Consider the following 117,803-nt stretch of genomic DNA (forward strand, 5'->3'; position numbering starts at 1 on the left):
TCTTACTGTTAAAAAAAGTTCCTAATTTCCAGCTGGTATCTTTCTGTCCATCATTTAAACTCATTACAGCAAGTCCTATCCTCCACTGCCAACAGAAACAACTACTTCTCCTCTAATTGGCTGCCTGTCAAATACTTAATACTTTCAAATACTTAATTTTGTTTCTAGAAATCAAAAGAAGGAGACTTTCCTTAAACAAGGAACTTTACCATATTTCTTAAACATGTTTTTAAAACAGCCCAACAGGGAGAATTATCCCGTTTTCTACCTTCGCTAACCAGCCACATAGGAATCAACCGGACTTTATGATTTTGGGACCTAATGGGATTTCTAACGGAAAAGCAGACCCAATTAGTCACCCCCTCTCGGCACACACAAATAATTAGTAGCCCACTCTCGGGAACTGGGGAGAACCTGCTGGATCCCACCTCTGCTGAGTTCTGATCCCGGTGCTTTTTGAATTTGTTTATTTAAGAGCTGCAGCGGTTACCAGTGTCAGACTAGGGTCATGCTGGCGGGGCTGATGGGAATTGTAGTCCATGAACATCTGGAGAGCCGCAAGTTGCAGACCCCTGGACTAGGCTATGGGAGACCCAGTTTTGAATCCTTGCCTCTGCCACGAAAGCTTCCTGGCTGACCTTGGGCCAGTCACACACTCTCATCCTAGCCTACCACATAGGGCTGTTGTGCAGACAAAAGGGAGGGGAGAATAAGTATGTAAGCCATTTTTGTCCCCACTGAGAAGCAAGGTGGGGTAAAAACAGGGCCGTAGTAGCTAGGTTCTAAAGTCAGGGGGAGCGAGCACATAAAAGAGGGCACCGTGGCACATACCAAACAATTCCTGAAGCCAACGGGGGTGAGGAAATGGGCCCAGTGCCACAGACAGCTGTGTGAGCCACAGACTGGGGAGGAAGAAAAACCTGCCCCCCCCCCCCCCAGGGATGGGGCTTGGGCTGTGTATCTATGCAAACTGGAGCCTAGGGACAAAACCTGAATTTGGTGCACCCCCCCGGTATGGCGCCCCCCCCCTCCCCACCATGACCAAACAATGATTTTTTGCACCACCTCACAAAACACCCCCCACCCCCAGCAAAACATACATGGCTCTCTCCCCATCAACTCTCTTTCCTAATTTTGTCCTTACACCAACCCTGTGAGGTAGGCTGGCCTGAGAAACAGCTCCAAGCCAGTGCAAGTGGAAATTAACTTTTAAGCATATAAATCTCTCACAAATCACTCCCCCTCCCAGCAAAACATACATGGCTCTCTCCCCACCTTACACCAACCCTGTGAGGTAGGCTGGCCTGAATAACAGCTCCAAGCCAGTGCAAGTGGAAATTAACTGTTAAGCATGTAAATCTCTCACAAATGACCCCCATCGGAATATTTACCAAACAAATGCCAGCATCATCACCAGTTCTGCTGCTGCTGCTGCTGCTGGGCTCCCTGCTCAGCTTCCTTCTCCTGTGCCTGTGGGCGCCAGTCTGCTGGGAGAAGGCTTGTGAGTAATGGCACCTGACTTAAGGGAGACTAAGGCACAGCTGGGTCAGAGGGAGGGGAGGCAGAGCTCCCCAGTCCTGCTCCTGGGACACAGTGGGATTTTTCCCCCCGCCCCTGGACACTCCAGGCCACCGTACTGAGTGTGCGGGGCTACAACAGGCACTGGCAACAGTCGGCCTGCCTGCTGAATCAGCCTGTGTGGAGGGACGTTTTGGCGCCCCCCCCCCCCGTGGCCACAATGGATGCGCCCGGGGACAAGGGGTACCCCCACGTGGCCACAATGGATGCGCCCGGGGGACAAGGGGTACCCCCACGTGACCAGAATGGATGCGCCCGGGGACAAGGGGCACCCCCACGTGGCCACAATGGATGCGCCCGGGGACAAGGGGTACCCCCACGTGGCCACAATGGATGCGCCCGGGGGACAAGGGGTACCCCCACGTGACCAGAATGGATGCGCCCGGGGACAAGGGGCACCCCCACGTGGCCACAATGGATGCGCCCGGGGACAAGGGGCACCCCCACGTGGCCACAATGGATGCGCCCGGGGACAAGGGGCACCCCCACGTGGCCACAATGGATGCGCCCGGGGACAAGGGGCACCCCCACGTGGCCACAATGGATGCGCCCGGGGACAAGGGGCACCCCCACGTGACCAGAATGGATGCGCCCGGGGACAAGGGGCACCCCCACGTGGCCACAATGGATGCGCCCGGGGACAAGGGGCACCCCCACGTGGCCACAATGGATGCGCCCGGGGACAAGGGGCACCCCCACGTGACCAGAATGGATGCGCCCGGGGACAAGGGGCACCCCCACGTGACCAGAATGGATGCGCCCGGGGACAAGGGGCACCCCCACGTGGCCACAATGGATGCGCCCGGGGACAAGGGGCACCCCCACGTGGCCACAATGGATGCGCCCGGGGACAAGGGGCACCCCCACGTGGCCACAATGGATGCGCCCGGGGACAAGGGGGCACCCCCACGTGGCCACAATGGATGCGCCCGGGGACAAGGGGCACCCCCACGTGACCAGAATGGATGCGCCCGGGGACAAGGGGCACCCCCACGTGACCAGAATGGATGCGCCCGGGGACAAGGGGCACCCCCACGTGGCCACAATGGATGCGCCCGGGGACAAGGGGCACCCCCACGTGGCCACAATGGATGCGCCCGGGGACAAGGGGCACCCCACGTGGCCACAATGGATGCGCCCGGGGACAAGGGGCACCCCCACGTGACCAGAATGGATGCGCCCGGGGACAAGGGGCACCCCCACGTGACCAGAATGGATGCGCCCGGGGACAAGGGGCACCCCCACGTGACCAGAATCGATGCGCCCGGGGACAAGGGGCACCCCCACGTGACCAGAATGGATGCGCCCGGGGACAAGGGGCACCCCCACGTGGCCACAATGGATGCGCCCGGGGACAAGGGGCACCCCCACGTGGCCACAATGGATGCGCCCGGGGACAAGGGGCACCCCCACGTGGCCACAATGGATGCGCCCGGGGACAAGGGGCACCCCCACGTGACCAGAATGGATGCGCCCACAAGGGGTACCCCATGTCCCTAGGCAAATGCGCCAGTGGCTGGGAGTGGGGGGGGGAAGGATTTTTCATGGTTAAAAAATGGTTCAAAAGGCGTCACTTTTCCGCAGTGCACTCAAGGGGAGTACTTGCTCCCGTCGCGCCCCTATTAGTTAGCCACTGGGCATAGATTAATACAATTAAATAAAATATTTACTTCATTTGTATCCCACTTTCTCCCCAGTAGGGACATTTCCTCCCGTTTCTCCTCACAGCAGCCCTGACAACAGGCAGAGTGTATGTGACTAGCCCAGGGTGGCCAACCTATGGTGCTCCAGATGTTCATGGACTATAATTCCCATCAGCCCCTGCCAGCATGCTGATGAGAATTGTAGTCCATGAACATCTGGAGCACCATAGGTTGGCCACCCCTAGACTAGCCCAAGGACACTCAGCAGGCTTCCATGGCAGAGGGAGGGGTCTGAACCCCTCTTCGGACACTCCGCCAACTCCGCCAAGCGGCTGCCATGGGCTCTCCTTGATTGAACGCATATAAGGTGAAGAAGAAGAAGACTTTATTTACAGTCAATGACCAAATATATTACAAATCTCCAAAATATCGACAACAAAACAAGAATGCAGATCTCTCTCCCGTATTCCAGGACTATCCATCTATATATCATTATACTTTGTAGACACACCAAACAGCATAAAATTACTAGACAAAACAAAAACATCTAAGGGGGGATGCCATATTCAGATCATTTTTTTTCTTTTTCATAATGAATAGACAGAATTTTGCTACCCATTTAGTAATATTCTCCTTATCTTGTAATAGTTTTTCACAACAAACTTTATCAGAACAATATGTCATCTTGTGTAGCAGATGTGACAGGCATTTTTTCCTTGCCTCCTCATAAAGGGGGCACTTTAATAACATATGCTCCATAGTTTCTACAGAATTCAGAGAGCAAGAACATAACCTTGCAGCATAAGGTATCTTTTGATATTTCCCTTCTAAGACAGCAGAAGGTAAATGTGCAACAAGGATGATTAAGGGACTAGAGCGCCTTCCTTATGAGGAGAGGCTGCAGCGTTTGGGACTCTTTAGTTTGGAGAGGAGACGTCTGAGGGGGGATATGATTGAAGTCTATAAAATTATGCATGGGGTAGAAAATGTTGACAGAGGGAAATTTTTCTCTCTTTCTCACAATACTAGAACCAGGGGGCATCCACTGAAAATGCTGGGGGGAAGAATTAGGACTAATAAAAGGAAACACTTCTTCACGCAACGGGTGATTGGTGTTTGGAAGATGCTGCCACAGGAGGCGGTGATGGCCACTAACCTGGATAGCTTTAAAAGGGGCTTGGACATATTTATGGAGAAGTCGATTTATGGCTACCAATCTTGATCCTCTTTGATCTGAGATTGCAAATGCCTTAACAGTCCAGGTGCTCGGGAGCAGCAGCAGCAGCAGAAGGCCCTTGCTTTCTCATCCTGCAGGTGAGCTCCTAAAGGCACCTGGTGGGCCACTGCGAGTAGCAGAGAGCTAGACTAGATGGACTCTGGTCTGATCCAGCTGGCTTGTTCTTATGTTCTTACTTCTTGCAAGAGTAAAAACTCTCCTTAGATCTTTATTATCCAGATAAGTTAAACAAGGAGCAGGGGCACGCATATAAGGTGGGTGGGGCTGAGGCAATCCATCCCCACCCTAACCTCAGTTGCACTCATTCCCTGTAAAAAATCCCAGCTGCAGATCTTGTTAACTGGGCACTGCTTGCTTGGGTGGCACGCCCGGGCACACCCCTGCCTCCAGCAGCCTCCGGTTCAGCTTATGAAACGTGGGCCCGGCCCAGCTGCGCCACGAGCACTAAACATGTTGCAGCCTGGTCACCGAGTCACTTGGCCAAGAAGATCCTCCCCCTCCCAAATAATCAGTTATGCAAGACAGCAAAACAGACTTCCTAGGAATCTGCGTGGCCAAGCGGCATCGCCTGCCGGCGTTGCGTCGGGTTTGAAAAGGGTTCCCTGTTTTACTTGTCCGAAGAGGTCCATCTAAGTGGCCCCCTGCCCTCCAACAATATGGGGCGCAATCCCCCCAGCAAGTTCTCCTGCCCCACTGAAATTGTCAGGAGTTGCACAAAGAGCCAACACCGTAAGGTTCAAACCAGGCCTTCTATCCCAACTTGTGCCCCGTGGCAAGGGCATGAACTGACAGTAGGGTAGGGGATTGTTCTGAAAAGGGCCCAGGAATTATGTGCAGAGATTGGGACAGAGAGGCATCAGTTTAAAAAGGTCAATATGCATCAGAGAAAGTGGCAAGCAATTGCCACAAAAAGACCAAAGGCAGCGTGGGCTGGGGCTGGGGGCTCTTGCTGGCCCTGGGCTGAGAAGATAACTTTGTGGACAAGTGGCCCGTCCCGTCCTGATAGGGCTGCTTGGCCTTCCCAATGCTCCAGGAGGAGCAGCAGTGGCGTAGGAGTTAAGAGCTCGTGTATCTAATCTGGAGGAACCGGGTTTGATTCCCAGCTCTGCCGCCTGAGCTGTGGAGGCTGATCTGGGGAATTCAGATTAGCCTGGGCACTCCCACACACGCCAGCTGGGTGACCTTGGGCTAGTCACAGCTTCTCGGAGCTCTCTCAGCCCCACCCACCTCACAGGGTGCTTGTTGGGAGGGGGGAAGGGCAAGGAGATTGTCAGCCCCTTTGAGTCTCCTGCAGGAGAGAAAGGGGGGATATAAATCCAAACTCCTCCTCCTCCTCTTCTTCTTCTTCTTCTTCTTCTTCTTCTTCTTCTTCTTCTTCTTCTTCTTCTCTTCCTCCTCCTCCTCCTCCTCCAGTGGGGCGCTTCTCTCACCAGGTTTCTCTCTCCGCACCATTGCAGACCCTGGGGTGTGGGAGCGTGGCCCAGTCGGTGCTGAGCGGAGGAGCGTTGGGAGGCGCACACACGGCCGCCGTGGGCTTCGCCATGGCCGTCACCATTGCTATCTACGTCTCTGGAGGCGTTTCCGGTAAGCTCACCTTTTTTTTTGGGGGGGGGGGGGTTAACCGATCCCATTTCCAGCCGGGTTTGATGCAGGAGTTTCCCCAGTAGTCCACATGCTGACTTGTTTTTTGCTCACTGTAGATTCGTGTTTGGGGATATCAGGGTGGATTGGCAGGTTGGTTATTATGGGATGTGTGTGTCTCTCCCCCCCCCCCCCCAGCAATCAATTGACTGAGTAAATGCCCCAAATAAACAAACAGCAGTCTGCATTTAGCAAGGACGAAACAATTAAAAGTATTGCTTAAAAACCCTCTGATGGACTACAAATGTGCCTTATATTGATTGGGCAGTGATGCTTTTTTCGATTGTCCATTACTTTTATCTTAAGCACATACACAGTGCTGGGTCTCCGAAGAGGCAACCCGCCAGGAATGCCTCTGTCTCCAGAACAAACTGAGATGTTCTAATCCAGTGGTGGCGAACCTATGGCATGGGTGCCAGAGGTGGCACTCAGAGCCCTTTCTGTGGGCACATGCAGAGTTCGTCATGTGGGGGGGAATCGCCCCCCCCCCACATCTAGGCTGGCCTGGACCGCTGGGCTCGATTATTAGCATTAAATCTAGTTTTGGGGAAGCAGTGTAGGTAACCCTGTTAAGCGCTGTTAAACCCCACTGATTTTCATGCGAAGAACGAAAGCCTTTACCTGGGAGTAAGCTCGGTTGCTGGCAATGGGGCTTGCTTCTGAGTAAACCCTCCTAGGGTCGTGATTCATCTGTCCGAAGAGTTGCATGGTTGCTTCAAAGCAAAACCACCGACTACCACCAAGCTTACTCCAGAGTAACGCACGCCTCAGAGCCAACCATTTTTTCTAAACTAAAACATCAGTATTCAGGTTAAATGGCCGTGTTGGCCCTTTGCGATAAATAAGTGGGTTTTGAGTTGCAACTTGGGCACTCGGTCTCGAAAAGGTTCGCCATCATTGTGCTAGTCAGTGATGTTCTGAACTATTATTATGTTACCTTGAACCACGAGGAAAGGTGGGACGTTAGTATTTTAATAAATAAACAAATGATCGGGTGTGGAATAGCACTTAATTGTTATGAACTAAGGTCTGGGAAACTGGGGTTTGGATTTCCATTCATGCCGTGGGAACTCACACTCTCAGTGTGGCGCAGTGGTTATGAGCAGGTGGATTCTCATCTGGAGAACTGGATTCGATTCCCCACTCCTCCACCTGAGTGGCAGAGGCTTATCTGGTGCACCCGATGTGTTTTTGCAGTCCTACATTCCTGCTGGGTGACCTGGGGCTAGTCACAGTTCTCTCAGGACTCTCTCGGCTGCACCCACCTCACAAGGCGTCTGTTGTGGGGAGAGGAAGGGAAAGGTACTTGTAAGTCGCCTTGAGTCTCCTGACAGGAGAGAAAGGTGGGGTATAAATCCAAGCTCTTCTTTTTCTTCCTTTAGCCCGACCTACCTCACAGGGTCGTTGTGAGGATAAAATGGAGAATGATGCGAGGACATCATGAGGGTCCCTATGGGGGAGAAAGGCAGGGGATAAATGAATTAAACAAACAAAATAAATAAAAAGATCCTTTCATGTGTAAGCAACTTTATGCACACCCAAATCAACCGCTCCATTGACTAACATCCTTACCATTTGCTGCAGCAGCCCTACCGTTTTGAACTCTCTTTCTGGATCGTTAGCAGGACATTTGAAGCCACGACTCCCTCAGAAAGGCTTCTGTACTTGTTGAAGAAGCAAGCCTTTATTGGCATAGACAGCAGTACAACAATAATAAAAACAGATTAAAAAGCATATACAATACAGGATATACATGTTAGGACGAAGGAAATCTACTGGTGTTTTGTAATTTCCAGGAGAAAGTCTGCCACTATCATACAGAGAGAAGGATCAGGATTGTCCAACAAGTAGTGTAATCTAATTAAATCGGGGAGATCGGGTAAATGTAAAGGAGTGAGATTCACATGCTTGGATCTGATTTCCTTGAATCTGAGATAGTGTCGTAATTGGTGGGCCAGAGATTCAACTGAGCCATCGTTACACGGGCACAATCTTTTAGCCTTTTCTTGCTTATTAAATCTGCCATGTAACAAGGCAGAAGGCATAACATTAAACCTGGCGAGCATTATGGCTCTCCTTTGAGCAGGGTTTATTAAGCAATACAGGTAGTGTGCCAAGTGGCCCCGTTCAAATGCGGGAGAAAAATACAGGGGGGAGCACGTTTTCTTGGCTGCTGTGATTAGGGTAGAGAACTCTCTATCCAATAGTTGACCTTTTAATTTCCTATAAGCTTCTGTTCTGTACTTGTTCTTGGTAGCCAGTGGCTAAGAAGAGTCTGGCAGCAGAGCTCATGCCCTTTAAGTTAGCAGGCAATTCCAAAGCCGCGTAAAGCAGCAAGTAGTTTGGGGGATAGGACCTGGGTTCAAAACAGTTCTGGTAATTGGGAGAACCAACCTCCCAGCTGAAAAAAGGAACCTGGAAAAACACAGTCTGGTGAAGTGATTCTCAACCAGGGTTCCGCGGTACCCTGGGGTACCATGAGCACGTCCCAGGGGTACCATGACAATGCTACCGCCTGTCCCCCCCCCCCCAGAATCAAATGGATTTTGAAAGGGGGGTTTTGGAAGCTTCATGAGCTCCCTTTAAACAACACTGAAAAACAGCATTGTTTTATTTGCCTAAATTTGGTGTGGATTTGGGGGGGGGGTAGATTTAAACAGAGCTCTCCCTTTAAATCCCCCCAATCCATGTCGAATTTAGGCAAACAAACAACGCGGCTGTCAACGCTGCTTTCCCTCCCCCCCCCCCGCTTGCCACTCCCCCCCCTCCAGGCCTAAAACGGGGGAAAAAAACCTAAAAAATGCAAAAAAAAATCAAATGAACCTCAGGGGTACCCTGAGATATGAAGAGCGAGGTCAAGGGTACCACGATGTCGAAAAGGTTGGGAAACACTGCTCTGGTGAAACAAAAGCTCAAGAACAAAACTGGATCACAGTTGGGCGAGCAGCAACAATGAAGGCAAGGAGATGCTGGAATCAGACCAGGTGACTCACTGGAAAGAAATCTGCCTGAAATCTGAGGCTGGAGAAAATCTTGGGAACTTGATTCCTGGAGACTTTCAGAGAAAAAAAAAGAACCCAACCCGAGGAAGTGAAAACGGCTGAGGTCAAACCAGCATTAGTTCAAGTTATTAAACTAGAGGGAAGTGAAAGTCCTCGGGAAGCAGCACCAAAGAGAAACAAGAAAACCTACTGATTGAAATTCAGTCAACACCCTTGGAGTGAAAAAGTGAAGCGGTGAAGAAGAAGAAGAAGAAGAAGAAGAAGAAGAAGAAGAAGAAGAAGAAGAAGAAGAAGAAGAAGAAGAAGAAGAAGAAGAAGAAGAAGAAGAAGAAGAAGAAGAAGAAGAAGAAGAAGAAGAAGAAGAAGAAGAGGAGGAGGAGGAGGAGGAGGAGGAGGAGGAGGAGGAGGAGGAGGAGGAGGAGGAGGAGGAGGAGGAGGAGGAGTTGTTTGGATTTATATCCCCCCTTTCTCTCCTGCAGGAGACTCAAAGGGGCTTACAAGCTCCTTTCCCTTCCCCCCTTCCCCACAACAAACACCCTGTGAGGTAGGTGGAGCTGAGAGAGCTCCAAAGAACTGTGACTAGCCCAAGGTCACCCAGCTGGCGTGTGTGGGAGTGCACAGGCTAATTTAGTTCCCCAGAGAAGCCTCCACAGCTCAGGCGGCAGAGCGGGGAATCAAACCCGGTTTCTCCAGATTAGAGTGCACCTGCTTTTAACCACTACGCCACTGCTGCTCCTGAGATAAGATGAAAGGCAGTCACATTCTCGCGCCCCTCACTCTGCTTATGCCCTGAAACACCGTCTCAGGATTACCCCCCCCCCCACCCCATAATGTAGCTGTCTGATCCTGTCTGAAAAAGGCACCAGTGGTCTGACTGGAAGTCCATCATGGAATTTTTCATGGAGCCCACAGATGTGACATTCTCAAGGAAGGTCTCTCTCTCACTCTCTCTCTCTCTCTCACACACACACACACACACACACACACACACACTCACACACAGTCACACACACCCCATTTGATGCTCTCTCCAGCTGCTTTTGGCTGTCCGAGACCCAGCCCTGCCCATGCTTTCCTGGGCTCTGGAGAGGCCTGTGGATACTCTATGCCAGTGATAGCGAACCTTTTCGAGACCGAGTGCCCAAACTGCAACCCAAAACCCACTTATTTATCGCAAAGTGCCAATCCAGCAATTTAACTTGAATACTGAGGTTTCAGTTTAGAAAAAAAGGTTGGCTCCAAGGCGCGCGTTACTCAGGAGTAAGCTCAGTGAAGCAACCGTGCAACGCTTCGAATGGGTGAATCACGATCCTAGGAGGGTTTACTCAGAAGCAAGCCCCATTGCCAGCAACCGAGCTTGCTCCCAGGTAAAGGATCATGCCCAGACCAGCCTAGATGTGTGTGTGTGGAGGTGATTTTCCACCCCCCTCCCACATGATGAACTCTGTGCGCAAGTGCCCACAGAGAGGGCTCTGAGTGCCACCTCTGGCACCCGTGCCATAGGTTCGCCATCACTGCTCTATGCTGCACACGGATATTCTCCAAGGGCTCTCCACCAGTACGAAGCGCTCTTTAGGGACTGAGAAGGCATCACCCCGACACAAATCTATCCCCCCCCCCCCTCCGCACAACCCATCTCAGTGCCTTCTGGCCCCGTGCAGTCCATATTTCCAATTGCTGACAGAGGAGAAAATTGTTCATTTGATTCAAAGCCAGTCCAAAGGCAGGGCGGTTGCGGAGACAGCCCTGGGAGCCGTGGGCCGGTCTTCGCTCGCTGCTGGGCATCGGAGGTCACACCACGCTGGACGTGGCACAATGCCGGTCTTTATCCCGCTTGGCTTATCTGTGTTTGCTCCCTCGCAAGAGATCAGAGATGCTCCCGGTTCCCAGATAACACCCTGACCCCCAGCGTGAGTCAACAGAGAAAGCGCACAGAGGAGGCCCCTCTCTTCCCAGACAAAGGTCTGCGCTTGTCAGGAGACAGTTGTTCAAGGTAGCCTCAGTCGGCCCTGCAAAAATTCCACCATCCCAATAAATGCACTTGAAGGAACCAGAATTACGACTTGTCTGGTATCATGGGCAAAATGTATTTGCTTGTTAAATATATGTCCCATGACCCTCCCTGAATGAGATCAGGCTCAGGCAGCGTATAGACACATTTTAAAACATTTTGCTAATCCATAAAACTCACTTCAGACATCATTAAAATTCAAGATGGCACGATCCCATTAGAGCCTATGGGAAACCATCCATTGAGTGAGCGAGTGGGAATGTGTGTGTGTACAGGAAGGGAGGGGAATATCAGAGAGATCTGTGCCTTCAAGGCTGTTGATGGGCAGAGTTCAGAGAAGCAGCAAAAGGAGAGGCCAGTTGAGTCTTCAGGAAGCAGCAGCGTGGCAGGCACTGCACTGCCTCCTCTCTTGTAAACAGAGAAAGGCAAGGAGAGCCCTCTGCAAGCCCACTGCACAGAGAAGAGTCCTGAGGTAGGCCTTTCCTGCATAATTGGCCGTTCACTTTTAAAGCATTGCTGGAATTTTGTCACAACAGACTAACGTGGTTCCCTCTTTGCGTCCCGCCTCCTGGGCACTGCTTTTCAGGTGGCCACATCAACCCAGCCGTCTCCTTTGCCATGTGCATCGCCGGGAAGATGCCGTGGGCCAAGTTTCCCGTTTACGTGTTCATGCAGTTTCTGGGTGCGTTCTTTGGAGCAGCCACTGTCTATGGGATCAACTACGGTGAGTGGGAGGACCATGTTTCTGCCTTGGGAACTCTACGAGAAATCCAGCCTCCAGGGCCGACACGGGGAAATCCTGCTCGAACTCAGGCTGAAAGACCCTTTGGGGGCTCCCGTTTCATTCCAGTGGGACTTCTGAACAAGAGGTTCCTACTGGATCATGGCCCTTCTAAAGTGGTCAATGTGGAGCGACAACAAAATTGGACAGGGACCACCCTGTCCTTCCAAAATCCATTGCTCTTTTTAAAAGGGTTCCTTTCATGCTTTGGAGGAGAAGAAGAAGAGTTTGGATTTATATCCCCCCTTTCTCTCCTGCAGGAGACTCAAAGGGGCTGACAATCTCCTTGCCCTTCCCCCCTCACAACAAACACCCTGTGAGGTAGGTGGGGCTGAGAGAGCTCCGAGAAGCTGTGACTAGCCCAAGGTCACCCAGCTGGCTGGCGTGTGTGGTGGAGTGTACAGGCTAATCTGAATTCCCCACAGCTCAGGCGGTCAGAGCTGGGAATCAAACCCGGTTCCTCCAGATTAGATACACAAGCTCTTAACCTCCTACGCCACTGCTGCTCCCGCCCTCACTCCCTCACTTTGGGAAATTAAAAAGGTACCTAAGAGTGAGTGAGTGGGGTGCAGGGGTTGGGGGGGGGGGGGAAAGCAACACAACCCCCTGAGCTGGCATTCTGCCTGCTGATGCACCCACTCAGTGTTTCTTTTGCAAAGCTCGGAGGAACCCCACACAAGGGGCACCCTAGAAAGCTCTCATTTTTGGCTCCGTCTTCTCCTCGGAGTCCTTCACTCAGGGGTGGATGAGAGACACAGTTCACAGGGGGTTTGTGGCCAGTTTTTGGGGGTCCACCCCATACCTCTTGAGTTGTTGGGATTCTGGCCAGGTATGCCAGAGATGCACACCTTTGTTCCTGCAAGGTACTTCTCCTGTTCCTATGTAGGATCATTGCGTGCCAATCAATCACTGATGTGGAACCTTGGGTTTTTGCAAAGTGGGGACGTTTTGGGAGGTCATGGGGATTCCAGCCAAAAAAGCCTACAGGCACTCACCTGGCCTTAGGTGAGTCAGCCTCAACTCCCCCCACCAGCCCCAAATTGGCAAGATGGGCACCATCTCACAAGAGTTCTGCTTCTTGCATAAGGTGACCAGATGGTCATCTTTCTGACCCGGGATGGGGAAGCGGTTACGTCTTGTGACGCTTGAGGCCGCCCAGAGCGCCACCAGGCTTCTGCGGAAACTACCGTTTGCAGCCCTGTGACAGAAGACAAAGGGCAAAGCCCCAGAAGGCCATCGCGGCTCCCTAGCGGCCAGGCCTACGGGGGGAGGCTGCCGCACTGCCTTGTGCCCCCAAGGCAGTGCAGCAGCCTCCCAAAAATCGGGACAATTTGTAGAACCCACGGGGCGCGGGACAAATTGTCCAAAGGCGTGACGGTCCCGCCAAAAGCGGGACAGCTGGTCAGCCTATTCTTGCATGAAATGCTTTGAAATGTGCTATGTTCTAATTAATTCTGAGGGCAATGACCACCACCACTCCCTAGATGCACTGATGACCTACACCGGCGGGAACTTCACCGTCACAGGGCCAACTCGCACTGCCCATATCTTTGCAACGTACCCGGAGGAATACCTGTCTATTACCAATGGATTTGCGGATCAGGTAAGCAGCAGCGAAGGAGGCCGGCCGCTTGGATGTCCAGGGAAGTCACAGGGCCCTTGGACTTCTTTGGAGGTTGTTAAAGAGAGGCTGGGTGGCCCTCTGTCAGGAGTGTTTGCAGATGATTCCAAATTATGTAGGGTGGTGAGAACCACAAAGGATTGCGAAGAGCTCCAAGCGGACCTTGATAAATTAGGTGAGTGGGCTCAGAAATGGCAAATGCAGTTCAATGTAGCAAAATGCAAAGTGATGCACATAGGGGCAAAAAATCCAAACTTCACATACACGCTACAGGGGTCAGTGCTATCAGTCACAGAGCAGGCAAGGGATTTGGGCGTCTGAGTTGATAGTTCCATGGGAATGTCAACTCAATGCATGGCAGCTGTGAAAAAGGCAAACTCTATGCTGGGGATCATTAGAAAAGGAATTGAGAATAAAACTGCAAAGATTGTCATGCCCTTATATAAAGCCGTGGTGCGACCGCACTTGGAGTCCTGTGTCCAGTTCTGGTCGCCACATCTCAAAAAGGATATTGAAGAGATAGAAAAAGTGCAGAGAAGGGCAACGAGGATGATTGATTGGATTGGAGCACCTTCCTTATGAGGAGAGGCTGCAGTGTTTGGGACTCTTTGGAGAGGAGACGTCTGAGGGGGGACAGGATTGAAGTCTACAAAATTATGCATGGGGTAGAAAATGTTGACAGAGAGAAATTTTTCCCTCTTTCTCACAATATTAGAACCAGGGGGCATTCATTGAAAATGCTGGGGGGAAGAATTAGGACTAATAAAAGGAAACACTTCTTCAAGCAACGTGCGATTGGTGTTTGGAATCTGCTGCCATAGGAGGTGGTGATGGCCACTAACCTGGATAGCTTTAAAAGGGGCTTGGACAGATTGATGGAGGAGAAGTCGATCTATGGCTACCAATCTTGATCCTCCTTGATCTGAGATTGCAAATGCCTTAACAGACCAGGTGATCGGGAGCAACAGCCGCAGAAGGCCATTGCGTTCACATCCTGCATGTGAGCTCCCAAAGGCACCTGGTGGGCCACTGCGAGTAGCAGAGAGCTGGACTAGATGGACTTTGGTCTGATCCAGCTGGCTTGTTCTTATGTTCTTATGAGTGCTTTGATTGGGGGTTCCTGCGTGGCAGGGGGTTGGACTGTATGGCCTTTGAGGTCTCTCCCAACTCTATGGAGCACAGCAGCACCTGAGCCTGGTACCTTTCCATTCAACAGGTGATCTCGACTGCGTTTCTTCTCCTGGGTGTCTTTGCAATCTTTGACTCAGATAACCTGGGTGTCCCAAAGGGGCTGGAACCCATCGCCGTGGGGCTGCTCATCATCTTGCTGACCTCTGCCATGTCCATGAACTGCGGCTGCGCCATGAACCCCGCCAGAGACCTCAGTCCGCGCCTCTTCACGTTCCTGGCTGGATGGGGGCCAGAGGTCTTCACGTAAGTAGCGTCCAGTTTGGGTCCAGGCATTTCCGGAGCCCTCTGGCGGCGGCCTCAAAAGCACCCTTGACACACCTGGTCAAACTGGCCAGGTGCAAACCTGTCATGAGAGATCCTTTTGCCACGCAGCTAGATGTTGAGTCTAGCAGCTTCCAAGAGTCAGAGCTCCCTTCGTTAAAAGCGCATTTTGCCGCACAAACACACCCCCGCAGCTTGTGTTATGGCTGAGTCCACCCAGGGATTTCTCACAGTCCTGCTTGTGTCTCCGAACGGGCAGCCAACTTTCCAGAGGTCTTTTGCATCGCTGGGCCTTTCCCCACTTACCTTTTGCTGCGCGCTACTCGGGCCAAGTAGCGCGGGGTCCCGGGGCACTCCCCACTACAGGGGCGGTGACAACACAGCCGCCCTGACGCTGACGCTGTCGCGCCCCCTCAGCGCGCGTCATTCCTGGCGCTGGAGGAAACGGCGCCTTTTGGGGAAGCCGGGGCGCGCGCCAGAAATGACGCGCGCAGTGAGTAGCGCGCAGCGACGGTGGTAGAGGGAAAAGTGGGGAAAGGCCCACTGACTACTTGATCCCTTTTTACGGGTGACTGAACCCCACCCGGTCTGCAGGCAAACCAGATGCTGCGCCAGGGAACCACGGCTTCCGTCCCACGCTGCCCCTTGGCCTTGTGGGATACGGGGGGCTTCTGCATCCACCGTACTGCTTGTCGGAGAGTTTTGCAGAGGGAAAAGGGGACACCACTTCGGGTGGTTGCTCATTAACTTTCCCTTTCTGGCAGCCTGTTTATTTGCTCAGAGCCTTTCTGTGCCTCCTTTTCACACGAGGCAGCTGACAGTTGGAGAACACACAGTACTCCAAAACCACAACGCAACGTTTCACTTTGAATGAGAAGAGATTCCCCACCCCCCACCCCCACCCTCCTTGGATCTTCTCCCTTGTCCCATCCAGTGGTCTCCCGCCATGGTTTGGAGACACATCTGGAGGTAACGCATGCAGGGAAGAGAGAACACTCCCAGGAGATAACGAGAGTATGAAGCAATAACTTGGAAACGTTGCTCCATGCTTTCAGTGTTTAAAGTGCACGTGCGTAACATGGCTACAATTTTTTACAACGGCCCTGCAAGACAGGCCACTGCTACCCGCCCCGTATGGCAGATGAGAGGCAGGAGTGAGATTTGAATCAGGGGCCTCGTTCTTGTGGCCCCTAAACTGATGAAGCTCCTTTGGGTTACAGCCAAATAGAACCTGGCCTCCCCACAGAGTCTTCCATAGAGTTGGCAAATCCTAGAGATTTCGGGACCTGGGGAAGGTGGAGGTGGAGGGGAGGAGGGAGCGCAGCAGGGATGTGATGTCATCAAGACCACCCGACAGGCTGCCATTCTCTGAGTTTCTGTTGAAATCTCCGGGCCACACCTTGAGGTTGGGAACCCTACCCTCTCTAAGGCACACGTGTCAAACTCGTGGCCCTCCAGATGGTATGGACTGCAGTTCCCATGATGCTGGCAGGGGATGATGGGAACTGTAGTCCATACCATCTGGAGGGCCGCAAGTTTGACCCCTGTGCTCTAAGGGATAACCCTTCCTTCTGGCTGCCAGTTGCAAAGGGAGTCAAAGGGAGAGAAGGGGGATTTCAGTGGCTCTTTGGTGTTGCAAGGGTGACATCTGGTGGACGTTACTGGAAGTGTTTTCTAGAAATAAAATAGCCCCCCACCCCATCTCCACCTCCGGAGACCTCTATAAGATTGACAGATGAGTTTGCTTACCTTTTAAAAAATCGCTCCTGTCTTGTGTCATGTAAGTCCCGGTAAATGGCCCTATTAGGGCAGATAAGCACCGGCATTTTCTTTAAAAAACCCAAATGTATGTGAAATGCACCATTCAAAGCATATTCCCCTATTGCACAAAAATAACACAAACCGGTGAAAGGCAAAGGAAACTAGTTCCAGCAATCAAATGAGCAGAAGTGGAGCTACGTGGGACTAGCTCCAACCCAGGAGGCAGCCGTGTGAGACACAAGAACCAGGCAACGTCTGGGTGGGGTGGCCGGCAGCAGCACCAAGAGGCCGCGAGGAAACACAGGCAGCTAGCTGCACCATGCTGGTTTCTCATTCTTTGTCTCTTTTTCTCAGGGCCGGCAACCACTGGTGGTGGGTCCCCATCGTGGCCCCCATGGTCGGGGGTGGCTTTGGGACAGCCGTCTACTTGCTGTTTATCGAACTGCACCACTCCCGGCCAAAACCACCACAGAGCATTGCCAACCACGACAAATACGAACTCACCAGCATGTAGGGGCGAGCGGCTGACTTCAAGTCCAGAACTGCGACCGGGGCCGAGGTCTGTTCCTTCTCGGTCCCCATGTCACCGAGACGGTCGCTCAGATTAACTCTGGCACTGAAGAGCCACGTGACGTTTGCAGCGTTCGTTCGTGCCCATTTCTCAGGTTATGTCACTGACATGCTCACGCCGATAAGGCACCACGCGCACCTCATTTATACGACTGTATCGGGGCCTCCTGTTGTGCCGTGTTTTGCCAATCCATGCTAGTCCATCATCCGCAAAACTCCACACACAAGGATGCATCTAGACTGGTTGTGTGTGTGCGTGCGTGTGTGTTTCTTTAATGTACACCTTGCAAATGGGGAGGGGAAACGGACAGCCAACCGCTGACTCACAGAGCTCTGAACAATAAACAGAATGTCGGGTTCCTCATTGGGTCTTCTCTGCAAACACAGCCAGGTAATGCACAGTTTCAATGTCCAGAAGGAATTTGCTGAAAGGATGTTCCACAAGCAGCTCTGCCTGCAAGAAGGAGGGTTTGGGTCTCCCCTGTGAAAATGAACTCCATCCCGTGAGCCCCACCAAAGCCAGGCCATCTAATTAACACACACACCCCAATGCAGGGGGGGGGGACACCCATCCCACACTTGCAAGTAGCCTCCAACATGCCATTCTTTGACCCTCCCTTTAAAAAAATAAACAGCAGCTCTAGAATATTTGTGCCCCCTTCAGCCCCCTTTCTTGCCACTGGGTCCCACATACAGGGATCGCTGGGCAAGCCAGAGACTGGCAAAACTCAAAGCAGGCGAAACACAGGAAAGCCCCCTCCCTCCCTCCCTCCCTCCCTTCCTCCGGCCACAGCACTGCTGGGAGATAGCTGGGCAATCGGACACTCAGACCACCCCTTGCCCACCGGCTCCCACCCACTCTCCTCTCCGCATCTGAAGTGTAAGGAAACCCAAAGCCCTCCTCTGGCTCCCCACCTGGCTGTTTGTTGGCCGTTTCCCGGGAGAGGAAGGGCAGGGTTGCCAAGGTGCCTGCCACACACACACACCCGGGCAGAGCCGGGCAAGGAAGGACAGTCCAGGCGTCTCTGGCGGTATCCTGTCCTGGTGAGTGACCGCCTGCCTGCTCTTTGCAGCCTCACTCCACAGGTCTGGCCGACGAGGTCACAGGGCTCCTCTCCCCAGTTGGACTGGACCGCCCTCCCAAACAGACCTGGTGCCAGTCTGGGGCTTCGGCTCTGCTGTGGAGTGGGCAGGGCGGGAGAGCTAGGGAGGGGGAGGGGAGCACAGCCTGAGCCTCCAGGCCAGATGATCCTGGTTCGAATCTTGCTCTGCCCTGGGCCACAGAGTTCTGCAACTCCACCTGCCTCTTGGCACCTCACACGTCTTCCCCAGGGGGGAGCTCCTTGCCTTGACTGGCGATCCTCCACCGTCAACAGATCTGGGGGCCCTGAGGGCAAGGGCCGCTCTCTCTCTCTCTCTCTCTCTCTCTCACACACACGCACGCACGCACGCACGCACGCACGCACGCACACACACACACACACACACGGGGCATAACCGGCTCTTGATCAGGTGGGATGACATGGACACTGCTGCCCTATCCTCCCCAAATAAAACTTTTCTGTACACACCACATTTTGCAGCAGTAGGGGGTGCAAGTAAGGGGACCTCACCCTAGTCGTGTGATGGGCAGAAATTAGAGGCCTCCCTCCAGGTAGACGGACGGGGCTTGGCTGTTCCAGAGAAAGTTTGGCAAGGTATTAGATCACTGGGACTGGCTTCAGACAAGCTGTGCCAGAGATCAGCTGCATTTTGGAAAAATGGCTTCTTCTTGTTTTTCTAAATGATCTGCAAAGCACTTGCGGAGCCGCCTTGCCTCAAAAGGAAAGAAAGAGTTTGTGCTGTTAACAGTAAAGGAATCAAATTTAATTCAATTTTGAATTTTAATTTCTGTCAACAAAACCCCCCTCCAACAGAATATATCCCTTGTTGCTGAGGATTGCCAAATAGTGGCAGTTTCCTCCAAGGTGGCTGATGCCAAACACCGTTTCAAAGCACAAACGACACTACAGCAATGGCTTAGGAGGTTAAGAGCTCGTGTATCTAATCTGGAGGAACCAGGTTTGATTCCCCGCTCTGCTGCCTGAGCTGTGGAGGCTTATCTGGGGAATTCAGATTAGCCTGGGCACTCCCACACACGCCAGCTGGGTGACCTTGGGCTAGTCACAGTTCTTCTGAGCTCTCTCAGCCCCACCTACCTCACAGGGTGTTTGTTGTGAGGGGGGACGGGGCAAGGAGATTGTCAGCCCCTTTGAGTCTCCTGCAGGAGAGAAAGGGGGGATATAAATCCAAACTCTTCTTCTTCTTCTACCCCGGTCTTCCTTTCACAGCTACTACTCAGCAGACTTTTTGGGAAAGATGGCATCTTCTCCTCCGGTGCCCAGCTCGGTCCAAGACCAGCCTGGGACCCAACGGGGGTCCCCTCAAACTGAAATCCAAAGCCTGCTAAAAGCCGGAATAACCCTCTTCCATGATAACCAAGACCCCCGAGCTCTGGCAGCATTCAAGAAAGCGTTCCTGCTCTCAAGTCGCCTTCCAGAGCCCCACGTGCAGGCCAAATGCCTCTTCAACCTGGGGGCCGCATACATCGCCTCCGGCAAACCCAAGAAAGGCCTCAAATGCACCTGGAAGGCCAGGAAGATGGGAGCCATGGAGGAAGACGGAGACTTCTCCTTCAACATTGCGGCAGCGTACGATAACTTGCGAGAATACGCCAAAGCCGCCAAGTTTTACGAGAAGGCTGTTTGTGAATACGAGACCCGGAAGACCCCAAACGTTGCCGATGCCCTGGTCAAGCTCGCTTACTGCTTGGCCAGCACCGGTGACTCTGCCTCAGCCGCTGAGTCCTTCCGCCTTGCCGGCTGGGCTTACCAAGAGGTGCAGCAGCCAGAAGACGCAGCCATGGCCATGCGGGAGGCAGCAAATTACTTCCTGCGGAGCCCGAAGTACCACCCAGAAGACGTGCTCCAGGCCTTGCACGCGTGCAGCCAGCTGTGCGCAGGCATCGCCGACCTGGAATTGCTTGGTAGGGTCCAATTCGATCTCTTACACCTCCTGATGTGCAGGAACACACCTGTGCACCAGGAAAGCACTGCCTGGAATGAATGGGGAGGCCATTATACAGATGATCACAGCAAAGTTGTGGGGTTTTTTTGTAGTGTTTCTGTCCACATCCAGTAATATTGGGAGGTGGGAGAATGAGATGCACAAGAGCTGAAAGCGGGGGCAAATGGCCCCTCCAGTTCCTCACACCTCTAAGAGGTTTGGCAGAGAAAGGTGAAGGCACAGGTGAGGTCTCGGGGTGCCCAAAATGCCCAGGGAATGAATGGAAAAAGGTTTGCTAAAAACCAGCCTTTTATTATTGTGCTCTTGGACTATAAATCAAGAGGGCATAGAAAGGAGTGTTAAACCACATGATGGCACACTTGCCCTAGAATAGGCAGGGGGGCATCCAACCTCCCCAGGTGGGCAGCGCAACCTTCAAGCTTCCTTTTTGCCATGAGGCCTGATTCTCCTGAGCTTGAAGCCCTCTCTGTCCCCCCTCAACATCAGTGGCGTATCTGCCTAGGGACAAGGGGTACCCCTTGTCCCCGGGCGCCACTCTTCTGGTCACGTGGGGGGCGCAAAACCGGCCCCCCGTGTGACCAGGAAGTCCTGCTGTCTCATTTTCACGTGCCTCAACCCCATTCGAGGCACGCAAAAAACAATGAGGCAGCAGGACTTCCTGCTGCCTCCAAGCGCCCTCAACCCCACCCTGGACTCCCCCTCTCTTCAGAAGAGACTGCCGGCTGCCGGCTGGGAACCCAGGCAGCAGGGGGAGTATGGGGGGGAGGTGGGCACCCTAGACCTTGCCCATGTCCATGGTGACATGGGCAGGGTTGAGGGCAGTGGGGATGGAGCCTGGGGGCATCAGGGGCGGAGCTAGGGTGGTGGTGGGCAGAGCCTGGGGGGCATCCTGGAAACAATTTGTCTCCGGGCGCCATTTGTCTCTGGTATGCTTCTGCTCAACATGTCCCCAGAAGTCCCGTGTGTGCAGAGGCATAGCTAGGGAAAATGGAACCCGGTGCAAAATCCGAGTTTTGCTGCCCCCCCCCCAAATGTTCGTTTGTGTTTTTTACCTTTTTAGTGTTTTTTCAGTTTTTGGCTTGCAGGGGGCGCATTTTTAGGTTAGCAGCATTAAAATTTCACTGTAACTTTAGGAGATTCTCCTGATGATACCAGCCAGGTTTGGTGAGGTTTGGTTCAGGGGGTCCAAAGTTATGGACCCTCAAAGGTGTAGCCCCATCTCCTATTAGCACCCATTTGAAACAATGGGGATGGGGGCACCCCCTTTGGGAATCCATAACTTTGGACCCCCTGAACCAAACCTCACCTAACTTGGGTGGTATCATCAAGAGAGTCCCCTGAAAACTCCCTGAAATTTTGTTGCTGCTATCCTAAAAACTGCACCCCCTGCAGGCCAAAAACTGAAAAACACTAAAAAAATACAAAAAAACAAACCTGAATTTTTGCTGCCTCCCAGGCGGGACCCCGGTGCAACGCGCACCCCCTGGCCCCCTTGTAGCTATGCCTCTGCGTGTGTGCAATGATTCTACCTCCCCCCCTCTCTCCTCTGATCTGCCTTTCTTAGGCAAACTGCACAACCACCTGGGGCTGCACTATGCCGAACTGAAGCACTTTGGCCAAGCGAAGGTGCATTTCGCCAAAGCCTTGAGACTCTGCCGTGGGGAGAACTTTGCGATCCGCAAGAGGGCAGTCCTGCTGCAAAACCTGGGAGCCGTCCACAACGCCACGGAGGAGTTCCAGTGGGCACTCAAGTACCACCGCGAGGCAGCCGACGCCTACCGTAAGATGGCAAGCAGGACGGTCCCATAAGCTCCGCTTTCCAAGGGGCAACGTCTGCTACAAGACTCCTTTTTGGAACTGCCTCTCCAGGAAACCCCCGGGGGTGGGGGTGGGGTCTCCCACAACACAAAAATCTCACCCTTTTCAAACACCACCCCAGCAACACAAAGCAGCAAAACTGCCTTGTAGGGTCACCTGTCCACGTTCTTTGTCTACCTGGCCAGTCTATTCCCACTACACCTTCTCCGAAGCTCTACCTGCCTGCCTGCCTATGGAACAGCTAAATTCAAGTCCAACAGCACCTTACAGACCCACAAGATTTTCTGGGCAGAAGCTTTCTAGAGTCAACGTGCCCTTCAACAGACATTTGTCAAGAGCACTGAGTCTTGGAAGCCCAGACCCTGAAAGTCTTGTTAGTCTCCAAGGTTCTGCTGCAGTCACATCACAACTCTCTGCCTGGCTGCGGGGAAAAGGACAAGGCAGGCGCAAGAAGGACTCCACTCCGCTCCCAAAACCACCTCGGTGCTTCCACCTGTCCAGGGCGGTCCACCTGTTACATTTGGAGCTGGGGAGGCCACGAAGGGCCCCATCCACCCTCCTGACCTCTTCCTCCCTGGCCTCTGCCTCAGGTGCGCTGGGAGAGACGGCAAGCCAGGCCCAGTGCCTCTACAACCTGGCCAATGCTTACAGCCAGTTGGGGGACTACCACGACGCCCGGCTTCACTATCAGCAGGCACTGAAGGCCTTTGGGGAGGCAGGTAAGAGAAGGGGCCTCTCCACGCCACGTTTGCCTACATGCGAGGAGGAGGAGGAGGAGGGGGAGGAGGAGGAGGCAAGACCACTGTTCCTGGGCCCAGAGGCGTATCTCCCAGGGGGACATATGGGGTCAAATGTCCTTGGGCTTGGCCATTTAGTCCTGTGGGGGTGGAAAATCCCCCCCACACACCCTCCTCCTTCCCCTGGGTCCATACACTGACTTAAAAAAAAACATTGTTTGGTTGTGGTAGGGGAGGGTGGCTGCCCATACAGGGGTGGGGTGGGACTCAGATTTTGCACCGGGCTACATTTCCCCTAGATAAGCCTCTGCCTGGGCCACTGGTGCCAACAACTGGCACTATGTGCCCCCTCCAGGACTGGCAGAATTGCAGCGTCCACGTGGCTCGGTTCAGACCCAGGGGCCAGGATAAAAGTGAGCGCACTCCCTGCCCTCCGCTCTTGGCTGTGAGCTGCACCTGCCCTCCGCCACGCAGACACGCACTCAAAACCAGCTCCTGGCTTAGAAGAAGAAGAAGAAGAGTTTGGATGTATATCCCCCCTTTCTCTCCTGCAGGAGACTCAAAGGGGCTGACAATCTCCTTGCCCTCCCCCCCTCACAACAAACACCCTGCGAGGTAGGTGGGGCTGAGAGAGCTCCGAGAAGCTGTGACTAGCCCAAGGTCACCCAGCCGGCGTGTGTGGGAGTGCCCAGGCTAATCTGAATTCCCCAGATAAGCCTCCACAGCTCAGGCGGCAGAGCTGGGAATCAATCCCGATTCCTCCAGATTAGATACACGAGCTCTTAACCTCCTACGCCACTGTTGCTCCCCTCATCTGCAAGGGGTGAGGGGAGGGCGGCCTCCCTCACAGGGTTGTCATGAGCACGGAATAAGGAGGGGAGAGTTGTGGAGCACCTCAGAGGAAGGGGCGGAGATAAAACAGGCCAGGCCAGGAGACCTACGAGTCCTCTTTGACTGATCGCAAAACACAAACTTGACCGTGAGGACAGCCAACCACAGCACGAGCGCTGGGAGCAAATTTAGTTTCTCAAAAATCAGGCCACCAGAGACATTTGCAAGCTGTGCCAGGTCAGAAATAAAACCTGCCTTCTCTAGGCAACGCAAATTGAACATAGATCTTCCTTCTTGGGGGTTTTCAAATCTCCTGGCCGGTTTCAGATGCTCTGGCGCGCCACAGTGGAGATGCATCCCGCTCGGGTGCAGAGGTGGGATCCAGCAGGTTCTCGCAGGTTCCCGAGAGTAGGTTACTAATTATTTGTGTGTGCCGAGAGGGGGTTACTAATGGGTGATTTTGCCACGTGATTTTTGCCTTAGTTACGCCCCTCCTCTCAGCAGGAGCGCGCAGAACTTGAAGCCGTCTAGCAGGAGGTGCACCGGCGTGCGTGGCAGCCTGCGCCTGCGTGCATTCGTTTCCCGCCCAAGGACCGGCGCAGCGGCTGCGTCCTTGCCACAGCCCCGTCCAGGAATGCCCCGCCCCTGGAATGCCCGGCCACGCCCCCGTCGTGCCCCGCCACGCCCCATTGGCGCTACGCCACAGTTTGAATCCCACCACCATGGGAACCTGTTACTAAAATTTTTGGATCCCACCACTGCTCGGGTGCTGCTGTTCACATGGACCATATTGGGGTGTTCCTAGAGAAAGGCTCTGCCGCAAACTCAGACAACCAGCCCACTGCAGTGTTGGCCGTGCCTCAAGGGCTGTTGGGTTCAAACTCAGGCCATGGGGGCAAGACACTCCTTGGCACCACTTAGATTGGAGTCCCATGCCCCTAGGGCTCTTGAAACATATCCCCCCCACACACACACACTCACAAGCCTCAAGCAAGCACTGACTCCCCGTGCCTTCACTCCAGGTGACCTGTATGGTGAGGCACAGGGCTGCGAAGGATTGGGGACCGTCCATCTCTGCCTGGGCGACTCAGATCAGGCCACCGGGTATTACAAACAAGCCCTGACTCTGTTTGGAAAGTCAAAGGTACTTTGCTGTTTTGCTTGCTCTGTTTGCTTGCCACACAGGAGAGAAAGGGCAGGGGGGAGGAAGAAGAGAGGGAGGCCTCCTCTTGTGCAAACGGACTTGACACCCTCCCCACTTTCACATACAGAAGAGTCCATTCACCCCACTAGCGCTTTGCAGAACCAGTTACTCATCTCTGAAGAAGAAGAAGAAGAAGAAGAAGAAGAAGAAGAAGAAGAAGAGGAGGAGGAGGAAGAGGAAGAGGAAGAGGAAGAAGAATGAGAAGAAGAAGACGGAGAAGAAGGAAGAAGAGGAGGAGGAGGAGGAGTTTGGATGTATATCCCCCCTTTCTCTCCTGCAGGAGACTCAAAGGGGCTGACAATCTCCTTGCCCTTCCCCCCTCACAACAAGCACCCTGTGAGGTGGGTGGGGCTGAGAGAGCTCCGAGAAGCTGTGACTAGCCCAAGGTCACCCAGCTGGCGTGTGGGGGAGTGCATAGGCTAATCTAGTTCCCCAGATAAGCCTCCACAGCTCAGGCGGCAGAGCGGGGAATCAAACCCGGTTCCTCCAGATTAGATACACGAGCTCTTAACCTCCTACGTCACTGCAGCAGGTGCGCCATTTAGTTAACGGGGTAGGACCAAAGGCATCGCAGAAGAGGCTCTTCCAAGTCTGGCAATGCCTTGGTAACTCCCGACCGACCGACCGACCGTCCTCTCTAAGAAAGGAGAACCACAGAACGGCCCGGTGGAGAAATACGCACACGCTTTGCACACTTCCAGCCTTCCCCGCAGGGACAAAATTTGCTCAAAGGGCAGCGGCGCAGGAGAGGTCGATGTGGCCCGTCTCTCTGTCAGATGTCCCTTCTGAGGCAGGCGCTGTGATCTAGAGATCACAGCCGGCAGTACAGACACACACACACACACGGCCACAAAGACTTTGTTTCTGCTTTCATACGCGTTCAGACTCTGGCTGACTTCACAGGCAGCAAACTTCACACGAGTTGTGTGGGGGGACGCAGACAGGTTTGTTCCCCTTCTTTGCAAAGCATCGCACAAAAGAACCCAGAAATAACAGCAGCCAGACGAGTGGCCTTTCGGGCCCAGATTCCGCACAGAGAAGCCGCAGGGCAGGGGCCTCCTCCCAGAGGGGCAAATGCAGCCTTTAGAGCACCCCAAAAAAACCGCTGCTGCACCCAGATGCGACATTCTTGTCGCCAGCACGAGGGAAAGAGGTCAGGACTCACCTTCAACCAACAACAGCCAAACTGAGAGCCAGCAGGGTGCAGTGGTTAAGCGCGGGCGGATTCCAATCTGGAGAAACGGGTTTGATTTCCCCATTTCTCCGCCTGAGTGGCAGAGGCTTATCTGGTGAACCAGATGTGTCTCCGCACTCCTACATTCCTGCTGGGTGACCTTGGGCTAGTCACAGTTCTCTCGGTACTCTCTCAGCCCCACCTACCTCACAAGGTGTCTGTTGTGGGGAGGGGAGGGGAAAGGAGTTTCTAAGCCACCTTGATTCTCCTTACAGGAGAGAAAGGTGTGGTATAAATCCAAACTCCTCCTCCTCCTCCTCCTCCTCCTCTTCTTCTTCCTCTTCCTCTTCCTGTTGTTCTTGTTGTTCTTCTTGTTGTTGTTGTTGTTGTTGTTCTTGTTCTTCTTGTTCCTCTTCTTGTTCTTGTTCTTGTTCTTGTTCTTGTTCTTGTTCTTCTTCTTCTTCTTCTTCTTCTTCTTGTTCTTCTTGTTCTTCTTCTTCTTGTTGTTCTTGTTGTTCTTGTTCTTCTTGTTCTTGTTCTTGTTCTTGTTCTTGTTCTTCTTGTTCTTCTTGTTCTTCTTCTTGTTCTTCTTCTTGTTCTTCTTCTTCTTCTTCTTCTTCTTCTTCTTCTTGTTCTTGTTGTTCTTGTTCTTCTTGTTCTTGTTCTTGTTCTTGTTCTTCTTGTTCTTCTTCTTGTTCTTGTTCTTGTTCTTCTTCTTCTTGTTCTTCTTCTTGTTCTTGTTCTTGTTCTTGTTCTTCTTCTTCTTCTTCTTCTTCTTCTTCTTCTTCTTCTTCTTCTTCTTCTTGGCATAGACTGATTTCCAGCATTGTTAAAGGAAAGATTTCAGAGAGATCAATAACATCCCTTCCATTCCTCCCCATAAAAGAATATTGCTATGACAACTGACAAAGCAGAAAGGGGGGGGTGCCTAGGCATTTAACTCTACAGTCTGAAGACTGGGGCGGGGGGGGCTACATGCTGGGGTCCAGCAGAGGAATCTTGTCATGGAAAAGGAAACACGTAGCTGCAGGTAGAGAAAGCAGGAAAGGTCCCATAGTGCCCGTTGGGCAAGGTGGGCAGCTGCCCAGGGCACCACCTTGTGGGGGGCATCAAAATGCAGGGTTCGTTTTTGGATATTTTTAGTGGTTTTCCATTTTTGGCCTGCAGGGGGCGCAGTTTTTAAGCTAGCGGCACCAAAATTTCAGCGTATCTTCAGGAGACTGGCCTTATGCTACCCCCCAAGTTTGGTGAAGTTTGGTTCAGGGGGTCCAAAGTTATGGACTCCCAAAGGGGGTGCCCCTATCCCCCATTGTTTCCAATGGGAGCTAATAGGAGATGGGGGCTACAGTTTTGAGGGTCCATTACTTTGGCCCCCCCTGCACCAAACTGCACCAAACCTGGGGGGTATCACTAGGGCAGTCTCCTGATAATATGCTGAAATTGTGGTGGCAATATGTCGAAAAATGCACCCCCTGCAGGCACCAATGTCCTGGTGCAAAAAAAAATTGGTCGTGGTGGAGTGGCCGCCCATGTGGGGGGCACCCAACTCAGGTTTTGCCCAGGGCTACAGTTTGCCTCGTTACGCCCCTGCCTGCTGGCCCTATGGGCGGGAGGTCTGCTGCCTCTTACAAGCCCCAGTTGCCAAGGGGGCGAGAAAGGGCTTGGGGGCGCAGGAAAGATAGAGGTGGGGGCAGATCAAGGGCAGGCCAAGCAAAGGACACCTGTTGCCTCCTGAGGAAAGACCAGAGCAGAGCAGGTGGGCACCTCAGCGCAGCATAAGCCTCAGCCACAGGTGGCCTCAAAAGCTCCCCCTGTGACCCTTAACGCTGAGCCAGGCTACTGGGCCCCTCAGCCCAGGGCAACCTGCCCCTTATGGGGAGCGTGACCTGAGAGCCTCCTAACTGGAGACTCTACAGGGACGCCCCACGTTCTTTGCCCAAGCAGCCCTCGTCCTGGAAATGGTTCTCTCCTGCTTCTATTTCCTCCGTTCTCCCATAAACAGGAAGCATCTGACATCCCCCGAGAGCGAATCCTGCAGAAATTGGCTGACGCGGCTAACTATGGAGAGGCTGCGCAGGGCCGCCGTTCCCCCACTGGTCGTATTGTTGACTCCGGAGCAGCAGATGTGAGAGGGGGTCTGGTCTGGGGAGGAGGGGGGAGACACACACAAGAATGTCCAAGGGGGCTGCGTGCCAATATTCAGCTGCCTGCAAAGGGGTGTGTGTGGCTGGGCCAGGAACCTCCCTCTTTTGTCAGGCAGGGGCAGGGGCGGGGGGGGGGGGGCAGGGGGTTGGGAGGTGGAGCAGATCAGGTTAGGACTGTTTGTTGGGCGGAACAGGGAAAGGAGCTTGTCAGCCCCTTTGAGTCTCCTTACAGGAGAGGAAGGGGGGATATAAATCCAAACTCCTCCTCCTACTCCTCCTCCTCTTCTTCCTCTTCTTCTTCTTCTTCTTCTTCTTTTTCTCCTCCTCCTCCCCTCCTCTTCCTCTTCCTCCCCCTCCCCCTCCTCCTCCTCTTCTTCTCCTCTCTTGTTCTTCTTCTTCTTTCTTCTTTCTTCTTTTTCTCCTCCTCCTCCCCTCCTCTTCCTCCCCCTCCTCCTCCTCTTCTTTTCCTCTCTTGTTCTTCTTCTTCTTTCTTCTCCTCTCTTCTTTTTCTCCTCCTCCTCTTCTTCCTACTTCTTCTTCTTCTTCTTTTTCTCCTCCTCCTCCTCCTCCTCCTCCTCCTCCTCCTCTTCTTCTTCTTCTTCTCCTCCTCCCCTCCTCCTCCTCCTTCTCTTCTCCTCCTCCTCCTCCTCCTCTCTTCTCCTTCTTCTTTTTCTTTCTCCTCCTCCCCTCCTCCTCCTCCTTCTCTTCTCCTCCTCCTCCTCCTCCTCCTCTCTTCTCCTTCTTCTTCTTCTTCTCCTCCTCCCCTCCTCCTCCTCCTTCTCTTCTCCTCCTCCTCCTCCTCCTCTCTTCTCCTTCTTCTTCTTCTTCTCCTCCTCCCCTCCTCCTCCTCCTTCTCTTCTCCTCCTCCTCCTCCTCCTCTCTTCTCCTTCTTCTTTTTCTTTCTCCTCCTCCTCCTCCTCCTCCTCCTCCTCTTCTTCTTCTTCTTCTCCTCCTCCTCCTCTCTTCTCCTTCTTCTTTTTCTTTCTCCTCCTCCTCCTCCTCCTCCTCCTCCTCCTCCTCCTCCTCCTCCTCCTCCTCCTCCTCCTCCTCCTCCTCCTCCTCCTCTTCTTCTTCTTCTTGCTTTGTATTTCAGATTCTAAACTGCCATCATTTGCAGGAAGCCGGGTCGCTACAACAGCGGTTTGTGTGCTGCAAGAGACCCAACCAGATGCCTCCAGAGACAACCTGCAGGGATCTCTTTGCAGCCAAAAGAAGAAATCCGGAGGGAGAGCAGCAGTCCTGAGCTCGGAGGCTGGATCCTGAGGCCTGCCCAGGCTGGGCCCAGAAGAACCACAGCAAAGCCAGAGGCGGCTGCCCCTCTTGGCACCATCCTCCCTCGCCCTGCACGCTTTGCATGCGCTACACATCAGCCCTGTGAGGCGGGCAGGTCAAAGGCGCCACAGGCCCTTCTGCCATGGCTCAGGCCAAGCTCCGGTTTGGCAGAGGCCACCACATCTGCCGCTGGGCTTGTCTTCCAAGGCTCCGGATGACGGCCCGGCTGCACAGGCGTCGGCTTTTTAATTCAAAGGCTGGCCTGAGAAAGCAGCAGCTGGACTCCCCTGGCCGGGGGCGGGGGGGGGGGGCAGGGGGGCGGGGCCGTCCCGGTCCTGCTCTTGTGAGAGAAGATCCGTCATCCAAGTGAGCCGTGAGTCATGGCGGGTCTTTGGAAACAGAGAGCCGTTCCTCTTCCATGTGCTGCGCCGCTCTGGACTTCGACTTTATTCAGCGGAAATATGTTTATATGAGAAGCCACCCTGAGTTCTGCATGAAAGGCAGTTACTAGATGCTTCAAATAAATAAAATAAAGATTAAATAACCCTGCTGTTTGCCTTGGGTGCCACAGAGTAGGGATATTGGCGCCTTTCTGCCCACCTAGATTTTCTCTTGTCCTGGAGCAAGGCTTCCGGCAAGAGACGAGTGCATACCTCTCGTGTGTTCCTGCACTGTTTGTGCAGGAGACTGAATTGGGGGGTTCAGGGGTTACTGCCTTGGCAAACTCAGACAGAAAATGTCTTGGCCCGGCCCTCTTTGCCAAATCTAGCCCCACAGGCAGAGGTGGGATCCAGCAGGTTCTCACAGGTTCCCGAGAGTAGGTGACTAATTATTTGTGAGTGCCGAGAGGGGGTTACTAATGGGTGATTTTGCCACGTGATTTTTGCCTTAGTTACGCCCCTCCTCTCAGCAGTAGCGCGCAGAACTTGAAGCAGTCTAGCAGGAGGTGCACCGGCGTGCGTGGCAGCCTGCGCCTGCGAGCATTCATTTCCCGCCCAAGGACTGGCACAGCGGCTGTGTCCTTGCCACAGCCCCGCCCAGGAATGCCCCGCCCCTGGAATGCCCGGCCACGCCCCCGTTGTGCCCCGCCCAGCCTTATTGGCGCTACGCCACAATTTGAATCCCACCACCATGGGAACCTGTTACTAAAATTTTTGGATCCCACCACTGCCCACAGGTCTGTTGTTGTTGTTGTTTTACAGAAAGTTCCCCAAAGGAGGGGAAAGGCACTTTCTCAGACTGTTATTTCCTTGAAGCTGAATCCTCCCTTCCAAAATGAAAAAAAGTTAATTGTTTGCTTGCTTCAGTTCAGCGGACTATTTGGGTTCCAAGTGATCAAGACCGCACTGGAGATCGTTTGGGGCCTTATTCAATTAATGTTTACATGGATATCAGAAACTATTTCAAAACTTGGCTGCTGGATAGTTGAGAAATTTCTAACGCTGTGGAGAGAGGGAACGCACATCCCGTCCCATCCCAGTCAAACAGGTTTTGCAGGGATTGGACAGAACAGAGAACCCTGCTGAACCTATTCATCCAGCATCAAATGCACATCCTTTCTTCAAGCCACCTCTGAAAAGTCACCCTCCAGCCTCCTGAACACACCAGGGAGCGACCAATGGCCACAGCCCTCCCTTTGGCTGACCCTTATCTAAACATTTCCACCCTCCTCTTCCCTCCTTTGGTCCAGGCTGCCCCCCCCCCCCCCGCGCCCAATCCCCACCTCTTCTGCCATTCGCTTTCCTTTCCAGCTGGATCAGCAGAGAATGGAGGATAATTATATGCTGGAAGCAGAAAGGCCTGATTTGTTCTGAACCAATAAACGTGTCTTCTAATTGTCAGGGAACAAAAGGAGGCGGTTGGGGAAGAGAAGTCTTTGGTTTGCAGCTGGTGTTCCAGTGAGCATTCCCTCCTCCCCCAGCCTGACGATCCTTCCCCCCCCCATTTCCATTTTGCCCCCTTCCTGGGAAAACAAACAGACCCCCGACCCCCATGGCAGGAAAGGAGCTCCCCCCAGGCTCCCTGAAAGCAACCCACCCACTTCTCTCCCTCTCTGAGAAGCATCGTGCAACCCGAGAGGCATGTCCCAGGGCCCTCGCAGAGTACTACCGTGTTTCCCCGAAAATAAGACAGTGTCTTATATTAATTTTTGCTCCCAAAGATGCGCTACGTCTTATTTTTCTGTGTTCTGTTCGTCGGGCATGCTTCCAAACAAAAACTTTGCTACGTCTTACTTTCGGGGGATGCCAGAGGTGGGATCCAGCAGGTTCTCACAGGTTCCCGAGAGTAGGTGACTAATTATTCATGTGTGCCGAGGGGGGGTTACTAATGGGTGATTTTGCCACGTGATTTTTGCCTTAGTTACGCCCCTCGTCTCAGCAGTAGCGCGCAGAGCTTGGAGCAGTCTAGCAGGAGGTGCACTGGTGTGCGTGGCAGCCTGCGCCTGCGTGCATTCGTTTCCCGCCCAAGGACCGGTGCAGCGGCTACATCCTTGCCACAGCCCCGCCCAGGAATGCCACGCCCCCCGGAATGCCCGGCCACACCCCCGTCGTGCCCCGCCCAGCCCCATTGGCGCTACGCCACAGTTTGAATCCCACCACCATAGGAACCTGTTACTAAAATTTTTGGATCCCACCACTGGGGATGCCTTATATTTCGAACTTCAGCAAAACCTCTACTACGTCTTATTTTCAGGGGATGTCTTATATTCGGGGAAACATGGTAAAAAGTATACTAACCAAAATACAAACTGTATACAAAGCTGGAAGTGATATGAACTGAGCAACGGTCTGGTAGCTGGATTATGAACACGTGCAATGCAACATGTGGAGAAAGAGAAGCGAAGGCTGTCTCCCGGCCACTTCTGGTGCCAAGAAGTTATTGAGTTGAGGATTCAGGCCAGGCAGGCAGGCGGGGGTGCTTTGGCATATATGGGACTCACTGATACACCCTGGGGCCATGGTGGCAAACCCATGGCACTCCAGATGTTCATGGACCTCAATTCCCATCAGCCCCGCCAGGATGGCCAATTGGGGCTGATGGGAATTGTAGTTCATGAACATCTGGAGTGCCATAGGTTCGCCACCACTGTGGGCCTGGTGTGTGTGTGGACAGGAGTGGGGAGGGGGGTTTGAAAAGAGACGAGACATCGAGTGATAGGAGGAGGAGAGGAGGAAGTCCCAGTGGCTACTAGCCAGGAGGTCTCTGTGCTCAGGGCTAGATAATGCCAAACACCAGAGGACTGCCCGTGTGGAACTGGGTATCTGGGAGACCTGTGTTCAAATCCACACTCTGCCACGAAGCCAGACCCAGGCAAGAGGTAGCAGTTTCCTTTCCCAGCCTGTGGCTCCAAAGTCCCTCTGCTTCTTTTGAGAGTGGTGCACATTTCTTTCCAGCCGGCATTAGTAGCCCATCGGCAATATTATTACCTAGGAATGGAAACACCGCTCCGATTTTCATCAAGTAAATAGCAGCTCCTGTGGTGGACGCCGGGACTCAGGAGAGCCTTTGAAGACTTTCCAGCAATTATAGTTTTTCTCCTTTCAAATCGATGTTAAGGGTTCTCCCCTCCCCCATTTTTAAAACAAGATTGTTATTCGTGAACCAGATTGCCTGGCCAAGCCACGTTCCTCATTAAAATGACTGCAGTATCAGTTTCAAGAGAAAACAGTTGAGGCAGGAATAAAAGATGTAGAACGAGAGAGAGAGAGAGAGAGAGAGAGAGAGAGAGAGAGAGAGAGAGAGAGAGAGAGAGAGATGCCTCCTGGACGATTAAAGCCAAGGAGAGAAAAACTGGGAGCACCTAAAAGGTCATCTTGCCCAACCCACAACAAACTAAAAGAAAATTTCAAACTGCCAGATGCTTTAAAGGGGGCTTGGACAGATTAGTATACTACTACTACTACTACTACTACTACTACTACTACTACTACTACTACTACTACTACTAATAATAATAATAATAATAATAATAATAATAATAATAATAATAATACTGTGAAATCTACAATAATAATAATTCGATTTAGTAGACAGCCCTACCCCCGAAGGGCTCAGGGCGGTTTACAAGCTAACCAAACACAATACAACCAGAAAACAATCGAATAGTCCCAATAAAAACAATAAAAACAATAAAAACAATAAAAACAATAAAAACAATAAAAACAATAAAAACAATAAAAACAATAAAAACAGAAGCAGCAGTAACCTTTTCATAATTAATTAAACTGATGACGTCCGGTACTAAGCCCCGGGAGGGGACTGGCAGATGTTCAGGTAAACAGATGACACACAGGGCAACAATTTATAGAGAAGTCGATCTATGGCTACCAATTTTGATCCTCCTTGATCTGAGGTTGCAAATGCCTTAGCAGACCGGGTGCTCAGGAGCAGCAGCAGAAGGCCATTGCTTTCACCTCCTGCAGGTGAGCTCCCAAAGGCACCTGGTGGGCCACTGGGAGGAGCAGAGAGCTGGACTAGATGGACTCTGGCCTGATCCAGCAGGCTAGTTCTTATGTTCTTAAAATACTTAAGTGCCCTTCCCAATGCAAAGGACCACTATCCTTTGATTTACTAATCCCACCATAATAAAGACTCCAGCCAGCAACTATGCTAAAAACAAAGGTACGCAAAACAAGGTGGAATGGCCGGGGCACCACCACGCACCGCCAGTCCAAGGACACCACCATTCACTGCAAACAAACGCTCGGATTGTTTGCCGAGTTAACCAGCCCCGCTGGGAGAGACACACTTTCCTGCTTGCCTGTATGAACAACCTCTGGAGTCAATCAGGCTGTGGAAAAGGCGGCACCCATGTGACTCCCCCCCCACCCCCCTTCCTCGGCCAGCTCTTTGGGGAGCAGCCTAGAACCCCTGCAAGTAAAGTCAGCCAGAAACGGAGGCTACCCCTGCCTCAACTTTGGGGCAATTGGCAGCAAAATAGGACGCTGCCCCGAACGGGCCATGCACCTCTTCTACAAGTCCGCTGTGAGTTCCTCCCTCTTCACGTGGAGGCGTGGGGGTTTGATTCCTCACTCCCCCACATGAAGCCTGCAGGGTGACCTTGGACTGGTCACAGTTCTCTCAGAACTCTCTCGGCCCCACCTAACTCACCAGGGTGTGTGTTGTGGAGAGGAGAAGGGAAGGAGTTTGTAAGCTGCTTTCAGACTCTTTACAGCATAGGTGTCAAACTCGTGGCCCTCCAGATGTTATGGACTACAGCTCCCATCATCCCCTGCCAGCATCATGCTGGCAGGGGATGATGGGAACTGTAGTCCATAACATCTGGAGGGCCACGAGTTTGACACCTGTGCTTTACAGGAGAGAAAGGCAGGGGATGATGCTGGCAGGGGATGATGGGAACTGTAGTCCATAACATCTGGAGGGCCGTGAGTTTGACACCTATGCTTTGCAGGAGAGAAAGGCAGTGGATAAATCCAGTCTCTTCTGTTCTTCTTCACCACACCCTGCGAGGTAGGTGGGGCTGAGAGAGCTCTGAGAAGCTGTGACTAGCCCAAGGTCACCCAGCTGGCGTGTGTGGGAGTGTACAGGCTAATCCGAATTCCCCAGAGAAGCCTCCACAGCTCAGGCAGCAGAGCTGGGAATCAAACCCGGTTCCTCCAGATTAGATACACGAGCTCTTAACCTCCTACGCCACTGCTAATAAAAGAGGAGCGCGTGCCCCCAGTGAGCCGGCAGCCAGGGAGACGACTGGACGAGGAGGACCCAGGAAACAACTCAAGACTGCGCAAACAAACCACAAACTCGCTTATCTATTTCCCTGCACCAGTCCTAGCCTGGTCTGCTCTGACTGGCCCCGATTCTCCCAGGGAAGGCAGGGCCCTTTCGTTTGCCCCGCTAGGCCCTGGACTTGGGACCAGAGTCCTGCAGACAAAACAGGATTCTCCTGGCCAGTTTGCACCCCCCCCTCGCCCTCCCCTCTCCACAGGCCCCTGGCTGTCTGCCCTGCCTCCTTCGGACCTGGTTATCCATTTCCCTCCTGCCAGGATGTGCAAACATCTTAGCGGGCCTCGTCCTTGGTGCTGACCTGTGGCTTCAGTCCCAAGGATCACTTTTCCCTGCTCGAAACTACAACGTCAGCCGTGGGGGGGGGGAGGGGGGCTTGTCAGGCCCCTTCAGGGTCGCCCCATTTTGACCTTCGGCAAAGGTTTGCTGACCAAGGCTCTCGGCCCCTGAGCAGTCCCCTCTGGGCCTTGACCTGCTGCTAACAACTCTTGTGTCCGTCTGAGGTTTCCCCCTCTATTTTGCACCCATATTTATACATCTTTGTCTCTTCTGATGGGGCAAAGGGTGTGACCTGTGGGTGGGGCTCCCAAACAGGCTTCTAAACCAGGATTCTGCAACCTGCGGCTCTCCAGATGTTCGTGGACTACAATCCCCATCAGCCCCTGCCAGCATGGCCAACGTCTCACTAGCTCTCCCAGAATTCCAACTGATCTCCACATGGCAGAGGTCAACTTTCTGGGGGAAAACGGCCGCCCTGAAGGACGAACTCTGCCGTTCTACACTTCGCTACGGCCCTTTCCCCTCCTCGCTCTCTGCCTTCCCCAAGCTCAGCCTCCAGAACCCCCAGGAATTCCCCAGAGTTGGCAACCTCACTTTTAAGCACGCTTAAAACACTGCGCCCTTCTGTTGCTGCAAATGGACAGCCTTTCCCACCACGCCCTTTAGACCAAAGGGGCTTCCCCCCCCACTCGTCCCTGAACACTTCCAGCTGTCCTTGCAAGCAGAAAAGGAAGCATGACAGGCAGAGGCCTGGGCTACTTTCTGCCTCGCTAGTTACTTTTCTGCTTGAAGGGATTTTAAAAATTGGGGGGGGGGGGGGAATGTTCAAAATTGTCATCTCCACCCCAGCTCCAGCCTGCTGTGAGGCAGCTTATTTAGCCACCCTGTTGGGAAGCTCCCGGGGTCCCTGATGTGGCCTGTCATAAGAAAAGAAGAAGAAGAAGAAGAAGAAGAAGAAGAAGAAGAAGAAGAAGAAGAAGAAGAAGAAGAAGAAGAAGAAGAAGAAGAAGAAGAAGAAGAGGAGGAGGAGGAGGAGGAGGAGGAGGAGGAAGAGGAAGAGGAAGAGGAAGAAGAAGAAGAAGAAGAAGAAGAAGAAGAAGAAGAAGAAGAAGAAGAAGAAGAAGAAGAAGAAGAAGAGGAGGAGGAGGAGGAGGAGGAGGAGGAGGAAGAAGAGGAAGAAGAGGAAGAGGAAGAAGAAGAGGAAGAGGAAGAGGAAGAAGAAGAAGAAGAAGAAGAAGAAGAAGAAGAAGAAGAAGAAGAAGAAGAAGAAGAAGAAGAAGAAGAAGAAGAAGAAGAGGAGGAGGAGGAGGAGGAGGAGGAGGAGGAGGAGTTTGGATTTATATCCCCCTTTTCTCTCCTGCAGGAGACTCAAAGGGGCTGACAATCTCCTTGCTCTTCCCCCCTCACAACAAACACCCTGCGAGGTGGGTGGGGCCGAGAGAGCTCCGAGAAGCTGTGACTAGCCCCAGGTCACCCAGCTGGCGTGTGTGGGAGTGCACAGGCTAATCTGAATTCCCCAGAGAAGCCTCCACAGCTCAAGCGGCAGAGCGGGGAATCAAACCCGGTTCCTCCAGATTAGATACACGAGCTCTTCACCTCCTACGCCACTGCTGCTCTCATAAGAACTAGCCTGCTGGATCAGACCAGAGTCCATCTAGTCCAGCTCTCTGCTACTTGCAGTGGCCCACCAGGTACCTTTGGGAGCTCAAAGGCAGGATGTGAAAGCAATGGCCTTCTGCTGCTGCTGCTGCTCCCGAGCACCTGGTCTGCTAAGGCCTTTGCCACCTCAGATCAAGGAGGGGGACTTACGTGGGGGGCAGGGGAAGGCAGGCTGGGCTTGCCCCACTGGCCCCCCTCTGACACTGATGTGGCCAATGGACCCAGTTCAGCACAGCCCTCCCAAAGCCCAGGGGATTTCCTGGGGGCCCAGAGGCACAGAAAACGGGACGGAGCAGACTGCCTTGGGGAGGTTAATCATTAATGGGTCTCTCTGGGTGGTGGTGACTGAAAGGCCGGGTCTTCTCCTCTCTGGGACTCACGGAGAAGCCACCGGACCTGCATGGAGAAGGCCCAACATGAGAAAAACCCCGGTTCTTGCCCTGCTGCTGCTGTTGCTTGCCTGGGCTGCTGCTACAGCTGCTCAGGAAGACCCCACAAGCAGGCGGAGGAAAGGTGAGGAAATCCTACGTTTTCGGGAGCTCAGCAATCAGCTTTGGCTTTAGAAGAGAAGAAGAGTTTGGATTTATACCCCCCCCCCCTTTCTCTCCCGCAGGAGACTCAAAGGGGCTGACAATCTCCTTGCCCTTCCCCCCTCACCACAAACACCCTGTGAGGCGGATGGGGCTGAGAGAGCTCTGAGAAGCTGTGACTAGCCCAAGGTCACCCAGCTGGCGTGTGTGGGAGTGCACAGGCTAATCTGAATTCCCCAGATAAGCCTCCACAGCTCAGGTGGCAGAGCGGGGAGTCAAACCCGGTTCCTCCAGATTAGATACACGAGCTCTTCACCTCCTACGCCACTGCTTACAAGTGTGGCTGCTGTGCCCTTCTCGGCCCTCCAAGGGTCAGCTAACCCCGGCATGCAGAGGGTCCCGAGTGGGAATCTAGCTCAGAAAGGGCTGGACTCCCACCTGCTGGAAAGCAGACCTAGCTTCTTTCTTTCCTTGTTCCCTTTGCCTGGGTGAGACTGCTGTGTGTCGTCTCAGAAGGGAAAGGCCCCCTATTGAACCAAGGACACGCTCACAAAATATTGGATGGAAAAGACTCATGAAACAGCACGAGGGAGGGCGGCAGGTACCCTGGGTTTGACGGGAAGGTTTATCTTTGATTGTTTTGTTTTTGCCAAAAGTGCATTTGGGAAGGCATTAAAAGATAGCTTTAAAGGGGGCTTGGACAGATTTATTTATTTATATCTTCGATTTTTATACCACCCAATCCCCAGAGGGCTTATGGAGGAGAAGTCGATCTCTGGCTCCCAATCTTGATCCTCCTTGATCTGAGATTGCAAATGCCTTAGCAGACCAGGTGCTCGGGAGCAGCAGCAGCAGAAGGCCCTTGCTTTCACCTCCTGCCTGTGAGCTCCCAAAGGCACCTGGTGAGCCACTGCGAGTAGCAGAGAGCTGGACTAGATGGACTCTGGTCTGATCCAGCTGGCTTGTTCTTATGTTCTTAAGGCTTTCACGGCCGGACTCAACGGGTTCTGGTGGGCTTTCTGGGCTGTGTGGCCGGGGTCTGGTAAGATCTTGTTCCTAATGTTTCGTCTGCATCCGTGGCTGGCCTCTTCGGAGGTGTATCACAGAGAGAAGCGTGTACTTCCCTCTGGGATACACCTCTGAAGATGTCAGCGACAGATGCGAGCAAAATGTTAGGAAGAGGATCTCCCACTCCACGGCCACACAGCCTGGAAAGCCCACCACAACCACGCGCTTTGGAGTTTGTAAGGGAAACGGCAGGTGGGGGCGGGGATTTGGGAGCAGAAAATGGCCAGAGGGAAACAGAGCTCAGTCCCCTCCCGGCCCCTCTCCAAGCTGCTCTTCGACCCCACCCTTGCAAGCACTGAGTATCCAGACAGATCAAAATAAACACTTCTCCTCATAGTGCAGAAATAACTGAAGCATTTCACTGCTACAGAATATGGTGACTGGCCACCATTTTAGACACCAGAGCAGCCAGGAACGCCGGAGCTGTGGTCGCTGCTGCTGGAGCAGGCGAGGAACAACCGGTGTCTTACAAAGGGCGGCACGTTGGTCACCCTCCTTAGCATCAGCCTGGGAAGAGGTGCGGCTCCTTTCACCACCACCACCCCACTGAAAAGCCAGCGAGGAACGCTCTGAGCCCACCCACTCTTCCCCTTCTTTGCTCAAGGGGTGGCCTGCGTGCGTCACCCGTGGCTTTATTTCAATGCTCAGGCATCTGTTTGCTTCAAAGAATAGTGTTAGCCCAAGAAAAGCACATCTGATGGATAAAAACAGACATGCCGAGCAAAGAAGACACAGAAGGGAAGCACTTGTAGTTTTGGGCAGTTCCCAGCTGGTTGGTCCGAGGCCTGTTTTGCTTAAAGGAACAGGATCTTTGGCACAGACGGATGCGATCTCAGCCCCCGCAGGAGGGACGGGGTTCAAGCCGGGTCTCGGAAAAGGAGCTTGGCAGCAGGTAGCTGTGCTTGCAGCATCATTAAGCTTTACTGGCAGTGAGAGAGAGGGCAGCAGTGACAGAAGGGCCGGCCGCCCACACATGCCAAAGGCTCATGGCCGACGGCCACCCCTTTGGCAAGGGCTCCAGGGGGGATGAAGTGCTGGCGGCTCAGAAGAAGAAGAAGAAGAAGTGTGTATGTATGTCTGTGTGTATATGTCTTACACAATTTTGTTGTTTTAATCTATTTATTGTTATAAACTGCTGTTGTGTTTAAATGGATTCAGTTTTTATGTTGTATTAAATTGCTGTTGGATACAGCCATGTTGTGAGCCGCCTCGAGCCCTTTGGGGATGAGGCGGCCTATAAATTTGTTTTAAAAAGAAGGAGAAGGAGAAGGAGAAGGAGAAGGAGAAGGAGAAGGAGAAGGAGAAGGAGGAGAAGGAGAAGGAGAAGAAGAAGAAGAAGAAGAAGAAGAAGAAGAAGAAGAAGAAGAAGAAGAAGAAGAAGAAGAAGAAGAAGAAGGAGGAGGAGGAGGAGGAGGAGGAGGAGGAGGAGGAGAAGGAGAAGGAGAAGGAGAAGGAGAAGGAGAAGGAGAAGAAGGGAGGAGAAGAAGAAGAAGAAGAAGAAGAAGAAGAAGAAGAAGAAGAAGAAGGGAGGAGGAGGAGGAGGAGAAGGGAGGAGGAGGAGGAGGAGAAGAAGAAGAAGAAGGGAGGAGGAGGAGAAGAAGAAGGGAGGTGGAGGAGAAGAAGGGAGGAGGAGGAGGAGAAGAAGAAGAAGGGAGGAGGAGGAGGAGGAGAAGAAGAAGAAGAAGAAGAAGGGAGGAGGAGGAGAAGAAGAAGAAGAAGAAGAAGAAGAAGAAGAAGAAGAAGAAGAAGAAGAAGAAGGGAGGAGGAGGAGAAGAAGAAGAAGGGAGGAGGAGGAGAAGAAGGGAGGAGGAGGAGGAGGAGAAGAAGAAGGGAGGAGGAGGAGAAGAAGAAGAAGAAGAAGGGAGGAGGAGGAGGAGGAGGAGAAGAACTCGAATGAATCTGTCAAGAACATGTGTTTAACTCCGAAAAGTGAGTGGCGGCACCACAGCAAAGTCTGATACTCCTCGCATACTCCCCCACCCCACCCCGGCATGTCACTCCATGCTCAATTTCCAAGACGGGAATGGTGGGGGCCCACACTCCCTCCCCCGAGGCTAGTATGGAAAAGAAGTCTTTTCCCTGGACCTGCCCGGACTCTGTGCTGCAACAGGCACAGAGGCGTTACACTTTATCAGAACTTAGAATCCCTTTCCTAGAATGCGTTTCTGCATTTTCAAGCAAGTCACTGTAGCTTACGAAACGCACATCCCTGAAGTTCATGTTCTGTCTTTCAAAACAAAATCCTCGACAGGCAGAAGCTTTTTGTTGGCTTCACACACCTGAAAAGAACATCCTGGTTCCAAGAACCAGAAAAATATTCTGCCGGAGTATTAGGGAAGATTGCACACCTGCACAGGTACCTGACCCAATGTAAAGCGAACACAGCTCTTGAGTCTGGTGCTCAGCCCCCTGCAATTAAGATCTACAGAACTGGAACCAGACTCTCTTCTTGCCAGACAGCTTGGGGAGTTCAGGTGGCCGGCAGGTGACAAAGGGGCTCGTGTGTGGAAGACGTTTGCAGCAGACGATCCCGGTCAGACGCTGACAGGTCACCCATCAGCCAACCATCCTTTCCTCCTCCTCCCATTCCAGAAGGAAGAGGGGCCGTGGAGTTGATTAAACCTGTCTGCATTTGCCATTCAGTCCTTTTCTGGCCTCCAGACGGCACATTCAATTATTCCAAACTCTGCAAATAAAAAATATTAGCTAGAATGTATGAAATATTCACCCTTGTTAATTATGAATGACACGATTTAATTCCTCCCCTGGTCTTGAGGCTCTCAATTCAATTATTCCAGAAGCTGCAAATAAGAAATACTAACTAGAAGCTGTGAAGTATTCGCCCTCGTTAATTATGAATGGAGGGATTTAGCAGCAGACGGATGGCTAATAAGAAATGCTCCCTTCCGGAAGGAACATGCCGTTGCAATACCTCTGTTGCAACACACCACCATTATTTGTATTCTTGGCAGCGGGGCGGGGGGCGGGCTGCATATGGCACCGGACTTTGGTGGCCATTAAGACTGGTGGCAAGAGGCAAGCATATCAAACACACAGGGCCCGATCCTCTGGACCAGGGGTCTGCAACCTGTGGCTCTCCAGATGTTCATGGACTACAAATCCCATCAGCCCCTGCCAGCATGGCCAATGCAGCTTACATGTGCCAATTGGCCATGCTGGCAGGGGCTGATGGGATTTGTAGTCCATGAACACCTGGAGAGCCGCAGGTTGCAGACCCCTGCTCTGGACAGATCTGACTTTTGGAAGGACCCCTCTGAGAACTCCCACACTGACAAGATGTTCCTTTCTGAGCTCCGCCTACTTTTGGCCCTCATTTCAACCTCCAAACTAGCCCCTTTCAAGCGGCCGCATTCTTTACAGACAAAACTAGTTCTGCCCAATGTTTGCCTTTTCTGAGAACATCCCCTCCAGGTCGGAAAGCCAAATTCAATAGAAGAGTGACAAAACGGTTGGGTCAAAGGTATCCAACCTGCAAACGCGCTGGCTTCTTCAACGTCAGGAAGAGATTTGACATTTATTTGTTTGATTCATTTATATCCCGCTTTTCTCTCCAAAGGGAGCACAAGGCGGCTTATATCTTTCTCCTCTCCTCCATTTTATCCTCACAACAACCCTGTCAGGTAGGCTAGCCTGAGAGTGTGTAACGGCCCGACATCACCCAGCAAGCCTCCCGTTAACAGAAGCTGAGCTGCTGCCGTTTGCGATGACAAGTTCAAGGGAAAACGAGTCTTTAAAAAGTCTCCCCTTTAATCCGTAAAAAATTAAGATGGTTTTTAAACTGAAGCCTCTATTTCAGGGTTGTATCCCTGTTGCCAGTGTGGCCTCCCACCAGTGGTGGGATCCAAAAATTTTAGTAACAGGTTCCCATGGTGGTGGGATTCAAACTGTGGCGTAGCGCCAATGGGGCTGGGCGGGGCATGATGGGGGCGTGGGCGGGCATTCCAGGACGGGGCATTCCTAGGCAAGGCTGTGGCAAGGATGCAGCAGCTGCGCCGGTCTTTGGGCGGGAAACGAATGCACGCAGGCACAGGCTGCCACGCGCGCCGGTGCACCTCCTGCTAGACTGCTTCAAGTTCTGCGCGCTACTGCTGAGGAGCGGAGGAGGGGCATAACTAAGGCAAAAACCACGTGGCAAAACCACCCATTAGTCACCCCCTCTCGGCACACACAAATAATTAGTAACCTACTCTCAGGAACCTGTGAGAACCTGCTGGATCCCACCTCTGCTTGTGGGATTAATTCTCCGCCCTGGCGTATTTCCTTGGTGGAAAATGCCTCGTAGTTGTTTTAAGAGTAGGGAAAGAGGCATAAAAGGGCAGCTGACTTTTCCTTGCTCACATTAATTTCAATTAATTGCAAAAAACAGGGGGGGGGGGGGTTGGGTGGAGTTTTAAAAACTCCTCCCCCAGCCCTAGTGCACAAATGCAAGCCACTGCTTTTGAGATGCCAAACAGGCCACAGGGTTCCAGCTCCAAATCCAAATCCAAAACCTGTATTAGGCATGAAACCGGTGCGTGTCAAGAATTCCAAATACAATAAGAAGATCATTATTGCACAACTTGCAGAACACAGAGTAAAAATGTAGCAACAGCTTCAGAGATTTCAGCATGAGAGTTATTTGGAAGCTGAGCCATTTTTACCTTATCAGAAAGGAGCATAAATCCTGCGGGTAGTACAGTTCTCAAATCAGTTCTGATGTTGTTGCATTTTGAACAGTGAAGCAGAATATGAGAAAGTGTACCAGTTGTATCAGGACAAAATCGACAGCGACGCTCATTTTGTGGGATATTAGAGAAGCGACCTTGGAGATGTACTGATGGAGAAGAGTTACACCTTGCTCTAGTCATGACCCTTCTGCAATTGTAATTAACGTTCCAGGTATATAGCAGGGCTAGATTGCTGAGGGATAATCCCAAAGAATATTGGAGAGCAAGAGCTTTGTGCTTTGGGTGCTGTGTGGTTTCCGGGCTGCATGGCCGTGTTCTAGCAGCATTCTCTCCTGACGTTTCGCCTGGGCAAAGGCTTTGCGCTTTGCCCAGGAGAAATTGATATCCTTGATCAAATAATCTGGGTTCCAGCTGCAAAACTCTCGCTGGCTGTATCCCTCCGAGGACCCGTGCTGAAATCCCACCTCTCTTCCCTTGCTCCCTTGCTACACACTTAGTCTAGCTAAAGAGGGTGAGGAGGGGGGGGGGTCTTTGGCACAAGGAAAGGGCTTTCCTGGCAAGAGAGCTCCGTTTTCCTTTCAGCCTGTTGAAGAGTCTCTTCGGCCAAACCCTCTTCCGGACCTCTTGGCCAGCGCCCCGCGAAAGGCCGCATCCTGCGCTGGTCTTGGCACTCCTTTCTCTGCTCTGAAGTGACTCGAGGGCCGTCATCCTGTCCAGTGCCAGGAGCAGCCTCCCAGTGCCAGGGCAGGTCAGGGCGGTTATTATTAGCTCTAATTAGCACCGCCACCTGCAGCTCCGCAGCACTCCAGAAAAAGAGGCAGAGATCTTTCAGGAAAAGGGGCAGAGATCTTTCAGACCTGGGAAGGCGACACAGGAGTCCTCCTCTCCCATCTGGGATGGAATCTGGAACTGGCCGAATGAAACTCATCATCCAATTTCGAAGCAAAGTGCTCTGAGCCAGGAAAAGGATTATTTTCCTGGCTCAGGAAAAGGAAATGGACGGAGGTGATGGTTCAGACCCTGGTCACTTACATCCCTGGCCTGCCCAGCAGGTATGCCATCGTTGGCTCCGGGAGCTTCAAAGAAGTATTCATTTTTGCAAAAAAGCGTCAGGCAGGGTTCTGCTTTTGCAAGGGAAAAAATAATAATGCAAAAATGTTTCCCGCCTGCAGGCTGTTTGGCCAGTGTGCTTGGAGCCCGAAATAGCCAACTATCCCTGAGCTATCAGCGGCAGGCCTCAAGCCAAAATAGAACTGAACAAAATTCTAACACGGGTCAATCAATAACTAACATTTCCCCTGAATCTGAATGGCCTTGTGAAAAAGCAGAAGCAACGGCAAAAAAACCCAAAGTCTTGGATGTCCTATTAGTTGATTAACTGCATCAATTAATTGCAGTCCGTGCCAAGCCTCTTCGGAGACGCATTCTCCCCTCCTCCTCCTTTCTGCAAAAATGAAAGGCTTTCATTTATTAATTGCACTAATAAATCAATAAAGGTTGCATTCGTCAGGGGACCAGAAACCTCGAGGGCTTGGAGCTGGGCTCTGTGAATGGCAGGCTTGCTGTGGCATGGTCCCATGAAATATGCATGCGCCTTGGACCTCTGCACCACCTGCAGAGGCGGGATCCAGCAGGTTCTTGCAGGTTCCCGAGAGCAGGTTACTAATTATTTGCGTGTGCCGAGAGGGGGTTACTAATGGGTGATTTTGCCACGTGATTTTTGCCTTAGTTACGCCCCTCCTCTCAGCAGTAGCGCGCAGAACTGGAAGCAGTCTAGCAGGAGGTGCACCGGCGTGCGTGGCAGCCTGCGCCTGCGTGCATTCGTTTCCTGCCCAAGGACCGGCGCAGCAGCTGCGTCCTTGCCACAGCCCCGCCCAGGAATGCCCGGCCACGCCCCCGTCGTGCCCCACCCAGCCCCATTGGCGCTACGCCACAGTTTGAATCCCACCACCATGGGAACCTGTTACTAAACATTTTGGATCCCACCACTGACCACCTGGCTGTACAGAGCGGCATGTTCTGCTGGTGTCAACAGACAGTTTGGAAAGCGCCCTTCCCAGGAAAGGATCTGGGCCTCGGAACCCACCGTCTTACCAGCTGCGCCTAGCAGAGGTTTCCCAAATGCTGACAGCCACACTGGACGCAGCCCTGGGCTTTCTTATGGGCTCCCAAGCAAGCCCTTCCCAGCCTGGCTTCACCCCAAAATTGCCCTCTCACTTCTCTGCTGAAGCAAAGGAGCACGGGGACGTTTTCCCGCAACATTCTTGTGGCTGCGACTGCAGCGTGGCCCAATGAAATATGCATGCGCCTGCCGATTCCAGGGACCTCATAAAACCCCTTCTGCTTATTTACATTAAAGACAGGCTGCTGGAGCGGTTCGCAATATTGCCACAAAATGAAAGAAGCAACATGAGGACGCCGTAAACCCAAGGCATCCTGTTGTAGGTTTATGGCGTCGGCATCCACGGCCGTGAGGAGTGGCTACAAAAAAATAAAGCTCTCCGGGCACCAAGGAGGTTAACTTCCCGTTGGCAGCAACGGTGGCGCTACTTGGCCCAGGAAGACGTACACGTTGTGCAGTAACTTGTGGCCCAGGAATTCGTTAGATTAACTAAGCTGAAAGAAGAAAAAGTCCCGGCTGGAAGAAGCTTTCCGGTCCACTCAGAGACATAAGAACATAAGAAGAACATAAGAACAAGCCAGCTGGATCAGACCAGAGTCCATCTAGTCCAGCACTCTGCTACTCGTAGTGGCCCACCAGGTGCCTTTGGGAGCTCACATGCAGGAGGTGAAAGCAATGGCCTTCTGCTGCTGCTGCTGCTCCCGAGCACCTGGTCTGCTCAGGTATTTGCAATCTGAGATCAAGGAGGATCAAGATTGGTAGCCATAGATCGACTTCCCCTCCATAAATCTGTCCAAGCCCCTTTGAAAGCTATCCAGGTTAGTGGCCATCACCACCTCCTGTGGCAGCATATTCCAAACACCAATCACACGTTGCGTGAAGAAGTGTTTCCTTTTATTTGTCCTAATTCTTCCCCCCCAGCATTTTCAATGAATGGTTCTAGTATTGTGAGAAAGAGAAAGATTTCTCTCTGTCAACATTTTCTACCCCATGCATAATTTTATAGACTTCAATCCTATCCCCCCTCAGACGTCTCCTCTCCAAACTAAAGAGTCCCAAATGCTGCGGCCTCTCCTAAGGAAAGGGCTCCAGTCCCTCAATCATCCTCGTTGCCCTTCTCTGCACTTTTTCTATCTCCTCAATATCCTTTTTGAGATGCGGCGACCAGAACTGAACATAGTACTCCAAGTGCGGTCGCACCACGGCTTTATAGAAGGGCATGACAATCTTTGCCTTAAAAACATAAAAACAGACTCTTTGAGGGAGGTCAGAGCTCAAGACTTCCAGATTTTAAAAACTGTGCAGGTGAGACTCCTGTTAAGGTGGCACCTGTCAGAACTCCTTCTGCACAGACAGGAAGCAGCATTCCTGGCCGAATCTCACTTACAGTTTCAACCACAGGCTCCAAGGGGAGCATTTATCTGATGGCACACTAGGCCAAAGGGCTCCCTGGATGCCTCCTTGCCGGCTTCAGAGTTTATTCCCTCTTTCCCCCCCATGCCAACATTTCCTTCCCCTGCCAAAAGCGGCCCTCCACGCTTGCCCGGGAAAACCACCTCCTTAGCTGGAGCCAGCTCACCCAAAAGCTCGTGCTACAATATCTGCTGCAGCACTCTCAGCTCGCCCTGCCCATCTTTCTCTGACCAAGTGCTGGAAGGAGGCTGGACCCCCCCGGACCCCTGGATGGAGCACCCAGAACCAGAACCACCCAGTCACATGTCAACCCCGGGCTGACTCCTGAAGGTCAGCGCCAGTGGTGGGATCCAAAAATTTTAGTAACAGGTTCCCATGGTGGTGGGATTCAAACTGTGGCGTAGCGCCAATGGGGCTGGGCGGGGCACAACGGGGGCGTGGCTGGGCATTTCGGGGGCGGGGCATTCCTGGGCAGGGCTGTGGCAAGGTCCTTGGGCAGGAAACGAATGCACGCAGGCGCAGGCTGCCACGCACGCCGGTGCACCTCCTGCTAGACTGCTTCAAGTCCTGCGCGCGACTGCTGAGAGGAGGGGCGCAACGAAGGCAAAAATCACAGGGCAAAATCACCAATTAGTCACCCCCTCTCGGCACACACAAATAATTAGTAACCTACTCTCGGGAACCGGTGAGAACCTGCTGGATCCCACCTCTGGTCAGCGCCCCAGGTTCGAAAGACCCCCAAGCCAGGGTGGTCGGCACTCAAGCAGACAAGCTCCGTCAGTGGCTCAGCGGTGTTTACCTTTCACCTTTTGACAGGCTGAAATGGGGAGGTCTCCCAGGGCCACTCTTTGCACCTCAATCTCCCTCCTTCCACAGCCCACTTCGGAGCAGGCCTCGGCTGGCCCCCGTATGCCTCCCCTGCTGCCCCACTCTGAGAAAACGGCCATCAGCTCCCAAGGAATCCCTGGAGCAGAAGACGAAGGCGGCGGCACATCCCGTCTGGAGCAGGCGGCGCTCCCAGATGCTGCCACCAAAAGCGGGTGGATAAATAGGACCGTTTGCAGGAGAGATGCCAAATGGAATTTCCCCAGAGCCAGCCTTAAATGCAAAGCATTTTTCAGCAGTAATTGACGGGATTGGAATCAAGAACATTTGCAGAAGCAACGCTGCTCAGACTGCTCTGGGGAAGGACGTGAGGAGCCAGCAGGCAGACTGGGGCTGGAGTGGTTGGTGGGGGGGGGGCTGTTTGCGGCTGACACGCATGCAAGAGCCCCCCACGGGAGACCCCTCCCTCCCCATCAGAGACGTACGGTATCGGCACTGCAGCCAAAACAGCACCAGAGCACATTTGGGCTACCCCCCAAAAGGAGGAGAAATTTTTAAATAACCTGGTACTTTTGGCAGTGCAAGGATGGCACAATTTGTGCAGTGGCGTAGGAGGTGAAGAGCTCGTGTATCTAATCTGGAAGAACCGGGTTTGATTCCCCGCTCTGCCGCCTGAGCTGTGGAGGCTTATCTGGGGGATTCAGATTAGCCTGTGCACTCCCGCACACGCCAGCTGGGTGACCTTGGGCTAGTCACAGCTTCTCGGAGCTCTCTCAGCCCCACCCACCTCGCAGGGTGTTTGTTGTGAGGGGGGAAGGGCAAGGAGATTGTCAGCCCCTTTGAGTCTCCTGCAGGAGAGAAAGGGGGGATATAAATCCAAACTCTTCTTCTCTTCTCTAAAGCCATTGGCTGAGGCACGTGTGTGTCTGGCAGGGGGTGGGTGGGTGGCACATGTTCCATGCCTGAAGTGTTTTGCACCTCCTCAGTCAATCCAGATCAGTCCTGGCTCCTCTGCTGCAACCTTGATGCCCGGGCCCACTGCTGGTCCTAACCCACAGCCCCAGGGCAGGCCCCCTTTCAAAAGAAAGTGCCCCAAAGACAAAGAAAACCACCAGCTCCAGCATCAAGAAGAAGAAGGAGAAGAGTTTAGATTTATATCCCCCCTTTCTCTCCTGTAGGGGACTCAAAGGGGCTGACAATCTCCTTGCTCTTCCCCCCTCACAACAAACACCCTGTGAGGTGGGTGGGGCTGAGAGAGCTCCGAGAAACTATGACTAGCCCAAGGTCACCCAGCTGGCGTGTGTGGGAGTGCACAGGCTAATCTGAATTCCCCAGATAAGCCTCCACAGCTCAGGCGGCAGAGCGGGGAATCAAACCCGGTTCCTCCAGATTAGATACACGAGCTCTTAACCTCCTACGTCACAAGACAGTCGTTCAAATCCTCCTCTCTGGCTCATGGGAGAGGCTCCGCTGAAAACCTCTGCAGGACACACCAGCATCACGGCTGACCACATGCGGGCAGAAGTCCAGTCCGTTTGCCACACCAGACACATTCCGGCATCTCCTAAAAAGCTCGCTTCCCTGCCAAATCTGAAGCGTGCATGCCCCTGCCAGAGGGCTCCCTTCTCTAACTCTGCAATGCAGATATTGCACTGAACTGGTGGGTTTTCAGTCATATCCACTGGCACTTGGCACTGCACAAAATTATCTGTGGGTGAGCTCACGGTGCGGGCAGAGGCCGGACGGCACAGCAGAGGGAAGTGACTCCTGGCAAACAGAGGCAGCCACTCCAGGAAGTGCTCCCCAAACTACGACAGCCTTGGCTAGCTTTGGCACAGTCTTTTGGAAACTCCACTAAGCTCGGGTCAAGACAAAATGGGTCTCTAACCCCTCCAGAGGAAAGGCAAATTGGGGGAAAGCTGAACAAGGGATACTTAGTCCCTTAGGAGCAGCAGTGGCGTAGGAGGTTAAGAGCAGGTGCATGCTTATCTGGAGGAACCGGGTTTGATTCCCCGCTCTGCCACCTGAGTTGTGGAGGCTTATCTGGGGAATTCAGATTAGCCTGGGCACTCCCATACATGCCAGCTGGGTGACCTTGGGCTAGTCACAGCTTCTCGGAGCTCTCTCAGCCCCACCCACCTCACAGGGTGTTTGTTGTGAGGAGGGAAGGGCAAGGAGATTGTCAGCCCCTTTGAGTCTCCTGCAGGAGAGAAAGGGGGGATATAAATCCAAAACTCTTCTTCTTCTTCTTCTTCTTTGACCACCACAGCGGAAATTTCTGTCTGGGTGCTTTCTCTCTGCATATGCACAAGATCAGCTACCCAACAGGAGTCCCAAACTGAGAGAGAGAGAGAGAGAGAGAGAGAGCAGAGCTGCAGCCCCTTCATTTATAATTTCAGGAGCCAATCACACTCCTCCAGGCTCTGCCCAATCAGAAATGGGGGAGGGAATACCACCAGCCTATCAGCCCCCTCAGCCCCCTCACTTTTCATGTACGGAAATGTGAACTTTGCTGGGTGGGGTGTGTGTGCAGCAATGACTTCTGGGAAAGACTCAAGGGCTGTGGCACGCATTACCCATGCAGAAGAACACGAAGTGGGAATGCAAGGACGTGTGCAGAGCTGAGGTTGGCTGCAGCCCCTTCCTGCAGGTTTGCTTCTGTGGGATGGGAGCACAGACCCCTCTCCAAGGTCCTACTTTGCAGGGGACTCGTCACTCTCTGCCTGTTCACAGCAAGAAGGGCAGGGGGTGAATCAGGGAGTTGACCAGTGGTGGGATCCAAAAATTTTAGTAACAGGTTCCCATGGTGGTGGGATTCAAACAGTGGCGTGGCGCCAATGGGGCTGGGCGGGGCACGACGGGGGCGGGGCATTAATAATTTCTCTGCTACTGTAAAAAACTCTTACTGTAAAAAAAGTGTTCCTAATTTCCAGCTGGTATCTTTCTGTCCATAATTTAAACTCATTCTAGCAAGTCCTATCGTCTCCTGCCAACAGAAACAACTACTTCTCCTCTAATTGACTGCCTGTCAAACACTTAATACTTTCAAATACTTAATTTTGTTTCTAGAAATCAAAAGGAGGATGCCTTCCTGAAACAAGGAACTCTACCATATTTCTAAAACATGTTTTTAAAACAGCCCAACAGGGAGAATTATCCCGTTTTCTACCTTCGCTCACCAGCCACATAGGAAACAACAGGACTTTATGATTTTTGGACCTAATGGAATTTCTAACTGAAAAGCGGACCCAATTAGTAACCCCCTCTCGGCACACACCAATAATTAGTAGCCCACTCTCGGGAACTGGTGAGAACCTGCTGGATCCCACCTCTGGAGTTGACCCTCCTTTTCCCAGCTCCTATGAACCTCGACCGTTGTTTCAGCCAAGGAAGCGTTTCACAAGAAGGCCATTCTGATGTTCCGCTGTGACGTAGCTTGCTTGGCTTCCGAGTGCTGAAATAAACAGAGAGAAGTCCTTTCACTCCTTCCGACCCGAAACTTCACACACGCTCTGAGGCATACACAGAGTGTCGTGAGCAGATCTTCCTTGCCCGGTTGATGTTAGCTGCAGAGATGTTCAGTTGTATGTGTGGCACTTGGAAAACATAAAGAGAGTGAATATAAGACAGTGTCTTATATTAATTTTTGCTCCCAAAGACGCGCTATGTCTTATTTTCAGGGGATGTCTTATTTTTCTGTGCTCTGTTTGTCGGGCATGCTTCCAAACAAAAACTTGGCATTACTGCCCTTTTTACTTCTTCGGGATGCCTTTATATTTCTCGTGACTTCTGTAGCAAAACCTCTACTGCCACGCCTTTGCATTTTCAGGGATGTCTTTATATCTCGGGAAACAGGGTATGTGTGCGTGGAAACTCTGGAGGTTGCCAGACCAGGGTGCTTCCTTCTGAAGCAGCAACGGCCTAAAACAAATGCATTTCTAACCCGGAATTTTATTTTAATTAAGTTGACGAGAGAACTAAATTTGTTCCCAGTGTTTACAGCTCACAGCTGGCCTCCTGGCTTCACGCAGCTCCTGTTTCCAGTGGCTGGCTGGGGATGAAGTATTCGGAAAAGGCACAACAGGGCGCAAATCACACTCATGCGTCAGAAATTAAAGAGGTGCTGAACGGAGGAGAGCCGTTGGGGCGAAGCACAATGCGGGCGCCAGAACTGTCAATGGATGGTTGATATTCCCTTTGTAGGAGTTTTAATAGCGGGACGCCATCTTTATTTTAATTGATACAGAAATTGGATGCTGCTTTTAAATTGTTTTAATATTTATTGTCTTATCACTGTTGTAAACCGCCCTGAGCCCTTCAGGGGAGGGCGGTATAAAAGTAGAATAATAAATAAATAAATAAATAAATAAATAAATAAATAAATAAATAAATAAATAAATAAATAAATAAATAAAATGGTTGGAGCTGGTTTTGTGACAGACACACACACACACTCACCTGTCCTGCCTTGCATTTAACATGATAATCAAGGCAGGTGTACAACAGGTACTGTCACAAATATTACACCCATATGCATCTAAGTAACCTCTACTCAGGGTGAGTAACATACTCTTCAACAATATCTTACAATCATAAGCATATACAAGAAAGATTTTTATAAAAGTCAAGTAATCGGTTGTTGAGTTATAGATTAGGTTTATTATTCAGCAGTTGTTGTTCATAAATATTCATTAGTTTTTTCATGAGCCTTCTAGAGGCATCGCAGTGTTTTTTGTTTAACTAGATAGCTTCTCCAAACTGAATTGGGGTTTCTCTTGAATGGCTTCTTAGTTGGCCCTTCTCTCTGGGTCTCACATGAGATCCTGAGACCCAGAGAGAAGGGCTATTTAAAGAAGAGCCATTCAAGGGAAATTTGAATTCAGTTTGGAAACTATCTAGTCAGTGTAAGAAAAAACACTCATGCTCCTAGAGGAGTAAGGAAAAAGAATTTTTATACAACAATTATTGGCTTGACAAAGGACTGCCGAAATAAAAACCTAATCTAGAGGTTTTATAGTCATACCTGAAGTTGCATTTAACATGAACAACTCCAACCCAAGAGAATTTTTGCATCTTCCAAACTCCACCTCTGCCTGTTTCTCGGTGAACCCAGAGGGTGGAGAGCAGAAAGTAGTCACCTACTCTGGGGCCCTGTGAGAGAAAGATAAGTAGCCCCATAGAAGACTGAAGCCCATGGGAAGCCCGGGGGTCTGGGCTGGAGCCTGCTGCTTGCTCTGCACGCCCCTCAGAGACCCCCAACTGCTGCTTCTTTTGCATGTGGCATTCCGAACTGACCAGAGTAGAAACTGCGCAGACAAATCCCAGCTTCCTCCCATGAACGCAGACAGAGCTGCCTTATGCTGAGCCAGATTCTTGATCCATCATGGTCAGTTTTGTCTTTTCTGACTGGCAGCAGCTCCTCAGGGGCTCAGGCAGAGATCTCGGGTACCTGACTTTTAACTGGAGAGGCCAAGGAAGAAGAAGAAGAAGAAGAAGAAGAAGAAGAAGAAGAAGAAGAAGAAGAAGAAGAAGAAGAAGAAGAGGAGGAGGAGGAGGAGGAGGAGGAGGAGGAGCTTGGATTTATACCCCTCCCCTTTCTCTCCTGTACGAGTCTCAAAGGGGCTTACAAACTCTTTTCCCTTCCCCCCTCACAACAAACACCCTGTGAGGTGGGTGGGGCTGAGAGCTGCAAAGAACTGTGACTAGCCCAAGGTCACCCAGCTGGCATGTGTTGGAGTACACAAGCTAATCTTGTTTGCCCTATAAGCCTCCACAGCTCAAGTGGCAGAGCGGGGAATCAAACCCGATTCTCCAGATTAGATTGCACCTGCTCTTAACCACTACGCCACTGCTGCTCTTTGAGCCCGAGACCTTCTGTATGCAAAGTGCAGATTCTGCTGCTAAGCCACGGTTTCTCCTCAAGGCAGCACCCAGCGGGTGACAAAACCTGTTACTCTCTTCTTCTTCTTCTTCTTCTTCTTCTTCTTCTTCTTCTTCTTCTTCTTCTTCTTCTTCTTCTTCTTCTTCTTCTTCTTCTTCTTCTTCTTCTTCTTCTTCTTCTTCTTCTTCTTCTTCTTCTTCTTCTTCTTCTTCTTCTTCTTCTTCTTCTTCTTCTTCTTCCCTTGTAAAAGCAAAAACAGAAAACAAACACCTCTACGGGAGGCTGCAAAATTGGCTTTGGGTTAACCACGAAGCCTCAGACCCTCCAGGACAGGATGATGCCAACCGGTGGAAGGGGTTTGTGACCAAGTCCTAGCCTCTGAGGGCTCCCTCCCCCCCCTCTCTTTTCAGGGCCCCTGGGGTCGCAGCTGCCACCCCTGAGAAGGAAGAGTGACTGCCACAGCTCAGAGACCCGGTTCCTGCTCTACTCCACGACAGCCCAGGAGAGTTGCCTGATCGAGTTCCAGCAGCTGCCCACTCTGGAGAGATGCAACTTCAACGCCTCTCTTCCGCTGGTCATGATCGTCCACGGCTGGTCGGTAAGTTCCTTAGGGAGCCTGGGGTGGGCCGGGGGTTTGTCGCGCAGGGCTGTGGGCGAGCTCTGATCAGGAGGACTCTTCCCGGGCCTGCAGGTGGACGGAAGGCTGGAAAGCTGGATTTGGATGCTGGCTGAAGCCCTGAAATCTCAGCACCCGCAGACCAACGTCATCATCGCAGACTGGCTCACTCTGGCTTATCAGCATTACCCCATCGCAGTCCAGAACACGCGGGACGTCGGCCAGGAAATCGCTCGATTCCTAGAATGGCTGGAGGTGAGCGGAACTGCTTTTATATACACAAAAACTTGCAACACGCCGGCGTCTCGGGGCAACACGGGGCACTGCCGAAGGGTCACCAGGAACAGGCAAGTCAGTTCACACCGTTGGACAAGGGCCTCCTCTCCTGCTGGAATGGCGTGAAACTAAACCACCTGGAGGGGTTTTTAAGCTGAAAGGCAGCCTGCAGCAGGCGAAACCAAATGCAACTTTGCCAAGGCCTCCTGCTACCTCCAAAGGGCTCTCTGCCTTTCCCCCACCCAGCTGCCCCCTTTCCCCAGAACTTCGGCTCTAGGCTTCCTTCTGATCCCTTCGTAAAACCCATTTGTCCCATGCGGCACCCTCTCCTCTGTAGCGTCTGGAACCGGAACTAGCCCATTCCACCCCTGCGGAACGCCACTTTGCAGTGTGCTGCTCCTTGGGGCAGGGACCCTCTACTCTGCACTCCATCAGGCAAAGGGATGATGATGAAGAAGAAGAGTTTGGATGTATATCTCCCCCTTTCTCTCCTGCAGGAGACTCAAAGGGACTGACAATCTCCTTGCCCTTCCCCCCTCACAACAAACACCCTGTGAGGTGGGTGGGGCTGAGAGAGCTCCGAGAAGCTGTGACTAGCCCAAGGTCACCCAGCTGGCGTGTGTGGGAGTGCACAGGCTAATCTGAATTCCCCAGATCAGCCTCCTCAGCTCAAGCGGCAGAGCGGGGAATCAAACCCGGTTCCTCCAGATTAGAATGCACCTGCTCTTAACCACTACGCCACTGCCGCTCCAGGGTAGGGAAATGGTTCAAATCTTGCTGGATATATGGGGGGCGGGGAGGGCAGAAAGTCAGCACTATGTTGGGCTACAGTTGACATGAAGCAGGCCTCTCTGCCAGCTTCTGCAGAAGAAGGGGAAGGCAGCAGGGGGTAGGGAAGGCTATAGCCCCCCCCCTGCACTGCCTCCCCCCAATCAGAAGAGGGTTCCTCCCTGGTCGCCTCTTTGACGTTCCATGCCCAGATCGCATGAAGCAGGGGGTCAGGATGCTTGCCTAAAGCCCTGAGAGCACGCCCTCCCATCCTCCCCTCTGCAAGATCAGAGTGCACCTGCTCTTACCCACTGCTCTTAGCCACTGCGCCACTGCTGCTCCTATCCCCTGGATGCACCAGAGGACAATTGTGTGTCCCCATTTTTAATTGCACCCCTTCCTTCCTTCCTTCCTTCCTTCCTTCCTTCCTTCCTTCCTTCCTTCCTAACTCTCTTTTAGGACTCCGTCCAGTTCTCCAGAGGCAACGCTCACCTAATTGGCTACAGCCTTGGAGCTCATGTTTCCGGCTTTGCTGGCAGTTTTATTGGAGGTGGAAAGAAGATAGGCAGGATCACAGGTAAGAGAAGAAAACAGAAGCACGCCCAGCCATGGGACCAGAGGTGGGATCCAGCCGGTTCTCACCAGTTCCCGAGAGTGGGCTACTCATTATGTGTGTGTGCCGAGAGGGGGTTACTAATTGGGTCTGCATTTCCGTTAGAAATTCCATTCGGTCCAAAAATCATGAAGTCCTGTTGTTTCCTATGTGGCTGGTTAGCGAAGGTAGAAAACGGGATAATCTCCCCGTTGGGCTGTTTTAAAAACATGTTTTAGAAATATGGTAAAGTTCCTTGTTTAAGGAAAGTATCCTTCTTTTGATTTCTAGAAACAAAATTAAGTATTTGAAAGTATTAAGTATTTGACAGGCAGTCAATTAGGGGAGAAGTAGTTGTTTCTGTTGGCAGCAGACGATAGGGGTTGCTATCATGAGTTTAAATTATGGACAGAAAGATATCAGCTGGAAATTAGGAACTTTTTTTTACAGTAAGAGTTTTTTACAGTAACAGAGAAATTATTAATGCCCCGCCCCCGGAATGCCCGGCCACGCCCCCATCGTGCCCCGCCCAGCCCCATTGGTGCTACGCCACTGTTTGAATCCCACCACCCTGGGAACCTGTTACTAGAATTTTTGGATCCTACCACTGGCTGGGACAGCTAATTCCTCCCTGCAATGGGCCATTGCAGCTGCCCCTGCATTTCCAGGTTAACTTGTACTGTAAATAATTCTGCAAATCTGATCCATAGAGTCCCTAGACTGACTAGGACATTTATATACATTCCAGATGAGGCATTAAAAAAACCTGAGGTCCTGATCCTCATTGTTAGAGGCATTTGGGATAGGTCCTGATCCTTCTGCAACTGCCACTCCTGCAGGCATCAATACACCCCAGACCTCGAGAGGAAGGTGGGGACAAGTCGGCCCTTTCCCAACCAAACCTCAAGGCTCCCCTCTGCCCTAACAGCCATTCCACACTTCTGCAAAGGACAAAATGGGGGACAGGAAACCCCCTGAAAGTCACCCTGAAATCTTTAGCGGAAGCGCAGGCTAAATGTGCGATAGGTTTTCCTCCACACACACACTCACACCCAGCCTAAAGCCGAAAGAATGTGCCAAAAGAGTCTTGTCTTCTGGGGCAATGCAATCTAGTCCTACAATATTTTCTTGGCTACCAAAACTTAGGGTTTCCTTCTGGAATCCAGGCAAAAGTGGAGCCGTGAAGATCACAGGAAGGGAGGAGGGACAAAGGAGAGAAATGCTAGATAGATTAAAACACCATTTTGTGTACAAAGATCTAGGACAGGGGTCTGCAACCTGCGGCTCTCCAGATGTCCGTGGACTACAATTCCTATGGCCAATTGGCCATGCTGGCAGGGTCTGATGGAATTGTAGTCCATAACATCTGGAGTGCCAAAGGTTCGCCACCACAGATCTAGGATAATGATGGTGCAGGACAGAAAACCACTACGAAGCACCCGGTGGGTCCTCCAACGGGGCCTGCTGCTCTATCACTGATACTTGCAGAAAATTACTGTGTTGACTGTGACCCACAATCCCCTTGGATTCTCCACTACAGGGACATTCAGAGCCAGTAGTGCATTCTCTGCTAAGACTTGTATCCAGAAACTCAGAGTAGACCTGACCTCCCGTCTCTCCCCCGCCACCTCCCATCTGCCTTTCTGCAGGGCTTGATCCGGCCGGCCCGCTTTTTGAAGGCATGTCCCCAACGGACCGCTTGTCGCCGGACGACGCAGACTTTGTGGACGCCATCCACACCTTCACGCAGCAGCACATGGGGCTCAGCGTCGGCATCAAGCAGCCGGTGGCTCATTTCGACTTCTACCCCAACGGGGGAACTTTTCAGCCTGGCTGCCACTTCATGCACGTCTACGATCACATCGTGCAATACGGCATCAGCGGTGAGGCGGAAGGCAGGCCCGGCCGGGGCGCAGGGGAGGCAGAGGGGCCAAATGTTGCATGCGTTTCCCAAGTGGCAGGAGATGCATTGGCAGCATTAGCCAGCCTTGTAGGACTATTGTAAGGCGTCTCTAGGAGCAGCAGTGGCATAGGAGGTTAAGAGCTCCCCCTTCGGGGAGGACGGTATATAAGTTTAATAATAAATAAATAAATAAAATAAAAATAAATCTAATCTGGAGGAACCGGGTTTGATTCCCAGCTCTGCCGCCTGAACTGTGGAGGCTTATCTGGGGAATTCAGATTAGCCTGTGCACTCCCACACACGCCAGCTGGGTGACCTTGGGCTAGTCACAGCTTCTCAGAGCTCTCTCAGCCCCACCTACATCACAGGGTGTTTGTTGTGAGGGGGAAAGGGCAAGGAGATTGTAAGCCCCTTTGAGTCTCCTGCAGGAGAGAAAGGGGGGATATAAATCCAAACTCCTCCTCCTCCCTCCCTCCCTCCTCCTCCTCCTCGTCTTCTTCTTCTTCTTCTTCTTCTTCTTCTTCTTCTTCTTCTTCTCCTCCTCCTCCTCTTCTTCTTCTTCTTCTTCTTCTTCTTCTTCTTCTTCTTCTTCTTCTTCTTTTTCTTCTTCTTCTTGGAGAGAAACGCTGAGTCCACTGCTGCCCCCTTTTTTTTCCAGGGCTCACGCAGACTGTGAAGTGTGCCCACGAGAGGTCGGCCCACCTGTTCATTGACTCTCTGCGACACAGTGACAAGCAGAGCATGGGCTACTGGTGCAAAGACATGCAGACCTTTGACAAGGGGCAGTGCCTCAGCTGCCACAACACTGGATGCAACACGCTGGGCTACAACATCCGGAAGGAGAGGGTGCCCCGCGGCAGCAGGAGACTCTTCCTCAAGACTCAGCCTCACATGCCCTTCAAAGGTAGGAGTCCTGGTGCCTGCAAAAATCAGCTCGGCATTATCAACACGCGTCCTGCATAGGCCGAGTCTTGTCTACGCCCCCCACCCACCCTCACACATTTGGTCATTGCAGATGGAAAGAATCAGGGCCCTTTGGTTTGCCCTCCCTCCCGCCATGCCCAGGCGCAGTAAACAGAAGAAGAAACCCAGCCTGGATCTTACGCAGCTGCAAGGAAGGCATTTATGATGGCAGCAAAAGTCGAACCTGTCCGTTCCCCAGTTACAGATCACGAAATGAGAGCCCCTTCCATAGATCCAGTGGTGGGATCCAAAATTTTTAGTAACAGGTTCCCATGGTGGTGGGATTCAGACAGTGGCATAGCGCCAATGGGGCTGGGCGAGGCACGACGGGGGCGTGGCCGGGCATTCCGGGGGCGGGGCATTAATACTTCCTCTGTTACTGTAAAAAACTCTTACTGTAAAAAACAAAGTTCCTAATTTCCAGCTGGTATCTTTCTGTCCGTAATTTAAACTCATTATAGCAAGTCCTATCGTCTCCTGCCAACAGAAACAACTACTTCTCCTCTAACTGACTGCCTGTCAAATACTTCATACTTTCAAATACTTAATTTTGTTTCTAGAAATCAAAAGAAGGATACTTTCCTTAAACAAGGAACTTCACCCTATTTCTAAAACATGTTTTTAAAGCAGCCCAACAGGGAGAATGATCCCGTTTTCTACCTTCGCTAACCAGCCACATAGGAAACAACAGGACTTTAGGATTTTTGGACCTAATGGAATTTCTAACGGAAAAGCGGACCCAATTAGTAACCCCCTCTCGGCACGCACAAATAACTAGTAACCCACTCTCGGGAACTGGTGAGAACCTGCTGGATCCCACCTCTGCATAGATCCAATCTCTGATCTCCCCCCCCCCCCCCCATGGATTTTCATTTCGAGTCCAGCTTACTGGGGTTGGTGCCACAATTCCAAGAATGTTCCGCTACCAAAGGTCAGCACACAGAACAAGAATTGTCTTTCTCTGGGGAAACAGAGCCGTTATTCTTTTCGACTCTATCAAGTGATCTGCGACGACTTTCCTGCAAACGTTGCAAACATCATGTGAGAAATTCATAGGCAAGGGGGGGAAATCCCGCTACCAACCCCACTCGTTTCAGGATCATATACAGCTCTGCCTTTTCCAGGAAGCTGAAAGGAAGCAGAGATTCCAGGGGCACGGGGTTACCGTATGATCTACCGGAAAATTCTCCAATGCAACCCCCCTGGCACAGCGCAGTACAACTGTCTTGCTCTTAAGTCAGCGGCATTGTTCAAGCGGCCTTCCATTTTGAGCACAGCCTAAGTTCGCTTCAAAATCTGGTGTGGGGAGAGAACAGAGCACTATACAAATCTATTATAATGAAAATAATTTAAACATTTGTATACCGGAACCACAACTCTTAATCAACAACAAAAACATACATATTATAAACAACAACAATAAAACAATGAACAATACGTACACAACGGAAGTTGAGTTTTTTTTAAAGCATCAGACATTGGTGTCCTTCTACACCATTAGTGGATCTCTTACTCCATTACAGAGACTTGATATTATTTTATTTGGGATCCTCTGTGTATGTATTGTTTATTGTTTTATTGTTGTTGCTGTTTGTAATATGTTGTTGATTAAGAGTTGTGGTTCCGGTATATAAAGGTTCAAATTATTTTCATTAAAATAGATTTGTGCAGTTCGCACTAGAGCCAGAAAGGTTCTTTTCCTTTCTTTAAACAAGATACTGTCTCTGGCTCACTATGTATATAGCCCAAGGAGCAGCAGTGGCGTAGGAGGTTAAGAGCTCGTGTATCTAATCTGGAGGAACCGGGTTTGATTCCCAGCTCTGCCGCCTGAGCTGTGGAGGCTGATCTGGGGAATTCAGATTAGCCTGTGCACTCCCACACACGCCAGCTGGGTGACCTGGGGCTAGTCACAGTTCTTCTGAGCTCTCTCAGCCCCACCTACCTCACAGGGTGTTTGTTGTGAGGGGTAAGGGCAAGGAGATTGTCAGCCCCTTTGAGTCTCCTGCAGGAGAGAAAGGGGGGATATAAATCCAAACCCTCCCTCCCTCCCTCCTCCCTCCCTCCTTCTTCTCTCTTCTCTCTCCTCTCTCTCTCTTCTCTCTCTCTCTCTCTTCTCTCTCCTTCTCTTCCTCTCTCCTTTCCTTCCTTCTTTTCTCTTCTCTTTCTCTTCTCTTCATATCAGGGTAGGGAACCTTTTAACACTCAAAAGAGCCATTTGGGCCCTCAAGCTTCCATGTTGGGAAAAGAAAGCATTTGGAGCCGCAAATAATTTTTGACATTTAAAATAAAGATAGCACTGTATATATTGGGTTTTTTTACCTTTTACTCCGCTCATTCTGAGAAGTGCATGGATGCGTCTGTAACCTCAGCTTGTGGGTTCTGTGGGGCAGTACTTGGAATGAGTTGCAACAACAATTTTAAACAACAACAATATGGTTTACTTCTCTTTACAATTAACATTAAACATCAACATTTAACGTTACAATTCAAGGTCCTGTTCAGGTTGCATTTCAAGTCCTTCTATTTACAGTCTACTGATATTGCCAAGTCCAATTTCTTCTTTGCAAGTTGGCTGGCTCCTGGAAGAATCTAAGGGTTTGATGAACAGGTTGCAACATGATGAAGGTTTCTGCAGGAGAACTCTCACCCATTACAACCATACAAAAGAAACTCCTGGAAACAATAAACTCCAACATTTACAACATAGCAAAAACAACAAATAACTACCTTCCCAGTAGTTCCCAACAATATTGCAAATTACCTTTAACAAGGTGTTAAGGGGCTTATAGGAAATCAAGGTCCGAGTCTGGTAGCGTTGTTTGTTGTGGAAGAGAGGTCTTGCAGCCTCTCTGTTGCTCCGAGTCTCCACCCCCTTACTGGGTCAACCCATTCTGGGCCAACCCATTCTGGGCATGGGGGTTACACGTCCGCCCTGCTGACTGCAGGGCGAGCAAGGATGGGGCCAGCGCCTCGGCCTCGCCGGCGGCCGGGAAAGCGCCCGCCCCGCTCCAACGGGGCAGGCGAGAGGGAAAGCCCGTGGTGCAGCCTAGCCGGCCGCGGGCAGTTGGTGCGCCCACCCTGCTGCCTGCAGGGCGGGCAAGGATGGGACCAGCGGCTCAGCTCATGGAGCTGCAGTGCAAGGGCAGAAGAGCCGCATGCGGCTCTCGAGCCGCAGGTTCCCTACCCCTGTTCTATATATATATTGAGAGAATAGAGCACCCAAGACTATGAACTTCCCCACAGATCATCCTTGCCTTCCCTGCCATTTCCCTCCTCTTCGCAGTTTACCACTACCAGTTCAAAATCCATTTCATCAGTGAATTCCAGGAGAAGCAAATCGATCCAACGTTCACCATCTCTTTGACCGGCAGCCAAGACGACATCGAAAACCTCTCCATTACCCTGTGAGTCTCTGCCTCTTTGCCCTGCCCTCTTCCGAATTAACCCAAAACCATGCAGTGTGGGTACTTAGCTGTAATCCCAGCTGGCCTCTTGAACACCTTTCTCTCTTCTTGCCCCCAGAGTTGAAGGCATCAGTGGAAATAAAACCCACACCTTCCTGGTCCCCCTGGATATCGACATTGGCGAACTGATGATGATCAAATTGAAATGGGAAGGGATTGCCATTTGGGAAAATATCTGGAACACCGTGCAAACCATCATCCCGTGGAAAAAGAGCAACCACCAGCCGGGGCTGATTGTGAAGATGTTGAAGGTCAAGGCAGGAGAAACTCAACAGAAGTAAGCTTTAGCAGGGTCTGGCCATTGGGAAAAACGAACTAGGAGTTAGGAGGAATAGAGGGCCCCACAATCGACAGACACCCCACAAAGAACCACTTTTCAACAGCACCCAGATGCTGTTGCTGCAGAAACCCAGGCTTTTCCAACTCTGCAGCAGGCTTTCCCAACTCTGGATCGGTTCTCTCGGTCCTTCCTTGCCACTGTGCCCAATTTTAGGTAGGCACCTGCCTTTTATAGCCCTCAACAGCCACGGGGCAGCATTCCTTAGGGAACGGCTGCTTCTGTACGTCCCCTTCCCTGGTGCCTGAGATGGCAGGGACCAAGTAAAAATGGCAGCAGGGGCTTCTTGGTTTTGGCCCCCTCACTCTGGAAGCCTTTAGCAGTCCGCCTACTTGGCAGTGTTCCACCAGCAAGAGGAAGTGTTCTGAAACGCTGTGGCCTGATTAACATCACAGTGCGGGTTTTATCAGCTGCAGCACACGCTGTCCTGTTTTGACTGCTCTTCCTATTAGCTGCTTTTACACGGACAGCTGTTTCAATTACGGCCGGTTCTGCTCTGACTAAAGGTTGTAGATTTATTCAATTTATTGTGCTGCTGTTGTTAGAATGGGGAAGGGTATTTCGATACCATGCGGGGCTTTGGACACCTCCCAGGCAGAGGATGACAATATATCTATATCTATATAGATAGATAGATAGATAGATAGATAGATAGATAGATAGATAGATAGATAGATAGATAGATAGATAGATAGATAGATAGATAGATAGATAGATAGATGATAGATAGATATAGATCTCTCTCTCATCTCTCTATCTCTCTATCTCTATCTATCATCTATCTATCATTTCTCTCTCTCTCTCTCTCTCTCTCTCTCTCTCTATCTCTATCTATCATCTCTCTATCATCTCTCTATCTATCTCTCTGTCATCTCTCTCTCTCTCTCTCTCTCTCTCTATCTATCATCTATCATCTATCATCTCTCTATCTCTCTATCATCTCTCTATCATCTCTCTCTCTCTCTCTCTCTCTCTCTCTCTCTCTATCTCTATCATCTATCATCTCTCTATCATCTCTCTATCTCTCTATCATCTATCATCTCTCTCTCTCTATCTATCTATCTATCATCTCTCTATCATCTCTCTATCTATCTCTCTATCATCTCTCTATCATCTCTCTCTCTCTCTATCTATCTATCTATCTCTATCTATCATCTATCTATCATCTCTCTATCTCTCTATCATCTCTCTCTCTCTATCATCTCTCTATCATCTCTCTATCTATCTCTCTATCATCTCTCTCTCTCTCTCTATCATCTATCTATCATCTCTCTATCATCTCTCTATCATCTCTCTATCATCTCTCTATCATCTTTCTCTCTCTCTCTATCATCTCTCTATCATCTCTCTATCTATCTCTCTGTCATCTCTCTCTCTCTCTCTCTCTCTCTCTCTATCTCTCTCTATCATCTATCATCTATCATCTCTCTATCTCTCTATCATCTCTCTATCATCTCTCTCTCTCTCTCTCTCTCTCTCTATCTATCTATCTATCTATCATCTCTCTCTCTCTCTCTATCTATCTATCATAGCTCTCTCTCTAACTATTATCTCTCTATCATCTCTCTCTCTCTCTCTCTCTCTCTCTCTCTCTATCTATCTATCTATCTATCTATCTATCTATCTATCTATCTATCTATCTATCTATCTATCTATCTATCTATCTATCTATCTATCTATCTATCTATCTATCTATACAATGTAGAATAAAAGCTAGTCACTTGTTTCCTTCATTGTCTCTCTTCTGCTTAGGATGACATTCTGTTCTCAAAATGCTGATAATTTACACCTCTATCCGGGGCAAGAGAAAATGTTTGTGAGGTGCGAAATCAGCTCCCGGAGGCTGAGGACTCAGACGCGATGAGCAGGATCCGCCCGAACCTGCAGCCGCCTCTCAAGAACTGACTTTCGAGCCTTTCCAGAGAACATTTATTTTTGAAGTGCAGATAACGTGTGAAAATAAATACATTACAAAACAAAACAGAACCAAAATATCACTGGCTGCATATAGCCAAGTGAAGGTTAATTAAGGATATAAATACAGAGGTGTGAAATCAGCTGTTAACTAGACCCCAAAAATTATGCATATCTGCAAAAAAAAAGCTGAAAAGCTGGGAATGCTCATGATCAGCTCGATAAGAGGAGGCTGTTCCGCAGGAGACGTTTGGGACTGGGCCGGCGTGGCGCCGTCCGGTTCAGGTATCAGGCTACTCGGCCCTGGAAAACCCAGTTTTAAATCCCCACTTGCGCCAAAGAAGCGTGCTGGGTAACTTAGGCCGGTCACATTCTGTCAGCCTCAACCCTGGCTTGTATTTGGAAGGGGGGCTTTCAAGGAATCCCAGGGCAAACCACCTCATGCCAGGGCAAACCACCTCAGAACATCCATCACCTTGCCTTGAAAACTCCACGGGATTGCCATGGGGCAGCTGTGTATTGATAGCACCCTTCTCCCAGCTCATTAGGTCTCTGCAGCCTGCCTGGAAGGTGGGAATCTGTCAGGTGGGGAAGGCCCGGGGGCAGTTCCCAGCCAGCCCCCCCCTGCAATGTCCTGCTTAAAAGAATGAGCAGGGGAAGAGGCAGCCACCCCACAGAAGAAGAAGAAGAGTTTGGATTTATATCCCCCCTTTCTCTCCTGCAGGAGACTCAAAGGGGCTGACAATCTCCTTGCCCTTCCCCCCTCACAACAAACACCCTGTGAGGTAGGTGGGGCTGAGAGAGCTCCGAGAAGCTGTGACTAGCCCCAGGTCACCCAGCTGGCGTGTGTGGGAGTGCCCAGGCTAATCTGAATTCCCCAGATAAGCCTCCACAGCTCAGGCGGCAGAGCTGGGAATCAAACCCGGTTCCTCCAGATTAGACACACGAGCTCTTAACCTCCTACGCCACTGCTGCTACCAGAGGCAGACTGGTAAGGTAAAAGAAAAACAGAAATGGGAGACTGGGATAGGGGGAAAGAATCAATAATAATAATAATAATAAGATGATTTTGGATTTATATCCCTCTTTCTCTCCTGTATAGGGGCTCAAAGGGGCTTACAAGCTCCTTCCCTTGCCCTTGCCCCCCCCCCCCCCGGGAACAACAAACACCCTGTGAGGTGGGTGGAGGCTGAGAGAGCTCCGAAGAACCGTGACTAGCCCAAGGTCACCCAGCTGGCATGCATTGGAGTGCACAGGCTAATCTGGTTCCCCAGATAAGCCTCCACAGCTCAAGTGGCAGAGCGGGGAATCAAACCCGGTTCTCCAGATTAGAGTGCACCTGCTCTTAACCACGACACCACGCTGAACAGGCCACGAAGACCACGAAGGCCTGTTAAGGCAGGTTTGGCTCACCGGGTCCCACACAGCAAACTCAGTCCCGGGTTGTTGCCTTAACTGCAACACGGGTCAATTAATCTCCGTTTGTGCCAGGCACAGCTGAGCCGACTGCTCCTCTGCAGGGATCAGGCCCTTTTGCTTCAGAAAACGTCCGGGTGCGCAGCTGTGCCAGTCAGCAAGTCTGGGACGAGTGCCCGAACGCCCCTCCGTGACCACTCTCCCCCCTTGTCAACATCTCTCTCAATTATGACATCCAGCGGTCAAGCCAATGCAGAACGTCCAAGAGGAATTGAACGAACGCCGGCAACATTCCTGCAGAGTCAGCAATTCTGTATATCTTTTGAATAGGCGGGCAAACACTGGTCTGGAGTGCCCCCCTCCCCTTAATACACATTTGTGAGGCGTTCACTGCCCCGGCTTTGTTCTCCATACCTCCCCCCCCACCACACCACCACCATTCCTGCCCACGGATAATATAAATAGCCGTCTCATCCAGAACAACTTGGAACGCCCTCCTGAATCAGTGCAGAAATCTATACCGAGAGGTAATTTTGTAAGGACAAGATGAAAAGCAAGGCAGCTGCGTGCTTGGAAATCAATGCCTTTTAAGTGTCTTGTTGAAGCTCTCTCCCTTTCGATGCCAGAAGTTTGGATTTCAGTGGCCATTTTCCTGGACAAAAAAATAGTAAAAAGCTCACGTAGAGCTTTGCAAAAAAAAAAACTACTCACCATGCCGGGGGTGGGGGGTGGGGGGCAATTTCACTTCTGGAGCTGCATTTGTGGTATTGTTGCTTCCTGTTGTTGGCAGTGAACCTGGATGCTGAAAACAAGACAATTAAAATGCACACTTTGCAATAAAACCAACACAGGGATCCATTAGGGAGGAAGCCCGTCTGCCTCAACCATCAATATTAAAAAAATAAAGGATGTTTTATAGTCTTTTCGTTTCTTTGGGCTAATTCTGTCCCCCTCTTCTCCAGAGTAATTCAGCTGAAAAGACTGAAGATCCCCACAAACTGGCCGACATGGCACTCCCTTGCATGCCACCCCTGCCTCCCCTTCCCTTCCCTTGCATGCCACCCCTCCCTCCTCTTCCCCTCCCTCCGCTAGGGTGGGTGGGCCATGTCCAGATGCCAGGCCCCCTCCCTCCCCTCCCCTGCATGCCACCCCTCCCTCCCCTCCCCTCCCCTTGCATGCCACCCCTCCCTCCCCTTCCCCTCCCTCCTGCAAGGTGGTGGGCTGGGCTATGTCCAGATGCCAGGCCCTCCCTCCCTCCCCCTCCCTTTGCATGCCACCCCTCCCTCCCCTCCCCTCCCCTTGCATGCCACCCCTCTCTCCCTTTCCCCCTCCTCCCTCACTAGGGTGGGTGGGCCATGTCCAGATGCCAGGCCCCCCCCCCCCCCCCCCCTCCCTTGCAGGTATGCCACCCTCCTCCCTCTCCCTCCTCCCCTCCCCTCCCCTTGCATGCCACCCCTGCCTCCCCTTCCCCTCCCTCCATTGGCTTAGGGTGGGTAGGGCTTATGTCCAGATGCCAGGCCCCCTCCCTCCCCTCCCTTGCATGCCACCCCTCCCTCCCCTCCCCTCCCCTTGCATGCCACCCCTGCCTCCCCTTCCCCTCCCTCCGCAAGGGTGGGTGGGCCATGTCCATAGCAAACCAGCCTCCTGGGGGGCATTTTACACCCCATCCCATATTGCCTTATGACGATGTCTAAGTGTCAATAGGGGTCGGCAACCTGCAACCAATTGGCCATGCTGGCAGGGGCTGATGGGAATCGTAGTCCATGAACATCTGGAGAGCCGCAGGTAACCCCCCGCCCCATCTCTTATCTCCAGACGGTGCTGTAGAATTGGATGTACTTATGAGGCAAATTTAGTTCTCCCTTTTCCGTATATTTGACTGGACAGGTAAGACGCTGGTGAAGGCCAAGACCATATGTTTTATTTAACAGGTAACAAAATCCCAGGTGTTCGTCAGAGAGGGTGTGTGTGTGTGTGTTTCTGCTTATAAAGGTGAAGAAACTCTGCACCTTGACCCAACAGTTTCAAATTTGTAAATGGTAAAGGAACCCTGAGGACAGATTCTGACCCTTTTTCCTCAGGAAGTTCACCTCAGGCTGGGAGCTGGACAGGACCTGCTGGCCCCAGGGCAGGCTCCCTTCCAGGTGGAGGTGTTCTCTTTCGCCTCACAGCCCTCCTTTGAAAAAAAAAAACCACCCAGGTAAATTTGGCCCTTCTGGTTTTTCACAGCGGGATTATTTTTAGGACCATCTTCTTAAAAGCCACTTTGAATTCCTCCAGGGGAGGAAAATGGGATGTAAATAGATGCATCCAGGTAAATGTCTGGAGAGAGGCTTCTCCACCCCACCCCCCTTTAAACTGAGAGGGGTTCACCCCTTCCATGGGCTCTGATTGGCCAGCAATCACCTGAGACTAGAATCACCAGGATTGGTTCAGAGCCCAGGAGGAGAGGCGGGACTTTGGGGGATGATTGCCACAGGGATCCCCACTAAACACACCAATAACGAGAGCCAGGGTGGCCTTGTTGTTCAGAGCAGGTGCACTCTAATCTGGAGAACCGGGTTTGATTCCCCGCTTTGCCACTTGAGCTGTGGAGGCTTATCTGGGGAACGAGATTAGCTTGTGCACTCCAACATACGCCAGCTGGTGGGTAACCTTGGGCTAGTCACTTCGGAGCTCTCTCAGCCTCCACCCACCTCACAGGGTGTTTGTTGTGGGGCAGGGGAAGGAAAAGGAGATTGTACCCCCTCTTGTACCCCCCCCCCCCGAGCAGCAGTGGCATAGGAGGTTAAGAGCTCGTGTATCTAATCTGGAGGAACCAGGTTTGATTCCCAGCTCTGCCGCCTGAGCTGTGGAGGCTTGTCTGGGGAATTCAGATTAGCCTGTGCACTCCCACACACGCCAGCTGGGTGACCTTGGGCTAGTCACAGCTTCTCGGAGCTCTCTCAGCCCCACCCACCTCACAGGGTGTTTGTGGTGAGGGGGGAAGGGCAAGGAGATTGTCAGCCCCTTTGAGTTTCCTGCAGGAGAGAAAGGGGGGATATAAATCCAACTTTTCTTCTTCAATATTGTACAGGGAAACACACCTTGTTTAAAACTACTCCTTTAGATGTCAATATCATACTCCCTAATAAATTTCTACATACAGCGTCTGGAGATGGCATTTAGTCCCTTTGCTGGAAGGATTCTTGCCTGCTTTCCACCCCCCGCCCCCCAAATAGCCTACAAGATGTCACGCAAATATGATAACCAAACAGATCCTGTTCAAACCATCAAAAAGAACTAGTATCAGATGTCTGGGGGTGGAGATATACTTGGCACCAAGAAAATTAGCTAACAGCTAATAATCTGGGCGGGGAAGGAATTCCCTAAATGAAGGGGCGAGGCCTCCAGGAGAAAGCTATGGGAGCTTGTCTGATTCCCAGAGAGCCCTTGAGGCGCCCTGCCCCCAGGAATATGGCAAAGAGGTGCCCAGAAACAGAAGGGGAGCCAGCAAAGCTCTTTCAGAAAATACCAACAAGTCCTGGGCAATCTAGCTGCTGTTCAGGGCCCACTGAAGCCTCTACAGAGTCTTCAAGGGCAGTCCTATGTGTGATACGGTGCAGTAATCAAACCTGGGAGTGATGGACAAACAGTGGCAAGATCGGCGAACAGGAACTGCAGGAGGAAAACAGCCGGCTGGCTTTTGGGAACCGAACGGAAACCGTCAGAATGATTTCATCAAGTCTATTTATTAATGCATTTCAAGTTTCAAAAAAAACCTTACATTTCTTTGCACAATACTTTATTTATTTTTTTTGCAACTTTTTAGTAAAAATTTCCAAAGTGAACAGAAAAAAAAAAGATACTGTATAAAACACAGTGGACATTAAACTGACAGCAGTAGTAGATCACCATTTTGTCCAGATGTTTTGTTTTCAATTTACCACATTTCGACTTTAAGAGTGGAGAGTTCAGTGCACTTTTGTCTTTCGCAGAAAAAAACAAAAACATTTCAGCTAGGACCCAAAATCAATCAGGGCAGCCAACTCTCTGCCAATCGCCCGAGCCACAGGATTACATGACAAGCAAAGAATTTACATGTTCCAAGTTCTACCACACTCGAGAAGTTACTAAGAACTCCTGCAGAATAAAACACATGGTCTTAGCAATGCAAACCTCGCTTTCGGTCTTTGCACAGTCTGGAAAACAAAATCAAACCCGAATGCGTTTTAAAACGTGTCTGAAAGCAACCACAGAGATTGCTAACTTGTTAAGATCTTTTAGGGTTATTTAGAGTCTATTCGTCTGGGGGGTGGGGTGGGTGGGTTCTCATGTACAAAATTTGCCTCCAAACCATGTACAAAAAAGCCGTTTTTGAAAAAAGTCACCACATACTGTACAAGTTTTACAAGGAAGAGATCCCATATTGTGTTCTCTAATATTTTTGGCCTTGCTGGCTGGCTGGCGTCACATTATGAGAATGCGTGTGTAAACCTTATACTCTTGGAAAACAAAATCAAAAGGACAAAGAGAGAAAAAAAAACAACCCCACACAAACAAACCTCCCCGAACCCTTCATCAAATCTGATTCCTAAGCAAAGCCAGAAATATTATAGCCATTGCCCCCCCCCCCCCCTAATTAGCTTGGTGCTTTTGGAAAAAACAGAAGCAGTGGATCACAAGCTTGAATAATGCCCTCTTCCATTTCCTGCATAGCAGTAAGCCTATCACAACGCCGCCTTCGATTTTTTTTTTCTCTCTCTTGTAAAATGCCAATTATTTACACCGGTCCTAGAAGGAGGTCAGGGGCTGGCGTGCCGTTCGGGGCCTTTATAGCCCCTTCCCCAGCCTAACGTCATGCCAACCTGGCATTACCCAGAAGCAGCTGCATTAGTTTTAGTGGTTACCTTTTTTAAAAAAAAAAACCACAGTATCATGCTGAGAGGTTATCAAAATACTGGTTAAAATTTAAAAAAAAAACAAGAAACCCCACGCAACTTTTCATCTCTTCCAAGCCTGTCAGAACCGGAAACCTAATTACCACATATGAAGACTATCAGAGCATATGAAAGAAAACCAGCTACCACTGTATGAGAAAAATATAACAGAAGTTATCTTTCTTACTGAAGCCTGCCGGGGGGGTGGGGTGGGGGGGGACCCCTGATCGTTTAACAGAACAATGGGCAGAGATTTTTCTTTCGGAAAATGTTTATATGCAGAGAGCTCTCAGAAGCCAGACAGTTTTCATAAAAATCCACGGCGGGCCCCATCCGGCTCGGGCTGTCCCCAGGACAGAAGCAGGATAGGTCCCCACCCAGAGGTCCCGTTTCCCGCACAACTTACCCATGTGCCGCTGCCCCCGATACCTAAGTGGGATATCTCAGGGGCAGCAACCAGCCAGAACAAACATTTGCAGTAATTTTGACTGTATTATTATAGATACATTAAAAAAAAAGAACTGCATTTGATTCACAATCCTTTCGCCCCTAAAGCAATACAGAATCCTGGACTTTTATACACCACCCACCTCTGTTATCCTGAGTATGTCAATTAAACAATAATTTCTTCATTAAGAGCGTAAAAGGTTTATAATACAAAGAAGACATCCATATTGCAATTTCTCTTGTTTTACAATTGCACACAGAAGTACGGGTGTACATTAGAAATACAATGTCTGCATATAACAATTTATGTACACTGGCAAAGTTACGTCTCCAATGTTGAGGGCGGTCTAGCTTCCTAGCCTGGACAGTTGAAAAATAGATGCTTTTAATTTGGGTGCGAGTGGAGGTTCCACGAGAGCCACGTTTGCCCGCAAGTGAAGAAAAGGCAACCACGAAGAGCCGAGGAGAGAGAAACGCCACGGAGATTCAGGCAGCGGCTGCTCTTTCAAAGCCGGGAAATGCGGGTGCCGAACGGGTTCCAAGTAGCCCCCCCGTGTACTCCCTGCCCTTTGCTTCCGCCACGTTGTGAGTTGAAAGTTAGACCGGGGACAGTGACTTAACGCAGGTTTTCTTTGGAGTGAAATTTTTTTCCCACTGTAGGCACTAGGAAGAACCAAGGCAACGGGCTGCAGCGCTCAGCGTCTCATGTGGCCCATCTGGTAGCTTTCGCGGGGCCTCTGGCGAGGAGGAGGCTGAGCCGTCGGGGGTGGTCTCCGGCGCTTCAAAGTGCCTGCCGGGCAGGAAAGGGAACAGGGCGCAGTGTTACCAAAGCAGCCGGGAGGGGGAAGTTTTGCCACTCATACAGTGAAGAGGAAGAAGAAGAAGAGGAGGAGGAAGAAGAGGAAGAAGAGGAGGAGGAGGAGGAGGAGGAAGAAGAAGAAGAAGAGGAAGAGGAGGAAAAAGATGATGATGATGATAATAATAATAATAATTATTATTATTATTATTATTATTGGATTTGTACCCCACCTTTCTCTCTTGTAAGGAGACTCAAGGTGGCTGACAAGCTTTCCCTTCCTCTCCCCACAACAGGCACCCTGTGAGGCAGGTGGGGCTGAGAGAGTTCCGAAGAACTGTGACTGGCCCAAGGTCACCCAGCAGGAATGCAGGAGTGCGGAAACACACCTGGTTCACCAGATAAGCCTCTGCCACTCAGCTGGAGGAGTGGGGAATCAAACCCGGTTCTCCAGATTAGAATCCACCTGCTGTTAACCTTGCTTTTGGGCCTTCACCTTTTCCCTTCCGCCCTCTCCCCCTTCTACTGACCAGAGGTTATGAAAAGGAAAGGCCGCTTCCTGCGCACGCATGCTCAGACACCCCTGGAGGACACATTTCAACAATGTGCGCCACCCCTGCGGGAGGCACTCACCTGGAAGAGGCTTTGGAGGGGGCAACTTGGGGTTGCTGCTCGGTGTGTGGACGCTGCAGATCTTAATGAAGCCGGCCATCAGCATGATCAGCGCGATGCCCATCAGCAGGACTGCCCACCAGTGTGCCTGGAACAGCAAAGGGTCACAAGAGGCTTGGCATATGACTGGACCCGGCCCCAACACGCCCCACACCACCCCTGGAGCTACTGCATTTCCCACCCACCCTTCCTCATTCTCCCTGCACCCCCTTACAGTCAGGTTGAGAGAGAGAGTCTGGATCCAGGACTTCTAGTCCACTGAGTTCTGAACCCAGGACGCTTCGGGCCTGCAAGGGCAAGGAAACAGCAGCCTCTTGCCTCTGCTCAACGGGGCCTCTTTAAGCTTGAAACCGTGTCTGCTGGACTGGAGGATCAGGAGCCAGAGGGCCTCTTCCCAGGTGCCTTGGACAGCACGGGGGATCCAGAGACGGTTGCAAGACCTGTGCCCCGGAAGGCCTCGTGAGAAACAGGAGAGGCGTCACGGGAGCAAGGGCCCAGCAGGCACAACTGGGAAGGAAAGGGGAGGGCGAGCAAAGACCAGCAGGCAGGCCACAGTGGGCCTCTGGCCGGAAACCCTATCCAGGAAGGAGAGACATCAGCATCTTCGTGGCCACTCAGCTGGACAGAGGCTGATGACCAGAGGGAGAATTCAGTGGAAGGGGGAAAAAAGAAAAACCCCAAATCACAGGGAACCGTTTTCCTGCGGGGAGTTTGCCCTCCCGAGTGAAGCTGACGCTCCAAGGTCTAACCATGTTCAAAATTTACCCCCCCGCCCCGTGTATAAAAGTCAACTTCTCTCTCTCTTTTTAATTGCAGCTGAAGTGGTAGTTTTAATTAACTACAAAAAATGCAAGTCTGGCCAATTATTTCGGAACGAACTGACAAAAGGCTCGCTTTGGCGTAACTTACGGCAACAATCCCAACCCTTCAAAACTCACCACAATCCACTCTGCACAAGGTATCGTTTTTTGAAGGTGAGAGGCTTCGGGGTTAAAATGTAAGCTTTTCCAACCTGGCCAAAGGGCCGTCGAGATCCCACCAGCTTGACACCTCATGAAGACGCTCAAAGCTTAGTAACCCTTGAAATCGTTGCAGGGAGAGCCGGGCTGCAGGGTGATGGTTTTGCTGTTGAAGAACTCCTTCCACTTGAGAGACCCCGTGCTGGCACACGTGTCCGGACGCACTGGAGGAGGCAGAACGCGGAGGTCAGGCCACGTAAAGAGAAAGCAAGGAAGCACAAAACACCCAGCAAAAAAGCATCCGAGACAGATCAGCGAAGAAGCTAGTGCTTCAGGAGTCACCTTTGTTAGATGGGAGGATTTCAAGGAAGGGGAGCGGGCTGGGACTGTTTGGTACTGGAGGCAAATGCCAGCCCCCACCCCACTCCCATAATTCTACCACGAAGGAGCCAGCCTGTTCAGCCCTGCCTGGGACAGATCCTCCCTGTTGGTCTGCCTGCCTGCCAGCCAAGCAGAAGTCCACCACTCAGGGACTGTTTGGGGAGGGTTGATGGAGCAGACTCTATGCCAGTTCACTGTATTTTAGTTTTTGTAGTTGTGGGAACTGTGATTTGGGGGTTAGCTGATATAATTGGTTATTGTTTATAGTATATCATTGTGATGCATTATTATGCTGTTGATTTTGATTTATTGTTGTTGCTATTTATTATGCTGTTATTATTATGCTGTTGATTATGATTTATTGTTGTTGCTGTTGTTTGCTCACTACTGTTGTTTGCCGCCCTGAGCCCTCCGGGGGAGGGCGGGATATAAATTAAATGTGAAATGAAATGAAATGAAGGTCTTCTGCACAAGCTCCGTGGACATAAACAGAAGGCAGGCAAGAGAGTGGACGTGTGGCTGAGAAGTCCCTCCTTGCTCCTGTGCCCCCGTGACAGAGAACGTGCTGCCGGGCTGCGTCCCCAGGTGACAGATCTACCCCCGCCCCCACCTTTCCACTACCACCTGTCAGGTTGCCTCTGAATAAACGTTAAGAGACCCCCCCCAAGGAGGAAAAACCCAAACTCTAAAAGATTTCCAGTACACCACAAAATCTAAAGTCTTCGACCTGAAAATATTTCGTCTGCAGAGACTGTATTTTACATTCCTGATCTTCTAGCACTTCAAGGGCAGAGCAGCCTAGCCTTCTGAACACTGACTGCAGGAATGCCAAACATGACACTTTAATCCACAAAGACCTTCAGGAGGGGCTGCGGCTGTTTGGCGCACAGAAGGTCCCGGCTTCGACCCAGTCAAAAAGGATCATGCAGGAGGTGACGTGAAGTATCACAGCTGGAGAACCACTGACAGTCCAAGTAGAACCACAGGTGTCAAACTCGCGGCCCTCCAGATGCTATGGACTACAGTTCCCAGCATCCCCTGCCAGCATCATGCTGGCAGGGGATGATGGGAATTGTAGTCCATAACACCATGCTGGCAGGGGATGATAGGAATTGTAGTCCATACGCATCATGCTGGCAGTGGATGATGGGAATTGTAGTCCATAACACCATGCTGGTGGGGGATGATGGGAATTGTAGTCCATAACACCATGCTGGCAGGGGATGATGGGAATTGTAGTCCATAAGCATCATGCTGGCAGGGGATGATGGGAATTGTAGTCCATAAAACCATGCTGGCAGGGGATGATGGGAACTGTAGTCCATAACATCTGGAGGGCCGCGAGTTTGACACCAATGAGTAGACCATAACCTTGATAGGCCAAGGGCAGCTTCACGGATCCCACAAGGAAGCGCCTGCTCCCTCAACTTCCCCCTACCCTGTTTGTTTAACTCTGGCAAGAGTCTGAGGGTGACCCTGCCCCCCATTTACCCTTCATCACCCCCCTCCCCTCCCCCCCAGTTCCCCTGGAAGGGCAGCTTACTTTTCTCCATGCAACAGACGTGGCACAGCTCCTTGTCGTCCTTGGCATCGGTGCTGGCGCACGTGCATTCCTCCAGCTTGAACTTCTCGCAGATAGAGCCGGCACATTGCTGTTGGGCGGGGGGGGGGGGGGGGGAGAAAGAATTCTTACCCAAACACGCTTCATATCCCTCACCGGAGAGGAGATTAAAAAAAACGTTTCAAGCATCCTGCCCCTGAAAGCGACTCGGTCCTCTCCCACAACAAAGAGGCCCACTCGCTTTTGGGGAGGTCAGCCTCCCTCAGGACTGGACGTTTGGAACGAACACAAGCAAGCACCTCAGAGGCAGGACTGGCGGGCCCAAATAACCAGTCTGCGGCTCCTTTTAAACCCCCTTCTGCACCCTACAGAAGAAGAAGAGGAGTCTGGATTTCTATCCCCCCTTTCTCTCCTGCAGGAGACACTCAAAGGGGCTGACAATCTCCTTGCCCTCTCCCGTCCCTACAACAAACACCCTGTGAAGTGGGCGGGGCTGAGAGAGTTCCAAAGAACTGTGACTAGCCCAAGGTCACCCAGCTGGTGTGTGTTGGAGTGCACAAGCTAACCTGTTTCACCAGATAAGCCTCCGCCACTCAGGTGGAGGAGCGGGGAATCAAACCCGGTTCTCCAGATTGGAGTGCACTAGCTCTTAACCATGACACTATGCAGGAAAGCAGTCTTCATGTGTATAAGCGTCCTACAGCCAGAGCCTCTTTTAGCAAAGCCCAAATGCATTCTCACTCCTGCCCTTCCAAAAAAAAATACCCTGTAATGGTACAAGCTGCAGAAGATCTGGCTGTAAGAACATGAACATGGCAGAGGCCAATCCACTAGGGCCAGGGCTTTTACGGTGGTGGAATGCTCTCCATCCAGCTGTCCGAGCCCTGCGGGACCTAAACGAGTTCCGCAGGGCCTGTAAGACTGAGCTGTTCCGCCGGGCTTTTGGGGAGGCCGGCTGCTGATAGGTGCCCATTAACAACTGAGATCCGCTGTTCCCCTCTTAGAGGAGTTAGAGGAGTTAATGGTTGAACGCCATCTGTTTTAAATGATTATGAATTTTGAGCGCTGCAATTTAACTGGTACAAAATTTTAGTATTTTATCTTGTTTATCCACTTGTATTTATATTTATGTTGTAAACAGCCCTGAGCCCTCCGGGGGAGGGTGGTATAAAAGTGGAACAAATAAATAAATAAAATAAAAACAGTGATTTGGGGGAAGGGAAGGAAGAGGAGTTTGGATTTATATCCCCCCTTTCTCTCCTGCAGGACACTCAAAGGGGCTGACAACCTCCTTGCCCTTCCCCCCTCACAACAAACACCCTGTGAGGTGGGTGGGGCTGAGAGAGCTCCAAGAAGCTGTGACTAGCCCAAGGTCACCCAGCTGGCGTGTGTGGGAGTGCACAGGCTAATCTGAATTCCCCAGATCAGCCTCCTCAGCTCAAGCGGCAGAGCTGGGAATCAAACCCGGTTCCTCCAGATTAGAATGCACCTGCTCTTAGCCACTACGCCACTGCTGCTCCAGGGTAGAGGAAACGGTTCAAATCTTGCTGGATATATGGGGGGGGGAGTCAGCACTACAGTTGACATGAAGCAGGCCTCTCTGCCAGCTTCTGCAGAAGGAAAGGCAGCAGGGTGTAAGGAAGGCTATAGCCCCCCGCCCCTGTGCTGCCTCCCTCCAATCAGCAGAGAGTCCCTCCCTGGTAGCCTCTTTGACGTTCCATGCCCAGATCGCATGAAGCAGGGGGTCAGGATGCTTGCCTAAAGCCCTGAGAGCACGCACCCCCCCGTCCCCCCCCTCTGCAAACCCCTGAGTGTGGGGATGGGGCGAGACCCAACCCCGCCGGCAGAGCTGAGAAAGCGACGCTGACCCCCACGAATAGAACAGCGGGCTTAGCCAGGAGGGAGAGACTCACGCCCTTGATGCAGACTTGCGTGTTGCGGTTGCAGTCGCTCAAGTCCTGCTTCGCCTTGGACGACGGGCAGAAAGACGTGCTGCCGTTGCACTTGCCCTCCTCTGCGCACTCCGACTCGTTGCGGCATTTGGCCCCTAGCCCCCGGAAGTCACACTGGGCTGTGCAGCAGGGGCCTTGGCTGGGGCTGGAGAGGAGGAAGAAGAGGAGCCGGTGGAAGGCCCCGCTGCTGCTGCTGCTGCTGCTGCTTCTCCAGAGGAGACCCCCCCCGCTCCAACACCCCCCTCACTCATCAGCATGCCCTGCTAGGGGAAGGGGGGGCACTGCTGGGCTTCCTGCACACCAACCGAGAAAGGCTCCCCCCCCCCCCAATCACAGGAATGAAGGACGATCACAGTAATGGTGAACCTTTTCGAGACCGAGTGCAGCCCAAACTGCAACCCAAAACCCACTTATTTATCTCAAAGTGCCAACACGGCCATTCAACCTGAATACTGATGGTTGGCTCCAAGGCGTGTGTTACTCGGGAGTAAGCTTGGTGGTAGTCGGTGGCTTTGCTTTGAAGCAACCGTGCAACTCTTCCAACAGGTGAATCACAACCCTAGGAGGGTTTACTCAGAAGCAAGCCCCGTTGCCAGCAACTGATGTTACTTCCAGGTAAAGGATCGCGCCATAGGTTCGCCACCACTGGACGATCACATTTTTCACCCAAGGCCACCATGCACAATGGATCCCTCTGCCCTTTTATCCTCTCACCAACCCTGCGAGGTAGGTTAGGGGGAGTGCGCGTGCCAGGCGCAAAGGTGTCCTACAAGGTGGGTGAGGATGGGCGCTGCCAGGTCCTCTGTCTGGTACTCCGACCGCGACACCCCACACTGTCTTATCCTGCTGGTGCACATGTCTACCAAGTGCTCGGGGGCAGGAAGATGGCTCAAAAATATCACGAGCAAACAAGGATCTTATTTAATCGGTGTGACCTGGCCCCAAGCCTGCGGACCCCCGCCCTCCCCCTCCTTCACCGGCCAGTGCTCTGCACCCAAGGGCCAGCTGGGGGGCAAAGCAAGTAGAGGAATCACATCCTGCCTGTGTTGTTCAACCTTCTGGCTACCAGACCTCGCCTGAACACGACCCTGTACTCTGTAAGCCCTCTGATCACATAAGAACGAGCCTGCTGGATCAGACCAGAGTCCATCTAGTCCAGCTCTCTGCTACTCGCAGGGGCCCACCAGGTGCCTTTGGGATGCAGGATGTGAAAGCAAGGGCCTTCTGCTGCTGCTGCTGCTCTCGAGCACCTGGTCTGCTGAGGCATTTGTAACCTCAGATAAAGGAGATCAATCTGAGATCAGAAGTACCCCCCCTCACATGCAACAGCCTGGCCAAACAAGAACATAAGAACAAGCCAGCTGGATCAGACCAGAGTCCATCTAGTCCAGCTCTCTGCTACTCGCAGTGGCCCACCAGGTACCTTTGGGAGCTCACCTGCAGGATGTGAAAGCAATGGCCTTCTGCTGCTGTTGCTCCCGAGCACCTGGACTGTTAAGGCATTTGCAATCTCAGATCAAAGAGGATCAAGGCCAATGTCCTTCACACGTGAACCACTTGTGTGCGTGCTGCACCCCGCCTCCCCCCGCAAGACCGAACTTTTAGAAGCACTGGCTCCCGAGCCCGGGCAGACCGATCTCTGTACCTGCACTGCTTGCCGGGCCTGAGCTTGCATTTCCTGTCTTCCGGCTGGTTCGCGTCGAAGCAACACTCGTCTTTGCACTGGTCGCTGTAGCCGCAGTCGCACTGCTCTCCTTGCTCCACCAAGCCGTTCCCGCAGATGGGCTGGCCGGACTCTGAGAAACGCCGGAAGGAAAGATTGCTTATTTGACCGCAAAGGCAGAAACACGTCGAAACCCACCCGCAGAGCACGAAGGGGGCCCAGCAGCGCGACACGTTTATTCCTGCAGACCACAGGTGTCAAACTCGCAGCCCTCCAGATGTGATGGACTACAGTTCTCATCATCCCCTGCCAGCATCGTGCTGGTAGGGGATGATTGGAACTGTAGTCCATAACATCTGGCGGGCTGCGAGTTTTACACCTATGCTGTAGACCGACTTGGAGATCTTGCAGGTGAGGCAAAATACGTTCCTGTGGGGCTCGGCATTCACTCACCCCCCACCCCAAATCAGGCAAGGTGGCTTCCTAACCAGTGGCCGCTCAGGTGTGACAGGTGAAGTGGGAACCCCTTGATGAGGGAAGAGGAAGAAAGGTCACGCCAGGCCATGGCAGGGCCTTGAGTGTGGTGGTCCCATAAGTTCACCTCCAGCTCAGACCCCAGGGCGACCCTGCATGCCCCACGACAACCTGGGCTGCCTTGGTTCTGGTGGGTTTTCCAGACTGTGTGGCCGTGGTCTGGTGGATCTTGTTCCTAACGACACAGTGTGTAACAGACTTCCCTCTGTGATGCACCTCTGAAGATGCCAGCCACAGATGCAGGCGAAACGTTAGGAACAAGATCCACCAGACCACGGCCACACTGCCCGGAAAACCCACCAGAACCAGTTGAATCCGGCCGTGAAAGCCTTTGACAATACATTGGGCTGCCTTGCTTCTTGGGAGAATCAGCAGACAAATTGCTCTCTGCCCATGGCTCCGCAGCTGCTTCTTGGCCTGCCTGTCAGCCCTTCCTCCCCTCGGGACAGCCGCACCTCTCAGGCCAAAAGGAAGGAGTCCCACTGCCTGTGCAGCGGGAGGGATCAAGGGTGCCGCAGCACCCAGGGGTGAGACAACCACAGTCATCTCAGGCTCAGACGGTCCTCTTGGATGCACAAATCTGGACTGCATAGTAGGGCCTGCTCTGGATCCCCCTCTTGATCACAGGGACAGGCCCACACTGTGCTGCCTGCAAACCGAGTCTGCCTTCTCCCAGGAGAAGACCGCAGGCCCAACAGCAAACAAAGAGCACCTGGGAAAACAGCGCCCAAACCCCTTTCCTGTGCTGCCCGTGGAGAAGTCCAGCTGCCGACACCTAATTGGAGGGACCAGCTGTTGATAGTGCCCCCCCCCCTTTAGACCCTTTACACCTGGGCCGCTTGTCAACTAATGGGACTCGCCGCTCCTCCCTCTAGGGGAGAGGACTTTGAAAATTGAGTTGCTGGGCGCCACTTATATTTATACTTGCATTTAATAGACTTCGTTTTATTGTTTTTATCGCTGCTTCTAAAGGTTTTTAGTTATTTTATGATTGTATTACGTTTATATGTTGTACACCGCCTGGAGCCCCCTGGGGACAGCGCGGTATAAAAGTCTAAGGTATAAATAAATAAAAATAAATAATTGCAAAAGCAGCTCCCCGACAGAAGCGAGCTCGGACAGGAACGACGCGAAGGAAAGACCCACCGACAAAGCAATTGTTCCGCTTCTTGTCCAGAACTTGACTGATGTTCCGAACGCTGCACAGAGAGAATTTGTTGTTGTTCAACTTGTCTCCAGACGTGGCTCTTGCGTACATGATGTAGTTGCCGTTCTCTTTCTGCCCCAGGTTCTTAGATTCCCCCGGAGTGCATTCCGTCCCAGAGTCGTGCTGAAGGGGAGAGAAGGGGCAACTTGCTCAGGAAAAAACCATCTATTCGCCGCTGCCTTAGACCTCTGCACAGTATCAGTTGTAAATAAAATGTGACAAGATATTCCCAGCAGGGGAAAAGAAGAGGAAGAGTCCTATTTGCATGCAACTTGCCTGCAATTAACTTCAAAACTCTTCACAGAACATTAAGCAACTCCATTAAAACTGTTTTTAATCAATGTGCTAAAATTACTGTTTTTTATCCCGGCCTGTCCATTAATAGCTAATATGCTGTAAATGCCCCAGGCCTCATTTATATGCTGTGAACAGTCTGCATGCCGACGGAAGCCAGATTTGCGTTTCATGGCAGCAAATCATTCTAGCAACACAGTTTTTATACCCAAAAGTATTTTGCACATCCTGGTACGAAGTTCTAAGTTCAGCGCAAATAAGTGGGCTTTGCTGACTTGGGCCCATTTCGTGGACGAGACGCAAATGTCCACGGCCGACGCGAACAAGTCAAAAAGGCTGTTGTAGCTGGGAAGAAGGTGCTAATTTCTTCTGAAGAACTGGCATGCGTTCCCATAAGAACATAAGAACAAGCCAACTGGATCAGACCAGAGTCCATCTAGTCCAGCTCTCGGCTACTCGCAGTGGCCCACCAGGTGCCTTTGGGAGCTCACGTGCAGGAGGTGAAAGCAATGGCCTTCTGCTGCTGCTGCTGCTCCCGAGCACCTGGACTGTTAAGGCATTTGCAGTCTCAGATCAAAGAGGATCAAGATTGGTAGCCATAGATCGACTTCTCCTCCATAAATCTGTCCAAGCCCCTTTTAAAGCTATCCAGGTGAGTGGCCATCACCCCCTCCTGTGGCAGTATATTCCAAACACCAACCACACGTTGCGTGAAGAAGTGTTTCCTTTGATTAGTCCTAATTCTTCCCCCCAGCATTTTCAATGTATCCCCCCATCAACGCTACTGAAAAACGGGAAGACTAAAAATAAACGCCTACAAATTAGGCTAAAAGATTTTTTTGCTGTTTGTAGGCTGCCAACCTTTATACCAGGTGTGTGCCTAATTTATGGAAATGGCCTTCCCTCCACACCTGTGCACTCAACTGCATGCCAGCACCCCCAGCAGCCACCAACCCCACCCCCCCACCCCCCGTTCATTTGATCAAAACTTTCAAAAAATATTGCCTCCGTCCTTGGAGAAGCACCCAAACAGAACTTAAGCAACCCTACCTTCAGGGACGACTGAACTGGTTAACCCTTCCTAGAAGAGGATTTGGGCTATTGCAAGATTCTCAAATCAGGGGGTGCAGGATCAATTGTTTGGGACACACCTGAACAACTTGGCTTGGGGGGGGGGGAAGAGGAGGCTTTAGCAACCCTCTGGAGAGAAGAAGAAGAAGAAGAGTTTGGATTTATATCCCTTCTTTCTCTCCCGTAGGAGACTCAAAGGGGCTGACAATCTCCTTGCCCTTCTCCCCCCCACAACAAACACCCTGCGAGGTGGGTGGGGCTGAGATAGAACCGTGACTAGCCCAAGGTCACCCAGCTGGCGTGTGTTGGAGTGCACAGGCTAATCTAGTTCACCAGATAAGCCTCCACAGCTCAAGTGGCAGAGTGGGGAATCAAACCCGGTTCTCCAGATTAGAGTGCACCTGCTCTTAACCACTACGCCACTGCTGCTCTCTGAGCTTCTGAAGACCAGCGCCAAACACCCCATACTCACCGGAGAGCCAAAGTTATGCCCAACCTCGTGAGCAAAGGTGATGTGAGAAACCTTGGGAGGGACATGAGAACCATAATTCTGAACCGTGATGATGCCGGTGTTCAAAGATTTCTTCTTGCCGTCGGAGTAAAGTTTGCTCTTCTCACAGATTCCACCTGAACTCCCTGCAATTGAAGGAAGGCAGCAGGGAAAGAGTTACCCAACAACACAAGCACCACAACCGCTTTTTTTTTGTCTGAATCACCTTTGGGTTAAAAAAATAATATTTATAACAAGCTGGCATAATTTGTAGAGGGCAACTTTTTACTGGAAGGACGTGTGGGTTACAAATGCAGGCTAGAACATCAGGGCTCTGCAGACCCTTTTCCACAAAAAGCATTTCTGACAACTAGCCTACCCCAAGGTCTGCATTTCACTGCCACAGGTAAGTGAGGAGCTATTTTAATTGGTTGATAGGCAAGAAAGGGCCTTTTCAGTATCAGACCTACTGTCATGGAACCATCTCCCAGGGGAGGTGGACCTGGCTCCGAAAGAGCAAGAGGAAGACAATTTTATTTAGAAGAAGAAGAAGAAGAACAAGAAGAACAAGAACAAGAAGAACAAGAAGAACAAGAACAAGAAGAACAAGAACAAGAAGAACAAGAAGAACAAGAACAAGAAGAACAAGAACAAGAACGAGAAGAACAAGAAGAACAAGAAGAACAAGAACGAGAAGAACAAGAACGAGAAGAACAAGAACGAGAAGAAGAACAAGAAGAACAAGAACAAGAACAAGAGGAGGAGGAGGAGGAGGAGGAGAAGGAGTTTGGATTTATATCCCTCCTTTCTCTCCTGCAGGAGACTCAAAGGGGCTTACAATCTCCTTGCCCTTCCCCCCTCACAACAAACACCCTGTGAGGTAGGTAGGGCTGAGAGAGCTCCGAGAAGCTGTGACTAGCCCAAGGTCACCCAACTGGTATGTGTGGGAGTGTACAGGCTAATCTGAATTCCCCAGATAAGCCTCCACAGCTCAGGCGGCAGAGCTGGGAATCAAACCCGGTTCCTCCAGATTAGATACACGAGCTCTTAACCTCCAACGCCACTGCTGCTCCTTTAGGACTGCACGTGAGTGATTCAGTTTTTATTTAATGGCGGTACTAACTGGGGGTTTAAAATTGCGACTTTTTATGGGCTTCTATCATTGCTTGTTTGTATTGCTTTTTGTGTAATGTTTTGTTTATACTGTCAGCTACCTTGAGTTCTGCGAGACAGACTGTTAAAGGCATAAATATGTTTGCATGTGCTGTGATGTCTGATAGCTCAGAATCTCGATGATCCCTTGACGGTGGGAAGGTGGGCCGTTTTGTTTGAGGGGCTCCTTTCGGCAGCAGGAGAACGAACTGACGTCCTGTCACTCTCTCAGCTCTTTTTTTTTTGCAGCCAGAATCCAATTTAGGCACTTTGGGGGATACACGAGAATCTAAGATTCATGACCCAAGCTTGGAGAATTTCTGTCAGAGATCCTTCAAGCTGCTCCGGAGATTTAACCACCCCCAAAGAAATTTGCTGTCATGTGCAAACTTTGCTTCAATGGCTTGTTTCTCTCTTCCGGCTTCTGGGATTACGTGGGCATTTCTGCCTTTGTTCTTTCTTTCCATTATTCCAACAACAAGATAAGTTAACTCTAAGGGGATTAACATGAGGGTACATGATCTCACGTTTCTGCGGGGGGGGGAGGGGGGGGTCCGACTAAGAATTCCTGAGGTCCTCAGTGCTGCGGTTTTTAGATTTTATTTTATCCCCAAGTGCCACCATCCCAGTGTTTAAATAGCACACGCTTCATTTTTTGCAAACAACTCAGAACTGGATATTCTTAAATAGGGTGACTCATTCCTCGCAGCATATTTACAGACGAACCGTGCTGTGGGAAGTCTGGGTTGAAACCACAGGCGGACTAAAATACCGGTTAGGCAAATCACACCCGCCACAGAGATGCCACAGCTATCCAAGATAACCTTTCTGAGACGGTGGAAAGGAGAAAGAGGCCAGTAGCTCCTTCAAGACTGACAAAAATTTCTGGCACGGCGTAACATTTTGTGAGTCACAGCTGATCTCCTCGGATGCTTCCTCAGGTATCTGGATTCTTGTGTGATAACAGATGGTATTTATCCAACAAGCATTGGTGGCGTTAAAAAGAGAGTGAGTCTCTCAGTATGTTGCCTTTGACCAGTGGTGGGATCCAAAAATTTTAGTAACAGGTTCCCTCACCATCCCCCCCTCAGCAAAGGGGGCAGAGGCAAACCTAGGCAAACCTGGTGAGACTGGTGAGAGAAAAGGTATGAAAGGCTGAGAATCAATGAATTGCAGTACCTGAAAGGGATGAACCCAGTTCAGGGAGTTACATTATTAGTCGCAATTGCTATATGGACCCTTCAAATTCAAAGGCAGGATGCCTCTCGGGGAGGCGAGGGCATGGAGATGGCAAAAGCGGACCCAACTAGTAACCCCCTCTTGGCACACACAAATAATTAGTAACCCACTCTTGGGAACTGGTGAGAACCTGCTGGATCCCACCTCTGCCTTTGACCAGGGATGAGCCACGGAGCTTCTGTTTTGGCCCAAGAGCATGCCAGAGCAAGGCTCCTGCAAAAATCTCCGCCCAGTCTTTAGCTGAACATTTTAATGAGAAGAGGAGTCTCAAGTTAGACAATTGTAGAGCTGCAACTCTAGAAGGTTTTGAGCGACTCTTTGCAGGCACAGACCCCATTGAGGGGCAGGGGCGGCACAAAGGTAATAAAGAACAAGAGAAGTTTTTTATCCGTTCAAATTCTGGTCAGCCACTCAGACTGCAGAGGTAGGACAAAAAACTAAATGCAGAAAGCCGCAACTGTGGCCCATCTTGCCCACCAAACTGTCCTCCAGTGACACCAGCGGGCTCTCCCGACTTGCTAAGAAGAGAAGAAGCAGCGTTTGGATTTGTATCCCCCCTTTCTCTCCTGCAGGAGACTCAAAGGGGCTGACAATCTCCTTGCCCTGTCCCCCTCACAACAAACACCCTGTGAGGTAGGTGGGGCTGAGAGAGCTCCGAGAAGCTGTGACTAGCCCAAGGTCACCCAGCTGGCATGTGTGGGAGTGCACAGGCTAATCTGAATTCCCCAGATAAGCCTCCACAGCTCAGGCGGAATCAAACCCGGTTCCTCCAGATTAGATACACGAGCTCTTAACCTCCTACGCCACTGACAGCCTTTCAATCCAAGATGTCCAATGGGGGACTTTGTGCACACGGCAAAGGCTCTGGTATTTAAAGCCTGATTGCTTACCCGACGGCGCTCCGACCCAGGCCAAGCCAAGCACCCCGTCGTCAAAGTCCCGGTCTGTGAACACGTAGGCCAAGCAGTAGTCGTCGTGGTTCTGCTCCGAATTCAGCTCCAGGAACTTTTCCACACCGATGTTAGGGAACCGGAAGGGGTTGGAAGGGTCTTTCTCGTCTTGCGTCGTGTTGATCTGAAAGGAAGCCGCGCCGGGTCAGACGACAACTGAGCCGTGGGGTCAAAGAGCCTTTGGAAGACTCTCCCTGCAGAGAGGGCCTCCTGCCTCCGAGTGCCAGCTCCCTAACACAAAGAGCACCATCCCTTTCCACAAATCGGGTCCTTCACGTGATGACTTGGGTAAACCAAGCGCCTCCATCACTACATTTTCAGGAGAGGTATGAAGGCCCCGGAGTTTGATTAGCAATGTCTGTTTCAATGCGTTCCTGTCAATGAACAATGATGCACTCAACAAGAGACCAGCGGGCACGCATCAACAAGAGACCAGCGGGCACGCATCGTGGATCTACAGTCTGGACACCTGTGGAACAACAGAAGTGGTGGGATCCAAACATTTTACTGACAGGTTCCCATGGTGGTGGGATTGAAACTGTAGCGTAGCGCCAATGGGGCTGGGCGGGGCACAACGGGGGCGTGGCCGGGCATTCCGGGGGCGGGCATTCCTGGGCGGGGCTGTGGCAAGGATGCAGCCGCTGTGCCGGTCCTTGGGCGGGAGACGAACGCACGCAGGCGCAGGCTGCCACGCACGCCGGTGCACCTCCTGCTAGACTGATTCAAGTTCTGCGCGCTACTGCTGAGAGGAGGGGCGTAACTAAGGCAAAAATCACGGGGCAAAATCACCAATTAGCAACTCCCTCTCGGCACACACAAAAAATTAGTAACCTGCTCTCGGGAACCTGTGAGAACCTACTGGATCCCACCTCTGGACAACAGGGGTGGGGTGGGCGTGACAAGATGCACACCTGTATTTGGAGGTGAGAATGATGGGAGGGAACAGGAGGACACAGGGAAGGAGGCATCTCCTGCCCTAATGCTACAGAAGGGATGTAGCATACAACAGGGGCTGGACCAGAGACAATGGAAGCGGATTTTTCAACCCACCCAGCCCTAGAATCATAGAGCTGGAAGAGACCCCAAGGGGCCATCAAGTCCACCCCCCTGCCATGCAGGAACACAGAATCAAAGCACTCTCGACATATGTTCTTCCAGATTGTTTAGAAACCTCCAAAGAAGGAGACTCCACCACTCTCTGAGGCAGTGAATTCCATTGCTGAACAGGCCTGACAGAAAGTTCTTCCTAATGTTTAGGTGGACTCTCTTTTCCTTCACCTTGAACCCATGACTCCATGTCCTAGTCCTGTGGTGGCGAACCTATGGCACTCCAGATGTTCATGGACTACAATTCCCGTCAGCCCCTGCCAGCATGGCCAATTGGCCATACTGGCAGGGGCTGATGGGAATTGTAGTTCATGAACATTTGGAGTGCCAAAGGTTCGCCACCACGGGACTAGTCTTTGAGGCAGCAGAAAACAAGCTTGCTCCCTCTTCCACATGGCATCCCTTCAGATATCTAAACAGGGTTATCCTGTCACCTCTTCACCAAACTAAACATCCCCAGCTCCCTAGTCCTCTCCTCGTAAGGTACGGATTCCAGACCTTTGACCATTTTGGTTGCCCTCCTCTGGACCCGTTCCAGCTTGCCAATATCCCTCCCGAACTGCGATGCTCAGAACTGAACACAGTGCTCTAGCCGAGGTCTAACCAATGCAGAATAGAGAGGTACAATTACATCCCTCGATCTTGACACTAGACTCCTATTGATACGACCCAGAATCAAGCCCTACTAGGCTTGAACGAGTCTGCCAGATCCAAGGACTTCGGAGCAACATATGGGAGATGTCGCCCACTGATCCTCACCTCCAACCACCTTCAAGGTAGGTCAGGCTGAGTGGGAGAGATCGCCACAAGTTCCCTCCTAGGGATGAGGCGAGATACCCAGATCCAAGTCAAGACTACGTCCCACCAATCATCCAGGTTTGGTGAAGCTTGGCCAATCGTTTTAGTCACTGACGTTTTCTTAGAAAAGCGGAGCTGCGCCCAGATCTTTTTGTCCCACAACTGCAAAGAGGCACACCTGGGCGACCTGAAAAGCGAGACATCTTTATCTGGCTGCAGAGAAGCCAATCAGAGCGTGCAAGCGACGACGGCAGGAGCACAGAACTCAGCCACAGCATACCCACCCGTATTCGTTTCACCATAAAACTGATGTTCCGGATCCCTGAAAAATCTGTCGACTGGTAAATGGTGTCAATTGCTTTAACGTGGCTCGATATCTGCAAGAGAAAAAGCACAGGGGGGGGCTGAGCGAGGGCATCCAAAAGGTTAGGTTTTCCAGATTTACTCTCAAGAGGCAAGGAAAACCATTCTTGGGATGCTGTGTGGCCGTGTTCTAGCAGCATTCTCTCCTACGTTTCGCCTGCATCTGTGGCTGGCATCTTCATCTTCCAGCCACATATGCGAAACAATGCTGCTAGAACCTGACAGCTCTACAACATCCCAGTGATTCTGGCCGTGAGAGCAATACAATACGTGAGAGCAATACATTCGACAATACATTAAAACCATTCTTATTAGGCTAACTGGGGGGGGGGGGGTGTTACAGGAACCCTCCCCTCCCCTCCAGGGCTTCCAACTCCGTCACAACTATCACTGGGCTGCAGCAAACAAAGTTGAAGCTGCCTTCGACCAGATCAGGCCGTCAGTCCACGCGGGTCAGGCAAGAAGTGGCGCTCCAAAGTCTCAGTCAGGCATTGTCCACTGCCTGGTCCTTCTAACCGGAGATGGCGGGAATCGAACCGGCTCTGCCACTGAGCCACAGTCCCTCCCTCTTAGTTAGTCCAGGGGTCCCTTTAACATCAACGGGACCCACCATCCCCCCCCCCTCCTTTTCTTGGGAGGGTTTTAATAAGGGTTTTATCGCTGGACGCCATTTTATTGGACTGACCGCTGTATTTTAATGGGGTTTTCCAGTTTATAGTTAATGGAGCCTGTGTTGTTTATTCTATCCTGTATTTGTTTACTTGCTCCATCCGTTCTGGCTGTATCTGTTGTGAAGTTATGTTGTGCACCGCCCAGAGCCCTCTGGGGATAGGGCGGAATATAAAACCAAATAATAAATAAATTAAATTAAAAAATACCTCGTGGCCTCTTCACAAAACTTCTAATAATATTGAAGATCAGTGGAGGAATGCTAGTAGCCTGTGAATTCAAAGGCTCCCAGGGAGGAACAGTGAAAACCTTCCCTTCCCAGTTCTGTCAACAGGATCCGTGTCCAAAGGCCCCAGATGCTTTGTAGGCTGTACAGAGCTCTCAGCAGAGGAAAAGGAATCACAGCAGCCGCACACCGGCTATTCTCTCAGGGAACGCTCAGGATCTTGGCCACGGCATAGATTCAAATCAGCTTCCCCCATCAACAAGGTTATAAACTTGAATTCCCAGCCAAAAGGTGCAGGGTAGTAATTAAGCAGCTGTTTGTTTTTCACATTTGAAGGAAGATTGATTGATCTCAGTGAAATTTTATGTGTGTGTGTGGTTTTTTTTGCCTCACCCTGGCCTGGCATATCTGCTCCAGACACACATAAACTGCCTATATTTTAATGTACCGTCAAAGGCTTTCACGGCCTGATTCAACTGGTTGTGGTGGGTTTTCCGGGCTGCGTGGCCGTGGTCTGGTAGATCTTGCTCCTAACATTTTGCCTGCATCCGCCGGCGTATTACAAACAGAAGCGAAACAATGGGGCAAGATCCTCGAACCGACCCGCTGGGAAAACCCACCACAACCTGCCTATATTTTACATCCACAAAACCTAAGGACAGCATCGACTCTGTGGCTGAGGAAGAAGAAGAAGAAGAAGAAGAAGAGTTTGGATTTATATCCCCCCTTTCTCTCCTGTAGGAGACTCAAAGGGGCTTACAATCTCCTTGCCCTTCCCCCCTCACAACAAACACCCTGTGAGGTAGGTGGGGCTGAGAGAGCTCCGAGAAGCTGTGACTAGCCCAAGGTCACCCAGCTGGCGTGTGTGGGAATGCACAGGCTAATCTGAATTCCCAGATAAGCCTCCACAGCTGAGGCGGCAGAAGCGGGGAATCAAACCCGGTTCCTCCAGATTAGATACACGCGCTCTTAACCTCCTACGCCACTGCTGCTCCTGAGAAGACACTGTTGCCCAAAGCAGGGGGAGAACAGTTTGTGTGCCTCTGGTGTGCGGTCACCACACTGCCTGCTTCAGGGCTGACGGGCGGCACAGAGGCCCGGGCCTTTCGGAGACAGGCAGTACTGGCAGCCGTGACCCGTCGCTCACCTGTGCGATCACGGCCTCCCTCGTGCCGTAATATCTGAAGAACAAGTGGTCCGTCTGGATATAGAGCTGGCACGTGTTCCTCTCCGCCTGCGTGGCCCGCTTCCTTCTTAGCCGCTCAGGGGGAGGGTTGGCAGGTTCTTCTGAAGGTTTCTGCAGCAGGCAAAGCCAAGGGCCTTACGAATTATGAACAACACTGGCATGCAGCCTTCCGGTTCAAATGAATACAGCACAACTGGATTACGAGAACAGTTAAAACGCTACCTATCGGTCACACCCGAAGTGGAACCTCCACATTCAGGGGCAGAAAACGTCTGGACACACCACTGCTAGGAGGCAAGATCAGGTGAAGGCATCTGCTGCCTCTCTGGTCCATCGGTTTGCCCTCCAGAGGAACGGTGTGAGAGAGGATGCTGGACTAGATGGACCACTAATCCAGCAGAACTCTTCTTACGTTCTTATGCCTGTGACCACCATGACACCCACCAATGTGTTTTGTGGTGCGCAACCTCTGCCACGTATAAACGTACTCACAAAGACAATCTAAGCTTCTGCCTGTGACAAGCGGTCTCAAAGACTGGGCGCTCGTTGTGCCAGAGACAGAGGCTCTTAAAAAGTTAGTCCTGATATGAGAACCGTTCAAGGAGCGCGACGCTGGACCAGACCAAAGGCCCCTTGAGTCCAGCATCCTGTCCCACAGTGGCCCAGCTGCTGCCTTTCGAAAGCCCACGGGCAGGATGGCTGCAGCGGAATCCTCCCAGCCGTGCTCTCCAGCAGCCAATACGAAGAGGCCTCATCCCGCCTCTGGCACTGGAGAGAGTAAATATCCATCACGACTAACAGCCACTGACAGTCCCAACCTCCGTGGTGTGCAAGGCCTATACCACGACGCAGGCATCTAAAAATCCACAAGCAGGCAGGAAGAGCAAACCATACAGGAAGTGGTGGGATTCTAATAATTTAAGAACTAGTTCCACCTCCTTGCCCCTTATCTGCTGCAGAGGAACTTCTTGTGGGGGTGGAGGGAGGGGCAACGGGGCCTTTCCTCCCCTGCTCTGAAAAACCACTCTGAAAAACCTTTGGAGAGGGCACGGCTGGGTTTTTTAGCGCCTCGGAGCAGCTAGGCAGCAAGGCACCCAGCAACTCCAGGGCTCTGAAAGCCGCTTTTAACAACCGGTTCTCCAAACTCAACAAAAAATTAGGTGCCGGTTCTACCACTGCTTTCACCTCCTGCCTGTGAGCTCCCAAAGGCACCTGGTGGGCCACTGCGAGTAGCAGAGAGCTGGACTGGATGGACTCTGGTCTGATCCAGCAGGCTTGTTCTTATGTTCTTACTGAACTGGTGCAAACCGGCTGAATCCCACCACTGTATACAGGTCTCTCCTAACGCATTCGCTACACCAGTGTCCATGTGGTCAGTTCTGTCCATGGGGTTGGAGGTCTTTAAACATCACCTATTGCAGGGGTCTGCAACCTGCGGCTCTCCAGATGTTCATGGACTACAATTCCCAGCAGGGGGTGGTGGGATTTGTAGTCCGCGGTATCTGGAAACAGTTGCAGATTCGACCTAATGAGGAGACCATCTCTAGGGTGGGCTTCGAACAACTAAAGGGCACCTCTGGTAATTGTGCTATGCATTATCGGTTAATTTTTGCAACGTTATTTACAGCAGGGTGCCAAAACCCTTGGGTGGTACCTTTCATGATGGCTGTCACTGTTAACGGGAGATTGGACTTGACAACAACTCTGCGCTACCCGCGATTATAACCGCTTGCAGCGAGCCAAGCTGTCCTGTCGTCCTACTTGCTGGTACAGTGACTTGGCTCTCGAGAATGTCTGCCTCCAATTAATCTGGCACGCACAAAGTTTATCCAAGGACTGAGAGAAAATGAAACAAGCTCACGGGGCCAGCCGAAGGCACGGATGAAATTTCAATGGATAAAGACACATTTTTTCTGCAGCCGGAGGCCGTTCGTGGCCAAGCTTCGGGGCTGCTGCCGAAACGTTCTTAAAACATACAATTAACTTTTTAATAGAAATCAGAAAACTGATAAAATCTTCTCGGTCAATGGCGTCCACGTTCTCAGCTCTGTGACGAGCATCAAGAAGTCAACAATTCTAAGAGGAGTACCGTGGCTTTTTCGGATTTCCTGGTCACATGTGGCCGGGTTCCACAGATCTGAACCCCACTTGGCCGACTTGTCTACGAGGGCTTTTGTTTCTCTCCAAACACAGATGCCACATTATACAGCTAAATAGAGGGGAACGTTCAGACGTCATCCAAGACAATGGCGGAACAGAAGTGGTCAGCCATTTAAGAAGGGAAAAGGTAAAAAGTCCCCTTGGGCACGTGCCCAATCTCTTAGTCACGCCCTAAAGTAGCTCTTTGGATTCTGGCTCATGTTTGTAAGTTCCCTGATGGGGAAAGGGCAAAGAGGAAAGTACTTTATCAAGAAGATACATCAGCTTCAAGGACATTTTCTACCTGGTTTGCAGTCTCTTCGACCCCAGTCATTTGGTACCTCTTCATTCTTTCGAACACAGAATGATCCGCGCAGCCACCTTGAGGTCCATATTTATGTGGGTATCCTACAACGCAAATCACGTTTCTTGACGTTAATTACGAAACAGGAGGCAAAAACTAGCGACATGAAAAAACAACAACACTGAATCTTTTGAGCGACAGCAGCCCCGGACGCTTCTGCCAGAAGTTCTTTTAAAGATTTTTAAAATACAAAAAGAGGCTAGAGTCGTCCCACATTTAAGACCACAACTTCAGAGAGGCTTTTAATAAGCCACATGCCGACAAAGCAGAGATTCACAGGGTACATCTGTCCTACCTCTACCATATTTTTTTTTTTTTTTGCTTGAGGAGGGAGAAAAATCCCAGCCCGGCGAATCGCGAGCAGGTGACAGATGTCACAGCATAAGGGTACACCTGACAGGTACAGGTAGGCGTGGTCTTTCTGAAGTGCTCAGAAGGCCCATAAAGACAGTCATCCGGAGTTACCTGGCATTTGATTAGTGGCCCTCAAAAAGCCAGGAAAGTCCTAATGAAGTATAGTTCTCCCCTCCCCCACATGCACTTTTGTACTGTGCACACATAACTAGGCACGGAATTATTTACAGGCTGGTTTTTAATGTAAATAATGCTTCCGGCACCAGCTCGGCGATTAATGACACTCATAACATGTGCACCCCACCCCCCCACGCCACATTTGCACAGCTGAGACAGCAACGGAAGCTGAATAAATGGAGCGCTGCGAAGCGTCTAAGCAAGACTGTGCCCTGAACAACCTCGGCCCGGCTTTGGCTTATGACCTCTCCCAGTGTATTGTCGAAGGCTTTCACGGCTGGAATCACTGGAGTGTTGTGGGTTTTCCGGGGTTGTATGGCCGTGTTCCAGTATCATTTTCTCCTTAGGAAAATATGATACCTGGGTTACTGACCGCCATAACCGAGAAAGCAGCTCTAACAACCTCTTCCAGTGTTTTTATTTAACATAGCACAAAATACTACATGCGGTCAAATCACCATAGATGTGTAGCAAGGGGCGGGCTTACACTTACAATTCAGCTTGCCTTATTCTCACAACCCTGAAAGCAAAGTCTGTGCAGAAGGATATTATGAAATGCACCCAGGTATCTCTACAAAGAGTCAGGCTGCACCCAGCGAAGAAGAAGAAGGGTTTGGATTCATATCCCCCCTTTCTCTCCTGCAGGAGACTCAAAGGGGCTGACAATCTCCTTGCCCTTCCCCCCTCACAACAAACACCCTGTGAGGTGGGTGGGGCTGGGAGAGCTCCGTAGAGCTGTGACTAGCCCAAGGTCACCCAGCTGGCGTGTGTGGGAATGCACAGGCTAATCTGAATTCCCCAGATAGGCCTCCACAGCTCAGGCGGCAGAGCTGGGAATCAAACCCGGTTCCTCCAGATTAGATACACAAGCTCTTAACCTCCTACGCCACTGCTGCTCCTACAACCCGGAAAGCCCACAATACCCTAACCTCTTCCAGTGTTTTTTTTAAACATAGCACAAAATACTACATGCGGTCAAATCACCATAGATGTGTGGCAGGGGCGGGCTTACACTTACAATTCAGTTTGCCTTATTCTCACAACCCTGAAAGCAAAGTCTGTGCAGAAGACATTATGAAATGCACCCAGGTATCTCCACAAAGAGTCAGGCTGCACCCAGAGAAGAAAACACAACCCCCTAGGGCAGGGGTAGGGAACCTGCGGCTCTCCAGATGTTCAGGAACTACAATTCCCATCAGCCCCTGCCAGCATGGCCATCGCGACGGGGGCGGGCGGGTGGTTCCTGAACATCTGGAGAACGCAATTCCCTACCAAGCATGCTGATGGCTCGGCCTCTTCACAGCGCTGGACAAATGTTCAGCCGGGTATATTAACTGCTCAGCAGAGCAAGTCCCATGATGTGCCCTTTGTGGTCCCTACTCACATGGACGATCGACTGCCCCCGGCACGCCTGCGCTAGTTTCTAGGGGATCAAAGGTTCAAAGAGGCTGAATCTCCTGGAATGAGCTCTGAGCCGAGCCAAGGACAAGAACTTGTGGAGAACTGAGGATGATGTCACATCCTTCCTGCCTGAGATGCCACAGACTGGTCAGGGCGCGGGGAAAGCTGCAGGGACGGGGCCAATGAACACCCAAGGCCAGCCCGCCAATGAAATAACTGACGGCTCTGCCTGTCGTGGGTGGGGCCACCCGTCGTGTCGCTGCGAGAGGAAGGAGGGCACTGTTGTGTATTGCAAGAGCTAGATAGTCTGAGAGCTTTTAATCTGGGAAATTAGCACGGATGAGCGCCAGACCCAGCCAGAGAAGTAAATGCTCCGTTCAAAAGCGAACTGCGGTAGGGGATGGTCGCGGCCACGGCAGGCCCGAGGATCCTCCGAGGAGGTCTTTCTTCACTTGGCAGAGTCCCAAACCCAAGATCTGCACCGGAAACTCCAACCAAGCCGCTGAGCAAGGGAGTCTCCTGTCAAAACGCACCTGCTGAAGTATGCTGCTTCGGGCACCTGTTGAATGTTCAGGCACCTGTCGAATGTTCGGGCACCTCTGAATGTTCAGAGCACCTGAAGGGCTCCCCCATCTGCTCCTGCCTGGCTTGGGTTTATTTATTTATTTCCTGCTGTAAATGGCAGGAGAACCCAGGAAAGCTCATATTGTATGGGGGGTGGGTGGGTTTAGAGATAAATGAGCAGTTGGGAGTTTGGCAGCTGATCTGAGGTCTCGGGACAGGGGAGAATTTAGCTTTTCTTCTGAAGTGGTACTCTGGGGTCAGGTGTGAAATAGCCATTCCATGACACAAAGGCCCTCTAAGGGTGCCGGCGGTTTGGTAAAGCACAGCTCCATCTTTAAACATGCCTTAAGAAGAACATAAGGACTAGAGCGCCTTCCTTATGAGGAGAGGCTGCAGCGTTTGGGACTCTTTAGTTTGGAGAGGAGGCGGCTGAGGGGGGATATGATTGAAGTCTATAAAATTATGCATGGGGTAGAAAATGTCGACAGGGAGAAATTTTTCTCTCTTTCTCACAATACTAGAACCAGGGGGCATTCATTGAAAATGCTGGGGGGAAGAATTAGGACTAATAAAAGGAAACACTTCTTCACGCCACGTGTGATCGGTGTTTGGAATATGGTGCCACAGAAGGTGGTGATGGCCACTCACCTGGATAACTTTAAAAGGGGCTTGGACAGATTTATGGAAGAGAAGTCGATTTATGGCTACCAATCTTGATCCTCTTTGATCTGAGATTGCAAAGGCCTTAACAGTCCAGGTGCTCGGGAGCAACAGCCGCAGAAGGCCATTGTGTTCACATCCTGCATGTGAGCTCCCAAAGGCACCTCGCGTTTGTCCAAGGAGAGCCGAACTAACAGGATAACTTCAAATAGGCCGTGTCTTGAATCCAATTACGGTCCTAATCAGCCTCATGGAATGGAGATCACGTGACGGTTTCAGATTGAAAAGGGAGTTTTAGCGCAGGCAAGAGGAGGGAGGCTTCTTTCCAGAAAGGTGCGTGTAGTTTTCTCGGAAGCCGACGATTCCTACGAAAAGGGTTTCAAAGGAAAGGCAGAGGGCGGGAAGAAGGGGGCCGGCAGTCCTATTCTCATTCCCAAGTATATTTAGGGAAAGGGTGGCTATACAGTCAGAGCCCTCTTTCCTCGGGGATTCGACTGGTCAGAGAGGAATCACTGAAATAAAACCCAACCGTGTTCAAAGCTCCAGCACAGCCACCGTCTCAGGAAATCTACCGGATGTCGTCTGTTCTACGCTGAAACGACATCACAAACAGAAACTGACTACAAACATCCTTTTGAAAAGTAAAACTGGGGTGAAAGAAGGGTGTGTGGGGGGGGGGAGCAGAACCCACTGACGGTAAAGTACAGATGTCAAACTAGGACGCCGTTATTAGCTTAGCCAGCTGGGGGGCCCAGAGATCAGGAATCAATTCAATCTCCAAAATATCACCTGTTTCAAGTCGTGCGCTGGCTTACAGCTGACTTCGGCTTCCGATCTCATTTAATCAACGGTGAGTCAAGGAAGCTCTTTAGGGCAAATCAGAGCAGAAAATGCCAGTTCGAGCCCCGTTTTCTTCTACTATTTAATGTCTGCACTCACCGCCTGCAGGACGCTAAGCCTTTGATTCCCTGCAGTCACGACCAAGGCATGATTCATCTCAGGCAGGTTTCTGCATTTCGCAACTTAGATTATTAGCGCTAACCAAGCAACGGTTAAGCCAAAGTAATTCTTATAAGCCAGCATGGAAAGAAGAAGAAGAAGAGTTTGGATTTATATCCCCCCCTTTCTCTCCTGCAGGAGACTCAAAGGGGCTTACAATCTCCTTGCCCTTCCCCCCTCACAACAACCACCCTGTGAGGTGGGTGGGGCTGAGAGAGCTCCAAGAAGCTGTGACTAGCCCAAGGTCACCCAGCTGGCGTGTGTGGGAGTGCACAGGCTAATCTGAATTCCCCAGATAAGCCTCTGCAGCTCAGGTGGCAGAGCTGGGAATCAAACCCGGTTCCCCCAGATTAGATACACGAGCTCTTAACCTCCTACGCCACTGTTGCTCCTTTCACAAGGAGGAAGAAAGAGTTTCCCAAGTTAGGTAAGAGCAGTCGCAGTGAACTATGAGCTATGATTGGGGGTGGGCGGCTATACTGGGGGCTCTAAACTCACCTAGGCCTTGGGACACTCCACCCCCTCTCATCCACAGCTCCCTCCATGGAGACTGTACAGACTAGTCTACCTTACAGGGATGCTGTGAGGACTGCAAGGTAACGTATGTGAATTACTCTGGCGACAGCAAGTGTCGTACAAATCCTGCTGCCTCTTCCACAAAATGTTTTGCACCTGGGCCTTAGATGAGGCTCCAAACCCAATCCCTTATCTATTGAAAATATTCACAATAGGGACGCCTTTCCTGGGCAACCCCCCCCCTTTCCCCGGCACAAAGACCCGCGCCAGAAGGAGAGGAGCTGATCCTCACTCGCAAAGCCAGCTTTTGTTTACGTTCTGAATGAGACTTCATTTTGCATTGTTGTCCGTGAAAGCTGTTAAGAAATCTCTTTCTGCAAAAACGGCAGGACGGGCAAACACCTCCCCGGCTTGTCAAATTCCCCCTTTATCCTGAGCAGCCTTTTGAACAGATGGTGGCCTTTTTTTTCCACAAGCATCCATTTCATTCCAGTATCAACACACAGACACACACCATAAATTTGATTTTCTGACTTAATAAACGGCAAACATCACGGCGAGGGGGGGGGGTGCTCTTTGTGTAAACCCAATGAGCTCTTCCGTCCACAGCGCCAACACAGAAATTGGGCTGTGCGAAATGGCCCTGTGCTTCCCTTCTGACTTGCCACCAAACATTTTCTCTCTTTCTCACAATACTAGAACCAGGGGGCATCCATTGAAAATGCTGGGGGGAAGAATTAGGACTAATAAAAGGAAACACTTCTTCACGCAACACGTGATTGGTGTTGGGAATATGCTGCCACAGGAGGTGGTGATGGCCATTAACCTGGATAGCTTTAAAAGGGGCTTGGACAGATTGATGGAGGAGAAGTCTATCTGTGGCTCCCAATCTTGATCCTCCTTGATCTCAGATTGCAAATGCCTTAGCAGACCAGGTGCTTGGGAGCAACAGCCGCAGAAGGCCATTGCTTTCACATCCTGCCTGTGAGCTCCCAAAGGCACCTGGTGGGCCACTGCGAGTAGCAGAGAGCTGGACTAGATGGACTCCGGTCTGATCCAGCAGGCTTGTTCTTATGTATTCTTATGTATCCACCTGGCTGGGAGTTTGGGAGGCGGAGGGGGCACAGGGGTATCACCCTCCACCCTAATTTTATTTTATTTATTTTGGATTTATATCCCGCCCTATCCCCGAAGGGCTCTGGGCAGGTCACAACACAATTCAACAGTCCATAAATATTAAAAAATATAAATCCACATCTAACCCCTCCGTTCTAAGCTCTGGGTGAACAAGGGCTGGCCACACACACGCAGCCTCGAGGGGGCTATGAAGATAACTCACCATCCTGAGTTACCTGGAGGAAGGGTGTGATGAAAGGGTACTGGGAAGGTAACCTGTGCCGGTCAAACCTTTGACATGGGCAGTTGTGACAGAACTAGGTGTCGTTTCAACACTCAGAAAGAGCTGAGAGAACGTCGTCCAATTTCAATACGCTAGAGGAGTCGAAGGCTTTCATGGCCAGAATTACTAGCTTTTCCTGGTCGTATGGCCGTGTTCCAGTAGCATTTTCTCCTGGTCCAGTAGCATTTCCTCCCGATTGCCAGAGGATCCTCTGAAGATGCTGCCAGCCACAGATGCAGGCGAAACATCAGGAGAAAATGCTGCTGGAACACGGCCATCCAACCTGGAAAACCCACAACATCCTGGAAGAGGAGTCATTAGTTTGGCTGGGATTATTATTTTACACAAACTGTGGCAATTGCAGTATTATGGAACAGACCAGGATAAGATCCTGGTAGACTTGGAAGAGAAACAACAGGGGGTCCAGATACAAGGTGGCCAAAGGGTAGAGAACAGGCAACGCAAAAGCCCAGAAAGCCAACAAGAAGGTAGGGCTGCCAGAATGTAGAGTTACCAGAAGGCTCTTGCTCATTCCAGCTGGCCCGGCAGTTCCTGGCCGTTCTCCTTCCCTTAAAGCACGCCACGACCCCATGTCAAAACGCTGGCCACGTCCCCTTTTTAAACCCACTGTCTGTTCACACAGTGCCCAAAACAAAATAAGACGGCTGGCGACCAAAGCCCCATCTCCCTTGTAAACACTGGTGTCAACCTTTCCTCTACTGGAGAAGGTCAGGTGATTTAAAAAAAAAAGATGTCAGACATGGGGGCTGAGGAAGGAGCGAACAAGGGAAAGTTTTATCACTGCGGAACGCTTCAGTCACTTCCGGGACGCCCTCCGTGCCTCAACGCACGGCCAAGTAGCAGATACCCCCTAATTTCAGAGGCCCAAAGTCAGCAAAGCCTCCATTCGCCGACAACGCTGACTCAAAATAATTCCAAGCTACACAGGGTGTTTAGAGTATATTTCTGAATAAACCGTTGCCTGCCCTGTGCTATGACATACACCACCACTAATTACTACCTGAGGGCAAGTTAGGCCTTCAAACTCCAAACCCACATTCAGCGATTGTTGTGAGGTCGTTTTCCACCGTTACATTTGACCCCCATAATTCTCTCATGCTTTGAAGACAGGAGGCAGGCTGAATTTCACCCCCCACAGATAGCCAGCAAGCTACTGTGCCATTCCTGCCTACAATCAGGACTGTGGACGGATAGACTTTCTACTTTAGTGACTGCGAGCTCAGAGTCCCCCACAGGCTGTTCTTCTGGGTTTGCCAGGACTAGGTTGTGATCTTGGGTTAAGTGACTAAGATTATCACCCTCTATCTGTCCCCAGAACGGGCTTTTGTATCAACCGAGAGGCCTTCAGGAGCAATATCACATGAGCACTGGTAAGTAACCTGGGTCTGGTACATTCTTTGGAAGCAGCAACTCATGTACGTAACAGCACACAGGGTGACACGCAAAACCCTAGCCAGAAGCGAGCACGGAACCCGCTAGCTGGAAGTTCTTCAGGGCTAACTAACTCAGAGGACCAGGTCCGATCTTGGGTTAAGGGAAACTCTTTGTTGGCACCAAACAAAGCAGTCGCACCAATGCGCGTAGAACCAACTTGGACAGCCAAAGGAGACGGATGGATTTCACTCGTTCTCTTTGTAACCCTTTCCTGGTTGGCAATTCAGAGGCCATCTGAACCCTTCCTATCAGATGAAAAGCTTTCTTTCCTGCCTCTTCAATTTCATGCTTCTTTGCATTGAAAGCCTTCAGGCTAGAACGTGATAATTTTAATTCCAATAGAATACCCAGTACAGCACCTAGTGTTTTGTATATTAGCTAAAACAGTGATGGCGAACCTTTTCGAGACCGAGTGCCCAAACTGCAACGCAAAACCCACTTATTTATCGCAAAGTGCCAACACGGCAATTTAACCTGAATACTGAGGTTTTAGTTTAGAAAAAATGGTTGGCTCTGAGGCGTGCGTTACTCGGGAGTAAGCTTGGTGGTAGTTGTTGGCTTTGCTTTGAAGCAACCGTGCAACTCTTCGAACGGGTGAATCACGACCCGTTTACTCAGAAGCAAGCCACATTGCCAGCAACCGAGCTTACTCCCAGGTAAAGGATCGCGCTTTAGTTCTTTGCATGAAAATCAGTGGGGTTTAACAGCGCTTAACAGGTTAATAGGGTTACCTGCACTGCTTCCCCAAAACTAGGTCTTAGGTTTAATGCTAATAATCGAGCCCAGCGGCCCAGGCCAGCCTAGATGTGTGTGTGGGGGGGGGGTCGATTCCCCCCCCCAATGATGAACTCTGTGCGTGCCCACAGAGAGGGCTCTGAGTGCCACCTCTGGCACCCATGCCATAGGTTCGCCATCACTGAGCTAAAATGTCTTATACGACCCTTTGAGGCCGAAGAGATGGGAGCTTTTACAAAAACTTTTTAGCAACATTATGTGCTAAAACCTGGCCTAAATGCCAGCAGTATTTGGGGAAAGAAACTACGAACAATAATTTCTGAGAGGAGAAATGACCCCCACAGCAAAGTTCTCACACTCAGTTCACCTATCACCGCATGGCTCCGCCACCGAGTATCACAGGGCTCCGCGCTAGGGTTGCTTTCACAAGAAGAGTTCATTTCACACCGCGCAGCCTGTCCTGGAACAAACAGAACGGGCGTACTTACTGATATCGTCTTCGTGATACATGACTGAGTGAAAAGGCAGGGCTCTGTCCTTGATATATCTTTCCGCTGGCTCGATGTAAAAGGTGCCGGCTTGAGTCCGGATGAATCCTTCAAACCTCCCGTCGATAACAGATCCATGGGTAAAACTCCCCTGTTCACCTATTGACCAAAAAGCACATTGGATTTAGGGAAAGAGACGGGTGCTGCCAATTCCTGTTTATACACCATTAACAAGCAATTAAGGAAGTATCTTGGGACAACCTGGCAGACAGCTGGTGCCCACGCAGCTGACCACTCGCCTGCCCTCTCCCTCAGCCGCCACTAAAAGGCTTCTGCCCACAGCAGGAGGAAGAACCGGGGAACCAGCTGTGCCTCCAGAAGGCACGTCTTAAACCATTGCCTGACCCTGAAAGGAATGTTCACAAACCAGCTTGCTTTGAAACCTTTTTTTCTACAGACCCTGTAAGAAATTCAATGGATTATCACAAATCTAACCCCCGAAAATAACGGTTCAAATGGCCTGCCGGGCTGAGGTCTATTATTACTTTTAGCAGGAGGCAAATAGCCAGGAAAATACTACACAATTATGCACACAATTGCAGCTGGCACCAGAAATAAGAGCAGTGTTCAGAAACAGCTGACACTCTGTTAACAGTAAGTCAGGGTTTAAGCTCATTCTTTTGTGTCCCTGTGTCCATTCAGAAAACAACTTGTTTACCTTCTTCATCAAAAATACTTTACACAGCTGCTGAATATGTTATATAAATAAAAGTTTAATGCAAGACCAGATTTCGACACACAGGCTGGCTGAACCTTCTGTTCCAAAAGTCCAAAAGGATGGTGCCAAATGCCATGAACTGTCTCTTAGAACATCTATCCGATCCCCCCTCACACACTTGCTTCCGAGAATTTTGGAACTATCTCTCCTCCTCCTTCTCCTCCCCCCTCCTTCCTCCTCCCCCTCCCTCCTCCTCCTCCTCCTCCTCACTTCCACAGCCTTCTCTATGTGCTACATTTTCCTTAGGCTGAGTTTCAGAACGTTTGCCCCTTAGGCATAAATCTGAGTTTTATCCTCTGTCAAGTACCGGGCACAAGAATGGCCCCTGTATAATACAGGGGCATATAGCCAAATACCTTAAACTACTAACTGAACCCCAACCGAGGTGGATTATTACAAGGGCCAGATGCAATACTTTCCCCGCTGCCATTACAAAGGGTCGCTCGCTACTTATCTATCCCTCTCCAGTATCGGGTTTGTCCACAATGTAAAAACCAAGTGGAGACTCTTGGTCACACTACACTCAACTGCCCGAGATATGTGGGTATTAGGAATTTCTCTACTCGGCTGGCCCTAGAGCAGCAGTGGCGTAGGAGGTTAAGAGCTCGTGTATCTAATCTGGAGGAACCGGGTTTGATTCCCCGCTCTGCCGCCTGAGGTGTGGAGGCTTCACTGGGGAATTCAGATTAGCCTGTGCACTCCCACACACGCCAGCTGGGTGACCTTGGGCTAGTCACAGCTTCTCGGAGCTCTCTCAGCCCCACCTACCTCACAGGGTGTTTGTTGTGAGGGGGGAAGGGCAAGGAGATTGTAAGCCCCTTTGAGTCTTCTTACAGGAGAGAAAGGGGGGATATAAATCAAAGCTCTCTTCTTCTCTAGAGTCTACACAAATCTGAAAGAGACTCTGACAGTTCTGCTGTGGAGCTTCTGTTAAAAAATACAGATGCTGCACTCTTGGAAAAAGCAGCAAAATTTATATTACAAGTGACAGAACTCTCTAAGTAACGTCCAATGCTAGATACAGTTTCTATGTCTGTGTTTTGAATGTATTCTCGATTTGCACTTCACAAGTGACTGGTAACGCTCTAGACACACAGGTGCCAAACTTGCGGCCCTCCAGATGTTATGGACTACAGTTCCCACCATCCCCTGCCAGCATGATGGCTATTTTATATGCCTAATAAAGGTTGTTGTAAATTTGGCCCCTGGATAACACATGCAACAGGGGCTTCATTTTCTTGATCAGTAAAAAAATGATTTGCTTTTCCACACAACAGCAATCAAATATTTTATCACAACAGCAAACACCATATTTTATCATCACAAACACCATAAGCGTGTCAGCAGGGAAAATCTGTGTCTAACATTAACCTATCTACAGAAGGATCATTAGATCTTTGCCCCTACTAAAAAGGGCCCAGGGGAGATTAAAGAATCCACGTGAGCCAGAAATAACAGGAGGAAAAACTTGCAGGTTTAAATCAACGTTCTTGGCAACAAACAAAATGTTTTTAGGTTGACTTTCTAAAATCATGTCAGCAAGGAAAGATAATCTACTACCCACATCACAAGAACATTTATTAAAGTCTATACATCACCACGAGCCACGTGGCATAGTGGTTAAGTGCTTGCACTGCCACTCACACGGTCAGGAGTTCGGGCCCCTGTGGGTCAGATATCCTGGCAGCTGGCTCGTGGTCAACTCAGCCATCCATCCATTTCTCGGTCGGTAAATGAGTACCTAGCTCATAGCTTGGGGGTAAAGAATAGCCGGGGAAAGCAATGGCAAACTACCCCACAAAAACGGCTTGCCTATGAAAATCACTGCTCGCAGGGGTACCCCAGGGTCAGACACGACTGAAGGGGAATCTTTAATGTAAACTGGTGAAAAAGTTTTGGGAAAATATAATGAAATATGTAGAACAGTTAGTAAAAGTAAAAATTGACATAAATAATGAATTATTAATTGTGGGGATAATGGATGATAAAAGAGTGAATAGAAGTTTTGAACCAATGTATAAAATAACGATAAGAGCAGCACACGCAGTGTTGGCGTTGGGCTGGAAAGATGATAAAAAATGGACAGTGTCAAAATGGTTGGAATACATATGGGAACAAATACAGTTAGAGATTTTTGAGAAACTGACAAAAAATAAACTATGGGAAGAAAAGATGGAAGATATAATGAAATTATGGACAGTGTTTGAAACATGGACGGAAGAAGCCGGATTTAACAAAGAACTATGGAATAAGAGAATAAGAAGAATGAATCTCCTACTGCTTGCATAAAACAATTAATAGAAAGGGGGGGGGGGGAAATGAAAAAATGTATAGATGAAATGAAGATATTGAATGTAACAAATGCATAACTATTCTATACGATAAAAATCTATTAAAAAAAAACAAAAAAAAGGGGAAACTTTACCTTTTTTATACACCACCACCATTTCCAAGTAAGAGCATTTTAAAATTAAATCCACTGGAACTCACCATAAATGTGCCCTGTGTAAATGTGAGAGGTATCGTAATCAAGTACTTTATTGGACATCTCTAGTTTGAAGTCATCGCTAAAGAGGGACATATCTCTCTTCATTCTAAGGTTAAAATGTCTGCGAAGGAAAGAGGAAAATGAACGCTCAGAAACGTCGTTGCAGAAGCACTTCTCTAAAGTGGTATGAATGAAAACAGACTTCCCAAATGGTTGTGGTGGGTTTTCCAGGCTGTATGGCCATGGTCTGGTGGATCTTGTTCCTCACGTTTCACCTGCAAACTTCCCAAAGTTGGCTGAGCATCTCCCTCTGCGTTCAGGTGACCTCAACACTATTCAAAAGTCTCAAAATCCTATTTCTGCACCACACCTGTATTACTGTAACCACATGTTCCGGTACATTATAATCTTCATGTGTCCTGCTTTCATCCCCAGACTACCGGGTGAGACTGGGCGTGCAATGAGTCATGAAGATGTATTGTCGAAGGCTTTCACGGCCGGGATCACTTGGGTGCTGTGTGGTTTCCGGGCTGTATGGCCGTGTTCTAGCAGCATTCTCTCCTGACGTTTCGCCTGCATCTGTGGCTGGCATCTTGCCAGCCACAGATGCAGGCGAAACGTCAGGAGAGAATGCTGCTAGAACACGTCCATACAGCCCGGAAACCAACACAGCACCCAAGTCATGAAGATATTGGCACGTGAGCAACAGAGGGCCAATCAGAGCCAGATACCCACTGCCACTAGGAAAACAAAAGGATAAATTCACAGCCATGTTTGGACAAGAGCTATAGCTGGGCACAAAAGACTAAAGAGGGGGAAATATTTATCAGGCCGGAGAAATAGAACAATACACTTGCCACACAGATCTATATATAAAAAAAGTTCTTGCGAAGTTTCCACTTCTCGATTCCCAAACCAAAGGTCCAGAGGAATGCAAGACAATTCTTTTATTTCGTGCAAACTAGGGCAATTTCTCTTTGCTCTTTCACTGCGGAGCACGGGCTAAAGCTCTTTTGCAGTAATCCGTTCTATTGGCCAGCTGACCTTCATCTACTGCTGTCTGTTAGTAACTCTAGTAAAAAGGAAACAGGCTTGTCAGCGAGAGGGCCAAAGGGAAAATCACAGCTGAGACCAGATAACAGCCTAAAAGACTTTCCAAGAATGCATTCTGTTTTCTAAAAAGCGTGTTTACATTTTAACATTCATTTATGTTGCACTGATGAGCAGGAATATGAGTTTAAAAAAGCCATTTACCTTCCATGAGCATGAAAATCTAAGCGTAAAAATTGGTCTTCGTGAGAAACTGCTCTTTTGGCACGCTGGTGTTTTTGGTGTAATGAATCCGCATCATATGATAATCCTTCGTAATGTCTTACGTGTTTATTTAAAGGGTTTCCATACTGACCTGTGAACAAAAGAAAGTATTAAGTTGGATGGAAGGAAGAGAGACGAATCAGGACTGAAACTTGCAAGAGAGTCCTGACCAGTTCACTAAGTCAGGCTAAATGACTGAATACTTTAAAACATAAGAACAAGCCAACTGGATCAAGCCAGAGTCCATCTAGTCCAGCACTCTGCTACTTGCAGGGGCCCACCAGGTGCCTTTGGGAGCTCACATGCAGGATGTGAAAGCAATAGCCTTCTGCTGCTGCTGCTCCTGAGCACCTGGACTGTTAAGGCATTTGCAATCTCAGATCAAAGAGGATCAAGATTGGAACTATCAACTATCAACTAAAACAAAGGCTCTTTCCGCACATGCAGAATAATGCACTTTCAAACTGCTTTCAATGCTCTTTGAAGCTGTGTGGAATGGCAAAATCCACTTGCAAACAGTTGTGAAAGTGGTTTGAAAACGCATTATTTTGTGTGTGCGGGAGGGGCCTTAGGTTTCCAAGATAATTTTTTCCTTCTTCACATTTCTCCCAGCTTGCATACAAATAGCTCACCTAACATAAGAATTAACCCCGGTGGAGAAAAGCCATAGCAAAACCATTTGACAAGAAGAATACCTAACCAGAGGTGGGAGAACATAAATTCCTCAAGAGGAATCATGACTTTGAAAAGAAGCAACGAAAGAACCAAGAGGATATTTAGCACTGATTTTTTGACGCTTAAGGAGATGGCCGACTATGGGGTAGGGTGGAAGGACACAGCCAGGGAGCAAAGTTCACACACAAAAGGGCATGTTTCACCGAATGAGTATTGCTCCAAACACAAGAGCCCTTCAGAAGATAACGAAGCTCGACCAAACATGCGTGCGCCCATCTCTTTACAGTACGGGCAGAGAGAACCCATTCTTTCCCTGCCAAAACGGAAGTATGTTCTGAGTCATTAATGGAGCTGGTAGCAGGAAAGCTAGAACTGGAGGGTTTTGTTTTGCTGCAAAACTTTTATTGGTCGCTGCTTGAGGCACTGTGGCAGCCAGCTACGCGCACGATTGCCCAGGGAAGCCTTATTCCTTGATTGCTCCCGACACAGGGGTCCAGACAGTTGCAAGCGCTACAAGGCTCATACCACTTAATCCCTGAAGGTTAGCACTGGGTCAGAAGGAGCTGCCAGGCCGCAATGCCTGCAGGCCCAGGTCTTAACCGGGAACTCAGCAGGGCTGACGGTAGTTTCCTGAAGCGACAATATTCAGGGATCGCTCTGGACGGTTTGGCACCACAATGCACAGCTCACTCCCGGAGAGGTCAATCACAGCACACCTTGTGGCTCTGCCTCACCTCGACAGCACAACTGAATCAGACATGCTCGGACAAGCAGAAGCCGGAATCGCAGCAGGGGCGAGCTCGCGGAACGAAGGCAGGCAGGCGGGGAAAGTCTTGCAAAACAGTTTCACCAGTGACTCTGAAGCATGAATTACCAGCCCGGCACTTCACTTCTCCAAGGAAATAGGAGATTTGTTTCTGCATACTTGCAGAGTGCGTATTTCTAAGCGCAGACGGCAAGCCGTTGTTGTTGTTGTTATTAACTGCATCACTGATGGTTTCTGCCCTGTTTTATTTTTCCTATTTGCCAACAGGCAACAATATATGCTTCGGTGTCTGAAGGCCCAAAGGCTTCAAGCAACATCCATCAACTTGCACAACAGTAATTATTCTTTGAATAAAAAGTGAGTAACGCCTGCTTTTGCTTCGTAAATATAGCACGCTGTACTACAGCCAAGATACACAAAATACGTTCTCGTAATCTTCAGTTTTTGCGAGGCGAAGACGCACGTGTCGGTCGGTTTTGCGGCAGCATTGTTTTTGGCATCTACTGCGTTTTTATTTTATCCATTTTTAATTGGGTTTTTAATATTGAACAGCCAAGTCTCAAGTGCCGGCAAGGACGGGCCTGGCTCAGCTCCGCAGAGAGGCAGGGACAATACTGTACGTGTACATGTGTGTGTACATGGGCACGCTGGGTTTCCGCATCACAGCTCTGTCCTCTTGGAAGCCCAGCACAGCTGGATGTCTAAGAGCCAGGGGGTAAATGTGGACTTCATGGGCGCAAGCGTAGACTTATTCTCCTCTGAGGACATGCTGTGGTCTGACTGCTTTGGCCTGAAGGCCTGGGTGGATACCGCTGCCCCTTCCTGCTTAGGCAACGGCCATATTTATGCCTGCCGGCAGAGACTTATGGATCCACTTGGTTTCCGGAATGGTCTGCAGGACCGTCGGCCAGGGGTCATCAAACTATGGCCCTCCAGATGTTCACGGACTACAATTCCCATCAGCCCCTGCCAGCATAGCCAAGTGGCAGGGCTGATGGGAATTGTAGTTCATGAACATCTGGGGGGCCATAGTTTGAAGACCCCTGCCCTAGGCTCTCTGATGGTTCCCTTGATGCACTGGGATTCCCGGTTCTCCAAAGCCATCAAAAGTTATCGCTCCTCGAGTGGCCTGGGACCGTCATCCCTGCGGGTCCCCAACTCCTCATATTGCCCCCATTATTCCAGCAATCTTCTGGTGACCCTTGGTCCCAAGGATATGCAGCTAGCTTCCTACTTGGTAGGATGCGTCGCCTGCAGAAATCAGAACTCCATGGCAGGGATCTGCAACCTGTGGCTCTCCAGATGTTCATGGACTACAATTCCCATCAGCCCCTGCCAGCCTCTATGGCAGGGATCTGCAACCTGTGGCTCTCCAGATGTTCATGGACTACAATTCCCATCAGCCCCTGCCAGCATGCCCAACTGACCATGCTGGCAGGGGCTGGTGGGAATTGTAGCCCATGAACATCTGGAGAGCCACATGTTGCAGACCCCTGTTCTATGGGATACTGATCTATTCTGCAGAGTGTGCGAGTTCATGTTGCTCCACAGAGCATAGCAACTGAAGCCAATACGATGATCTATGCAGGATGTGTCGGCCTCAACGCTCGTACCACTCCTCCTGCCACTCAAACAAGACTGGGCAAACTTGGGCACGTAAGGGCAATGTGACCTTATATTAACTGCCATCTGGGGCTCAGTGACCAGTGTTGAGATTTGGCATTTTACAACAAGTTGGTTTAATTATGAATGATTTAAAGTCTTTTTTTTTTTTTGGTATGATTTTAATCATGTACGCTAGTCACATTGAACCCAGCTCAGGCTGGGGAGGGTGGAATATTAAATCAAACAAATAATAAAAGATATCCTTCCTTTTTTTTCTTCACTACTTGCGCCCTCAGACATGGAAGATCACTTGTGACTGCGGATCTTTTCCTTGTTCCCACGGGGCTCTGGCAGCTGTAAATGTAGGTTGTGTTGGGGAGGGAGAACAAAGTATGGGGTTACTTTGAAAGTGGGCCCCCCAAAAGTAAAGTTTAGAAGATGGTCCAACATCAGGAAACTTGAGAACCACCAACAACTTGCATTAAAGAGTCCTTTGAAGCCAGGCCTGCACTTGGGAGGGGGAGGGGAGTACAGTGAAATGCAGAACTCGGAACACCCCAGAACGGAAGAAGACCTCTTACCGTTTCCAAAGCTAACCCACCCACACAAAAACCTCTCAAACTGAATACTGGTCAATACTTACAGAGAAGTGCAGGCTAGTTCAAACTCTCCCATCTCCTACCATAAGCAAATCTTTCCTAAAGGGGGGGGGACCCCAGCCTCTCTGAAGACTGAGTAGACTTGCATAGGTGTCAAACTCGCGGCCCTCCAGATGTTATGGACTACAGTTCCCATCATCTCCTGACAGCATCATGCTGGCAGGGGATGGTGGGAACTGTAGTCCATAACATCTGGAGGGCTGCAAGTTTGACACCTGTGGAGTAGAGGTTGCCTTCTTCCCCTCCATTGTGTACATATTCCAGAAAGCACCCTGTTCCAACTCAGAACATTCCTGACCCAGGGACATAAGAACATAAGAAAGAGCCTACTGGATCAGACCAGAGTTCATCTAGTCCAGCACTCTGCTACTCGCAGTGGCCCACCAGGTGCCTTTGGGAGCTCACAGGCAGGATGTGAAAGCAAGGGCCTTTTGCTGCTGTTCCCGAGCACCTGGTCTGCTAAGGCCTTTGCAATCTGAGATCAAGGGGGATCAAGATTGGTAGCCATAGATCGACTTCTCCTCCATCAATCTGTCCAAGCCCTTTTTAAACTGTCAGGGGTCGTCACAAACGGCCACACAGAGCTCACAGAGGCCTCTGATTTGCCTGGTATTGATTTCACCTCCTCCGCTCTCATCTACTGGACCTGGCTTTAAAAGGATGGTTTTACTCGTAGCTTTATTTCTCTTCACACCAGGCAGAAAATGAACACAGGAGCCATCGGCTTGATCCTCCACACCACGTTCTCTTCCCCCCAGTAGATACTTCAGGTCTCAGGTTTGGGCACCTGCCAGTCCCCTGCACCGTCTTTCCTCCCCACAGAAATGAGAGTCATGTGACAGGAAGGAAAGGAGGTCAAGCAGACTTTACTTGGCAGGCGCAACTTGTAGATGCATGCCCTGGGACCAGTGGAGACGGCTATCTGCAGAAGGCAGTGTTGTGCATACATAAGACGCATCTTCCTGACAAAACTTCTACTTTGCAGCCACGGCCTATCCACTGGGGGTGTTTCAGAAGGATGTGCATTTTGAAACACTCCAGCCCCAATGTTTGGTCTGCAGCATGCTGTGGTCTGGCATCCAAAATAGATGGGAGATCCATTACAAAAACAGTCCTGCATCCACACAGCCATCCCCGACTACCTCTCTTGCTGGAAAACTGTGTGCAACTCATAGCATTTAAGAAGACTGTTGAGGACTGTAACTGGTCCAGGGGGAAATCATTTTGTCCACTCATTTTATATCAGAAGTTCTAAACTGCTTGAAAATGCCTGAACAGAAACTCGGGTTTAAGGTGTGAAGCAGGCATCAGATACGTGCTCAGATGCAATGAAACACAATTCCTCTCTCATGTTTTGACAAACCTTTACTTTGTCAACCTTGAACAGACCTGTAGTTTGACCTTCAAGGAAAGTATGGAAATGCTTCCTTTTCCTTTCCGAGGCAAAACTGTAATCAGAAAGCCTAATAAAATAATCAGAAATTCAGCTATTAACAGATGAAAATATAGTAACTACACAAATGTAAACTATCACAACTCGGAGGGGAAAAAATATCTTGTCAGCAACACTGATACTCAACTCTTTACCCTCCAAAGATTAATCGAAAATTTATTAGTTTGCCTTAACTACTATAGCTTCCCACTGTGTTATAGTTTTCTACAACAATTCACACGAGACTTCCACCCTCTTCAAAGCTGTGAGAATCTGCTCATTAGGTTCTTCAACCTGAAATTCAGAATCATATTACAATTCTGCCTGTGAGATCGACATCAATAGTCTGGCAAAGGATTTCACATTCTTTCATATTCAACAGAAGCATCAAGCGTTTACATTAGCCGTTCAGCAGACAACCGAACGCAAAATATTTTCTCTTCTGAGTTTGCTACAAGTTTGACCACCAGAGAGAAGTTTTTGCCTTAGGCCCCTTCTGCACATGCGGAATAATGCACATTCAATCCACTTTCACAACTGTCTGAAAGTGGATTTTGCTATTCCGCACAGCTGCACAGTGCATTGAAAGTGGATTGAAAGTGCATTATTCTGCATGTGCGGAAGGGGCCTTAGCAGAACGTTCTGCTAGCAACTTGGGAAGTGTTAACCCTCAGCAACTTCCTGACAGCCAAACCACAGAGAACGCCATACTGGTGGAAATGCCAGAGATTCATTTAAGCCACCCAGCTGAGTTACAAGTTAAACCAGAGACTTCCAGCTTAGATTCTCGATAGCTGTGCCAGTGCTTCCTTCAGATCCAAAATAACACACAAGGGACGAGAGCAGCACCAACCTGACTTCCAGCGTAGTGTAGTGGTTAAGAGCAGGTGCATTCTAATCTGGAGGAACCGGGTTTGATTCCCCGCTCTGACGCCTGAGCTGTGGAGGCTGATCTGGGGAATTCAGATTAGCTTGTACACTCCCACATACACCAGCTGGGTGACCTTGGGCTAGTCACAGCTTCTCGGAGCTCTCTCAGCCCCACCTACCTCACAGGGTGTTTTGTTGTGAGGGGGGGAAGGGAAAGGAGTTTGTAAGCCCCTTTGAGACTCCTACAGGAGACAAAAGGGGGATATAAATCCAACTCTTCTCCTTCTCCTACTGAGGAGACTCACATGAAACTATCCTTTGTGCACAAGGTCCATCCTAGTTAAGAAGCTACGCAGGGATTTTTTTAAAAGAACAATTTCATACTCTCTACATGGGCTGGGAGACATTTTGAAAAGGGAGTCTTTAACACAGCTCTGAACATCTTAATGGCGTGACAAAGACAGAAATTTTAAAACCGGATGAAGCCTCTGCTAGAAGAACCCCGACTAGCACCAAGTTGCAGATGCCAAGGAACAACACGACAAGTTTGCGACGGGCGCGAGCTTTCCGAAGGGCTCACATACACGAGAAAGCATTTCCTTGCCTTTGAAGTTCGCGAAAAGAAATCAAGACTGTTCAAAACAAAGCATGCACACGAGTTTAAATACTAACCTCAAGTATAACAGAATCCCCAAGTCCAGTAGAACTCGGTGCAGGGAGAGAGCGGACGACCTAGCTGCCCTCACCAATAGCCAACGAGAACCAGGGTCCCTACAACGTTTGGTCCTCAACGTCCAGTATTAATAATCACCGATACTTAAAATCAAGAGGGCATCTTCGTCCTCCACCAGCAACCTGCTGTCTGTCGATGAAAAAAAAATACGCAAGCAGCTGGATCGCATTACCAGCGGAACGGCTGAAAAGGCAGGCAAAGCTGCCATGCCGAGCTCAAACGCAGGAAATGCTCCTAACAAAGAACTGTTTTATCTTGAAAGCAGGCAGGTACTGTAGACGGTCGGCATCTGCCGGCCTCAAAAGCTGCACAATCTCTGCACGTTCTTTGTGGAGGACAACGCACAAAACCCTTTTCAAGCAAAACAGATCTCAGGCGCACCTCACGGCGCCGGCACACATGGTGATGCAAACGACACAACGCCCCGCAAGGACCACGGCGGTTGCGACGGTGACCGGGCTCACTGGCCCAGCTCCACGACCGACTCCTAGATGGAAACCAAACTTTTCTCTGCTTTGACCTCATGGACAACCCTTCCAGACAGCGGCACATTTTCAGCCTGTACTTTGTCTGATATCTTGTGAAGTTCAACTAAGTCCTATTTGATTCAACAGGCCCCAGTATTTAAAATAGCAATGCCCAACAGAAATGATAAACACACACGCAAAGGATGCGAGAACTGATTTTTGTTGTCACGGGAACAGCAGGTTAAGGGGAAACCTATACTAGGAAACGCTGAGTCTGCTGTGGCATCTTTACTTCTCCTCACCCCACTAGCATTTAGGTCACACTCTTAGGAAGAGCCTCAGTCCTTAATGATGACGGGACTTCAAAACTCACTCGGTGGGTGGGGTGAAAAGTTGCCTCTTGATGCATTTAAGCCAGACATGCTCAAACATTTAAATCAAGTCCACCCCATGGAATAAAATGGACACCTGCTAAAGACCGAAACCTTTCCCGTGGTGGCGAATCTTTGGCACTCCAGATGTTATGGACTACAACTCCCATCAGCCTCTGCCAGCATGGCCAATTGCTGGCAGGGGCTGGTGGGAATTGTAGTCCATAACATCTGGAGTGCCAAAGGTTCGCCACCACTGCGAGCCCCGCGGCCAGTTGTGCTTTCCAGGCTGCGTGGCTGTGGCACACAGCAACACACTTCCCTCTGTGACCCGCCTCTGAAGATGCCGTCCACGGATGCAGGCGAAACGTCAGGAACAAGAACCGGACCACAACCACGCAGCCCGGAAAGCCAACCACGAGTTGAGGCTGGCCGTGAAAGCCTTCGACAAACCGCTGCCAGTGTTTACGGAGAGCACAACAAATCCACCCAGCCCAAACCTAAACAGAGCTTTAAGGTTTAGGACTGAATTGTTAAGGAAAAGAACCGGACCACAACCATGTTAAGGAAAAGAACCGGACCACAACCATGCAGCCCGGAAAGCCCACCACGAATTGAGGCTGGCCGTGAAAGCCTTCGACAAACCGCTGCCAGTGTTTACGGAGAGCACAACAAATCCACCCAGCCCAAACCTAAACAGAGCTTTAAGGTTTAGGACTGAATTGTTAAGGAAAAGAACCGGACCACAACCATGTTAAGGAAAAGAACCGGACCACAACCATGCAGCCCGGAAAGCCCACCACGAATTGAGGCTGGCCGTGAAAGCCTTCGACAAACCGCTGCCAGTGTTTACGGAGAGCACAACAAATCCACCCAGCCCAAACCTAAACAGAGCTTTAAGGTTTAGGACTGAATTGTTAAGGAAAAGGACTGCAGACTTTACGGGCCTATTTATTGAAAAGCAAGCCCAGCTCAATTCAAGCGGGCTACCCTCACGTGGGCACAGGACTGCCCTCTGGGTGGGACAGGTTCTTTGCTGTAGGTACAGTATTCCATGAACAGCATATCTCTACCCCCAGAAGCTGCCGGGGGGGTCTCTGTAAATCCATAGGGAAGCCCGCCTTTAAAAAGAAACTTTCCAATTTGCAGTGTCTTAACAGGAACCAAATACGCAACACCGGCTGTGTAAAAACAGGCCGACTTCCCGCCCACTAACAAAAACAGAACTTCTTTTGATCTTCCATGCGATTGTTTTGTTGTAAAATCCCTCCGTCACAAACGTTACACAAAGCCAGGCTTCTCTCACACACACACACACACTACTGCTGGCTTATCAGCGCTGACTTCACCCCTTCCTTGGAGGCCCCACGCCCGTCAGTGCTTCCTGATAGCGGTGGTGGTTCAGAGCCAAGGTCTGTTACTCATCGGAGCGCTCCCATCGAGACCCTGCCTGCGCGGAGGCCACACCTTGCTGCCTGTCGGGAGAACGCGGGGTTCCTGCGCGCCAGGAGGGATCGGGACACACCAACATCCCGGGGTCCAATCGGTGTGTGTCGAAAGAACAAGAGCGAACCCGGACATCACCCCAAGCATCAGAAGAAGGCAGTTGGACTGAGGGCCGCCTGGGAGTTCTCACCTGTGCAGGTGCCCTCTGCTGCAAGGGTGGCACTAGGGCCTGGCAGGTTGAAGTCCACCTGTAGCCATGAAGGTGACTGGGCCCCAGGGGTCCCCCCCCCCACCTCACAGGGCTGGTGGGAGTTTACTGCATGGGAGCAAACACACTGGCGGGGAACCCCACTGGGATTGGGACCTGCGTGCCCCCCCTCTAGGGTTCCTCTGGGGCAGAACCCATCTGACCCCGCGCACTCCAGGGGCCGGCCAGAGGGGGTGCCCCGTGTCCCGGGGGGTGTCACAGCCCCCCTCTGAAGCCAAGGCGGTGCCCCCCCTGACCCTTGGGGTGTCTGCCTGCTGCCCACTGAACGGGGGTCCCCCCTGGGCCGCTCACCTGCCCCCCCCTCCCGGCCCCTTCAGGCTGGTGGGTGTCTGCCTGCTTCCTGCCTGGGCCCAGAGACGCGGAAGGCCCGGGTTCGAGTCCAGGGACACCCCACTCAGGGGAGGGGCTGCAGGGGAGCCCAGGCCGGCGGGATCCCTCCCCCCCGCCGGAGAGGGGTGGGGGGCACTCCGGGGGGCTCCCAACCGGCCCCCCCCCAACACCCTCCCACTCGGTGGCCCCGCTCGGCCCTTGGCACGGGGGGGGGGGCTGGGGGGCCCCTTGAGGGAACGGGGGGGGGGCCCGGAGGCGAGGCCGGCGGTTGTCCCGCTTACCTCCGGCGCCGGCCGCCCAGGAGCCCAGCAGCAGCAGCAGCAGCAGCAGCGCCCGCAGCCGCACCGGCACCATCTTCGCCCGGCCCAGGCCTCGCCGCCGCCACCTGCCCGCCCTTCCTCCTGGCGCTGCCTCCTCCTCCTCCTCCTCCTCCTCCTCCTGCTAGCCACAAAGCATCCGCCCCGGGCGAGGGGGGGAGGGGGGCGCCGCCGCGGCCTGGCCTCTCTCTCGGGGGCGCGCGCTCTCTCTCTCGCTCTCGCTCTCGCTCTCTGTCCCGGCCAGGCCCGGCCGGGCCTCTCCTCAGCGACCGGGGTCCGTCTCCGGCGCCCGCCTGGCGGCCTCTCCCGCCCGCCCGCCCGCGCTCCCGCGCTCCCTCCTCCTCCTCCTCCCCCTCCCTCCCTCCCGCCGCCCTTTCTTCCCACGGTGCGGGCGCGCGCACGCCCAGACCTCCCCGGGGCGGCAGCAGAGCGACGCCAGGCGGGGAGGGCGGGGCCACGGAGAGCCCCCGCCCCCCCTCGCCCCGCCCGTCACTCTCTCTCTCTCCGCCCTGCCCTCCGCCGCGGCTCGGCCAACCCCGGCCGGCCCAGCCCAGGCCACGCCCCTCCCGTCACGTGGCCCCGGGAGGTTGTTGTTGTTGTTTTTTCCCCCCCGGCGCGTGCGCGGAAGCAAGCGCCGGCCCTCCCGCCCTCGGCTCCCGGCTTCCTCCGCTGGGGTCAGTCCAGGGGGCCCAAGAGGCGGAGTCCAGGTGGGGGCTGGGAGGGGCCTCATCGGGAGGTCACAGAACCCCTCCCGCCCCCGCCCCCCCATTCATTCCCCCCAAGGCGACTGAGCTGTAGTTTGGAGATGAGCTGCCATTCCGTGAAGTCTCCAGGGTGCGCCTGGAGGTTGGCAACCCCCTCCCAAGCGCAGCCCGGGTCGCTGTCCACCACGGCAGGTGCTGAACCTGCTCCCGGTCACGTCAGCTCAGCCCCATACTGGCTTTGAGAGCCAGAGTGGCCCGGTGGTTAAGAGCAGGTGCACTCTCATCTGGAGAACCGGGTTTGATTGCCCGCTCTGCCACTTGAGCTGTGGAGGCTTATCTGGTGAACCAGATTAGCTTGTGCGCTCCAGCGCGCGCCAGCTAGGTGACCTTGGGCTAGTCACAGTTCTTCGGCGCTCTCTCATCCCCACCTACCCCACAGGGTATTTGGAGCAGGGAGGGAAAGGAGACTGTCAGCCCCTTTGAGTCTCCTTTTGGGAGAGAAAGGGGGGGATATAAATCCGAACTCTTCCTCTTCTCCTGGAGGGCCCCTTGGAAAGGCTCCTGGGCCATGTCTGGCCGTGGCTTCTGCAAGAAGGGTGTCTGTGTGTGTTTAGGAGGAGGAGCGATTTCTCTGGAGGAAGAGTGCGCTCAGTCTGTGAGGAGCTCAGGAAGTGCCACGGAATTGGTGTAC

The 117,803-nt window shown here is 51.2% G+C and overlaps 4 protein-coding genes across 6 annotated transcripts; 3 read left to right on the forward strand and 1 right to left on the reverse strand.

Moving 5' to 3' along the window:
• Window positions 1-5,915: 5,915 nt before the first annotated feature.
• Window positions 5,916-17,657, forward strand: AQP9 (aquaporin 9). The gene is made up of 5 exons (XM_048481722.1): window positions 5,916-6,042; window positions 11,699-11,836; window positions 13,378-13,496; window positions 14,731-14,948; window positions 17,082-17,657. The coding sequence occupies exons 1-5, from the start codon at window positions 6,000-6,002 to the stop codon at window positions 17,239-17,241; spliced, it is 678 nt and encodes a 225-aa protein (XP_048337679.1). The 5' UTR covers window positions 5,916-5,999; the 3' UTR covers window positions 17,242-17,657.
• Window positions 17,658-18,246: 589 nt separating this feature from the next.
• LOC125446153 (tetratricopeptide repeat protein 24-like) lies at window positions 18,247-29,840 on the forward strand. The gene is made up of 7 exons (XM_048519704.1): window positions 18,247-18,341; window positions 19,628-20,322; window positions 21,928-22,143; window positions 22,772-22,900; window positions 24,772-24,893; window positions 28,130-28,252; window positions 29,389-29,840. The coding sequence occupies exons 2-7, from the start codon at window positions 19,656-19,658 to the stop codon at window positions 29,512-29,514; spliced, it is 1,383 nt and encodes a 460-aa protein (XP_048375661.1). The 5' UTR covers window positions 18,247-18,341; window positions 19,628-19,655; the 3' UTR covers window positions 29,515-29,840.
• Window positions 29,841-37,601: 7,761 nt separating this feature from the next.
• LIPC (lipase C, hepatic type) lies at window positions 37,602-64,653 on the forward strand. 3 transcript variants are annotated; one of them, XM_048481707.1, is made up of 9 exons: window positions 37,602-37,739; window positions 54,164-54,351; window positions 54,445-54,624; window positions 55,873-55,990; window positions 57,655-57,888; window positions 58,567-58,812; window positions 62,155-62,275; window positions 62,394-62,612; window positions 64,425-64,653. In XM_048481707.1, exons 1-9 carry the CDS (start codon window positions 37,643-37,645, stop codon window positions 64,534-64,536), a joined length of 1,515 nt encoding a protein of 504 aa, XP_048337664.1. In that variant the 5' UTR covers window positions 37,602-37,642; the 3' UTR covers window positions 64,537-64,653. The 3 variants fall into 3 exon arrangements, with proteins under 3 accessions (XP_048337664.1, XP_048337665.1, XP_048337666.1); XM_048481708.1 differs by lacking the exon at window positions 37,602-37,739 and adding an exon at window positions 39,621-39,895; XM_048481709.1 differs by lacking the exon at window positions 37,602-37,739 and adding an exon at window positions 39,625-39,891.
• Window positions 64,654-69,714: 5,061 nt separating this feature from the next.
• On the reverse strand, window positions 69,715-116,765 carry ADAM10 (ADAM metallopeptidase domain 10). Its single transcript, XM_048481703.1, has 16 exons — window positions 116,373-116,765; window positions 106,410-106,560; window positions 105,158-105,276; window positions 101,890-102,048; window positions 93,082-93,185; window positions 90,600-90,749; window positions 88,479-88,571; window positions 86,230-86,413; window positions 82,931-83,094; window positions 81,033-81,216; window positions 79,335-79,485; window positions 77,651-77,834; window positions 75,720-75,828; window positions 73,775-74,019; window positions 72,798-72,924; window positions 69,715-72,158 (listed from the first exon to the last, which is right to left on the reverse strand). The coding sequence occupies exons 1-14, from the start codon at window positions 116,443-116,445 to the stop codon at window positions 73,907-73,909; spliced, it is 1,938 nt and encodes a 645-aa protein (XP_048337660.1). The 5' UTR covers window positions 116,446-116,765; the 3' UTR covers window positions 69,715-72,158; window positions 72,798-72,924; window positions 73,775-73,906.
• Between the last annotated feature and the right edge of the window lie 1,038 nt (window positions 116,766-117,803).

This window comes from Sphaerodactylus townsendi, linkage group LG17 (assembly GCF_021028975.2).
Source record: "Sphaerodactylus townsendi isolate TG3544 linkage group LG17, MPM_Stown_v2.3, whole genome shotgun sequence".
NCBI lineage: Eukaryota > Metazoa > Chordata > Lepidosauria > Squamata > Sphaerodactylidae > Sphaerodactylus > Sphaerodactylus townsendi.

Bases quoted from the DNA above. Each gene is read 5' to 3' on its own strand.
- LIPC (XM_048481707.1), top strand. From the start codon at position 37,643: ATGAGAAAAACCCCGGTTCTTGCCCTGCTGCTGCTGTTGCTTGCCTGG. The intron at 57,889-58,566 runs GTGAGGCGGAAG...TTTTTTTTCCAG, and splicing joins CGTGCAATACGGCATCAGCG to GGCTCACGCAGACTGTGAAG. The intron at 58,813-62,154 runs GTAGGAGTCCTG...TCCTCTTCGCAG, and splicing joins GCCTCACATGCCCTTCAAAG to TTTACCACTACCAGTTCAAA.
- LOC125446153 (XM_048519704.1), top strand. From the start codon at position 19,656: ATGGCATCTTCTCCTCCGGTGCCCAGCTCGGTCCAAGACCAGCCTGGG. The intron at 22,901-24,771 runs GTAAGAGAAGGG...CCTTCACTCCAG, and splicing joins GAAGGCCTTTGGGGAGGCAG to GTGACCTGTATGGTGAGGCA. The intron at 28,253-29,388 runs GTGAGAGGGGGT...CATCATTTGCAG, and splicing joins TTGACTCCGGAGCAGCAGAT to GAAGCCGGGTCGCTACAACA.
- AQP9 (XM_048481722.1), top strand. From the start codon at position 6,000: ATGGCCGTCACCATTGCTATCTACGTCTCTGGAGGCGTTTCCG. The intron at 13,497-14,730 runs GTAAGCAGCAGC...TCCATTCAACAG, and splicing joins CCAATGGATTTGCGGATCAG to GTGATCTCGACTGCGTTTCT. The intron at 14,949-17,081 runs GTAAGTAGCGTC...TCTTTTTCTCAG, and splicing joins TGGGGGCCAGAGGTCTTCAC to GGCCGGCAACCACTGGTGGT.
- ADAM10 (XM_048481703.1), bottom strand. From the start codon at position 116,445: ATGGTGCCGGTGCGGCTGCGGGCGCTGCTGCTGCTGCTGCTGCTGCTG. The intron at 79,486-81,032 runs GTGGGTCTTTCC...GGCGTTTCTCAG, and splicing joins GCGGAACAATTGCTTTGTCG to AGTCCGGCCAGCCCATCTGC. The intron at 75,829-77,650 runs GTGAGTCTCTCC...CCCGCCCAACAG, and splicing joins CGCAAGTCTGCATCAAGGGC to CAATGTGCCGGCTCTATCTG.